This window comes from Mirounga angustirostris, unplaced genomic scaffold, assembly GCF_029215605.1.
Source record: "Mirounga angustirostris isolate CCGP_5_RB_7025 unplaced genomic scaffold, mMirAng1.0.hap1 SCAF_1, whole genome shotgun sequence".
Classification (NCBI taxonomy): Eukaryota; Metazoa; Chordata; class Mammalia; order Carnivora; family Phocidae; genus Mirounga; species Mirounga angustirostris.
The window spans coordinates 148,618,577-148,762,439 of NW_026991709.1; the positions used below are offsets into that span (position 1 = coordinate 148,618,577).

Sequence of the window (143,863 nt, forward strand, 5' to 3'; positions counted from 1 at the left end):
CTTAAGTTAATTATATCCTTTTTGACTTCCAGCCAGTCCCTTTACTGGGCTTGCATATAGACTTGGCCACCTATCCCAGCCTCAGCCTGGCGGCATGCCTGTCTGCCTGCCTTGTTCTCTCCCTTCCTCCCTCCCTTCCTCCCTTCCTCCACCTATTCCCCTCTCCTACGCAAATAAGTTAGCAATCCACTGTAGCTACTACTTGCTGGAGCTTAAGTGTGGTAGGGACTGTGGTGGGTATAAAAACTTTGGAGTGTGTGTATTTCTATCTGTGGGGGTGGGGTGGTAAGGACACTGTAGTTAGTGGGGGACCACATGTGTGAACACTGACTCTTACCACAACCACTTACATTTATTTTAGCTTGTACTTTACAGTTCACAAAGTGGTAGAATCCCCTGATCATTTAAGTCTCATGAATGCTATGGACAGTAGATGTTATCAGTGCCATTTCTGGATGAAGAAACCAAGATTTAGAGAAATTTTAAAAAGAGATCACATGGCTTTTAGGTGGCACAACAAGGTAGGATTCAAGTCCAGGTCTTTTGGTTCCCAAAGAACCATAAAGTTGTATTTTGTATAATATTTAAGAGTGTACAAAGAGAAGTTCATACATGTTGCCTCATCTAATCCTTAAGACATTGTGATGTTGGTGCTGTCCCCATTTGGGGGTTCTTTAGGAGCTGCTCCTCCTGGATCCATCCTCAGGTTGGCAGTGAGAGCTGCCTGACCTCCAACTCCCTGAACTCTGTTGATTGGTTCAGAGTCAGGCCCTGGAGCCAAGTGTGATGATTCAGGTCCTTCCCCAAGGATTTTTGTATCACAGAATGAAAGAGCTTTGCATTTAAACACAGAGGTTGAGAATGGCCATTTTCTGTCAGGTCCACTAGGACCACAAAAAGGTAGTGTACAGTAGAAAAAGGGAGCATAGAGGCTGGGAAATAGCAATAGAAACAGGAGATGAAGAGAGACAGAGCTTCCTGAGTTTCCTTCAGGTCTTCAGTTTTGGGTTCTATTCCATGAGGGTCCATAGCATTTCTTCCCTTGGATTCCGTGTGACACCTGTGATCCTTGCCAATAAAGTCTCTTTTCTGCTTATACTGTATACTAGGGTTAGGATTTTGTTACTTGCAACCAAAAGACTCCTCAATATTACATATCAGAAATACACATCATATCAGCATACATATCAGAAAGTGGAATCACAGTGAACTAAATGCTAAATGCAGGTGCCAGGAAAGAACTGTGGAAGTTAGAGGATGGAGCAGTCTTCACTCCTGTGTTGCAAGAGGCCTCAGGAGCTGGACGTTGAAACCTTTGCTCAGTCTCTACATGTATGTGCAAGCCTTTGGCTGACCCTGTGGCATCAGGGGAGGGCAGAATATACAGGAACCAGCTTTTAGGAGGTTTCTGAGTAGAGCAGCTGCTTTTGGTACCACTGCTACATTTCCTCAGGCCATCTCTGACTTCAGTTAAATCAGTCACAGCCAGTTAGTTCCCCTTGGTTTGCTCCCTCCAGATTTTCCCACAAATGTTCCATTCACTTTGGCTGCCACACCTGCTATGGTGTATGTCACTACCCTTGGCATTATCCATGAACATTGTTTACTTGCATGTCAGTGAGACACCAGTGGTAGTGCACTTCAGGGAAACAGAAGAGTTGGTGGTTATATATTATCAGAAGCTTAAGATTATGCCAGTACCATGCCTGTGACTCAATACAAGTTCAAATTCAAACTGCATAGTTGTGTTCAAGTGGTATGCAAGGCCATGCAAAACCTCCTCTTCTTTTGTGTTCCTCTCTTTGTCACCTGTCCATCCTCATAGAACCACTTGAGATTCTCTACACATGTCCTGTCCTTCCAGGCCTGTGTGTCCTTGCTCAGGCTTTTTCTGGAAAGTCCATCCCTACTTGCTCTGCGTATTGAGTTCTCATTCATTATCTCAGCCTCAGCTCAAATCCTACCTCCTCTTGGAAGCCTTCCCAAAATGAGTTGCTCCCTGATCCCTTCTGTGGAGACCTCTGTTTGCATCTTGCTTGCAGCTCCTTGATGCCCTCTTTCTTGCTTATAGTTCTTTGTACATCTTTCTCATGCAGCAGACTGCATGCTCCTTAAGGACTCAGGTCTTGTTTTGGTATTTTCAGATGTTCTGAATAGTGGAGGTTCAATGTCATCTTTGCTAAATAAACAGATGGATGTGTGGCTGCTGCTAAAGCTGATGATTCTGACTTGGCCACTGATGTCGAAGCTGGTCAGCTTATCAGATGGCAAGACTGAGACCACCAGGGTCTTGCTGCCTGCTAGCACCCAAGAGAGGTGACAATGCTGAATGGCTTCAGGAATGCAAATGTGGGCCATCCTGACCCTGTGCTGATGTTAACATCCTCTTATTATGAGGGATTCTGCTCCAGCTTTCAAATGCATATTTGCCTTCCCCAAGTTCTCCACAGGAGAGGTGAGTCTGGGGAAAGTCCTGAATGCAAACCCCATACTGCTCGGGTGGCCGGTGTTGGTGTGTTACTCTTTACAAGTCCTTACATTTGGAATCATTTGCATTTACCTTGAAGATGAAGCTAGGATGTTCTCTGAACCTTCGGAGTGGGAAGTCAGAAAATAACTTAATAGAGCTGAGGAAAATAATATTTGCAAAGAGTTTATATTTAAAAAGGCCAGGACCGGGCGCCTGGGTGGCTCAGTTGGTTAAGCAACTGCCTTCGGCTCAGGTCATGATCCTGGAGTCCCGGGATTGAGTCCCACATCGGGCTCCCTGCTCGGCAGGGAGTCTGCTTCTCCCTCTGATCCTCCCCCATCTCATGCTCTCTCTCTCTGTCTCATTCTCTCTCTCAAATAAATAAATAAAATCTTTAGGGAAAAAAAAAAGAAGTCGTAAAAAGGCCAGGACCTTTTAAGGTTATGGATGTAGAGGCCTCTTTTACCTCTTCAGACATACACATTTTTATCCATATAAAAAATGCTTATTTATTAACTCTAAGTACTTCTCCTATTCTTTGGTCTTCCGTTATTCTGAGAATCACTCTGAAATCAGACAGGGGTTTAGAATTTCTGATCACTGCTTTAAAAAGTCAGGGCATATTCATTGTGCCAAGCCTGGTACTAATCCCATGCCTGTGATTTCAGTTTCTCTGCGTGGGATCTAGGTGTTGAGTCAGTTGGGGGAGAAAAGCAACCAGGCCTTTTCCCTCTTAAAAATGAAGATACTTATATCCAGTATTTGCAGAATGTTTTTATAGCTATCATCACATTTGCTTCTTAAGACTAAGGAGGTTTGAAAGAATTATCCCATTTTATGCAAAGAAAATTAAGGCTCAGAGAAAGTGCGTGCTTCATCCAATACCATGCAGCTTTAGTGGTAGAGCTGGGATTTATGCCCAGTTCTTTTGACTAGTGTTCAGTGCCACTTCTGGCAGGATCCAAATCTGCCTGTAATTCTACCCCAACATTCCTTTAAACCTACTTCCTACCTCCTGCCCCCATGTAAACACCCATCTTGCATTGTTTATCCCTGTTGGCTGTCAGCTAGCCTCTGGAAGGTGACAATGGTTGAAAATAGCTTATGGTGTGACACTTTCCAAAGAGATCTAAATTGTTCTCGAGAATTAACAAAACAAAAACTAACTTGGGGGAGTTCAGGGCTTGAGGACAGATCCTTTATGGAGTTGCTTTGGCGGCCAAAGGATTTTCTTGGTGTCCTTTATGACAATCACATAAGCAAGCATGTGTTTTCATAGGTGGGAACCCCCAGTGTTGATGGCACAAGAAAAAAGAAAGGAAGAGCAGCTGACTGGGTGCCTTATGAACAATTTCACATTGTGGGCCTTAGTATGTCCTGGGGGGTGAAACCTCAGTGCGCCTGGGTTAGGTGGCCTACAGGCTAAGCTGCTTGCAGAAGCCCAGCATGGCTTTTCAGATAGACTCTTCGCTGTTCTCTCACCCACTTGGATGAGGCCAAAGAAAAAAAAAACCAACCTGTTTCTTTATTAATGATGCTTTCTACAGAGTTAGATTAAGCACTGATTAAAGGCAGATGCTTCCAAAATATAAATGTAAGTACCATCTCAGTCACTTCTCTGGTTACAGGGTTTCCTACACGATTCTTTAAAATCACTTTGGCTGTGTTCCCATTTGCCTTCCTCACGCTCTCCACCCAGCTTCCGAGCCGCCCCTCCCAGAAGGCCTGCAACTGCCAGGAGCAGGAGCTCAGACTCTGAGAGACTTGCTCTGTGGAGAGCTTTGAGAGGTGCCACTGGGACTGCTGTCGGAGCCAGCTTACCAAAGCAGGTAAGTCCTCTGGGCTGGGGGCAGCCCTATTCTTCTGTGCTTTCAAGGCTAGACCTGTCATTATGGAACTTGCTCTGTTTTTTTCCATCAGGATGGGGTACAGGCCTTTTGTATCATTCCTGCTCAAATCAGAGTCAGGAACCAGTCACAAGATGCATGGCTCAGGTGATGGGGTCCATGGGGGTAGTTCTCCTCCTTTCAAGTGCTCTGAGAAGGCCTGGGGCCATGGGGACAGGAGATGGCTACCTGGCCTGACAGGTGCTCATAACACTGGACTTCATGTCAGGAATTGGGTTTTTCTAGAAAAGATATGTTCAAGTCTTATATCCTGAGACTATCATGCAAATCCTCCAAATAGTTTCTGAGTTCACTGTGGCCAATTAAACTTAATCAGAAATTAATGTACACTTAAAAAAAAAATTCTTTTTTTCTGAAGAGCTAATCAACCTGGGATTGAATTTTGGATTGAGATCGATTGTGTCAAAATCTGTTAATGTTCATTTGTTTTCTGATTTTCATATGGGTATTATTTTTTTGTAACCGGCATTAATGGACATGGCTTCTGTGTCACCAAAATTAAGATCTTGTTGTTTAGACCACCACCCAAAGTGGACAAAGGGGCATCTTACAGCATATGGTACCGTTGGGCTGTCTGGGTTGGGTGGATGGGAGGGTGTCATGGTGGGGGCAGTGGAATGCCTGTGGGAGTGACAGGTGAATGAAGAGGTGGCAGTGAGGCTGATGTTCTGGGAAGTACATCACACAGTGAGGGTGTCATAGATGCCGCCCAGCCCAGCTGGGAGCTGTGTGGTTTTCTCATCCTGACTCCCTTCTCTCACCTCCGTGAGATGTCTTAGCTTAGGCAGGTAGGTGTATTACATGGTGGTGATTACTTGGGATTGAGATTCTCTAGCACTTCCTTATGTGACCATAGGCAAGTATCTCAATTTCTTTGAGCCCTTATGTTTTCTTCTGTAGAATGTGGATGATAAAACAATATCCACCTTGTAGATTTCCTGGGAAGTTAAGAGAGATTATGAGAGATAATCCATTTAAAGCATTTGACCCAGTGCTTAGCCCATAGTTTATAGCTCTTATTAACCTCAGTGTGGTGTTTCAGGTTGTATGGAACAGATCCACATCGAAATATTTTGGTCATGCAGTTACAAACCTCTGGTGACTTTCCCAGTGACTTCCCTTACTGGTTAGGGTAAAGTGTGAGGATCAGGTTGTCCAGTTTGGCTTCTTTTTTTTTTTTTTTTTTTTTAAGATTTTATTTATTTATTTGACAGAGAAAGACACAGTGAGAGAGGGAACACAAACGGGGAGTGGGAGAGGGAGAAGCAGACTCCCTGCCGAGCAGGGAGCCCGATGCGGGACTCGATCCCGGGACTCCAGGATCATGACCTGAGCCGAAGGCAGTCGCTTAACCAACTGAGCCACCCAGGCGCCCTCCAGTTTGGCTTCTTACTGACAGAGAAAATTGGAGAGAGACACTAGTCTAAGAAGATATAAAGTTAAAACCCCTGCCTTTTAAGAGAAGGCCACTAATAATTCACTTTCATTCCAGATGAGTATTTCCTTTCAGAAAGCCCCCAAGGATAATATTTATCTCATGAGATTGTTCTGAGGATTAAATGAGATAATGTAATATTAACACACTTAGAATTTTACCTGAAACAGGGTAGAAGCCATTAAATGATAACTAGCATTGTAAAAATGTTTGTAATATCACATTAATTGAAAATTAATGTGATATTATGAGGTAAAATTGCATATGCATAACAATGCCAGCTATGTAAACATATGGACATAAAGACTGCTGAAAAGACATATACCAAAATGTTAAAACTTGCATGTGCTAGATGACTTTGGTTTGTGGGTGATCATTTCCTTTTCTTGTTTTCTAAATTTTATTTACTGGATGATTCCATCAGCCAGAGCCCTGGCAGGAAACAGATGGTACATTCAAACTGGGCATTTTGAAGGTATTTTATTAAAGGGATATTTTTTAAAAGCAGGCAGAGTTCAGTAACAGGAACCCGTGAGGAGGCAGTTTTCAGGAGTGGTGAGAATGGGGTGCCATTACACTCACATCTGAAGGGGCCAGGAGAAGGCGGTTCTACAGAACCAGAGAGAGCCCTGTGGATGGGCCAGCTGTCAGGAGCTGTGGGGCATGGCAGCCATTGGGCAGAGAGGTGGGGAGGAAAACCCTGACCTCACTTTCCACCATTCCCTGGGTCTTTTGCTGGTACCTTGCATCGGCCAAACCCAACTAGAAGTCAGAGTTCAGGGGATCCAACTGAGGGTCCATGTGAATTAGCCGCATAGGCACTGAGCAGGGAGGAGAAGGAAGGGGAGAGGTCTGGTGGGCAAACTGCCGATGTGTGGCACAGTGAAGTTATGCAACTTTTATAACAGCTGGTAGAGTCATAAATAAGAAACAAAAGCCCTTTGCTGCCCTCAGTGTTTTCACACATGCGCACACCTCCTGTTGTCCTACCAGCTCAATGATTCCTGATTCTTCATTACCACTGTGTCCTCTGGGCTCCCACAGCACCTAAAGATCCCCCCTAGTGCAGCCACACTCACTGTGTGGTTTCATCCTCCATCTTGACTCACCTAATTCCCCACATCTTTGTAAGAACCTCGAGGGCTGGGATGGTGTTTTAAATCATTTTGCATTTCCAGCGCCCAGTGCATGAATGAGTGAGCGACTGGAGTTCAGATCTAATGCCTCTATAAGGCTTGTAGATTGGAAGTAGAGCCTGGAGCTACCTAATCTTAACTGCAAGTGAATTCTCGAGGAATTTATGGTCTCTGCTTAAGGATGTGAAGCCTCAGCCCTCTTTCCTGGATGAGTGCTTATCTTCTGTCTATTCAGCAGGAGTGGGCCTGTGAGCCTGCTGAGGGCCAGTCCTCAGAGGAGGAGGAGCAGAGCCCTCTCTGATGGGCAACTCCCCACCTCCCCTGCAAGTCTAGTGCATCACCTCAGGGAGGCCTGGCAGGGCCTCTGCATGGGCCTCCCAGTCTCTGTGGTTTCCTGTGTGAAATCATAGTTCACATGTCGCTGGCCTCCTGGTTTGGACGGCAAATTGAGATTATGCCTCCTTCCTTTATGACTCAAGGAGATTTAGAGCCCGTCATTGTACCCGATATTTTGACTCTCTGTGTTAAATCTGAGGATGTTTGGAGCCCTGGGAGGATTTTTACAGTCCTTTTGCAAATCTATAAAAGTAACACTTAAATGCACATAATTCAAACAACTCAGAAGGAAGAAATGCTGGGAAGGGTATCACACAAAAAATAAAATGTCCCCACCTTCGCCTGTGTCCTCAGTTCCACTTCTAACGCTTTCAGTGTTTCAGTGTTCCGGTCATTGTCTGGCTAACTCTAATTGATTCTCTTATTCTTCTATTTGTTTGATTCATCAAGGTTAAGTAGCAGTTATCGAATTGCCTCTGTGCAAGATGAGGAATTTAGTGTACTGACAGTAATCCTTCTGCTGTCCCCGTGGTTCCTCCAGTTTCTGCTACTTAGTATATTTTTCATTTTGTCTTGCCCTTGAGTACCTGCATAATTTTAAGGGTTAGACTTATACTCGATTGCTTGATCCATCAACCTTCCATAGAATGTCTTGATTCTCTAGGTGTTTTTTGTTTTGTTTTGTTTTTTTAAAGATTTTATTTATTTATTTGACAGAGAGAGACACAGCGAGAGAGGGAACACAAGCAGGGGGAGCAGGAGAGGGAGAAGCAGGCTTCCCGCCGAGCAGGGAGCCCAATGCGGGGCTCCATCCCAGGACCCTGGGATCATGACCTGAGCCGAAGGCAGATGCCCAACGACTGAGCCACCCAGGCGCCCCGATTCTCTAGGTGTTTAAGATGAGGAAATTGGTAGCTCGGAGTCTCCCTTAGTCTTTGCTTTCCAACTCTAGCTTGCAATAACATTTTATAACATTTATATAATTTGAATTCTATTCTGTAATTGTAATTAATTCTGCTTTATCTATAGGATGATTGTTAAAATTAAAAACTGGTATGTAACTTTTATGATACAATGATTTTGTAGCTTCTAGTCTCTAAAACCAAGTACCATATTTGGACCCATAGAGAAGGGAATGGACTCTGATGTCACTGACCTTCTGTTGCATGAAAAAGAATGTCCTAAGTGTCAAGGTCAAGTGGACTTTCTTTTTTTCCTCCTCTATCAGCTGCTCAAGCCATTTAGTTGGCTTCATACGTAAAACCTGACTTTTCGAGGAGCTATTGTTTTGATGGAACTTCTAATTGCCTTTCTTTTTTACTTATTAAGAAACCAGTTGCTTAATCATATTCTTTGTTACAGAGAATTTACTCTACTCTCGAAGGGTTTTTCTTAGGGCTCTCTGACTTCTAATTCTAGTTGGATCAATTGCTTTTTTAAGCTGATTGTAGTGCAGTTACCTGGAATTTTTTTATTGCACTCTTGGGTAGGTACACTATGTTTTGGATTTCAAGCATCCACCATTTTTTGGCTTCTCTTTTCATTGTTTGGGAGCATATACTCAAATAATTTTGTTGTAAAAAGTCATTCAGTGTCTGAAAAATTTGCCATCATACTTGATTATTAGTGAAGGTTGGGAAAGAATTGTACGTTAGCCAATTTAATTCTTCAACCAATTTTCCATGCAATGCAATCCATTTTCTGTGCAGAAAAATTTTTCAGAATTAAATATTTGAGGTATAAATTTCACAATGATGATTTGAATCATTCCAAATTTTTACCAATTATACCATATTGATTTTTATTAATTTAATTAATTTTGCATGCACAGCCTGTATTTCTATAGTCCAGTTATCCTGAGTCTGCTTTTATTAAAAATATTTGATTCTTTCATCAATTTTTTCAGTTATTAAGAAAATTTTACTGCATGTGATTTTATTTTGTCAGATTTATTTGAGTTGATATTTTTATAAAGTCCTCTTATTCCCGGGTCAATTTTTGTAGTTTTCAATGTCAACTTTAACACGTGGTTCTTTAGTTATTTCAGCATTTATAACAAATTTTAATGTGCACAGTTTCTGGGGTTCTCAATTTTATTTTGTGTTACTTATTTCATCAAGCCTCTTTTCTACTAGAGAATGAGCAAAATATCCCCAGGGTCAGAACAACAGGGGCAGAGTGTCCAGTTTCTTCTTTAATAGTCTCCTTATTATGATAGCAGCCCTGTACCGGATTCCTTGCTATAACTTAGCATAAGGTCTGGTTTTTGCCATCCAGGGTCTTTCTCGGCTCATCTATTTTCTAGGATCACCTAACATTCATATACTGTTGACTGCAGAGGACTCCATCCCTGTCTCAAATGTCTTTCATGAGCTCTAGAACCAAATACAGTAGAGTCTCATTATATTTCCACTTCATTAATACCAATTCAATCATATATGTTTATGAGAGAGAGGGGAGTGGAATGGAAGGGAGGAGGAGTGGAGGGGTGGGAAGAGAGAGAGAGTAATTTAAGTAGTGTGGCCAATTGCATCACCCAGCACATTCATAAAGAGCTTGACCCTGAATGAATGGAACAGAATCTAGATTCCCTATGTCATTTCAGTTGACATATGACTCACACTATGGGCATCACATTACCCTTAGTATGTTAAAGACACATATGTTGCCTTTATCATGGCCCTTAAACACAGTCTGACCAATTTGTGGATTAACTGAAGAAAGGGTAACCGGTTCTAGCACCAGAAGAAGAATTGGCTGTATTGACCTTGTTGACCACTGAGTTGGGGTGCCTCATCAGTATGGTGCCTTCCTGAGGGATTTTCAAGAGAAGTTTATGTTGTTGTTTTTTTTTAATATGCTTTTTTCAGAGGCTAACATGTAAGCTATGATTGCTCTGTATTCAAATGCCTCTTGGTTCTCTTCACTTGCAGGTTCCACAAACAGCTTCAATTCCATCTGTTTTAAATTCAGTTTATTCCCCCAAAACTTCTTCCTTCTCTAGTGCTCACTGTCTGAGTGAGCGGCACTGTGTTGACCCAGCTGCCCAAGCCAGGAACTTCAGCTCCTTCCTGTCCCTCAAATCTCTCCCTCCCCATAAAGCACTGGTCAGGGCTATTTCTTAAGTGACTATCAGATCTACCCACTCCATTAGGTCATCCTTAGTGGTTATGATTGTTGCAACAATCTCTGTAGTTCCAGCTCCTCACCTCTTTCAGCCCCTCGTCCCAAGTCCTATCCATTCTCATCAGGAAGAGGGATATTTTTTAAAAACCTGATAGTGTTACTCCTCTGTAACAACAACAACAACAACAACAACAGCAACAACCCACTCTTTAGCAACTCCCCATCACCCGCAGGGTGAGATCCATGATATTTACTAAGGATTATAGGGCCCCACATGCTCTCTCAGTGTTGACTGGAGCCTTATCTGGCCATCCATCCCACAGAATCTCCATCCGTGGCAGACAGAACCTGTTGACAGACACCATGTTCTTTTTCACCCATGGGTCCCTGTACATGCTGTTTGTTTCTCCTACCACATTCTAATGTCCTCCCTTTTTCTTGTCTATGTCTTACATCCCCTTCAGGTCTCAACTGGGACATTAAAGCTTTGGCAGATCATCCCTGATTCCCCAAGACTGGTTAGACACCTATCCCATGCACAAACATAGCACCCTCTACTTCTCTCTATATTAGCATCTGTCTTACTCTGTTGTAATTTCCTGTCTTTTATCTGTCTTCACCCCTACGACACCAGGGCAGCATAACTTGTAGGACCAGGAGGAGGGGCTGTTGTTTCTTCTCCATTAGTGCCTAGCAGTGTTCCTAGAACAGACACTGAGCACATGCGTTGCTGAATGAACAAACCAATGCTATGTTGGATTACCCATTGTAATTCTCTGGAGTGCCTTGGGAATCAATATTAGATTGGCATTCAGGTATATAAGAAAGGAAGAGGATGCTTGGCATGGGGAGTAAAGGCATTTACCCTGAGCACTACTGCATTTTCTCAGAGCCTACTTTTAAACTTGAGGTTGTAGAGGAAGTCCTTGTAGAAAGGGCTGTCAGGGATAGGGGCCAGTACAGCTATTAGCCCATGGCAGAATGACCCTGTTAGCTTTGGCAAATCCTTTCTGCTTCCTTGGGGTCTCATTTCTGCCAGATCAGGGTCTCAGAAGTAAGAAAGTTGGCATAGAATCATAGGTATTAGTGTAAATGTTTGTGCCTGTGTGTATAGCCTTTTTGTTTCCATTCCATCACATTGTAAGAACTTTGCTGACCAAACAGTGAGAAGACGCATGCACTTACAGTTTTGATTTTGCAACCCATAGCTATGTCCCAAGTAATTCCCTATTCTTTCTGCTCCTGTTCACACTACAGCCACTGGGCCACCATCTGCAGGCCCCACTTCAGTAGTTCGGTGGGTTCAGTCTTACTGTCTTGCTCAATGCTTGGGTCTCAGTTTTAGAGACTGGGCTTCTTCTGCCCATTTTTCCTGAACTTAACTTACCATTTACACCCAGGTCCTCCAAGAATGATGGCCTCCTTTGGTTTTCCCTGTGCCCCAAATTCCTGCTGTATTTACAATGGTGGTCACCTCTTCTGACCTGCTCCACAGCCAATGAGCTTCCAAGCCCCCTCACTTCACTTAATTCTTATAGTCCCCCATGACCTCATCCTTGGAAAGTGGAATTCCAGGGCAGACTGTGTGATTTCTACCTTTCAGAGCTCTCTGAGGATCTGCTGCTTATCTCTGTCTCGAGGATGAAAATGGATGACAGGTGCTACCCAGTGATCTTTCCAGATGAGCGGAATTTCCGTCCCTTCACTTCTGACACTCTGGCTACAATTGAGAAGAGGATTGCCATCCAAAAGGAGAAAAAGAAGTGCAAAGACCAGACAGCAGCAGAACCCCAGCCTCGACCTCAGCTTGACCTAAAGGTCTCCAGGAAGTTGCCTAAACTCTATGGTGACATTCCCCATGAGCTGATAGCAAGGCCCCTGGAAGACTTGGACCCATTCTACAAAAATCATAAGGTAGTTGAATGAGGTCTGGGGTGTTCTAACCATGCAGTTATAATGGCTATTATAAGACTCTCCAAACACTGATCTTGGAGTTTGCAGGGATGTCTGTCCTTCTCCTTTGCTACCACTGTTTAACCTACTTGAATATAGTTCTTGTAGGGAAATTCTAGTGAAAGTTCCTTAAAGGGGCTCTTGAGTGAGGAAATGTGAGCTCTGGGCTCTTCTGATGGCTTTTTGAAAGCCTGGGGCAGTGAGGACAGTACTTCCCTTTCAGGAAATCTCAGAAGACCTTACCATCATCATCTCACTATGTGATCCAGCAGAGAATGGAAAACTTACCTCACCAGACTGAGTTCAGAAGGAAGGAAATTTGGGCAGAAATATGAGCTACTGAGACCATTTTCTGCTGGCAACCATAAGAAATTGATCTCTCCAGAGAAATGTTGCCTGGTATGTTCTTGTATTAGGACAGACCTAGGATTACCAGGCCAAATGGGAACTATGTGTATAAAGGAAAGTGGGGTGTGAGTGGGAAAAACAAGAAAGGGGTGAGAGATGAGGGAACAAAAACAGTCCAGTATTTCTCCTTCTTATGCCCCAGAATTCCAGGGCCTTCTTGGAGGCAGAGTTGTTAACTGTGAGTTAACTGCTGGAGGTCTTCTGCCTCAAGGCTGGAGCAGGCAGCAGCTTGGTGTGCTGCAGACAGTCCTGGGAGGATAGGTTCTGTTCTAGAATCATCTCTTCTTAGCTTGGGCTCTCCCTTTAAATCAGAAGACATGATACTCTTTTAGAGTTCTGCACACTCGTGACCCCATGTGGCTGGTACTCTCAGTAGTCATGTGAGATATATGTGGTAGTTACCACTCCACCCCGCAGATGAGGAATCCAATGACTAGATGGGGAAGTGGATTGGGCCAGGCCAAACAACCAGTAAGGAATGGAGTTGTGACTCAAACCCACGGGCTCCTTCTGTAGTCTAAGGCTACTTCCTATCTTTAGAAATTTCCATTTTGAAGAGCTACAGAGAAAGGGGTGGATTCAGCAAACAGATAGAAGGAGCTGGTACCTATCATTTTAATAATTAAAACCCTGGTGAGTATAGTTAAATACACCATTAGTTGAAATATTTAAAGCAGTCAGAGATAGCATTAATAAAATATCAAGGGGCACAGAGGCAGAGCCATATCATGCCACCTATTAATCTGGGTGATCCACCTCAAGGAGAGATTTGCTTTCTGCCCTAAAATTGTCTTTCTATCCAAAGGAAAGGCCCAGAATCCCTAAAGTGGGTCTTGGGCTCCTGAGCTCATAGCTTTCAAAGAACTCTGTGGCCCATTTCCTTTTGTTATAGAGGCAACAGAAAATATCCTACTCCATTTTTTCCTGCAGCCAGATGGCCAGCAGACAAGTAAGTTCCAGCAACTCAATGAAGGATGGTTGATGGTTGGCAGTGACTGAAGTTCTGGTACCTCAGCCAAGGCAGCATCCACCCTGCTATATTGGGCCTGGGTGATAAGGCCTGCCTTTTCTGTATAAGAACATACTGTATTATATGTCAAGTAGTACTTTTGCAAATCTTAAAGGAGCAGAGACATGGGGAAACAGGAATGACCCTCATTCTGTGAAGGCTTTTGTAACTAAAACCTTAGGGACATATAAGGGGACAGCCAGATTACAGCTAAATGGAAAAAAGGAGGTCTGGGAGTTGATGTTAGAAGCCTGTGAGTGATGGGTTGTTGTCCAGGGGCCGCTTCCTTCCCAAAGCCCAGGAAGACCTACTAGGAAGAAATGGGTGCAGGTATGGTATTCTTCAGTGGAGCAGGGTGGGCATTTTGGATGGGACAGGATACCATTTAGCAGATCTGTCCCGGGTTTGGCATCCCTAGAACTACTCAATAAAGGCCAGTAGAGCCTCCAGTAATTGTGACAGACAATCAAAAACACCCACATGCATTTCCAGATGCCTTCTGTAGGGCCTCTCCCACCAGCTGGGAACCACAGGCAGATTTGCCTGAATGTCTGTGGGAATGGGAGAACAAGTTTGGGAAATTTGATGACTTTTTTGTTGATGATCCTCAAGGTTAGAATTGATTGATAGTTTGATGACTTTTTTGTTGATGATCCTCAAGGTTAGAATTGATTGATAGACTATCTCATGTAGAACTGCTCAGGTACAACAATATGGACTCTCTAGGTCCCTGACTATTCTAAGATTTGTTACGAAGTTTTCATTTGTAACCAAAATAATTTAAAATAATCTGCTGAATGTGAATGTTCAGTACTACTTCCATCTCTCCAAGTTCCCTTCTAGTTCTTATCGCCATAGATACATACCATGGAGTACAATATGAAGGGTTTTGCTTGCCCCGGTTACTAGTCTCCACCCTTGTTTATCTGCAGGGTCTATATGCTCCATTTCTGGAGCCTCCAGAGTATTACACTGGGTAAACAGTCCACAGCCCAGTACTTATCTTGGGACTCTGAGACCTAGGCCACATGGTAGATCTGTTGGTGTCCAGAGTCACAGTGTAGGCTGGTCAGAAAGTATCAGACTTCAGAATGACAGCACTCCAATTAGAAACTGGCATGATCATAATAAAACAAGCCACACCTCAATCTGTGGTTCCACTGAATTTTCTCTAAATGAACTCATGAGAAATATTGTTTTGTCACTACATGTAATTCTTGTTGTGTTTGTTTGTTTTTGCAGACATTTATGGTGTTGAACAAAAAGAGAACAATCTACCGCTTCAGTGCCAAGCGTGCCTTGTTCATTTTTGGGCCTTTCAATCCAATCCGAAGTTTAGCCATCAAAATCTCGGTCCATTCATATCTTTTCATTGCATCTTTTACTAAGTCCAGGTCATGTGAAAAGTGCAAGAGCCCCAGATTGTTCACATGCTGGTTGAGTGGAAGTAGCTCATTCTTGGATCAAATACTGGCTGAGTGCCTACTGCTGCATGGCGGGGGCTGTGCTGATACTGTGTGTGAACAAGACTTAGCCCCCGCTCTAGGATCCTGTGGCCCCAGAAGGAGACAGGCCCAAAAGGCAGGCGATTTCGTTAGTGAGATGGGCAGTTTGGGAGTGGTAGTTGTGCTTTGGAGGCATCCAGGATGACTTCCTGGAGAAAGGATCATCTAAGTTGAGACCCAAACAAAGTTGCAAACTGTCAACCTGTGCTCTTTATTTAGCCGCTAAATGTGTTGTGTTGGACCTAACAGTGTTTAAAACTTTATGGAAACACCCTGTAATGTTAAAAGTCCAGATTTCCAACATCTTTTGAAGATGGAACCTCTATAAAGTCTAGGCCTGCATTCCTACCTGGCAAAAATCGGTGTAGTAAGGAACCACTGTCTCTTTCAGCTCTGCTTCACCACATCTCCACCCCTCTCTGTGACCCAGCATCTGCCCATTTCACCCATTTAAATGACTCCCCAAACTCTTAAGACTTTGAGTTTCCAAACTCAGTCTTAAAGAGTAAAGACAGGCAGCATTCCTGATGTGTGCAGCAGGGAGTGGTGACACCAGGCAGTTTTAGACTGGGACAGGTGAGAAAGACATATAGACTGGTAGACATAATGAAGTACTGGGGGCATGGGAAGGAATAACCATTCAGGTTGTATTCCCTAGAAGCAGAGCCTGAGATGGGGATTCTTATTTAAGTGATTTAGTTGAGGAGTGCTCTCTGGAGAAGGAAAGAGGGAAGCAGGATGGAGCAGAAAGAGGAGGCTAGTAAGAACGGGGTCTCAGCTGATCCCACATCAGCTTGAGCCCACTGGGAGCTCTGGAGCACTAATTATGTCACAGAGCTGCCCCCCTGGAAGCAAGGGGCCAGCTTTTTCTAAGTCTCAGGCAGTCAGACATGAGGAAGGGCGTTGTAGCCCTCCAGGTGAGGAGGCTGCCATTCAGCTGAGGACAGTTCTTCAGAGGAGGGGACAGCTATGAGTTGTTCTTCGCCAACACTCACGGTAAGCAGACAGGTGCACCTGCAGAAAAGGAGACCTGGAGGTATGCCCACAGCCTTTACTATGACTGATGATATGTGCCACCCTGTAGTGTACCTGCCTTAACGGACAGCGGTCACAGTGTTCAGCATGTTCATCATCTGCACCGTCATCATCAACTGCGTGTTCATGGCCACTGCCTACGGGAAGGAAAACAGCAATATAGATACCGACAATGCTGAGTAAGTGTGTGTCCTGCACACGTCTGTCCTAAGGTTTTAAACAAATACACCTAAAAGACTTATAATTACATCAGAATTCAGATATATAGAGAAAGACAAACTCACCCATAATCCCAATTCCTCAACACAAATGCTGGCATATTTTTTATAATTGTTTTTAAAATTTTAAAATAATAAACAGCACACATACAAATTTTATGTTTAGCTTTTAAGTGGTTTTCTTTGTGTTTACATAGTCTTTATAGGAATCTACTTTTATGGTTATATAATATTTTATCAGGTGAATAAACAATAATTTACTTAACCATTCTAGTATTTTACTACTATAAATATTACAACAAGCAACATTTTTGCATATAACTACTTTTTAAAAATTACTATTTCCTTAGGATAGTCTTAGAAATGGGTTTGCTGGATTAGAAGGTACATTTAATGCTTGAAAAATATATGTTGACAAAATATTTTCCAAAATGTTTGGAAAAGTTATTAATTTATAGAGTTGAAAATATTTACATTTCCTTAATTTCTGGATGGGTTGGACTTTTTTGTTTTAGTTTGTGAATTGTGTATTCCCATTTTTGCCCATGTATCATTTTTGCTTTTATCCTGGTAAATTTGAGTGAGTTCTTTGTATAATTAAAATATTAACTTTTTGTAATTTTTAGTTGGCTATTCAGACATACAAGTTAATTTTTCAACTTAGAAAGTTCTGTATTTTAATAAATATTCTCTTATATATTGTCTTAGTTTTTCTAATTTAACGTATTTACTGCTTTAGTCTTTCAGGAATATATTGAATAATAAATTGACAGAATAATAAGAGATCTCTTATTTTGATCACATATTTAACTATGTGATAGAAACCACCACAATCAACATTACAGAACATTCCAGACACCCTAGAAGTTTCCTCATGCCTCTTGGCATGTAAATCCCCTCACCCCAACTCCCAACGCAAGGCTTGATCTGCTTTCTGTCACCCTAGGCTAGTCTTGCCTTTTCTAGAATTTCATATAATGGACTCATATGGTGTATATACCATACTTTCATGTCTGGTTTCTTCCACTTAGCATGTTTTGAGATGCATCCATGCTCTTGTCTATATCACTAGCTTTTCCTCTCTTTGTTGTGGAGTTGTATTCCTTTGTATGAGTATACCACAATTTGTTTACCCATTCACCTGTTGATGGACATATGGGTTGTTTCTAGGTTTTGGTTATTATGAACAAACTTGCTATGAATATTTCTGTATAAAAGTCTTTTTGTGGATATATGTTTGCATTTCCCTTGGATAAATACCTAGGAGTGGAATTGCTGTGTGTTATATGATAAGTATATGAGTAACTTTGTAAGAAACTGCCAAACTTTTCCAAAGCGGCTGCACTGTTTCATATTTCTGCCAGCAATATATGAAGGTTTCAAAGTCTTTATTAATATCATCCTTCAATTTACTTTGAGTTTAATTTGCTCTTCTATTTCTAGCTTCTTAAGGTAGAAACTTAATTGGTTTGAGATCTTTCTTCTTTCCTTGTACAAATTTCCATCCATGCACTGCTAAAGCTTCATCTCGCAGATATTGATACATTGTGTTTTTATTCCCTTTTGGTTAAACATATTCCCTACTTCTTCTTGTGATTTCTTCTTTGTCCCATGTGTTATTCAGAAGTGTTGTTTTTTATTTCCAAATATTTTATATTTTTCTAGTTGTCTTATTGTTAATGATTTCCAATTTAATTTAGTTGTAGAGAATATACTCTGTAAGATTTCAATCTTTTGAAATTAGGAGAAACTTATTTTATGGTTCTACCCTGGGAAATGTTTCACATGCACTTGAAAGAATGTGGGTTCTGCAGTTGTTTGGTATGATATTCTGAAAATGGTCAGTTAGGTTAAGATGGTTGATACTGTCATTTAGATTTTATCCTTTTATCATTTCTGTTAGTACTTCTATGAATTACTGAGAGGCTTGAAGTCTCCATCTATGATTGTGAATTTGTCTATTACCCCTTTCTTTTTGGCAAGTTTTGCTTCGTGTATTTTTGCAGCACTATTATTAGGCATGTACAGATTTATGGTTATTATATCTTCCTGATGTATGCATTCTTTTATCATTATGAAATGTCTTTCTTTATCTCTAGTATCATTCCTTTTAGTATTTGTTTTGTCTGAGATTACCATAGCTACTCCAGCTTTCTTAGGCTCATTGTTTGTGTGGCATATCTTTTTCCATCCTTTTACTCTCAACACTTTTTTGTATTAATAGTGTATTGTATTTTTGTATTTAGTGTTTTTGTAGTAATAGTGTATCTTTTGTATTAATAGTGTATCTTTTATAAAGAGCACATAGTTGGTTCTTGTTTATTATGTGGTCTATTTTTCAATCTCTGCCTTTTGATGGAATATTTATTTCATTTGCATTTAATATAATTATGAATATGCTTGAATTCAGGTCTGCTGTTTTTCTATCCATTTTCTGTTGATCTCATCTGTTTTTTGTTCCTTTGCTCTTCTGCTGTTCTTTCATTCCTGCCTTCTTTTTTGTTAATCAGGTATGTGTAGTACTTCATTTTAATTCCCTGCTGTGTTTTTTGTTTTGTTTTGTTTTATTTTTAGCTTTCCTTCTTTGCATTACTTTTAGGTGATTGCTTCTTCTCTGTTGCTAAGTGGGACTTGGGATCTAGGTAAGGCCAGTGAGTTCAGGGCTGTGCCTTGGAACAAGGGGCATGGACACCCCCGGGAATAGAAACCATCCTGGCAATATCACTGGGGAAAATGGTCTCCCCTCTAGAAAGTTGGCTATTCCACGTAAGGAGCTAACTGATAGTACAGGGGCTGCTGCTCATTGTTTACTGCAGTGTCTCTGGAAGCCTTTGTAGTCAACCAAGTGAGATCTATGGAGGAGGCAGATCCAGGAATGGGGATTGCTCCCATAGCAGTGGTCTGCCTGGCCAGCACTTCTGGTAAGATGCAATGAGTTTTCTTTTTCTATTAATGGAAAGCAGTAGCCCAATTGGATGCTAATCTGCTCAAAGGCCATTTTCATTACTAAAAGACCCATAAGGCAGAGATATGGAAGGACCCATGTCTAGGCTGTAGGGAAGATGCTGCTGTCCCGTGGTGGCATTTGGACTGGCAATGGATTCATGAAAGTGGGGGTGGGAGAAGGCTGTTGAAAATGGTTTTATAAAAGAAGGCATGTAGCAGAGTTGTTAGGCCCATGGGGGGAGAGTTTCTTTAGTTTTGTCAGTGTCCTTTGGTTAGAAAACTTTTAAATGGGAAATTGATTCTAAGCTGATAGTTTTCAGAGAATGAATGCCAAAGTGCCCTAGGATCAGGTCATGGTGTTCTGTTAACCTACCTGGACACCACCCATGGCCCTGACTGGATACCCTAACCATGCTTGAACTGACAGTGACACACTCCAGAGGGCCTTATTTGCCTGGTGGGTTGGGGTTTCCCCATCATGAAGCTCCCAAGCCCTGTTCCCGGTGGTGGGCATGGCTCTACTCCATATCATATGTCATGTTGGACTGCCTGTCCCTCTATTGGCCAGGCTTCTGCTGGAAAAGAGAGAATGAGGGGGGTAGGAGGTGGGAGGCCGGGTGGTCAGGCAGAAATGGCAGCCAGAGGCTGTTGCCTTAATTGTCTGAGATCTAGATGGAGACTTGCAAAATCCCACAAATCTGCAATTACAGCCTTTTTCCAAAATACCCTTAACTTTGTAAGTTATACCTGAGTTTCAGGGCCGACATGAATTAATTAATCTGCTGTGTTCATTTGTCACCTAAAAGGTGATCAGCTTTAACAAAAAGACTGAAGCAGAGAGCCACTCATAACCATTTCTCCCTTGGATTTGGTTACTTTGGATTTTTCAAGTTCCCAAGACCTTAGTTCTTTAGGCTTGTGGGCTGACAGTGGCTGGATATTCCATCAGAAAAGGTCCACTTCTTTTACTGTGAAATGACAAATTGTTTAGATTGTTTGAACTGATTGTTTCTGTCCCTAAAGGGGAACCTGTGTGTGTGTGTGTGTGTGTGTGTGTGTGTGTGTGTGTACAGAACCAGCATTTTTGACAGCTTGGGATTATAACAAGAGAGATGGAATATTGTGGGGTTTTGTTGTTGTTGTTTATTTGTTTATTTTGTTTGTTTTTGAAGGAGGAAGGGGCAGAAGGGAAATAAATTAGAGGATAGATCATGATGAAAGACTCAAGGAAGAGAATGGAAATAGGTTTTTCTTTTTAATTGTGGTAAAATACAGGTTACAAAAAATTTACCATCTTAACCATTTTTAAGTGCTATTAAGTATATTCACAGAGTTGTGCAACCAATTAACCACCATCCATCTCCAGAACTCTTTCCATTTTGCAAAACTGAAACTCTGTGCCCATTGGACACTAATGCCCCTCCAATCCCTGGCAACCACCATTCTATGTTGGGTTGCTATGTATTTGATTGCTCTAGGTGCCTCATTTAAGTGGAATCATACAGTATTTGTCTTTTTGTGACATCCCTTAGCAGAATGACTTCAAGGTTCATCTATGTTGTAGCATGTGTCAGGATTTCCTTCCTTTTTAAGGCTGAGTAAGTCTAGTTACCATACAAAATTCTTACAATATATTTTTTTAAAGATTTTATTTATTTATTTGAGAGAGAGAGAATGAGAGACAGAGAGCACGAGAGGGAAGAGGGTCAGAGGGAGAAGCAGACCCCCCGCTGAGCAGGGAGCCAGACGTGGGACTCAATCCTGGGACTCCAGGATCATGACCTGAGCCGAAGGCAGTCACTTAACCAGCTGAGCCACCCAGGCGCCCCCAAATTCTTACAATATTATTGACTGTATTCCCTATGCTGTACATTACATCCCCCTGTCTTATTTATTTTATAACTGAAGGATTGCACCTCTTAATCCCCTTCACCTATTTCATCCATCCCCCATCTCCCTTCCCCCTCCCCTCTGGCAACCATCAGTTTGTTCTCTGTTTCTAGGCGTCTGTTTTGTTTTGTTTGTTTTGCCTTTTAGATTCCACATATAAGTGAAATCATACAGTATTTGTCTTTCTCTGTCTGACTAATTTTACTTAGCATAATACCCTCTGGTCTATCTTTGTTGTCATGAATGGCAAGATTTCATTCTTTTTTATGGTGGAGTAATATTCCATTGTGCATATATACCACATCTTCTTATCCATTTATCTATTGATGGACACTTAGATTGCTTCCATATGTTGGCTATTGTAAATAATGCTGCATTAACATAGCAGTATGTGTGTCTTTTCAAATTAATGCTTTCGTTTTCTTTGGAAAATGTTTCCAGAAGTGGAATTGCTGGATCATATGGTACTTCTATTTTAATTTTTAAAGGAACCTCTATACTGTTTTCCATTGTGGCTGAAGCAATTTACATTCCCATTAACAGTGCACAAGGGTTCCCTTTTCTTTGCATCCTTGCCAACATTTGCTTCTTGTCTTTTTGATAATATTCATTGTGATAAATGTGAGGTGATATCTCACTGTGGTCTTGATTTGCATTTTCTTCATTATTAGTGACCTTAAGTGTCTTTTCATATGCCTGTTGGCCATCTGTATGTCTTCTCTGGAAAACCATCTATTTGGGTCTTCTGCTCATTTTTAATAAGATTGTTTGCTTGATATTGAGTTGTATGAGTTTTTTATATATTTTGGGTATTATCCCATAGGGGGCTATGGGATATAGCATTTGCAAATATTTTCTCCGTTTAGTAGGTTGCCTTTTCATTTTGTTGATGGTTTCCTTTGCTGTGCAAAAGCTTTTCACTTTGATGTAGTTCCATTTGTTTATTTTTGCTTTTGTTGTCCTTGTCTGGGGAGACAGATCCAAACAAATACTGCTAAGACCAATGTCAAAGAGCTTACTGCCTAAGTTTTCATCTAGGAATTTTATGGTTTTGGTTCTTACATTTAAGTCTTTAATCCATTTTAAGTTTATTTTTGTATACAGTGTAATTTTTGTTGTTGCTGTTAAGTTGTATATTCTGGGTATTTACATGATTTGCAAATATTTTCTTCTAGAAGTTGTATAGTTTCTGCTCTTGCACTTAGCTATTTAATCCATTTTGAGTTAATTTTTGTACATGGTAAAGGTAGGGGTCCAACTTTATTTTTTTGCATGTGGATATTGAGCTTTCCCACTACCATTTGTTGAAAAGACTGTCCTTTTTCCACTGAATAGTCTTGGCATCTTTTTTGAAAATCATTTAGCCATATATGTTAGGACTTATTTCTGGGCTTTCTGTTCTAGTCCAGTGGTCTATATGTCTTTCTTTATACCAGCTCCACACTGTTTTGATTACTTTAGCTTTATGGTAAGTTTTGATATAAGAAAGTATGAGACCTCCAACTTTTTCTTTTTCAAGATTGTTTTAGCTATTCAGGGTCCCTTGAAATTCCATATGAATTTCAGGATAGATGTTTTTATTTCTGCAAAGAATATCACTGGGATTTTAATAGGGATTGCACTGAATCTGTAGATGACTTTGAATAGTACAAACATCTTACTAGTATTATGTCTTCCTATCCATGAACATGGGATATGGAAAGATCCAGTTTTTAGCCTTGTCATTTATTCTCTTTGTTCCTTTGCCATCATCCACTTCTGTACATCAAAGTGACAATTCTAGAATAGTGGTGACAAAATAGCGCTGATAGCCCCCAGTCCTAAGGTCCCATGTTGGCTAAAACAACTCTCAAGAATATGGTTGTAGAGCTAGGCATTGAAGAGCAGCTTTACAATTTTATCTTTGGGCCTGTTTCTCAGAAATTCTAACTACTAGAACTTGCTTAAGGAACCTACCACTCTGAACTTTGGTTTGCTGAAAATCAGAATGTTAAATGTCACATTGAAATGGAATAAAACTGCATAAAGGCCAGATAAGACAGATGGGCTCCCTGCTTTTCACATCACTTATCATGTTCCTTCTTGTTCTGAATGATTTGCTTTATAGGTATGTCTTCACTGGGATTTATATTTTTGAAGCTTTGATAAAAATATTGGCAAGAGGTTTTATTCTGGATGAGTTTTCTTTTCTTCGAGATCCATGGAACTGGCTGGACTCCGTTGTCATTGTAACAGCGTAAGAATGTCAAAGATGTTTATTGAGGAAACTCAGGGTGGGAAAGAAGCTCCTTGGCTTCCACCAGGGCTTTGTGTGGGTCTACGTGAGTAACTGTGTCCTAATAATGCCTAGAGCTCTGAGTACAGTGTTGGTTGGCCCTGAACAGCACCATGCAGCTGATTGGCCAGAGACCTCCAGCATGAATTCATTTCTAGGCCACATTCATGCTCTCATTCTTTCAGCCATTCACTTCCCAAACACTGGCCTATTATGGGCCAAGTTCTGTGCAAGATACAGGAGTTGTGATAATGAAAACAAAACAAAACAAACAGACATGGTTCTCACCCTCTTGAAACTCACAGTCCAGATGGGAAGAGAGAAAATTAACAACCATCACAATCTGGTAGGGTGAGTGTTAGGACAGGAATTGGGCATATATTGGGCTGTCAGAATGTGTAGGAGGAACCACAGTCTTAAAAATCTTTGGCTACTGCAAGCTCTCAAGGAGGTTTTTTTTTTTTTTTTTCATTTTCTCCTAGGAATTTTATAGATTTGGCTCTTAAGGTTAAGTCCATGGTCCATTTCGAGTTAATTATTATGTATATTGTATATGACATGAGGTGAGAGCTGAAGTTCTTCTTGAAGGAAAGGACATCAGTTTGGCATTAGTTGGATGAAACAGAGTCAGCAAAATAAAGAACAAGAAGAGTAATGGTCCACTGCCAGCACAATAATAATAAACCTCACATTACTTACTTTGTGCCAGTCATTGTTTTAAGCACTTTGCATATGTTTTCCTATTTAATATTCACGAAAGCCCTTTGAAGTAGATGCTATTAATAGCAGGGTTTTATACTTGAAATTCAATGATTGGGTGCTCCTAGCTATTGAAAAGTGGTGTAGTGCCGTGTTGAGGGCTCTGGAGTCGGACTGCCTGGGTTTCTTCCGGGCTTGGCCACATAGTGAGACCTTAGGGAAGTGCACTGGGCCTGGAACTGGGTAGTCAATAAGTGTTTCAATAGATTTCTATTATCAATGGATGTAGCCACAACTGCATACTATTTCAAGGAATCCTCATCTATGTCCAAATATAAAAATGAGGGGGCGCCTGGGTTTCTCAGTCGTTAAGCATCTGCCTTCGGCTCAGGTCATGGTCCCAGGGTCCTGGGATCGAGCCCCGTGTTGGGCTCCCTGCTCAGCGGGAAGCCTGCTTCTTCCTCTCCCATTACCCCTGCTTGTGTTCCCTCTCTTGCTGTGTTTCTCTCTGTCAAATAAATAAAATCTTTAAAAAATATATATATATATAAATGAGCACAGCCTCCTGTGCAACTGTAGTCCACAGCAATAGAGAATATTACCAGACCCTGAGATGAAGGTGAGGCTGAGAAGGTGAGGCCCCAGATTTCACCATGATAGACACAGGGCCCATGTTTATTTGTGGCCTTTGTGGAGATATACAGTGTGGCTATAGGACTGAGTAGGCCCAGACTTTTCCTATGCTTTGTCTTATAGGTTTGCAACATACATACCAGAAGCCAGGGAAAGCATCTTCAGTCTGTCATCCCTGCGTACCTTCCGAGTGTTCAGAGCTTTGAAAGCAATTTCAGTGGTTTCAGGTAAGTCACTCTGATTTTCAACATTGCCTCTTAGCAGGAGGAATGTTCTTCTATATATAAAATTTCTCAAGATGGGGCGCCTGGGTGGCTCAGTTGTTACGCGTCTGCCTTCGGCTCAGGTCATGATCCCAGGGTCCTGGGATCGAGCCCCGCATTGGGCTCTCTGCTCTGCCGGGAGCCTGCTTCTCCCTCTCGCACTCCCCCTGCTTGCGTTCACTCTCTCTCTGTGTCTCTCTCTGTCAAATAAATAAATAAAATCTTTAAAAAAAAAAATTTCTCAAGATGTCATGTAAACCAAAACCAAACAAATTCTGCTTTACTCATTTGTTTGATCATTCAATAAATGTGTATTTGAGCATATGTCTAGACACCATGCTAGCTGCTTGGGGTATATCATAACAGTGAGTGAACAGACAGAGGTCTCTGCCCTCATGGAGTTCACATTCTGGGTCAGGGTGGGGAGACAGACACTAAGCAATAACAATAATTAAGAGGTAATTATCTATCCTGTTTAGAAGGTGATATGTGCCATGGAAAAATAAAAAGGAAAAGTAAACAACATGAGGGCTACTGGAAGTCACAGGGGTTCAGGGATGCAGGATGCAGTTTTCAATAGAGTACTCAGAATAGGTGTCATTGGGGGATGGGAGATAGGAGAGGATTTGAAGGCAGTGAGGGAGTTTCATAAGCAGATATATGGGAGAGAGTGTTCTGAGCACAGGTGACAGCCAGTAGTGCAGGCTGAGGAATAGAAAGGATATAGGTGGGGCTGAGTAGACAGAGTGAGGGGCTGCGTGGTAGAAGTGGGACCACATAAGTGAAGGGGAGGCACATAACCACTAGGAGGACTAGGGCTTTGCTCTGAGAAAATGGGGGCCACGTGAGGGCTTTGAGCAGAGGAGTCACATGATCTGGCAGGGGTTTTGTTTTGATTTGTTTTTATGGAAGTAGAGGTGACACACAATGTTACATTAGTTTCAGGTGTACAACATAGTGATTCCACAATTCTATAAATTATGCTGTGCTCACCACAACTGTAGCTCCCATCTGTCACCATATGATGCTATTACAATACCATTGACTATGTTCCCTATGCTGTACCTTTCATCCCCATGACTTATTAATTCCAAAACTGGAAGCCTGTGCCTCCAACTCCCCTTCACTCTTTTGTTCATGTCCCTCCTCCCATCCCCCTGGCAACCACCGGTTTGTTCTCTGTATTTATGAGTTTCCATTTTGTTTTGTTTGTTCATTTGTTTTGTTTTTGAGATTCCACATGTAAGCGAAATTATGCAGTATTTGTCTTTCTCTGTCTGACTTATTTCACTTAAGCATAATACCCTCTAGGTCTATCCATGTTGTCGCAAATGGCAATATCTCATTCTTTTTTATGGCTGAGTAATATTCCACTGTGTGTGTGTGTGTGTATAAATATATATATACACACGTTTTTATACATACACCACATCTTCTTTATCCATTCATCTAATCTGACAGGTTTTAAATGGACTACTCTGGCTGTTGCATGGAGAATAGAATGTGGGGGAGCAAAGGTGGAAGCAGAAAGATCAGATAGGAGGCATGGTGATCATCATGGAAATGTGCCACTCAGATCTCCTGCTGCAGGGAGCATAGCTGACTGATGATCCCAGCTGCCGCATCTTTGGATTCACAACTGCATTCATGTTCATGCCAAGATCACACTTTCCCTGCATGTCAGGGGGACTAGTGCAGGCCCATTCCTAAAGGATAAAGTCCTAAAGGACTTTAGCTCAGGGGCTCCTCAGGAACCTGGTTGAGACTCTCTCACAGTGGCACTACAGTCTGAGGCTCTTCTTGTCCGGTCCTCCTTCCTTACCACTCTCCTTTCCCAGGTGTCAGCCCTGTGTCATAGTCTGATGCTCTCCCAGCCAGCTGTACTCGCTTCCCCTTCTTCTTCACAGGCAGGTCATCCAACAGATCTCTTGCACTTCTGGTTCCAGTGGATCTGCTTCTCAGAGAACCCAAAATGACACAAGAGGCCACTGTCATAATCCAAGAAAAGAGATGGTTGTGCTCTCAGATCAGATGGTGGTAGAAGAATTGGTAGACAGTTGTCCGACTCTATGAATTTGAAGGTAGAAACAATAGGATTTCCTGATAGGCTGATTGTATGTGTGATGTGAGCAAAAGAAAAGAGTCAAGGATAAGTCAAGGTTTTTGGCCTGAGTGACTGGAAGGGTGGAGTCATCGTAGACTGACACAGGGAAGGCTGTGAGAGGAGCAGGTCTAGGGATCAGATGAGGAGTTAGCTTTGGATGTGCTCTGTTTGAGATAGCTGTGAGACATCAAATGGAAGTATCAAGTAGGTAATGAGGTATACAAGTCTGGAGGTCCAGGCAGCAGCTTGGGCTGGAGATATCATTTTGGAAATCATGAGCCTATAGATGATACTTGGAGCCATGAAATCTGATAAGATCACCAAGAGACTGAGCCTAGATGAAAAATAGAAGAGGGCCAAGGACTGAGTCCCAGGGCACTACCTTAAAGGTGAAGGGAGAAGGGGAGAAACCAGCAAAGGGGATGAGCAGGAGCCACCAGAAAGTAAGAGGGAAAGATGGATCCTGGAAGCTATGTAAGGAAGGTGTTCTATGAATCAGGATGAAGCTAAGGATGGGTTGTGAATATGAACCAGAGTTTATAAAAAATGAGGTTATTATGGCATACCCTTCTCCTCTCCTTCCTTTTTCCTTTACATTAAAAAATCTTTACTAAAAGATATTCCCTCTCTGGAGTCCTTCACTCTCCCCTTCTTCTTCCCTTCCCTTCTAATCTCTTCTATCAATGCTTAGCTCCACTACCAAAACTCTAAGCAATTTGGATCCTTTCTTTTTTTTTTTATATTTACTTTTTTATTCTTATGTTAATCCCCATACATTACATCATTAGTTCTAGATGAAGTGTTCCATGATTCATTGTTTGTGCATAACACTCAGTGCTCCATGCAGAATGTGCCCTCCTCAATACCCACCACCAGGCTAACCCATCCTCCCACCCCCCTCCCCTCCAGAACCCTCAGTTTGTTTTTCAGAGTTCATCGTCTCTCATGGTTCGTCCACCCCTCCGATTTCCCCGCTTCATTCTTCCCCTCCCGCTACCTCTTGTTCTTCTTTTTTTTTTTCTTAACATATATTGCATTATTTGTTTCAGAGGTAGAGATCTGAGATTCAACAGTCTTGCACAATTCACAGCGCTTACCGAGCACATACCCTCCCTAGTGTCTATCACTCAGTCACCCCATCCCTCCCACCCCACCCCCCACTCCAACAACACTCAGTTTGTTTCCTGCGATTAAGAATTCCTCATATCAGTGAGATCATATGATACATGTCTTTCTCTGTTTGACTTATTTCACTCAACATAATACCCTCCAGTTCCATCCACGTCGTTGCAAATGGCAAGATCTCATTCCTTTTGATGGCTGCATAATATTCCATTGTATATATATACCACATCTTCTTTATCCATTCATCTGTCGATGGACATCTTGGCTCTTTCCACAGTTTGGCTGTTGTGGACATTGCTGCTATAAACATCGGGGTGCACGTACCCCTTCGGATCCCTACTTTTGTATCTTTGGGGTAAATACCCAGTAGTGCAATTGCTGGATCATATGGTAGCTCTATTTTCAACTTTTTGAGGAACCTCCATACAGTTTTCCAGAGTGGCTGCACCAGCTTGCATTCCCACCAACAGTGTAGGAGGGTTCCCCTTTCTCCACATCCCCACCAACATCTGTTGTTTCCTGACTTGTTAATTTTAGCCATTCTCACTGGTGTGAGGTGGTATCTCATTGAGGTTTTGATTTGGATTTCCCTGATGCTGAGCGATATTGAGCACTTTTTCATGTGTCTGTTGGCCATTTGGATGTCTTCTTTGGAAAAATGTCTGTTCATGTCTTCTGCCCATTTCTTGATTGGATTCTTTGTTCTTTGGGTGTTGAGTTTGATGAGTTCTTTATAGATTTTGGATACTAGCCCTTTATCTGATATGTCATTTGCAAATATCTTCTCCCATTCTGTCGGTTGTCTTTTGGTTTTGTTGACTGTTTCCTTTGCTTTGCAAAAGCTTTTTATCTTGATGAAGTCCCAATAGTTCATTTTTGCCCTTGCTTCCCTTGCCTTTGGCGATGTTTCTAGGAAGAAGTTGCTGCGGCTGAGGTCAAAGAGGTTGCTGCCTGTGTTCTCCTTTAGGATTTTGATGGACTCCAGTCTCACATTGAGGTCTTTCAACCACTTGGAGTCTATTTTTGTGTGTGGTGTAAGGAAATGGTCCAGTTTCATTCTTCTGCATGTGGCTATCCAATTTTCCCAACACCATTTGTTGAAGAGACTGTCTTTGTTCCATTGGACATTCTTTCCTGCTTTGTCGAAGATGAGTTGACCATAGAGTTGAGGGCCCATTTCTGGGCTCTCTATTCTGTTCCATTGATCTATGTGTCTGTTTTTGTGCCAGTACCATGCTGTCTTGATGATGACAGCTATGTAATAGAGCTGGAAGTCCGGAATTGTGATGCCGCCGGCTTTGCTTTTCTTTTTCAACATTCCTCTGGCTATGCGGGGTCTTTTCTGGTTCCATACAAATTTTAGGATTATTTGTTCCATTTCTTTGAAAAAAGTGGACGGTATTTTGATGGGGATTGCATTGCATGTGTAGATTGCTCTAGGTAGCATTGACATCTTCACAATATTTGTTCTTCCAATCCATGAGCATGGAACGTTTTTCCATTTCTTTGTGTCTTCCTCAATTTCTTTCATGAGTATTTTATAGTTTTCTGAGTACAGATCCTTTGTCTCTTTGGTTAGATTTATTCCTAGGTATCTTATAATTTGGATCCTTTCAAACAGAGGAAGTGGGTTATTTTTTGAAACCTCAGAAAAAAAACTACATAGTGATAAACTGGCAGCCAAGGACACTTTATGTAGAATTTGTCCCTTTCCTCCTTTCCTTCCTCTTTTGCAAGGTGGACCTTGGTTTTCCAGGTAAATTTAGGGCCTTTTTGCCTTGTGTTTCCAATGGGTAATATATATATCAGGCAGTCACTTAGCAGCTCTTGTGTTTCTTTCTTCATCTCTAAGCGGGTGAACATAGTCTCCATTTTGACCCATGAAACTCATGAGATCCTTGGATACTTTTTGGAAGTAAGGATGTGAGGTAGGATCATTTAAGGGACTTTGTAAAAATTATTCAGGAATCAGAGCCATCTTTCATCCAGATGCTCTTGCTTTGGAGAAGACTCAAGCATGCTGTTATAGATAAGAGTCCGGTGTAGATGAGGTTGAAGCATCTGCTTGTTTGGCTGCAGCTGGGGATACAGTGAATGTCCCAGCTTGTCCTGAAGCCTCCTCCTTATGTGGCATCACACTGTGGAAGGGTCATTTGCTGCATGGCCTCCCATTAGGTGTTGCTTTCTGTTCTCAAGTCTACCAGTCATGGTTTACACCAATTAGTTGAAACGTTGCCACTTTGTGCCATCTCACACATTATAAGACATGTCTGGTTGTTTATCTCTCCAGCTGTGCTGAGAGCAGAGCCCCTGACTCAGTGGTGTACTGGAGCTGACTTATTCTGGCTCCTCAGCAGCAGATCGTGCATGTCCTTTTCCAGCTCTGCATCCAGGGATGTCATGTAGTTTAGCTTGAAACCAGCAGGGTGAGAGGGCTCTCTGGAGGGAGAAAAGGGATCTACACTACATAATTCAGCAAAGAAGTCTGTAAATGCTATAGATAGGACTTTCTCTGCACACACACTCCTCCCCCACACAGAAAGCTGATTTATTTTTTTAAGACTTATTTATTTTAGAGAGAGAGAAAGAGCAGGGGTGGGGAGGAGCAGAGGGAGAGAGAGAGAGAATCCCAAGCAGACTCCGTGCTGAGTATAGAGCCCGACATGTGGCTTGATCTCATGACCCTCAGATCATGACCTGAGCAGAAATTAAGAGTCAGAGGCTTAACTGACTGCACCACCCCGGCACCCCCAGAAAGCTGATTTTAAACATTTACCATTGTACCACAAGGTTATGTCTTTTTTTTTTTTTTTGAGAGAGAATGAGAGAGAGAGAGAGCATGAGGGGGAGAGGGTCAGAGGGAGAAGCAGACTCCTTGCTGAGCAAGGAGCCCGATGCGGGACTCGATCCTGGGACTCCAGGATCATGACCTGAGCCGAAGGCAGTCGCTTAACCAACTGAGCCACCCAGGCGCCCAGGTTATGTCTTTCTTATTTTGTATCTTGACAGCCTAGCAGTGTGCAATGGACACAGTAGGAGCTTAGTAAATATTTCTTGAATTTTTTAAAAAAACCTATTATAAGTAGTAATCTGAGTTTTTTTTCCCTAGAATATTCTCATTATCTGGGTCCAGACAAAGCTCCTCCTTCTAGCTCCCTAACCCCCAATTTAGCACTGTCTCATGGCACCTTGCATACCTTGTAGTAGGTGATGACTACTGAATGTTAAATACAGGTCTGTCTCCTCTAGGCTGGCCTCATTTTGGCCTTGGTGCTGCATGAAATCCTCAGCTGTGAGGTGTCTGTACAACTGTAACCAAGTTGTCTGTATGGGATGTTTCTACTCAAAGTCTTCTCACTAATTCTTCAGAGCAGCCCTGTGGCACACAGGGCAGGATGAAGAGGCTGAGCTCTAGACTGCTGGACTACTCAATGCCATACAACTTCTCAGGCAGAGTTAGAACCAGAACCCATGGCATCAGAATCCTAGGCCAGGCCAGTTTCTGATTCCAGCCTGCAGCCGGGTGATATTTGAGGCCTTGGCTGTTCCCTTCCTGACACTTGCCCTTGTCTGCTGTGTGTGCAAGTGGGGGCTTCTCCCCACACCAGTCCTTCTCCTCCCCAGGTCTGAAGGTCATTGTTGGGGCCTTGCTGCGCTCTGTGAAGAAGCTTGTTGACGTGATGATCCTGACTCTCTTTTGCCTCAGCATCTTCGCCCTGGTAGGTCAGCAGCTCTTCATGGGAAGTCTGAACCAGAGATGTCTCCATAATGACTGTAGGAATATCGATAACCCTGATGGTAAATATTCCACCTTTCACATCTTGGTCTGTGCATGGTTAACTTTTATTGTCATCACTCATACTATCTATAGATCTGCATTACAGAGTCTCTTAGGAGTAAGGATGACTTCATCCATCCAGAGTTCTCATGCAGACAGATGCATTCTTAGAGCACTGCCTCGTTCTTTGGGTTTCCATGGAGAAGGCAAAGCCTGCAGCCACATCCACACAAGTGGTGTCAGCTCCTATCTCTTCCCCTATGGATCTGCCTGATTCTTTGTCATGTTTTGCAGAAGTCTTCAGAATGCCTGCATTTGTCCAGCAACTTCCCAGCCCTCCTCCTTGGGTATTTTCTCCAATGATATCACTTCTTTTCCTGTTGCATCCTCTCCACACTGAAGTCAACCCTACAGCAATTTCATGTGTCCGGGATCTCATTTGGCTAAGCCCTCTCCATTACTGTCTTGGGCTGAGTCTGTGTCCAACTTCCCCCAGGGCATGGCCTCTGCTGCAGTTCTATGCACTGAGGGGCCTCAGGGGCATGGTGGTGTTGCTGCTTGCTCCTCCTCCTCCTTCTTCCTTCTTCCTTTCCCTCCTTTTCTCTTACTCCTTCCTGAGGGGTTAGGCTCTGGTTCCTCTCTGGCCATCCACTTTGATCATTTCAGAGGATTCCAAACCCTTCATTTCAAGCAAATCTGGCATATTTCCTATTGTCTTTCCTTTCAGGTTTGTTTTTTTAATCTGAATTTATGATTCTTTCCTTCTCAGACAATTGCTTTGAAAAGAAAAATTCCTCTGAATTCAGAATGTGTGGCATCTGGATGGGTAACAGGTAAGAGGTTCATATCTCCATTTTTCTCCCAAGCACAGTACCGGTGGACCTTTTGGGATAATGTGGCAAACAGTACTGATTATTTCATGTGTCTAGGCAAGTTTAGACATGCATTATTAAGTTATTAATAATTCATTATTATAATTATTAATAATAAAATTAATTCATTAATTTAAAAATTAATAGTAAAATTATACACTTAATTATAATTAATATTATAATAATTATTTCCAAGTGTTTAGAGTAGCTTTCTCCAAGTCATGTTGAATTTATAGCTGAAGAAACCTACTGAAAATGTGATATTTTGACTTTGTGAAATGGGTATTCAAGACTTTCAAAGGGTAGGAAGAACATTATGACTGAGAGCCCCGTGGAGTCCTTATTTTCTGTCCAGTGGCATGGACCTGATGCAAGACTATCTGAACATCTTCCTCTGTTTGCTCATGTGTTGATCACCACTGCCTCTAATTTCATATACAGTTGTATGTGTGTTCATACACATTCACCCTAGAGGCTCATAGCTCTCTGGCCCTTTAGGGATACCCTTCTTTCTTCCAGAGTATCAGTGCTCTCTGTGGTGAGAAATTCAATTCAGGATGATTTAATTAGTGTATTTCAAATTAAGATAATATGCTAGTCACTCTGATAAAATAGGCTAAATTTGTTCCTCAATAACAAATATGTATCAAAGGCTAATAGCATACCAAATTCTGTGGTAGCCCCAACGAATGCAAATATGAGCTAGAGATCACTTTCCTCTTGAATCTGGCATCTCACAGGAAGGAGAGAAAGTGTGTTTGACTCCTTGAAAGTGTGATGAGTGTTTTAAGAGAGACATGTAGGTACTGAGAGAAATTGAACAGAGGGTATAACCCTGTCTGTAAAATGAGGGAGGTGTCCTCTAATGCCACCTGGGTCGTCATAGGTTCAGATTCAGTCAAACTCACAAGACATCATAGACTTTATTCTAATAAAAGGTTTACTGAGTTCTCTAAAATGATCTGCAACAGGACACACTGCATCCACAGTGCTTTCATTTAATGAGGGGACCAACAGCTGTCACATACAATGCTTCCTTTACCCCACACAGGGTAAGTACAGTTACTGTAGGCAAAATCCAAGGTGGGGTCGGCCACTTGGACACATAGACACAGTAGCCTTGGCTTCTAACTGGTCCTTATCGTGTCCTCATCTCTCTAAGCTTGTGTACCAATCATAGCTCTCTAGTCTAGGTGTAGTCTCAAAGCTCAGGAGTTTTATAGAAGACCAACTCCTAGTACATGACCTTCCCCATTGATCATAACACAGTAGTTTCCAAGGAGATGGCAGGTCTAAGGTCACCTTCATAGGCAGTTCTCTGTCTGTCCAGGGCCCAGGCCTGGTTTTCAGCCTTTACTTGCTGCCTCCTTCCCTGAGAACCAACTGACTGGTGACCACAATGTGGATCTAAAGCATGAGTAGGAGGTTCTGGTAGGTGAGGATATAGAGTGAACAATTTCAGTCCATAGAATAGTAAGGGGGGAGGCTTTGGGCCTGAGGGCATGAGCTCAGGGGCAGTAAGAAGCCCAGCAGCTTATTAAGCAGAGGCAGGAGACTAGAACTAACACTGCAAGACCTGGTAGCCCATCAGTGCCAAGGATTTTTACATTGATCACAAAGGAAACAAGACCTGAGCAGATTAGTTGTTTGTAAAAGTCACTACAGCTGCTATGTGGAGAATGGATGCATAGAGCAGATAAGGCAGCCACTTAGAAGACTAGGTTGATACAGATGAAAGTCACGAAGCAGTGCAGTGGAGATGATGAGAAATGGATGGATGAATTCCAAAGACATTTAGGAGACAGAACAAGATAGTGACTTGAAGAAGGGGGTTGGCATGTACACTGTGCACGAGTGTATGTGTGGGAGGGTGGTGGATGTGTTGAGGGGAGAAAACTGTTAGAGGTGTTTCTCTTGCTTCTGGGGTGAATGACTGGTGAAGTTTTTGCCAAGATGGGACCACTGGAGGAGAGACTTAATTACCTGTATATGTTGACAGGAAGGCATATCTAGACAGGGGGATATTGGACAAAACAAGCTAATATCTTGAATGGTGACCAAGAAGTAAGATAAATCAAGTATGTTAGGTTCAGCCCCAATAGGTTCCTGGAAAATAAGGGTGCTGGGACTTCACAAGCTTTCACTGAGGTCTGGTGGGGAAGAAGGCACAATGGATGTCTTCCTTCTGAGTCACCCTAACGCAAAGCCTACCACTCACTGAGTCCTACTCTGCCCACCAAGCAAACTCCCAATCAACTTGTCAGGACCTCTGATTAAATGTGACTGAACAGCCCAGGCTCACCAGATAGCTGAAGAAAGTCTTTGGCATAAAGGGGGCCGAGATAAAGAAACAGGAAAAATGAACATTGTCATAGTTCAGGCAGCTATACAAAATACTGTAGACTGGGTGACTTATAAACAACAGAAACTTATTTCTCACAGTTCCGGAGGCTGGATATCCAATATCAGGGCACCAGCTTGGTTGGGTTCTAATGAGGGCCCTCTTTTTGGCTGTAGGTGGCAGTCTTCTCTGTTGTGTCCTCCCATGGCAGAAAGGAAGCTCTCTGGGGTCTCTTTTATGAGGGTGCGAATTCCATTATGAGGGCTCCACCCTCCCACCCTAATCACCACCCACAGGCCCCACCTCCCAACAGCATCACATTGGAGATTAGGACTGCAACTCAAAAATTTCAGGAGGACCCAAACATTCAGGCCATAAGAACTGTGGACAAAGCAACAGTTCAGAGAGAACAAAAAAGGACTTTTAAAACTTTAAATAGGGTCCTCAGTGAATTAAGAGAGATATTATATGCATAAAAACAAAAATAGCTCATTATGAAAAAGGAATAGTCACTAAGCAAGAAAGATTTTTTTGGGGGGGGTAACATGATTACAAAATATCAGTAATAGAATTAAAAGGTCAAGTAGAGGAAATGGTCCAGAAAGTAGCAACAAAAGACAGAGACAGAGAATATGAGAATAAATATCAAACCAGAAGTTCCAACTTTTGACTAAATAGAAATTCCTGAAATAGGGCACAGAAAAAACAAAAGGGAGAAAATTAGCAATGCCACAATACAGAGAATATTCCTGAGCTTAAGGATGCAAGTCCCTCAGCATCCCACAAGGTGCCCAACACAATGAGTGAAGAAGGTCCATGCCAAGTGCATTATTGTGGACTTTCGGGGAAAAGATTCTAAAATCAAAGAGAAAAAGGTCACCCACAAAGGAACAAAAATCAAAATGGCATCAGAATTCTCAACAGCCACACAGGATAATAACTGCACAGTGCCTTCATATTTCTAAGGAAAAATTACTTTCAAATCAGATTTCTACTTCTGGCCAAACAATCAATCAGCTGTGAAGGTAGAATAAAGATATACTCACATATGCAAAGATCACCCAGTCTTCTTAAGAAGCCACTTGAAATTTGTTCCAGAAAAATGAGAACGTAAAACTTGGAAAAAGCAACACACAAGAGCCAAGGAAAAAACATATCCAATCCCAGAGAGCCATTGACACAGGCCACAGTATTTTTTGAAACGAGGGATATAAGTAGTGATAAGTGGGATGGGATATTGAGGACCTAACTCTCATCTTAGCAGGAACTTAATCACCAAGGACTAAAATTGGTATATATCAGCATAAATGTTATCTTTAAAGATATGGACATAAAAAGTTGAAAGTTGTTGACTTGGCAGTGTGTAAATGATAATTAAAGAATGATGGAATGGTTTTCATTACAAGCCACTTGGTGCCACATGATTTTTAAACCACATGCATGTATTACTTTGATCAAAATAGTATATTTATTAAAAATGAAGAAAGTATCTACCCTTAGTATTATCTGATAGATGCACTTAATGATGTGTGCTTTGGTGATATGGGCAAGGACCTATGTGCAAGAGATCTACTGTTTGTAAAATAAGACCCAAATGGTAATGAGAACAAAAGACTGTTAACAACTGAAACCCTAAATCTTCACCACTAGCAGAGCAATTAAATAAATCATAGAACTATAAGACATGAAAAGAAATATTTCCTTGTATAGCTTGTGTGGAAAGACCTCCAAGCTATATTGTTCCATGAAAAAAGCAAGGCGCAAGAGAATAGTCAAAGAACAATCTCATATATGTATTGTAAAAGATGTGTACTGGTGCATATGTGTTTCTCTTGCCCTTTATTACCACTAATTGTTCACTGTATCACTGCACTTAATTTTTAATGAAAACCTGCTGATATGAGCTTACTAATCAATCCATCTGAAAAGAGTCAGTGAGTGCCCTCAGTAAGGGATAGGCTGGAAGGCTTGGCAGGTGGGGCATGGCCCCTCTATAAATAGTCTGCACCCAGGACTTTCCCTTATGAGCCCATGGCCCTCAGAAGAGCTGGTGCCTTGGCTGGGATGGGTGGGGGGTGGGAGGGAAACTGGTCTGCAGGGAACGTAATTCCTCCTCTGTTCCGTTGTTTCCATCTAGTGCCTGTTCTGAAAATTTTCAATGCACACACACCAAAAGGAATCCTGACTATAATTATACCAATTTTGACAACTTTGGCTGGTCTTTTCTTGCCATGTTTCGGCTTATGACCCAAGATTCCTGGGAGAAGCTTTATCAACAGGTTATCTAATTATTCGCTCTCGTTCTCCTTCCCCCTCTCTCCTTCCACCCTCCCCCCTTCACTCCTTCCTACCTCTCTATCACTCATCTTTCTGTCATTTATTCATAACTTACCATCTACCCTCCTCCTTTGTCATCTGTTTATCATCCTCAATAGTTGTACTGTTAAATTCTACCTTAGATATTCTGTTAGAAACATAAAAAACCATCTCCTCTTCCTAGAAACGTTAGCCCTCTCCGGATTCCACCACCAGCGCTTCAGTTTTCATGAAGCATTCCTTTCTCTCCTGCCTTTTAAATTCTAAAATGCAACTACCCTTGAGAAAGTCATAACAAAGTACCATGCCTTAAGTGGGAATATAAGGATGGCATCTGCTCACTGATGGGCATCAGGAGTCCCTGGGTGATGGGAGGTTATAGACGAGGAGGAGGACAGATTGCAACTGTATGATGTCTGCTTGAGGTGACGGTCCCCCCTCTGTAGAAAAAGGTTTTAGAGGCAAGTGTGTGCTCTGTCCTTTGCAGACCTTGCGTGCCTCAGGGCTCTACTCAGTTTTCTTCTTTGTGGTGGTCATCTTCCTGGGCTCTTTCTACCTGATTAACTTAACCCTGGCTGTTGTCACCATGGCTTATGAGGAACAGAACAGAAATGTAGCTGCTGAGACAGAGGCCAAGGAGAAGATGTTCCAGGAAGCCCAGCGGCTGCTGAAGGAGGAGAAGGAGGTAAGGTCACGCAGTGTCAGATAGTGGGGTCTGCTTGGGTGGGGGCGTACTGCAGAGGCCATGAGACCTGGTCTCAGAGCTTTCTCTACTGGTGCTTTTCTGGGAACTGAAGCCCTGTGAACACTGGCTCTGCTGCTGTCTCACTATGAAGTCCAGGCACAGAGCTCTTAAGAACCAGGAACCCTAGATTTTCTGAAATCCGAGCCTTCTAGGACAGACCCCAGACTGCTGGCTAGAGGATAAAATGTACATATATGTAAACTAAGGCTCTGGTCCAGGATTTCTTATGGGAATCTGGAGATGTATGTGTTCAGGGCCTTTGCTTGGCAGGGTTTGGGAAAGCAGTAATGGTGTTCTACCATTAAAGACAATAGCTGAGATCACCTCTCCCTTCTTGAAATTCCTGTCATATTTATAGCCCATTCTCATTGTTTCCTTGGTATCATTTTCCCATTCTAATATTTCAGGAACATGTTCTTTCTCATGCTCCACAGAGATTCGTCAGTGGGGAGCCCATCCTGCCTAATACCTGCATCATCAGGCACTAATATTTATTGAGTGCCTAGCACATACTGGACTCTGTGCTCAGAGTTAGTGATAGAGATATGAAAGAGTTAACCTTGCCTTTGAGGCTGCAATTTCTGTGGGTAAACAAACAGGATATGTGCCTCTGATAAATAATAACAAAGCTAGTGCATTCCAAGTACATGATGAACAATCTAAATGGTATGATGTTTCCAGAAGAGAGGAGAGAACACTTGTGAAGTTTGGGTCATTTGCAGCATTTTATGGGGAGGTATAATCTGTTTATTAATTGCTTTTGTTCACTTTCTAAGGCTCTGGTTGCCATGGGAATTGACAGAAGTTCACTTAATTCCCTTGAAGCATCATCTTTTTCCCCAAAGAAGAGAAAGCTTTTTGGTAAAAGGAAAAGAAAGTCCTTTTTTTTGAGAGACTCTGGGAAAGACCAGCCTCCAGGATCAGATTCTGATGAAGATTCCACAAAAAAGGCAAGTCTTGGCCCAGAAATTAATGATACTATAGTACTGTTAGGGGAACAGGTCAAGTTGTTGGTCTAATTGAAAGGATTCATTCATTCATTTACTCATTTATCCATTTATCCATTTGTGCCTACTTCCCCACATCCATGTATCTAGTCAATGACCCATTTATTTACAAGCATCTATTTGAGGTGTTGACCATGTTTACTATCTGCTTGGCACTGGGGTAGCTACTGGGGATACATGAGATGTATGAAACAGACAACTAATGATGAAGACACACTGACAAGGAGGCAGTTACCGTTCAATGTGATTACTGACATGATGATCGCTATGGGAGAGCAGAGGAGAGGCAGTGTCTTAGTGGGTGTTCCCTCCAAAGGAAACACGGAGACATTAGAGCACAAGTAGATTATTCAGGAAGTGATCCCAGGAAGCACCAAGAGGAGAGGGAAGAATGGATACATGGAAGAGCAGGTGGCCAATTAAGGTTCATTATCAAGCCTGTGACCACTGAAGGTGGTTGGAGTTTAATCTCCATGGAGTGAGGGCACTAGAGTATTTATACACCAACTTTGGTCCCTCATTGGTTCCAGACTGCTGGGTTCCGGACATAATCATTTTCCTGGGTTTTTGACTTGGCATGCATTAGGGAAGAGGGTGATCAAGTCACCAGGGAAAGCCTCAGGTAGGACCCAGGGACATACAGATTCAGCCAACAGCAGCATCTGCTTCAGACAACCAACCCAGACTTGTGGGAGTGGGAAAAGAGCCATGGATTGGAAGCAGTGTCTGTGCCAAGAGGATGAATTAATGTTTCATCCTTTGGTAAAAAGTGAATGGAGTACCACAGGTAGAGGGAACAGCACATACAAAGGCCTGGAGGCAAAGGAGAGCAGGAGAACATGATCCAGTGGAACACTTGGGAGTGTGGGTGCACATGCACATGTGTGTATGTGATGAAGCTGGAGGGTGGGTGGTGAGAGACTATAGCAGTAAGATGGGGTCATCACAAAAGGCCTTGAAGCCAGGTCAGGGGTTCACCCTTTACTCAGAGAGCAAGGGCTAAGCAGTTTTGAAAGGTTTTAAGCAAAAGAGTGACAACTAGATTGACAGTTTTGAAATCCTAGATGTATTGAAGAGACGGGACGGGAGTAGGACAGAATTGGAGGCAGCCAGTTAAGAAGCTGTGGCAGTTTCTTTCCCTGTCCATTTTTGCCATTCTAACTGGTGTAAGGTGGTATCTCAATGTGGTTTTGATTTGGATTTCCCTGATGGCTAATGATGATGAACATTTTTTCATGTGTCTGTTAGCCATTTGTATATCTTCTTCAGAGAAGTGTCTTTTCATATCTTCTGCCCACTTTTTGACTTGATTATTTGTTTTTTGGGTGTGAGAGACTATGGACTCTGAGAAACAAACAGGGTTTTAGAGGGGAGGGGGGAGGGGGTATTGGTTAGCCTGCTGATGGGTATTAAGGAGGGCACGTACTGCATGGAGCACTGGGTGTTATACGAAAACAATGGATCGTGGATCACCACATCAAAAACCAATGATGTATTGTATGGTGACTAACATAACATAATAAAATTAAAAATAAATAAATAAATAATAAATAAATAAATAAAAGAAATATTCTGGAAAAAAAATTTCTCAAACTCAATACCCAAAATAATCATCATCATCATCATCATCATCATCATCATCATCCTCCAATCAAGAAATGGGCAGAAGACATGAACAGACATTTCTCCAAAAAAGACATGCAAATGACTAACGTTTAACGTCATTAGCCATCACGGAAATTCAAATCAAAACCACAATGAGATACCACCTCACGCCAGTCAGAATGGCTAAAATTAACAAATCAGGAAATGACAGATGTTGGCGAGGATGTGGAGAAAGAGGAACTCTCTTTACACTGTTGGTGGGAATGCAAGCTGGTACAGCCACCCTGGAAAACAGTATTTAGGTTCCTCAAGATTTTAAAAATAGAACTACCCTACTACCCAACAATTGCACTACTGGGAATTTACCCCAAAGACACAGATGAAGTGAAAAGAAGGGGCACCTGCACCCCAATGTTCATAGCAGCAATGTCCACAATAGCCAAACTGTGGAAGGAGCCGAGATGCCCTTCAACAGATGAATGGATAAAGAAGACGTGGTCCATATATACAATGGAATACTACTCAGCCATCAGAAAGGATAAATACCTACAATTTGCATTGACATGGATGGAACTGGAGGGGATTATGCTACGTGAAATAAGTCAATCAGAGAAAGACAGTTATCATATGGTTTCATCATATGTGGAACATAAGGAATAGCATGGAGGACCATAGCGGAAGAGAAGGAAAACTGAATGGGAAGAAATCAGAGAGGGAGACAAACCATGAGAGACTCTGGACTCCAGGAACCAAACTGAGGGTTACAGAAGGGAGGGGGGTGGGGGGATGGGGTAAATGGGTGATGGGTATTAAGGAGGGCACATGTGATGAGCACTGAGTGTTATATGCAAATAATGAATTGTTGAACACTACATCAAAAACTAAAGATGTACTATATATTGGCTAAATGAACATAATTAAATAAATAAATATGCTTTCTACATGAAAACAAAACAAAACAAAAAAAGCTGTGGCAGTAATCCAAGAGGTGACAGGGGCTTAAACTGTGGTTAGGGCGGGATGATGAAGAGAGAATAACAGGGTGCCGTGATCTCCAGAAGATAAGATTCAGCAGTCGACTAGATGTACAAGGTGGGGAAGATGCCCGGTTGATGGCTTGGGTAGCCAACTTGATAGAGGGTAGTTTACTGAGACAGGAAAGAAACATGTCTTGGCGGTGGGGAAGAAGGAAAGTTCAGTTTTGAACGTGGCAAGTTTGAAATGCCCGTGGGGCATCCTAGCAGGGATATTGAGTAGGCCACAGGATATGCAGAAATGAAGCTATGGGGAGATGTGCGGTAGGAAAAAAGCCCCCCCCCCCTTTTTTAATCAGTGAGGTGGGGGATGTTCAAACATGTTTTAATTGTGGAGAGAAACTTCAGAGGAGAGGAAAATGTTGAAGATACAGACCATGGAATAATGGCTAGAGCCACTTTCCTGAGATGGAAGGAAGAGGTGAAGTGGTCAGAAGGGGGCTGTGCACACCTGAGGGTGGGGTGGGGAAAGGGGGTCTGGGAGTCTTTGCAGAAGTAGGTGGACAAACCTCATTCACTGCTGTGAGCAGCTCTCTGATGGAATGACAGGGACAGATCTCTCGGTTTAGAGCCTTCTTTAATGTCAGGTGATAGCATATTGAAGAGACTGCAAGTATCTTTTAGTATTTTGAGGGTTTTTCCTCATTTCACAAAACAATAGACCAAGAACAGACAGCTAATAAGAAGTCTTTTCCCTAAACCAAAAGAGAACTAGCTATGGAAAGACTATAGATTGCCTCTAAAATAGCTTATCACAAGGGATAGTTCCCTCTGGGGCCCTGGTTGGTCAGAACTCTGGGGAAATAAGTCATTATGGATAGTTTTCTAGGTATCTGGAGATTTATGTCTTTTCACCTCCAGAGACTGTAGAATTGGAGGTAAAGTGAGAGTCAAGCTCCTGGGCACAGCCTGAAGGAGTGCTTGAGGTTTAGTATATAGAAGTTGTTGTATGTATTTTGGCTGTTCTTTTTAAGTTACTGACTGTTTCAAATCAATTTAGGCAGCCATTCAGGACACTTCACCATCTGGCCCCAATCCACCCTTCTAAATGTATCCCCCACTTCTGCCACCCAAAAACATTGTTTCTAAATTCAATTTTTTATTGCTTTGGTACCCTGAACTGTTGCTCATTCATTTTTATAAAATTTTGCTTGCTCTTTGTTGACAATGAATAAATCACAGAGGAAGAAAATTTTCTGTAGCTGGGACCCTGGAAATGTGCATGCATAAGAAATATGAATGGTCAAACTATATTGCACTTATCTACTAAATATGAAATACAAAAACTGAACCTTCAGTGTGCCATGAAATGGGAGTGAGTGGACCTATATAAGATATGAAGTGTCTTTGAGGCATGTGGCATTGAAACAAAGTAGCTTGTGAAGTTTTGAGGAGAGGCAGCCTCTTTGCTTTGAAGGTCTGTCATGCCTGCCTTCTCTTACAGCCACACATCCTAGAGCAAACCAAACGACTATCCCAGAATCTGTCAGTGGATTACTTCGATGAGCACAGGGACCCCTTCCAAAGACAGAGGGCCCTGAGCGCGGTCAGCATCCTCACCATCACCGTGCAGGGTAAGCTCTGCCTCCCAGCCCCAGGGAGAGCCAAACTGCAGTGATGTCCCTCCATTCTCCTCTCCTCCCCCAGAAGCCCTCTGAAGCCCCCTGTATTTCCTGCAGAGTCACTTCCTGTGCCTCATTGGAATATGTGAGCTAAGTGACTCGGAAGAAGTGGGCCCACCCTGAGTTGGCCCTTGGGTAGTGGTGCGAACTGGCTAGCCTTGTGATGGGACTTGGGACCAAGGGTACAGACAGAACCTCCCAATCAGGCCAGGCAGTCACATGAGGTTGCAGTGACAATGATAGTGACCAAAGAAGAGAAGACACAGAAGTTTCCAGTAGTTGACAGTTGTATTTGAGGTTAGAGTTAGGAATCTGGCATGGACGATGGAAGATCTATGTAGATAGGCTGGAACCATCTGATGGACCTTATTAACAACAGGTAACCAGGACCCAACTAAGGGGTTGGGTTCAAAGGCAGGACTCAAGTCCTTACAAGGGTGGGGTCAGATTGATCCTTAACACTTTTGAGCCTGTTGTATCAACTCATTTGGCTGGCATGAGTCCCTGAAATGGTGCCAGGGAAATCAGGGGTCCAGCAGCCTGAACTCAACCAGCTGGAGAGGACATTTTCTTTCAATGCATGTAGATACCCCTGCCTGAATACCTCTCCTTCCGTTGAGCCCTGGTAGCTCTATGTGCCTCTGTTACAGCTGTCACCATGGTCTGCCTTGAATGAACATAACTTGAGCTTATATTTCTCTCTCTCATGGGTTCACATCCAGTATTGGCTTCCATATCTGTATCTTTATCCATGCAGCCCAGCTCCCAGATGCTAAATACAAGTATAAAGACTAGATGTACATGGTTATACCACATGGAAGTTGCATATGGGAAAACTTTCCAGCTGCACCCATCAGTGCCCTTCTTGGCTGATCAGGTTGTTCATAGGAGACCCTAGGGAAGTGGGAGGAAGGAATGCACTCAGGCCAATAGCAGTCAGATGGATTCAGAGCTAACTACTCACTGCTCTTTCACATTCTCCTTCTCCAGAACAAGAAAAATCACAGGAGCCTTGCCTGCCATGTGGGGGAAACCTGGCATCCAAATACCTCGTGTGGAACTGTAGCCCCCAGTGGGTGTGCATTAAGAAGGCCCTGAGAACCGTGATGACTGACCCATTTACTGAGCTGGCCATCACCATCTGTATCATCATCAACACTATCTTCTTGGCCATGGATCATTACAACATGCGCCGGAGTTTTGATTCTATGTTGCATATAGGGAATTTGGTAACTTCAGGCTTTTTAAAATATAAAAATACTTCAAACTGTGAATTAAAATTCTTTCAAAGTCTAAACATGTTGCGAATGGCCTAACCTAGCCTAGGTCTTTGGTCCCATTAAGTAGAGTTGAGGGAGAAGATGACTGTTAGGATTTTGTTTTTACCCAGTTCAGTAATTTTCCATGGGCCCTGTGTGGGCTCTCTGGTATGCTAAGGCATCTCTTTAGTCATCCAGTGGGAAGCAGGAAGCCAGCAGACATCTTAAAAGTTCAGCCATTTGGGATGATCAAGAAAACGTTAACCATATCCAGAGACCCTGGTAATGTGTCCCATGATCCCTGGTGATATGGATGACATCATTTGTCACAAAATAATGTGACTGCTATTACTAGCTGTTATTCCCCCTGGAAAGATGGGTCAGGGCCTGGCAGCTGTGGGAGGCATACTTTCCCAGGAGGAGTTGTACAGAGCTTATGGAGTGGTAGTGGGGCCTCCAGACTTCAGCCTGCTTCAGTATGTTTCTCATTGGATGGATCTAGTCCCAGTTAAATTGGGAAAACTTAGATAGGAGAGCAGACTTCCCATGAGCTGTTCTATTTATTGTTCCTGGAGAAGGCATTTCCCCCCTCCAAGGATTAATTAGTCTCCCAAATATCAGAAATAACAAAAAATTACCCACTGAATGTTCTACCTTAATTAGCCAATGAGTTAATCTTACCAGAATATCTAACCATTTATTCTTAAGGTTTTATTTTATTTTTCCAACTTAAGAAGCAATACACGCTTTTTTTTAATTTTAAAAATAAGGAAAAGTACAAATAAGGGAGATACAAAGAAGAACTCATTTCCTATGGTCCTATTAGCAAAGATGATCATTTTTAGCATTGCAGAGGATCTCTAGTCAATGTATATGCATGTATTTTTTAATTAGTTATTTTACACTGATCAGAATCCACTATACTTATTGAATCAGAAACTGGTTCACAGAGCTGCTTCTATGCATCAGGTTGAGGTTACCCTCAGTTCCATGTCCCTCTCAGGAGGTACAGGGATATAGCGGGACCACAGTGCAAGGCCAGAGTGGTTCTCCTTACAGACAGTCTGCATTTAAGTTTCTTTCCCCAAACTGCCCTTGGGAAGAAGTGCTCTGTAGGTGTGTGTGGATCAGATTATATTTCATGCTGCATGATGAACCTAACACACATGGTACCTTCTAACAGGCTGGTATCTTCTGGGCTCCAGGCCATGGTATTCAGCTGTCTCCTGATGATGTATCCCAGAAATGGGTTGACAGTGTTGTTTCCCTTGAAGACAGAAAGCTGTGCCTGCAGGTTCCTGCCTCAGCAGAGTCAGCAGACCTATCTTTCAGCACCTCCTGGTAGATGGAGTTATTAGATAAGTTCCAGAGAATACCCAAAGAACCCAGAGTCATGCTCCTAGGCAGGGCTTCCCAGTTTGCAAAAGTGGTCTGTCCGTCCCTTCATTTGCTGATCCAGCAGTGGGAAATGACAAAAGCCACCCTCTCAGATTTCCCACTGACTAGTTGTTCTGGGTGTTGAGGTGAAGCTGCATTTTGCAGTCAGAAGCTGGATAATTAAGTGACATTCTTCTTCACTCTCCCCAGAAGTGGTACAGAAGGAGGCACAGGGACATTGTTGGTGTCTGAGTTCACAGGCAGCAGCTGTACCCCAGCCCCTAAAAACTGATGAGAAACAGGCAGAACTGGCCTTGTAGCCTGTGCTTCCATTCCATGTACCCCATTCCCTAAACACACAATACCTTGGGACGCCTGGGTGGCTCAGTTGGTTAAGCGGCTGCCTTCGGCTCAGGTAGTGATCCCAGAGTCCTGGGATAGAGCCACACATGGGGCTCCCTGCTCAGCAGGGAGTCTGCTTCTCCGTCTCACTCTGCCCCTCCTCCAGCTCATTCTCTCTCTCTCTCTCAAATAAATAAGTAAAATCTTTAAAAAAATAAATTAACACACAATACAAAGGTGGTAGCCACCTCATCTACTGTACCCCATAGCAGTGGTAGAGGGAGGCTTTGGAGCCTTGGGTACCAAAGAACACATCCAAACCTGCCTCCTCTGACAGGTGGACCAGGATTCAACTGGCCTGTGCAGTTCTGTGGGACTGGACTTGGAAATGAACTCTCTAGGCTTTGGTATTGCTTGAATCAGGGGAGTACACTGAGCTCCCAAGAAGCCATGAATAGCGGTTGAATTGGATGGCAAACCAATGGTTCCAAGACATGTAGGGTTTTGCTGTAAGGCTAGACACCTAAAGCCTGAAGGAGACAGGAGGCGGAGGAGGAGCTCAAAAGGGGACAGGGATCAGTCCAGCACAATTAACTACAATAGGTAACACTGTGTGCTTTTAGGCACTGGTCGTGGCTCTGGGCAGAGGTAGATAGCAATATTTAATTGCTATCTACCTAATACAAGCTTTGGGTTTTCTTTGCCACCTTGATTTCTTTTCTTTTTGTCTATCTTGGATTTGTCTTTGCCTATCCTTTTTAAATTTGTGTCACTTTATTTTAGGGATTTTTAAAATAAATAGTAAGTCATCAAATTATTTATAAAAATGGATCATCTGTTACTTTTAATAAGGAGATTTTTTTTTATTATGGAGATTTAAAAATCATTTCTGAGTTGTTTTTCTTTTCCAGAACTATAGAGGAGAGTCTTATTACTGACAACCTTCTTGTATTACCTTATTATTTTCACACTGTTGTTTTCTCATATCTATTTAGTTGTGTCTGTGTCAGAATGTGCTATTTGCTATGAAGAAATGCTTTGTTTTATCTTCTACAAAGATGTAGATGATAGATTTAGTTTTGAATTTGGCTACCACTTATTCAACATTCTGCAATGTTTTTAAGCCTGTGTTTATCTAAGTTTCAAAGACAAAAACAAAAACACTTATTTGTGACTATGGAAATCACATAGTTTAGCACTTTCTTAACTCTTGCCCTTCCTTTTAATTCTTTGGTATTTTGTTCTGGAATAATGAACCCTGCATTCTGTGGGTGAATTATAGGATTTAGGATTATATTCCAACTCACTAACCCTCCTTTCAACCATAACCAACCTAGGGTTTATCCCAAGATTTTCATCATGTAGGGTAAGCCTATATATTGAGTTGCTTAAAGATGTTTTCCTGTTCCTAGCAGTGTTTTTCAATTCTTTGCTCTGGGCCCCCTTTAAATGTTTTGGTTTTTTTTTCTGATAAAGGTGTTGAGATTGAGTGGTTAGGTGAACTCCTTCTGATTCTGCTTTATGGAGGATATTTATCGTCAGTTTTCAGAGCTGTTATATATCCTGCCCCTCCCCTCATTTGGGAATGTTTATTGGCATTTTAAAGGGAACTTAGAGGAAGAATTGCTTGACACTTTCTAATCACTCTGCCCTCTATCAAGAAGCCAATTGTGCCTTGGGAAATAATATTTATTCTCCACCCTGATGTCTGTGAGCTTGGTAATATTGTAATGGGCACTATGATGGGGAGGGGGGAGAGCAACAAAGTAAATAAAAATGCATTTTATTTCTTTGTAACCTCTGCAATTCCCTTGGACCATTCTTAGAAGTGTATCTTCAAGGAGGAGTAGCTTCCTTTTCTCATTCTTCCCTGTCTCACTGTAGGTTTTTGCTGGCATTTTCATGGCAGAAATGTGCCTAAAAATTATTGCGCTTGATCCCTACAACTACTTTCGCCGAGGCTGGAACATTTTTGACAGCATTGTTGCTCTTCTGAGTTTTGCAGATGTGATGAACAGTACAGTTGCAGGGAAAAAAAAAAGCCTGCTGTTTTTCCGTCCCTTAAGAGTGGTAAGGCACTTACTGTTTTATTTTACTGAATACCTTAGCTTCCAGGATTGACAAGAGTCTTGACTGAGTTCAGTGGCTATTTTGCATCAAACTTTAACTCATCTTACCTTAATCTGAGAATCAAAACTGCACTCCTCCTCCCACCCAGGTTTTGCATACTCTTGGGAGTCCCAGGAGGTCTCCTCCCAGCTGAACCCCTGCCTCCCCCATCCCAAGATGACCCCTTAGGCAACCTGACTCAACATGGTATCTTCTGGTGTCAGGATTCTTCTCCTTGCTTAGTGTAGCCCCCTCCCATGATCTCTTCCCCACCACTCACCCCTGAGCTCTGAGCCAGGCACCCTCACATCTGGGCTTGCCAAAGCAGTGAAGACTGCAGAGTCCAGGAGGGGCCCGGGCACTGCTGGCAGGTGCTGTCTCAATAGGTTCCTCCTCACTGCTTCCAGTGCCGCATTCCTGTCCTGTCATCTTTGCCCTCCACCCACTGACCATGGAGGCATTCTGGTGACCTTTGCAGAGGCACTTGAGAGGAACTGACCTGAAGGAGCACTCAAAGACGAGGAAAGTACTGTCTTCAAGAAGTTTGCCATCTAGAGATGAGACAAGACAGGGCCAGAAATGAGGCAAAGTAGAGTGTGTGACAAACTCCATGAGAGGTATAGATAGAAAGCTACAGGGAAACCACATCTGACAGGGGGATTGGGAAGCCATAAAAGATGACCTTTGGCGTCCTTTCAGAGATTTACTTTTTCTTTTGGCAGGGATAAGATTTCTAAGACTACAGAGTAAAACATTTGTTTCAGTTACCTAAACATACATTTTATACTTGGGATATGTTAGGCAATCACACTGCTCAAAGTCAGACATTATTAAGTTGCTCTCCTAAAGTTTCATTGGCACTCAGGTAAGCAAAATTACATTTGCTTCATGATTGTTTAGGCTTATTGCAGCCATGCCCTGAGGGGAGGAACCCTGTGGCATTGCCTGTGTATAACAGAACCGTGATTTCTCCCTAAGGTGCCCCAAGCTCCCTTCTGAGGACACAATGCTGTTCCTTCTCTTGGGCCATAAGTCTTACTGACCTGCAGTATTTCCCCCAAAGAGTTGATACTTAACACCATTGTACTTTGGAGTGAAACCATTGGTTTACGCTGGAAGCTAATATAAGAACCTATGAAACTAGTTGTTGTGCTGTCTCACATAGGGTCTGTAAAATTCCATGGAAAAAACTTCTTTTTGAAAAAAGTATGTGTGTGTGTTTTGAGTAGCTGATTGCTTTTTCTCTCCTGGGTATAAAACACTATATTCCTCTTATCATTGTTAGAAAGTTCAGATTCAAACTTGTGACCTGAATTATATAATGCAGGAATTAGCAATTTTTTTCTATAAAAGGTCAGATGGTAAATATTTGCAGTCTTACAAGCTGTATGGTCTCTGTTGAAATCACTTAACTCTGCTGTTGTAGCACGGAAGTAGCCATAGACATTTGAGAACAAATGGGTGTGGCTGTGTTCCAATAGAACTTTATTTACGGATGCAAAAATTTGAACTTCATACAATTTTCACGTGTGATGAAATACCCTTCTTTTGATTATTTTTCAACCATTTAAAAATGTAAAACATTCTTACCCCTCAGGACATACAAAAACAGGCAATGGGCTGGATTTGGCTCTTGGGCCATAGTTTTTTGACCCTTGGTATATTATATAGGATTCCAAAACATTCACTTTATGCAATAAACATATATGCTTAATTCCATCATCATGACTCCAAAGTCTTTATCATTTAACAAAAATTAGAACAAAATATTTCCATTTTTAAAACAAAAAGGTAGATATAGTTATTATCATGGGCCAGGGAGTTGATGACTATGTTTAGGATGGATTTGACTTTGAAAAGATTTTTGAAAATCATAAATGCTGTGGTTTGGGAGCATGTCATTTACTATATAGCTGAGCAGATGGAATTTGTCTTTAACTGGCTTTTCTTCCACTTTTGCTTATTGTCTGTTTTTACAGCTGAGAGTCTTCAAGTTAGCGAAATCCTGGCCAACTTTAAACACACTGATAAAAATAATTGGCCACTCCGTTGGAGCCCTGGGAAACCTGACCGTGGTCCTGGCTATTGTGGTCTTTATTTTCTCAGTGGTTGGCATGCAGGTCTTTGGCTCTAAATTCAATTCTATAAAGAGCAATAAAACATCCTGTGGCCCTACAGCCCCATGTTTACGACGGTGGCACATGGGGGATTTCTACCATTCCTTTCTGGTGGTATTCCGCATCCTCTGTGGGGAATGGATTGAAAACATGTGGGAATGTATGCAAGAAACAAATCAAGCACTGTGCATTGTCGTCTTTCTGTCGATCATGGTGATAGGAAAACTTGTGGTGAGTGTCTTAGATTTTTTTTTAAATATATGGACTGCACAAATGTATTAGCTTCTTTTGCAACACTTCACTGGTAATTATTATTCTAAATATAAGATTATACATTTAATGTTTTATGATATTAAAAATCTGCATTTGAATTTGACTTGAGGAAATTATAAAAAGCATGAAACAAAACATCCTTGTCACATAGTGCTCATATTAACTGATGACCCAATATCTATTTTATACCAGGTGATTATTCTAAGATAATTGTATTCTCTTTGTTGGCGAATGGTTGAGGTAGGGGTTTGTGACTTAATTTGGTCAGTAAGTTGTAAAGGGGCATCTAGTGAGAAGGTTTCTTGTTCTTAAAAGAAAAAAGAAGGGATGAGCTAAAAAAAAAAATGGTCCTTTTATTTTCTCTGGGCCTTTTTATGACCATGATTCCTGGTAGAACTGCAAACATTATGCAAGCATGAGAAGAACTAGCCTAAGACAAAGCCAGCACTGAGGAAGGTAGAGGAAAAAGGGGGAACAGACCAATCTTCATGTCATAATTGGTCCTTCTGTTTTATTTTCAAACTTCTGAAGTTACATTTTCTTATTGTGTAAGTTGCTTTGAGTCTGTCACTTGCAGCTGGAAACATAGATATTATTAGCTAATTGGGTACCCAGTAAGGGTATGAAAAGACAGAAGACACACAGGATACCTGAGCACAAGGTCTTAAGAATCAAGTTGGGGCTATCGTGCAAGTATACTGAACCATCCACACGCACACAATGGCTTTATCCTATGTGCCTGATCAGCAATGTTAGATAGATAGTAAGTGGTACAAAAGTTCAGAAGAGGAGAATATAACCAATGGGAGTGGGAAGAAAATGTTAACAAAGGATGCGTGGAAGATAACAGTACTTGAGAAGGGCACTAAAGAGGCAAGGAGGACTTGGCAAACAGAGGAAAGCTTGAGCAGAGGTCCACAGCTGGAATTCTTGTGGTGAAGCTGTGGGAGAGTGACTAGACCCATTCACACTCATAAGACACTCCTCCCCGAAGCTGTATATTTTTGAGCTGGTGACAGCCACAAACAAAGGAGTTTGAGGAGATGAAGATGATGAATTGGAGGGTGTGTAAATGTAAGCAAAAAAACCCAAGTAGGAAGCTGATGAGATGATCTGAATTTAAAGTGATCCATGCTTCAACAGAAGAGCTGCAGATTCTATCCAAACCCCTCCAGTTCAGCTCCAATATTGGTTGTGGTTCGGGCAACAGCACCTAAAGAGCCTGCACAAAGCACATCATCTCTCAAACTGTGCCAACAGGGGAGGACCCCATGGCAGTATTAGACATCAGACCCATATCCCATTCCAGCAAAGCCAAGCTCACTATTCACCTGATCCTCAAGGAATATACATTTTTTATTTTGCCAGTGGTCACACAGTTCTGCTTTACCCTGGCCAGAGTTTACAACATGTGTTGCTTGTATGTAGACAAACTGGTCTTGGCTCTTGGCACTCTTTCACTTCAATTTTTCTTTCATCTTATCTTGCTGCCTTCCTCAATCTTATCTCCTTTTATTCATTTTATAAATGAACTTTCTGAGGAGACTGAAGGACATAGTATCTCATGTGACTTAGTTTTGGGTCTTGGGGAAAATTTGTTCTGGAAACCTACTATATCTTTCCCTCTGCTAAACTTTCCATTCTCCTTGTGTGTTCCCCCTCCATTCCACCCCAGGTACTCAACCTCTTCATTGCCTTGCTGCTCAATTCCTTCAGCAATGAGGAGAGAGATGGAAACTTGGATGGAGAGTCCAAAAAAACCAAAGTCCAGTTAGCCTTGGATCGGTTCTGCCGGGCTTTTTGCTTTGTAATACATACTCTTCAGCATTTTTGTCACAAGTGGTGCAGGAGTCAAAACTTACCAAGGCAAAAAGAGGTGACAGGAGGCCCTGCTGCCAAAAGCAAAGACATCATTCCACTGGTCACAGAGGTGAAAAAGGTCCCAGAGATGAGGGAGCAGCATGACCGGACTTGGTTGGCCCCACTTGCAGAGGAAGAGGATGGTTTTGAATCTCCTGGTGAAAATAATGCACAGCGTGTCACACAACCTGAGGCTGGAAAACAGGTATGAAGGTTCATACATAGACATGGAGGTCATACGAAGCTAGAGCTACCACGAGATACTGGTTGCCTGCCCTGTTCTGAGTATCACGTAGGGAAAATAAGGGTATAAAATGTGGAGGCTGCCCTTTAGTACTCACGTGCATCTCCCAGTGCTGGTTCTAATCATGGTCCTGCACATATGGAGGTGGGAGATGGCAGAGGAGTTCAGAGGGGAGCGAGATCAGAGTGGGCCAGGGCAACAGGGGAATCCAGTGACTTTGTTTGAGCCCTGAAAGAAGTATAAAGTTTAGACTAGCTGAAAGGCGAGGAAAGTGAACGGAGCAGCACAGAAAAGGAGACAGTGGTGGGAACAAACTCAGCTCTGAAGGGACCAGTGGATGAGGAGTGGTGGGAGGTGAGAGCTGTCAGGAAGTGGTGGTGTGATAGACACCCCAAATTAACAACTACAGACTTCATTCTGTCTGTATACTCCTGCGTTTTCTACAATGGTTGTAACATATTGCATTTCCCCAGCAATAATTTTAATCATTCTAATGGGTTTGTTGTGGTGCCTTGTTGTGGTTTCAAGTTTTATTTCACTGATAAATAATGATGTTGCCTAATGTATCTTCCTTGGTCCATTGCCCATTTTTATTGAGAGATTTCTTATGATTGAGGTGTAAGAGTTTATTACATATTTTGATACATGTCCTTTGGTATGTGCACTGCACATTTTCTAACTGTGGCTTATCTTTTACTTTCTTAATGGTATCTTAACGAACAGAACTTTTTAATTTTGGTGAAGTATAATTTATCAGTATTATTCCTATGGTTCATGTGTTTTGTTTCCATTCTAAGAAGTCTTTGTATAATCCAAAACTGCAAAGGTTTTCTCATATGTTTTCTTTGAGAATTTTATAGGTTTACCTCTCAGGATCAAGTCCATGATCCATTTCAATTTAATTCAATGAGTTGTGTCATTTTTTCCCTTGTATATATAGCTAAGTGATTCTAGTATTATATATTGAAAAGACTGTTCTTATGCCACTGAATCAACTTGATATCTTTGTCAGAATCAAATTAGCTATATCTATATCTATCTATATTATCTATCTATACCTATCATCTATATCTATCTATCTATCATCTATCTATCATCTATCTATCAGGACTTTTTCTGGATTCTTAATTCTGTTTCATTGATCTGTATATCTATTTTATACCAATACCACACTGTCTTGATTACTGTAGCTTTATAATAAGTTTTGAAAGCATGTTGTATAATTTTGTTCTTTATCAAACTTGTTTTGGCTATTTTAGGCCCTTTACATTTCTTTATGCATTTTAGAATCAGTGTGTTCCTTTCCATAAAAAAGATTGTTAGGATTTTGTTTCATGTTGCACTGACTATTTTGTAAATAATTGGTATCTTCACAGCATTGAGTCTTCTGATTCATAAACACGTATTTTTCTCCCCCTATTTAGATCTTCTTTAATTTTTCTTAGCAGTGTTTTGTAGTTTTCAGTGTATAAGTGTTGACATATTTGGTTACATTTATCCCTAAGAAGTTAATATTTTTGTGCTATTGTAAATGTAATTTTAAAATTTTCAGTTTCCAAATGTTCATTATTAGTACATAGAAATGAATGGGCTTTTGTATTTTAACTTTGTATCCTGCAATGTTGGTAAACCGACTTATTAATTCCAATAGCTTTTTTGTAGATTCCTTAGAATTTTCTACACACGTAATTATTTCATCTGTAAATAAAAACAGCTTTTTTTTTAAATTTGTATGGTTTTTTTTTTTTTCTTACATTGGTTAGGACCTTTCATATAATGTTGAATAGGAATCATGAGAGTGTAATCTTTGCCTTGCTCTTTATCTTAGGAGGAAACATAAAACCTTTCCCCATTAAGTAAGAACTTAGTTGAGGAAGTTCCCTTTATTCCCAGTTTGCTAGGAAGTTTCTTTTTCTTTTTTTTTAATAATTTTTTTTTAAGATTATATTATTTGACAGAGAGAGACACAGCGAGAGAGGGAACACAAGCAGGGGGAATGGGAGAGGGAGAAGCAGGCTTCCCATGGAGCAGGGAGCCCCATGTGGGACTCCATCCCAGGACCCTGGGATCATGACCTGAGCCGAAGGCAGACGCTTAACGACCGAGCCACCCAGGCGCCCCAGGACATTTTATTTTTCTTCTAAATTATGAATATATATTGATTTTTCTGAAATGCATCTCCTAAATTTATTGGGATAATCATATCATTTATTTTGAATGTTAAATCACTTATGCATTCCTTGGATTATCCCTATTTGGTCATGGTATATTATCCTTTTATATATATTTGGATCCAACTTGCTAATATTTCATTAAAGATTTCGCACCCCTAGGTTTTTCCCTTATAATGTGTCTGCCTTGTTTTGGTATCAGGTTAATATGGGCCTCATTAAATGAGTGGAGCATTCCTCCTCTTCTATTTCTATTTTTTTATCCCTAGCTTTATGAGATATAATTGACATATAACATTGTGTAAGTTTAAGGTATACAACATGTTGATTTGATATTTTTATATATTACAATATGATTACCACCATAGCATTAGCTAACACCTCCAGCATGTCACATAATTATTTCTTCATTGTGGTAAGAATATTTAAGGTTTACTCTCTTAGCAACTTTCAACTATATAACACAGTATTATTAGCTATATCACAATGCTGTACATTATATCCTATGAATTTACTCTTCTTACTGAAAGTTTGTACTTTTTGACCAACATCTCCCTACTCCTCCCACCCGCCAGCCCCTGTTAACTACCATTCTACTCTCTGTCCCTGCAAATTTGGCTTTTTCAGATTTCACACATAAGTGTATCACACTGTATTTGTCTTTCTCTGACTTGTTTCACTTGACCACAATGTCCTCAGGGTCCATCCAAATATTATCAATTATAATTGACCTAAAATATTGTATGGAAAATTCTCAGTAATTATTGTTTCAAATATTTGTTCAGTTCTTTTTTCTCTTCTCCTTCTGGTATTCCAGGTCTTGAGTATTCTATTCTGTTTCTTTTTATCCATACTTTTTTTTTTTTTAAAGATTTTTATTTATATATTTGAGACAGAGAGAATGAGAAAGAGAGCACATGAGAGGGGGGAGGGTCAGAGGCAGAAGCAGGCTCCCTGCCGAGCAGGGAGCCCGATGCGGGACTCGATCCAGGGACTCCAGGATCATGACCTGAGCCGAAGGCAGTCGCTTAACCAACTGAGCCACCCAGGCGCCCTATCCATACTTTTTTCTCTTTGTTTTCAGTTTTGGAGGTTTCTATTGAGATAGCCTCTAGCAGAGATTCTTTCCTGTCTACTAATAAGCCCATCAATGGCATTCTTCATTTCTGTTACAATGTGTTAGATCTCTAGCATTTTTTTGTCCTTTCTTAGAATTTCTATCTCTCTGCTCACATTGCCTTTGTGTTCTCGCATGCTGTCTACTTTATCCATTAGAGCCATGAATATTTTTTTTTTAAGATTTTATTTATTTATTTGACACAGAGAGAGAGACACAGCGAGAGAGGGAATACAAGCAGGGGGAATGGGAGAGGGAGAAGCAGTCTTCCTGCAGAACAGGGAGCCCGATGCGGGGCTCAATCACAGGACCCTGGATCATGACCTGAGCCGAAGGCAGATGCTTAACGACTGAGCCACCCAGGCGCCCCAGAGCCATGAGTATTTTAATCATAGTTATTTTAAATTCCTGGTCTGACATTTTCAACAACTTTACCGTATTGAATGTGGTTCTGACGCTTGCTCTGTCTCTTCAAACTATATTTTTTGCCTTTTAGTATGCCTTCTAATTTTTTCTTTAGAGTCAGACATGATGTACTGGGTAGATGGAAATGCTCTAAATAGGTCTTCATTAATGTGTTGGTGAGGTGTGAGGGGAATGAAGAAGCCCTGTGGTCCTATGAGTAGGTCTCAGGTTTTTAGTGAGCCTGTGCTTCTGGAGTGTGAACAGTGCTTGTCAGTATGGCTAGTGTGAACTGGAGTTGGAGATCTGCCTCCCTCCAGGTAGAAATCTAGAGCTGGCTGGAACTGGGTATTTCCCACCCCACAGGTCAGTCAGGTCCTGATAAAACCCCACCAGGTTAGGCTCTGGTTAATTAGTTTCTCTTGAGAGAAGGCCTTGTGAAGAACAGAATGTATGTGCATGTTTCAAAATGGTTCCTTTTATTCTCCCCCTGCTGGAAGCAAGTGGGGATTTTCCTCCCATACTCATGGTGAGAACCTGGTAAAGCTCCAAGAGGTAAAACTCACAAAAGTGTGGGGGCCCCTGTTGACTGGGTCCCCCCAAGCTTTTATCTCTTAGACTTGTCCACACTGAGCCTCCAGGAGTTTGTCAATTATAATTCAGGTTTCCTTACTCTGGAATTGGTTCCCACAGAGGTTTTTGCTCCTGGGTTTCTGCTTTGCTAAGTTGTAATTCTCTGTATCAGCCTGTCTTTCTCTCCAATTTGGAGGGGCAGCAGTTTGCCCTGGACCTCACTTCTCTTATGGCTCTAAGAAGAGTTATTGGTTTTCCAGTTTGTTTAGCATTGTACATGTTGGGATGGAGTGGAGACCTCCAGGCTTCTTACATGTCAGACCAGAAACTGGAAGTTTCCGTGGGAAGTTTTTAAATTACAAATTCAATCTGTTTACTTGTTATAGGGATTACAGGGCTATTCAGATTTTCTCTTTCTTCTTGAGTCTGTTTTGGCAGTTTTTGTATTTCTAGGAATAGGTCCATTTTACTAAAGCTGTCTAATTTGTTGACATACAGTTGTTCATAGTATTTCTTTAGAATTCTTTTGATTTTCTGCAAGATTGATAGCAATGTTCCCTCTTTCCTGATTTTAGTAATTTGATCTTTCATTTTCTCTTGGTCAGTCCTGTTAAAGTTTTGTCAATTTTGTTGCTCTTTTAAAATAATCAGCTTTTGATTTTGTTGATCCTATTATATTATCTGTGTTCATATACTTACTGTATCCTTATTTCTGCTTGTTCTGAGTTTCATTTTCTCTTCCTCTCCTAGTGCCTTAACATGGAAGGTTAGGTTATTGATTTGAGACTTTTTTTTATTGTAGATATTTATAGCTATAAATTTCCCTCTAAGTACTACTTTATCTACATGCCTCCAACAAATTTTGGCATATTGTATTTTTATTTCCATTTATCTTAAAGTCTTTTCTAATTTCTTTTGTGATTTATTCTTTGACTTGTTGGTCATTTAAGAATGTTTTGTTTAATTTCCACCTATTTGTGAGTTCTTCAAATATCTTTTTGTACTTCTAATTTTATTTCATTATGATCAGACAACACACTTTGTACAGTTTCAATCCATGTATGTGTATTCTGCTGTTTGGAGTTGAGGGTTCTGTAGGTGTCTTTTAGTTTAATTGATAGATAATGTTCAAGCCTTCTATTTGTATCTTCTACTTAGTTGTTACATTCATTTTTGAAAATGCATTATTGAAGCCTCCAACTATTATTGTTGAATTGTCTATTTCTCCTTTCAATTCTGTCAGTTTTTGCTTCATATATTTTGTGGCTCTTATGTTAGGTGCATATATGTTTATAAATGTTATCTTTGTGATATGTGATGTTTTTGTCATTGTGAAATGTCCCTCTTTATTTCTAGTAAATTTTTTTGTTTCAAAGTCTATTTTGTCTGGGACACCTGGGTGGCTCAGTTGGTTAAGCATCCAACTCTTGATTTTGGCTCAGGTCATGACCTCTGGGTCATGAGATTGAGCCCCGTCTCAGGATCTGCCCTGGGCATGGAGCCTCCTTAATATTCCTGCACTCGTGTGCTCTTTCTCTCTAAAAAACAAAAAAACAAACAAGAAAACACAAAGTCTATTTTTTCTGACATTAATATAGTCACTCCAGCTTTCTTATGGTTTCTGCTTGTATGATAGCTTCTTCCATTCTTTTACTTTCAAACTGTTTGTATCTTTGAATCTAAAATGTGTTTCCTATAGACAGTACATAATTGGATCTTGTTTTCTTATCCAGCCTGACAGTTTCTGCCTTTTTGTTAGATTGTTTAACCCATTCACTTTTAATATTATTATTGATCTAGTTTATCTATTTCTAGTATTTTGCTTTTTATTTTTATTCCTCTTTTCTTCTTTTATTGCCTTACTTTGCATTATTTGAATATTTTCTAATGTAACATCTTAATTCCTTTAATGATTTTTCACAATATTTTTTTAGTTATTTTCTTATTAATTGCTCTAGGGGCTGCCACGTACATCTAACTTATCAGAATTGATGTCTGGTAAGTTAACTTAATTCTAGTGAGATATAGAAACATTACTCATGTAGAGCTCTATTCCCTCTACCACATTTTTGTACTATTATTTATTATACGTATTATATCCATATATGTTAAGAAGCCAACAATACATTTTTGTCATTGCTTCATATAATTATATGTTTACTAATGAAGATTAGAAAAGAAAGCAAGTATATATTTATAGAGTTTATTTTATTAATCTTCTTATTTACCATTTCCAGCTTTCTTCATTTGTTTCTGTGAATTTGAGGTATCTTCAGGTGTCATTTCCTTACTACAACTTTGCTCCCATTCACCTCTTTGGTGCTGTTATTACCACATATATTTTATTTTTATATGTCACATGTCCAGTAATACATTAATTTTAAACTGTTTTAGACAACTTCTTTTGAAGTCAGCTTTAGAGAAGAAAGGAAAATAAATATGAATTTTTCTCATCTTTTATAATTACAGACTTACCTTTACCTGTGCTCTTTGCTCTTTTGTGTGGACTTTTATTACCATTTAGGATCACTTACTTTCAGCCTGAAGGATCTTCTTCAGTATTTTTTGTAAGGTGGGTCAGCTAGCAAAGGATTTTCCGTTTTTGTTTATGTGCTATTTTATTTCACCTTCATTTTTGAAAAATAGTTTTGCTGGATAATAAAATCTTGGTTCACATTTGTTTTTTAATTTCAGCACTCATGGTATCTCATTCCACTGCTTTCTAGTCTCTGTTGTTGGGGTACCTGACTGGCTCAGTTGGTAGAATACATGGCTTGTAATCTCAGGGTCATGAGTTCAAGTCCCACATTGGGCACAGAGCCTACAAAAAAAAAAAAGAAGAAGTCAGCTATTAATTTTCTTGGGATCCCCTTGTATGCAATGAGCAACTTTGTTCTTGTTACTTTCAATATTTCCTCTGTCTTTGGCTTTCAGCATTTTTACTATGATATATCTAGGTTTGGATCCCTTTGTGTTTATCCTACTTTGAGTTTTATGAGCTTCTTAGAGGTGTGGATTAATACTTTCAGTCAAAATTGGGACGTTTTCAGCCATTATTCTGCTCTCCTTTCTCTTTTCTTTCTGGTTGATATGCTTCATGGTGTTCTACATTCCTTTGAGCTTCCTTTAAGTTTTCATTCTTCCTTCTTTCCTGTGCTCTTTGGATTGCATAATCTTTCCTGATCCCTCTTCAAGTTCACTGATTATTTCTTTTGCCAGTTCAGATATATTGTTGCTCCACCTAGTGAATTTTTCATTTCAATTATCACACATTTCAACTCTAGAATTTTTATTTGTTTTTTAAGTAACTTCTATCTCTACACTGATACTCTGTATTTGATTATACATTGTTATCATAGCATCCGTTATTTATTAAATATATTTTTTAATTCTTTAACATATTTATAATGACTGCTTTGCATTCTTTGTTTATTAACTCTGGCATCCAGGCCTCTCACAGGCAGTTTATGTTACCTGCTTTCTTCCTATGTGTGGGTCATACTTCCCTGGGTTTTTCCCATGTTTTATCATTATTGTTTAAAATTGGGCATTTTAAGTAATATATTGTAGCAGATCTGGAACTGATTCCCTTTTCTCCTCTCTGGGGCTTGTTTGGTGACTTGGCTAGACTATTCTAGTGAAGTCTATTCCCCTACCTCCTCTCACCACACACACACAAAGGTGAAGTCTTTGGTGTCACTCCTCAGAGGGCACACCCTTGGGTTTGCAGACAGTCACTGCAGGATCACAGTTATTTTAGCAGGGCTCTCTTTGACTATCTTTCCATGCTCTCTCTGTTAATCCGTCTGCTTTATTTGGTATCACACCCAGATTTTGGGCTGAACTAATTGCTGGCTAATTGCTCTATTGTCTTTGACAATACCACAGGACATTAATTCCTCCAGTCTGATCTAATTAATTTCAGGGAGGGATACTTATAAGGCCAGTCTTTGAGATTTCTTCTGACCCCAGGGAGATTCTTCTTAGCTGTCTCTTTCCATGGTTCTCTGTAGTGAACTTGCTGACCTGTGGTTTAATTTGTTGCTTTTAATGAAGAAGAGCTACTAGTCTTTTCTTATTTGCTTACCATCAAAGTCTCCATTGTTTTCAAGAATACCCTTAGGCTTGAGCCCCCTCCTCGCCCCCCCCCCCCATTGTTCCAGATAAAGTCAGTTCTTTTGGGGAGAGCTTCAGAGTTCTTGTTTCTTATGGAGTGCCTTCTACCATAGGCAAAATCTCTTAGCTACTGATCCAAGTACTTGTAGGGGCAGTAGCCTCTCATCTTCTCAGCTTCCTTCTTTCTGCATGGAACCTCTTCCTTATAAACTAGCTGGGGTGAGGGTGGTCAAGACCCCAGTATTCTCAAGCTGCTGAATCTGGAATAGAGTCTCTGTCCTATGAGTAGAGGCTGGATGGAAAAACAGAACCCAATTTCTTGGCCATATTCATGAGGAATGTAGCCTCTTCAACTCAGAGTTGGAGAGGACAAGAAAAGTTGGTGATCTACACCTCCTGATACATAGGTACATATGTACATATCATAAGATACATATCTCTTGATTGGGGGCTGAGGGTAAAGGGAGCCCCATCTTCTTGGTCACAGCTGCCTAGAGTAGGGCTTCCAGATTTTTTTTGAATACATTTCTTCATTTGCTATATGCCTTAGGACAATTTCCAGAGACTTTAAATGATTTTTTAAAAATATTTTTCACCACTTATGCTTATTTCTCTGGAGATCATGTCCATGGAGCTTCCTTTAAGTTGCCCTCCAGGAAGTGAAATTTTATATATCTTTTTCATTAAATCCTAAACTTATTCATTTTAACGACACTTTCAGATTATTATACTAATTTCATTTTTCTTTCTCAAGTAAATTCACCTCCTAGTAGTTAATTTTTAGGGCTACTGATTTTGTTTGTCTCCTCCTATATTTTGGAGTGTTAGTTTAAATTTCTCTTTAGTGAGAAGATCTGTCACTCTCTTTGCAGTCTAGATTCTATGATGACTTTAATAGACCTTCCTAGGGCAGCCACTACAGAACCAAGTTTTACATTGACAATTTAGGATTCTTGTTTAATAGTGATACTAGGTGTATTTCAGATCCAGTGGGTACCTTTACTCAGATCCTATTTCTGAGGCTGTACTTCCTCCTGCTTCCATGCAACTGTGTATAATTATAATTCCAAACATTGGCCACAACTTGTTTTGGCTTTCTCTCTTACGTGCAAGAACTTCAGCCCAGTCCATAGTTTCAAGCCTTGAACATAGCTGTTTCCCTTCCTCACATGGGGCATTTTTAGTCATCATTACCTGCTACATGCTTTAAATTGTCACTACTTCATATTTTTGTTCTGTGTCTGGTCCACAGCTATATTTACTTGTTTCTCGTGTGTGTGTGTGTGTTTGTCTGTGTTTGTAATATATCAATGCATCTGTTCAAATGAGAGAAGTGTTCTTAAATTATGACCTTATAGTGTGAGAGTCACAGGAACACTCACATAGATTTTAGGATGAAACCCTCAGCTAAGGCATGACTTTGCACATCTTTCTTGGATATACCTGCAGGTCATCAGACAAAATTTATTTTTTATTTTTATATAGTAATACATTTTTATTTTTCTCTTTATGCCCTTTTCTATTTCACTAAGCCAACCCTCTATACCCCAAAGAATCAAAAAATTATTTTCCAAATTATTCTTCTAACATTTTAACTCATGTATTTTTATATCAGTATATCAAATCATTATGGATTTTATTTTTACTATATTCTGGCATTATATTATATTTTCAGGGATAACTAATTATACCACTTATTAAATAATGTATTATTTAGCCATTGAAGTGAAAGGATACAGTAAGTTTCACCTCTGAATTATTTGGTGAATTTTGTACCAAAACCATATTGTTTGATTATATGACTTTTGAGTAAGTTTCATTACCTGTTTCCTATAGTAGCTTTCCCAGAATTATTTTATGTTGAGTTTCTCCAGGAGCAGTTTTAAAAAGTAAAAAGAAAAAAAGTAATAATGTCACAACTCAAACTTGTTTTATCTCAAGTGAAATGCCCAGGAGAATATTAATTCTACTCTGGGCTTTTTGGTGTCAGGCCTTTGAACTCCATCAGGTGACCAAGAAGTCCATAAGCCCAGGAGCTCAAAGTGTGGAAATTGATGTGTTCCCTGAAGATGACATATGTTTGTCAGAAAAGGATCCCCAAAAGGTAATTTTCCCAGGGTGTTCCAGAAGGAACATGTAGCTTATCCATACACATTTTCCAACATAGCCATTATGGCTATCGAGATTAAAATATCAGGATTAATGCAGCGCAAACTGCCAGAATCGGATCTTAAGCAAAGGCCAGGGTTTCTTAAACTCTCCACTATGACATTTGGGGCATGATAATTCCTCCTTGTGCTGGACTGTTCTGTTTGTTGTAGGATGTTTAGCAGCATCCATGGCATCTACCCACCGGATGTCAATAGTATCCCCCAGTTGTGAAATTAAAAGTGTCTTTAGACATTGTCAGCATGTCTCCTAGAGGGCAAAATCAATGAGAACCACTAGTCTAGACATACTATTCCAGGAACTGAAAGAGCTAAAAATTAGTCTCAGTAAAATAGCCTTCACCACATCACCCAGCCTCCCTATTTGGAGTTAGGTAGTATCAGAGATATGATTTGTAGGGAGGAAAAGGTTGAGATACTGTGTCTTTATATACTTCACCTTCTTTAAGCCAGGGGAGAGCAGTTAGAGAATTCTCTCCTGAAGTCAGAGCTAGTCATAGCATTTTAAAAAGCACCCAATAAGAGGGACACTTTCTAGATACACCTATACCTAGAATCTTTTGCCTAGCTAGCTTCATTCCTAAAAAGTCGAAGGTATTAGGTGCTACCATTGTGAGAGTCATTCTTGGTAAATGATTCCCCTTTTCCTTTGTTCTGTTGTGTAGAAGTGTGATACTACCAGTGTGCTCTCAGAATGTAGCACCGTCGATCCACAGGATCCCTTTGGGTGGGTGCCTGAGATGATTCCCAAAAAAGAACCAGAGAGATGTTTTCCCAAAGGTAAGTGGCAGTATTCCTGCATCCAGTTCACAGAATATTGGATGAGATTCTGTTATTCTTTGAAGCTCTGTGATTTTGATAGATACCTTCTTTCTACTTCTACTGGAGACAGAAGTGAAGAGAGGGCATCCATAGATTCTTGGGGCCATTATCAGATCCAGGTAAAGGAGATTGCAGGAAATTCCTGATTTAGGTGGGCTCAACTAACACAGCCCAACAACCAGGGTAGAAACTCTAGAAAACTTCCCTCTAGAAAACTTTTCCCACTGGGCCAATATGTCTACCACTTTCTACAGTCCCCAGTACCTCCATTGTTAAGATGTAGTTGAGGTGGTAGACCAAGGGAAGCTGACCATAAGTCCAGGGTTGAATGGGGCCCTGCCAGATCCTCAACACATCCCTCAAGATTTTTCTCTGGAAGAAGGATAATATTGTAGTTAGGAGCTTTGGCTCTGGAGCTAGACTGCCTGAGCTCAATTCTGGCCTCTTCATTTACTAGCTGTATGACTTGATCAATTTGCTTAGCTTCTCTAGTGCCTCCTTTATAAAATGGCTATAATAATATCTACTGCAAAGGATTATTGTTGGTCCTAAATGAGTGAATGTAAATCACCTAGAAGAATATCTGGCACATAATAGGCAATCAATAAATGCAGTCTTTCCTGATTCCTTGAGTGGATATAGTGGTTCCTTCTTATGTGCCTTTATTATTTCCTATATTCATTGTGGGAAATTTATTTGTATCTGTCTCTCTTGTGAGGTCCTTAAAAACATAGGCAGTGACTTAATCAATATTGTATCTCTAGTGTAAGAATGGACTCTTGCCCAGATTGTGGGCTCAACAAATTTAGATGGATAGATCAATAGAGACTTAAACGAATGAATCTAAAATTAAAAATTTCTTCATAAGTTTGACACTAGTCTGGTCTCAGAATGGACACCAAGAATGAGTTTCAAACTTTTTGCAGGTTATTTGACAACCCCCAAACTGCCCATGGGGTCAGAGGTCAGTCTAGGGATAGATTACTGTTAATTATCCTGACTTACATTTGGACTAGTGCTTGAGGTGTGTACAGGATGTCAACAATGAAGTTGGAGAAGAAAGGTTGGTTTCTAGAAGAAGGGAGGAATGGCATAAAAGACAGAAAAAAAGCCTTTTAGGGAGATTAACCTATTGATGTTCTGAATGATGGAGGAGGGCAGGGGCAGACTGAGGAGACCTCACAGTAGCTTAAGAAGATGATGAGGAAAGGAGTGGAATGTTAAAATCACCATGAAATTAACCTCCATGGAACTTGGAGGATGGGTGGAGGAGACAAGGTAGAAGGGTGATGTGATTCATGCTGAAGGCTGGTGTGTGTTGAGGTCAAATGCTTAGCTATGTGTACCTTGACAATTGATCAGATTGTGTGGTTTGGGTGGTTCACAGAGCCTGTGCCCATCTTTACCTCATTCCCCTCAGTCCTTAGGACACTGTTTACTGTTGCCAAAAGAAATTGCTGCATGACAAACAGCCATGAAGCCTCAGTGGCACACAATAATAAACATGCGTCTACATGACTCCACTCATCCAGGCTGGCTATTTCTGCTGATTTTGGCTGGCTTTATTCATATGAGTGATAATGACTGGGAGTCGGCCAATCTGGTCTGGGCTTAACTGGGCCCCTTGGCTTACCTGGGTCCCTTGGCTCTGTACCACATGTCCATCCTTCTCCTGAAACCAGTGGGCTGGCCCAAATATTCCTTTCTTTATGGAGATGGTGCCAGAGAGCAAGGGGAAACATGCAAGGCCTCTCAAGGCTGAAGCTCAGAACTGGTGTGTGTGATTCCCACTCTGCTCTATTGGCCAAATCAAGTCATATGGCTGAGCCCAGATTCAGGGGTTGGAAAATGACTCCACCTCTTCAGTGGGAAGAATTGCAGAGGTAAGGGAGGTGCATAAAGGGAGGGTGAAGAGTTAGGGTTATTAATACAGCTCATTACAGACACTAAGAATAATGCTACTGCTCATTCCTTGCAGGCCTGGGTCACTGCTTCCCATGCTGTGCCATGGACAAGAGAAAGTCCCCCTGGATCATTTGGTGGAACCTGCGAAAAACTTGCTACCAAATAGTGAAACACAGCTTGTTTGAGAGCTTTATTATCTTTGTGATTCTGCTGAGCAGTGGGGCACTGGTAAATTATCACAGTCTTGTGGGGACATTGGGCATCAGGTGGCCAGGCTACATTCTGACACGGGGCTGTGAATATGGGGAAACCAGGCAGAAGTGGGATCTTTGCTGCTGGTTCCCCTTGAGGGCAGGATTTTGCACAACTTCTGGAGTCCTGCTCCAGCTGGGAAGTCCCAAGCCAAAAACACTTTACTTATGGGGAAGCATGATATAAATCAGCACTTTAAAGTGGCTACTGGAGTCTGGCCCTGAGCTCCATGCCTGTCCCTCATTCTTGGAGAATTTCTAGACATTTTCACTGTATCCTACATGTTTCTTCCTCTAGACAGCAATGTTCCTACCTCTCTTTTCTGGAAAACCATAATGCTGCTTTCCTAAAGGTAGAACATTAGGAGGAGAAGCCTACAGGGACCAGATTTGGATATATAATAAGTTGTCTTGGTATTGTCCATCAGTCATGGTCCTTTGAGAGGAGAAACAAACAGATACTGCTTTATTCACAGAGCAGATCCTTCCAGATTGAAGTGTAGTGGTCCCAGTGAGGTTTGGAAATAACTCTAAATCCATGCCTCCATAGCTTATAGTCGTAAACTCCTTTCTGCTCTCTCTCCTCACCTTTTGGTCCTTCTTGCCTCCCTTACTTGAGTGATAGTATCTTCTCTCTTACCACCTACATGTCTCTCTTTTTTCCTCCCTCCCCTTCTATCTTGTATTTTCCCTTAAAATAGCCATAATATAGAACTAAACTCTCTTACTATTTGTTGTATAAGTGAATGGAGTCTTAGGTTCCCCATTATTGATTTAGAATCACAGAGCATTTCACAGACTCAAGTCACCAGCAATTAGAAGTGACAAGGAAATGTCTTGCTTCTTCACCATTGCCTCCCTGGTTAGTGCTGTACATTTGTGTGATCTCTAGGTGAAAGGAGAGGAGCACACACTGAGGCCCATCAGAGCCTATGATCAGCACACATCTCCATTTATCTACTTACTGCAGTGTAAATTATTTCTCAAGCAAAAAAAAAAAAAAAAAGTAAATTTCTCTAAACCATGCCAGAGAACTCTCTTAATTAATTTTTATTGCTAATCCTTGGTCTAGGATTCCCTGTAGCCTCTGGTGCTTACATTTTCACTGGATGTTTACTCTAATTCAAGTAATAGGATTCTTTAATTTATTCCACAAATGATAATTGGTGTTTACCAAGCCCTGTGCTAGTCAGTGGGAAAGCATGGTGTTATCAGGTCAGGGACACATGATACCATCCTCCTAGTTCTCATCCGCCTTCTGATGAGGCAAGTGTAGGTTGGGCAGAGGAAGACTGAGCACACAATGCAGAGTGAGAAGGACTCAGGTCCTATTTCACTTTACATATTTGTAGACAAATGGAGATAAGAAACATCTAGTCCCTTGCCACTGTATGTGGTATATGGATCAGCAGTCTCAGTATCACTTGGAAGCTTGTTACAAATGTAGTCTTGGGCCCACCCCAGACCCACTGAATCAGAACCTAAGTGCTTTGGGACTCATTAGAGTTTGGGAAGCTCTGATCTGAGCAACTGGGTAATAATGAGAGCTTTCTGGACAAGGAAATGGTCTCATTATAATGTGGGAGCCTCCAAAGTTCAGTTGCCGATATTGACCTATTCTTCAATTGAACGAAGTCAGATCTGCTGAACCAGGTTGTTGCTCATCTTCCAAAATGAGAGGATATGAGCTTCCAATACCATTCAGATTTGTCTCTCTTCAAGAGGCACAAAGACAAGTCCTTGACTTCCAGGAGCATGGAGTCTATTAGGGAAGACAGATGGAGTTCAAGCAATTATAGACCAGGGCCATAGTGATACACTCAGAGAAGCAATGGATGACATGGGTCCATGCAGAACAGGCACCTAATTGCCTTCGAGGAAGAAAGACAGTTTCCAAAGAAAATATCAACTGAAATGAGACTTTAATAATGATGAGGAGCCAGCAGGGGACAGGAGGAGATGGAGAGCCTTCTCCAATCAAAAGCCCACTTAGGAGTTGGAAGTCAGACTGTTTTATTCTTTTGCATTCTTTTTTCCCCCAGGACCATGGGGCTATGGGATTACCTTAGTACCCAACAGCAGGACCTATTTCTTTCTTGTCTTCAGTGTTTGCCTAAATGTCTTGACAGGTTCAGTACCAGGGACCCTTATCTTCTTCTTCTTCTTTTTTTTTTTTTTCATTCTCAGTAACTCTGTAAAGGCCAAAAGGACAGCTTCTACCTGAGTTATATAGACCCCGAAGAATCACATACAAACTTCAGATGAGGGGGATGTTTGGATGTAGCATGAAAAAGGGTCTCTCCAGAAGCTAGGATGTCTCACTTTCATGATCACACTCAACGAATGTTTAATATTCAAAGTAATTTACACTGGAAGCTCTAGCCCAGAGCTTCCCCAAGTTTTGCATGTCTTGGTACACAAAAAATGGGCACATACACTGGAAGCACTGGGGTAAGTCGTAAGGCTGTTTGTTATAGATTGTTGGCCTCAGGGTTGGCAAAATCTAGAGTGTAGACCAAGGTGTTTGGAACTAGGATGTTATGAGCAATGGAGAGCCACTGAATAGAGCCACTAAGGTAACTAGGAGGATGAAAGAGATGGAATTTGCTGCTGGGTGGTTCTGGAAAAGTTGGCAGGATATTGTTAGCATGAATTGGAAGGATCAGGAAGACCAGGAAATTGTGTGGTGATCTGTTAGGAAGATATTTTCATATTTCAGGGATCATTGATAAGAACCTAGGGAGATATTGTGGCAATAGAAGTCTAGAAATAGGATTTTCCTTCTTCCAGTTTTACTTACTCAAGGAATTTATTCTACTGCGAAATTTCATTCTTAATACCTTTTGAGCAAAACCTTGTCACCAAAAGAGATGCTAGTTTATTCAAATAAGGAAGAAAAATTAAAAAGTAAGGTCAGCAAGTAGTTCTAAGCAAATACTCAACCTGGCCTATGGCTATGCTTTATCATTTCAGGTATTTGAAGATGTTCACCTTGAGAAACGACCCAATATCCAAGCATTACTTAATTGTACTGACCATATTTTCACATACATTTTTATCCTGGAGATGGGTCTAAAATGGGTGGCCTTTGGATTTGGGAAGTATTTCACCAGTGTCTGGTGCTGGCTTGATTTCATCATTGTGATTGTAAGTTTACCATCTCTGTGTTCCATGCAGGCAGGGGTTGGGGTAGGGGAGGGGAAGATATCATAAGGAAGCTGCTTTTCCTGTGTGCCTTATTTGGGTGCCTCTCCAAAATATTTTTCTTCACAGTACTTGTAAGTAGTTGTCATTTATCCATCAGCAGTCCTGCTTGTCCTGGGTCCCATTCCTCACACTGCACTTCATATTCTCACTACCCCAATACTTTCCATGATGGCACTCATCCACTTCTCTCCATAAGCACTGCTTATGTCTGATGTATACCTAGAATAACTTCGAGTATCCCACCCGTCTCCTTCCAACTTTCTATTTTCTCTCAAGACTTCTCAAAGAAGGTCAGCAGCCAACAGACTAAGCTGGTCTCCATCTTAATTGTCAAGCAACATAAGAGGATTATTCACATACATTCTTTCATTTAATCTGCACAACAATGTTCTGAGTTAAGCAGAGTTATACATTACCTACCATATTACATATAAGGAAACTTGAAGCTCAGATGGTCAGCAACTTGTTTCAGATGAAACTGGAATTCACACCTTGGTCTGTGTGATGCTAAGGCTAATAATAGTACATCACATTTATTGAGTGCTTTCTCTATGCCAGGTATTCTGCCATATGCTTCATAAGCATTCTTTCTTTTAGTTATCACAACCACTCCATATGGTAGATACTATTATTTTTTCTCATATACACAGGGAGAAACTGAGTAATAGATAAGTTAAGAAACATGTCAAAAATTGGCCAGCTAGAAGTGGTGGAGATGAAATTCAAACCCAGTAAGCCTTACTCCAAAATCCTTGATTTTAACATCTATATTCTTTCTACCATGTGCTAATTAGTTAGACTTTGTCCCTGCTATTTAAAGAAGTAGACATGACAAATGCATAAGCATAAGCCATGTGGTCAACATAGCAACTGGAAAACCATAATGTTGTTAATGTTGATGGTGGACACAAATAGGCATGTTGTTCAGGCATTTTAGAAAGGCATCAGTGCCATGGGAGCTCCAACAGGAATAATAAAAAAGAATAAAAATATCCACATGTCTGTAAACCCTATCAGTTATCAGCATGCAAATCACTTTGAACCCATTATCTTATAGTATAGTGAAGAACCCATAAGACAGTGGACAGATGATTGGTATCTCCATTCTAGAGACCTGTGGTCTACTGACCTTAAACTCAGGAAACTGATCCTAAAGTTATCTTGTCTGCTCTCTTTCTGTGTAACCTTAGGCAAAGTACTTCCCCCTATTAATAAGTCTTCACCTTAATAAAAATGAGAGTATAGACTACAAATTGCCCAAATTATACCAGACACAAATGGAAAACAAATCTAACAATAACCATTTAAAATATCAAAACAGTAGTTCAACACCACACTTTCAAAAAAGGGCACCAGGCCCAGATGGTTTTACAGGCAAGTTTTACCAAACTTTCAAGAAATAGTGCTATATACTGAATGTTTGCATCCCCTAAAATTCATATGTTGAAACCTAACCGCCAATGTGTTTGTATTTGGAGGTGGTACCTTTGGGAGGTGATTAGGTTATGAGGGCAGAGCCCTCATGAATGGGGCTAGCAATGTATAAAAGAGACCCCACAGGGCTTCCTCGCCCCTTCTGTCAGTGAAGACATAGAGAGAAGAAAACTATCTATGAGTCAGGATGTGATCTCTCACCAGACACTGATTCTGCTGGCACCTTGATCTTGGACTACCCAGGCTCTAGACTGTGAGAAATAATTTCTGTTATTTATAAGCAACCCAGGCTTTGATATTCTGTTATAGCAGCCTGAACTAAGATAAACAGTTAACCCCAACCTTATTCAGATTGTTATAAAGAATAAAAAAAGAGGAAGTTTGCATACTTTATTTGATGAGACAAGTATAATCTTGGTAACAAAATGAAGGGAACAAAAATGAGTACAACATGAAAAGAAATAATCTTGTAATTATTTATTTTTATAAATCCCAGAGAAAGCACTTGATAAGTATGGTCCAATATTACTATTATTAGCATTAGTATCATATAGACCAAGGTGTGAATCCCAGTTCCACCTGAAACAAGTTGCTAATCCTCTGAGCTTCAGCTTTCTTTGTCTATAACATAAGTGATATATAATGCTACTTAATTCAGAACATTATTATGCAGATTAAATAAGAGAATGTATGTAAATAATCCTTTTTTTTTAATTAAAAAAAATTTTAGAGACAGTATGTGAGTGGGGGGTGGAGGAGGGACAGGAGAAAGAGAATCCTAAGCAGACTCCATTCTCAGCATAGAGCCTGTCATGGATCCTGATCTTACAACCCTGAGATCATGACCTGAGCCAAAGCAAGAGTCAGATGCTCAACCAACTGAACCACCCAGGCACCCTGTGAATAATCCTTTTATGTTGCTTGTTAATCAACATTATATAAAATGATCTTTATAGTTTTGAAGTAGAAAAATATAAACAGAGCCACAAAAAATATGTATCTAAATTCAACTATATCAAAATGTAAAACTTTTGGTTTTTTATTCAATAGAATTGTAATTATAAAGACAGGCTAGAGCTGGAGACAATTCTTGCCATATGCATAACAGAAAATTATTATCCACAGTATATAAAAACTCTCTACAGATCAACAAGAAAAAGACAACTTAGTGTAAGAATGGGAGAAGGATGCAAACAGGCAATTCACACAAGGAACACAAGTTACTAATGAATATATGAAGAAATACACACTAGCTTTATTACCAGTTAGCATAGAAGTGCATATTAAAATGAGAGACTTTGTGTTATTCATCAGACTGACAAAAATTTTAAAGTTGGATAATTTCTAATATTGAGAAAGATATAAGAAAATGGAATCTCTAATCACTGCTAACAACTTAATTGGTAACGGTTATTTTAGGGAAAATTTTGCACATCAAGTATAATTACAAATGAGCCCAATTTATTATCCATAAATACCACTTCTAGTTATACATCTATGGAAAACTCTTGTGTATGTATGCAGGAAAAATGCACACATCTGTCCAGTTTATTGTTCATAATAGCAAAGAATTGGAAATAACCTAGATATTCACCAAGGGGGAATGGATCCATAAAATATGAATATTTCTATGCTGTAATATTTTATAACAGTTAAAGGAAGAAACCACAAGAATATGTATATCAAAATGGTGAATGTCAAAAACAGTACAGAGTAATAAATGCAATTTAGATAGAAAAAAAGATAAAACCAGCAGAAGACTTCCCACCTTAAAAGTACTGTAGAGTGGGAAAGAATGTGGGTATTTTTATGTCTGCATGTATCATCAATGCTCCCCAATTTGGTGGAATAGGAGACTGGGGATAACCTTATCAGGTGAAAGGTGTACAGTGTCCCTCTAGGGACCCTTCTTCCCCACCTGTGATAAGAGTTACTTGGTAAAGCCAGAAGAACTGCTAAACTGTGCCATCCTTTTCCCTCTGGCTAGGAACAAGGTAGAAGGAGGTATTTGTGGAAAAGCTGCTGAAATAACTCTCCCAACAGGCAATGCTATTACAAACAAGAGAACAAACAAAAAGCCTATTTTAGAAACCTTTATAGTTTGTTTGTTTGTTTGTTTATTTGACAGAGAGAGAGAGAAAGAGCACAAGCAGGGGGAGTGGCAGGCAGAGGGAGAAGTAGGCTCCCCGCTGAAAGCCCCGATGTGGGGCTCGATCCCAGGACCCTGGGACCATGACCTGAGCCAAAGACAGACACTTAACTTACTGAGCCACCCAGGCACCCCTGGAAAACCTTTATAAATAAAAGCATTTTGAATTGATGGTGATTTAAAAAAAATTGATTATACATTTTAAAATTTTGTTATTCTGCCATATTAGCTCACTTAATTTTTCTCAATTTGCTAGTATTTTACTACTACAATGAGATTGGCAGGGGAATGATTTTAGATAATAGTGAACTCTGATATCAGCATAGTCAGTCATAGGATAATTCACTTCCTGTCCTGCTGAGCAACCTTCTTTCAAGTTGAACCTCTGAAGGCTCTGCATAATCAGTAAGAATGACTAGAATCTGCAAATAGTGGTCTTCAACTCAAGCTCATTAAATTTAAGTTTCAATTTAGTGTATTTGCAGAGCTTTCCAGTCCTTAGTCCTTACCCACTGGGAAGAACTATGTTGGGAGAAAGAATTGGATTTAATTCCCCCAAAAGGAGGCATCTGAGTGAGGGGAAATATTAGCTAACAGTTTATTATTTTGTTGTAACTTTTTATTATATCGTTTCAAACTTATAGAAAAGTTGCAAGAAATAGTGTAAAGAACCTCTTATAGTGTTTCCCCAAGTTTACCAATTATTAACATTTCACCCCATCTGCTTTGTCATTTTCTCTCCATTTTTCATTCTAAATTGCTTGAGATTAGGTTGCAGGCACCACAGCCCTTTACCCCTAAACATTCCAGTGTGTATTTCCTAAGAAAAAGGATACTGTCTCACACAGCACAATTATCAAAGTTAGGAAATTTAACATGACTCAGTAACAAAACCCATATCCATTTTCAAATTTTGTCAATTGTTTCAACAAGGTCTTTTATGGTTAATTCTTTCTATCCATCCACCGTGGCCTCCCCTCACCAACCCCAATCCAGGATCCAATTCAGGACCCCAAGTGACACATCATTGTCATGTCCCTTTGGTTTCCTTTAACTCACAGCAATTTCTCAGTTTTTCTTTGTCTTTCATTAAACAAATAATGTAAATGCATTGTCCTCACCTGTATGGGCTGTAGCTCTGGCAAACAAGGAGAAAAATAGTCTCTTCACTTGCCCTCCCACTTCCTGCAGGGGCTGGCTGCTTTCTGTTTCTGGATAATCCACTGAAGGCACCATGTGTCTGCCACTCAGAACGAGGGCTGCCAGTCCCCCACTGGCTTCCCTGGAAACCAAGTCAGGTACACTACCTGTGGCTTCTCTTCCCACCAGGTCTCTGTGACCAGTCTCATTGACTTAAAGAGCTTGAAGTCCTTCCGGACCCTAAGAGCCCTGAGGCCCCTGCGAGCATTGTCTCAGTTCGAAGGAATGAAGGTACATTCTTCAGGCAGATGGGAGGAAGATCAAGCTGTCAGGGAGAGGTGGAAAAGCCAACTGCTCTTCTTGGGCTGGGCTTCCCTTAAATTGCCAAGCTTTTCCTGGGCTCCTTCCCATCCAATCCACTGCTTAGAATTTGAGAGATGGAGAAAAATTTAAGATATAGCATCCATTCTGTGGTAGCCAAGATGGGCTCTGGTTTCCTTTCAATCCTAGGGCAGGTGTCCCATAAGTCTGTAACACTGTCATAAAATGACATTTCTCAAGTGATCCTCAATGACAACAGAAAGGACCCATTATCTACGGAGCTGAAAGCAGGGCTTGTCGTAGGATGCAGGGTTGGGGGTTTGGAAGTAGAAAGTAAAGACAGAGCTCCAAGAGGTCCAGTCCCTCCCATCCTGAGATCCAGAGCTTGGTGAATCCCATGCATCTGTTATGTTTTTCTTCTGTTTTGTTTTTTTTTAAGGTGGTAGTCAATGCTCTCATAGGTGCCATACCTGCCATTCTGAATGTTTTGCTTGTCTGCCTCATTTTCTGGTTGATATTTTGTATCCTGGGAGTAAACTTCTTCTCTGGAAATTTTGGAAGATGCATTAATAGAACAGATATAAACTCAGTTATAAATTACAGCACTGTTGCAAGCAAAACTGAATGTGAAGGTGGAAATTTAACTTGGGTCACCCTTCCAGTCAACTTTGACAATGTGGGAATGGCTTACCTTGCCCTGCTGCAAGTGGTAAGTGCTGTTGGTATGTTTTTTACTGTGAGGAGAGAAACCTTAAAAGAAACATAAATCATTTCTCAGTTTAATAAAAACACAGTGAGTCCATTAAGATATAGAATCAAATCCCAATTCCCCATGTGGAAGCCAATGCCCTCTGGAATTGTTCCCCATTGAGCATCTCCAACTTTGCTGTCTACTGAGCCTCAACCTCCCAGCAATGCCCCTTTACATCTCACCCTATCTTGTATGGTGCCTTACTCTCCAGAGCTCCAGCCAAGGAGGACTGGAGCCTCAGATGCAAAACCACACCATTAGCAGCAGTTCTCTGTTGGAAGTCAGTCTGCTGGTCAAACCACAGTTGCCAGGTCTTAGGCAGATAGTGCAAACATGTAGCATCAGGAAAGCCTCAGCCAGGCTCTTTCCAGTAGTTGTTACACAGCCTCTCTAGAAACTTTTAAGGCAGAAATTTCCTTTTAAAAAAAACTTTTTATCTTGTAGAAATGAAGAAGAAAAAAAACCCCAAGACACCCATTTTTTAATTCCCTTCTGTTCTTTTAACCAGCCATTTTGTCCTGGATGTTCATTCCTGTCTATCTTATATACATCTGCCCAGTGGGTCTTGCTTGCTATTGTATGGCACTTGTCTGTTGATAGCAAGCCTATAATTATGTTCATGTTTATTTGCTTTTGTTACAGGCAACATTTAAGGGCTGGATGGATATTATGTATGCAGCTGTCGATTCCAGAGGGGTGAGCTTTTGTTCTACCATGTTCTAGAGTGCTAGGGTTAAATCAGGGATATCATGACTGCATAGACAGTCTAGAACTTCCCACATCATAGTTCCACCAGCCAGCGTTCTTTGCCTTGTTTTCTTGGGACAATGACTATGAAATAGGGACAAAAGAAGTTCTTATTCATCCTTCCATGATTATTACATCCTATCTTGCTCCAAAGTCCAGTTCTGTTTCCCCATAGTGACCAGGGAGAAACCTTTCAAGGAGTAGATGGAGCCAGAAACAATAGAATCACAGGATGCCTTGATTTTCCTCTCTTACTTCTTTTCCAAATGGGTATTCAGGCAGAAACCAAATTTCAAAAGGTAATAGCCCTGAACTGTGGGAAAACCTTACAGCTGGACTAGCGTCTGATAAGAGAGACCTTCCCATGGCTCCAGGCTCAGAGACTAAATGGGTTTCTGGTGATTGCCAACTGTAAAATTCTAGTTAAGTAAAAAGTAATCATGGATTCTGAAAGTTGGAAGAGTACTCAGCCATCTAGTCCATTTCTATGTCCCAGTTGGGAAAATCGAGAATTGGAAAGGAAGAGTGTTGCCCAAAACCATGGAGTAAGCAAATGATTGAATCAAGAATGGAATCAGCATTGTTTATTTTTTTCCTATAATCACACACATGTTGTTCTGTTTGAGAGTCTGCAGAGCCTGGCACATAGTAGGTATGTGAGCTGGTAGGGCAGTGGAGGTGGTATGAGAAGTGGGTTATTTTTTTTTAATGTAGGCTCCATGCCCACTGTGGAGCCAAATGTGGGGCTTGAACTCATGACCCTGAGATCAAGACTTGAGCTGAGATCAAGAGTCAGATGCTTAACTGACCGAGCTACCCATGCATGCCAAGAAATGTAGTAGTAGTAGTAGAGGCAATTTATAACAAAGACAGTATTTTAAAATTTTAATGTGCTTTTTTTTTTTTTTTTTTGCCTTTTGAATATATGACCTTCATTTTGGTTTAACTTAGACATCCTTGTGCCTTGAAGTGGAGATGGGAGATGGGGAGGAAATCTTATGCAGGAAGAGGTGTGTGGCTTACATGTTCCCTGAATGAATGATAGATGGGTGGAGGTGTGTGGAGGGATGCCCATCCTGATGCTGGTCCTGGAACATTATGGCTGGTGTGTATGTACTGGCTTCTAGCATGATGATGCCCTTGTCTGTGTAGTCACAGACAATCTTGCTGGTCTCAAATATTGGTGAAACCATGGGCCTTTCTCCCCATTTAATTCCTCCTGGTCTCAAACACTGACTCTATGCCATGTCCTCTACATGGTCCCCTGACCCAGCAGTCTACTCCCATCTCTTGCCAAAAGCCCATCATGGCAGGCCTATGGCTATCGATTCCATGTCCAAGCCTCATGAAAACCGAAAAATTTGAGACTCTCTCTGTCTAATTATGCTACTCTAACCTCTTAACTCATCCTGCCTGTGCAGTGTATCCAAGGCCTTCCCAGCAGCAGCTTCCTCTTAGAAAAATACAGAATTTGAGCAAGAATATCCTCTTTGTACCCCCATGTTCTCTTCAATTTACTGAATCCCAAGTCCCTTCTCCAAACCCAAAGAGGGTGAGTCAGGACACACATCTCAAGGCTCTGATGTTCTCTCTCTCTCTCTTTTTCTGACAATTCCCTAGGTACAACAGGGGTGATCTTTTGTCCTTTCCTCTTCCTCTTCTTATCTGAACCTCTCTTTGCAGGACTGTTAGCCTGCTATATAATCTTATTTTATTTTTTATATTATTTTTTAAGATTTTATTTATTTATTTGACAGAGGGAGACACAGTGAGAGAGGGAACACAAGCAGGGGGAGTGGGTGAGGGAGAAGCAGGCTTTCCGTGGAGCAGGGAGCCTGATGTGGGGCTCGATCCCAGGACCCTGAGATCATGACCTGAGCCGAAGGCAGACGCTTAACAACTGAGCCATCCAGGTGCCCCTATAATCTTATTTTAAATATCAGATGCTGATAGTGATTCTTTCTTTCCATTGTATCATTTCTGTACTAATTCCTACCCCTAGTTCAAACAAACGGACATCTCAAGCCAACTGGGACTAAGGTCATGTACTCTTCAAGACAAAAGACAAAAATGTTTTCAAATATTACCTTCATTACATTAGTCTATATGGTGGGTGTTGAATAACAAATATCATAAAAACATTCAACAGGTGACAGAGCTATCAACACTCATACCTATATCTTTGAATGTGATCTGGAGAAAGAAAAGAGAAATTGTCCTGCCACCTATGTCCAAAGTGTATAAAGCCAACGACAATGTAAAGAACTTGTATGAAAGAGATTTTGGATGCTTTTGGTCATACTTTGAGTTGGGGGAACTTGGTTGTAGTCCATTTTTGTGTCTGTTCTATAGCTTGACTATTCATTCACTCATCCATCCATCCATCCAAACATTCATTCAATGTGTACTGAGAATCTACATGTCACAAAGTATTCTAGGACCTAGGAATTCAAGAGTGACAGGACACAAACACAGACCAAATACAACAGTGGGCTCTAATATGAAGGATGTTATCATTCATCAAGAGTTGGTAGTTAGTCACCGTGCCTGATGGGACTGTGCCCCTTCTCCAGTGGCCTTATCTCCAGTCTGGCTCCTTCCAGTTATGTGTCCATATAGACATCCTAGACACCCTCTCAAAGGACACATGTGATCATGCCACTCCCCTCTCTTACAATCCTTTCATGATTCTCCATTGCTTAGAAGAAAAAGTCTAACCCTCTTGTCACATGCCCTCCCATTGCATGGTACTAGTCAGGCTCCTCTAGGGGAAACTAAAAGAGGGTTTCCTTGCAGGGGCCATGGCTGTTCAGGAACCCGAGTAGTTAATGTTACTGCTGAGAAACACTTTGGTCTTCTAGATAAGCCAGTTAAGATGGCTTATAATTTTCTCCAGTAATTGTTTTCTTTTCTTGTTTAAAAAATCCCTAACAGAAAGATCTACAGCCAGGGTTTGAGGAGAAACCAGAAAACTACCTTTTCTTCGTGGTTTTTATCATCTTTGGTTCATTCTTTACGCTGAATCTTTTTATTGGTGTTATTATTGACAACTTCAACCAACAGCAGAAAAAGATAAGTATGGGGGTTGTCCTGATTTGGTATTTTCACCTCTCTTTTCCAAAGGGCTTGGATGGAACACAGTTCTAATCTAGATTGCTGTGCAAAGTAACGTTTATCATCTGTATGGGAACAAAGACACCTGGAGAAGATTCTTGAAGATATGGCTGAAAAGAGACTGAGAACAGCTGGGTTTTATTAAATCATTGTTTTTACTTTCCATTCTACCTTCTTAAATGGAGGGCATTGTTAAACCCCAACAGAAAAACAAGTACCAGGATTAGTATTTATGACACTATAGTAATATTTTAGTAACCTTTCAAGTGTACCTTGTTATCCAGGATAAAAAGAAAAACTCTTCTCTTCCAGCAAACTTGTGTCCTGACTTCCAGCACGTAAGTCTAAGCAGATTTATTGAACTTGGAAAGATGTTTGGGGAAGCAGCAGGTTTTTTTAGTGAGATTTTTTTCTTCATGCATTATAATAAACAGATGTTTATTTTTTTCTGATTCTTTAATTCACAGGGGATCTGTAGTAAATGTGGAAAATAAAGATTAAAAAAAATTTAAACCACTCATAAGGTGACCATCAAATGATAACAATTTTAGATTAAGCTTCATCATTTTGACATAATCTCTTCCAGTTACTTTCTCACTGAATATGTATGTATTCCTTGTACATGGTTGAGATTACATGATACTTTTAATTTTGTAGCTTCCCCTCCTCCCCATGGGTTATGAGCCCATGTGATGAAATCATCTTTGTTATAAGAATTTTTCAGAGCTAAATTGCATCCCATTATTATGGATAAATAATAATTTATCTTAATTATTCCCTTATTTTTTGGACATTTAGATCATTTCCAAATTTCTTGCTCTTTTAAAACAATCATGAACATTCCTGAAATTCTCTGTGTATCAGCAATTATTTCTTCAAGATAAGTTTCTAGAATTTAAGGCATTAAAGATATATTGTCAAATAACCTTTCAGAACTGCTGTGCTAGGTACTCTTCTTTTGCAAGATGTAAATATGCCTATTTGCTCTGTTCTCACCATTCTTATTTTTATAATTTTTATTATCTTTTCCAGCTTGTTGGTAAAAGTGTTATCTCATTGTTTTATATTCATTTATTTGGTCATTTGTGAGATTATACACTTTTTCACAGATTGATGGCTGTAAGTATTTCTCCCTTTGTCTCTTTTTTAAAGTTGAGATTGTTATCTTTTTCTTATGTTTTTAAGTAGTAAGTCTAATTTGTGACTTCTTATATTTCTATAATGACAATTTTTATTTATAGACATTTAGTGTTTTTATGGAGTCAGATTCCCAATCTTGTCCTTTTTGGCTTCTTCTCTTGCATGTAGGAACTGAATCCCAAAATCCTAAAATAGGATAACTAAAAATTCACCTTTGGTTTTCCTAGTTGTTTTTATGGCTCTTTTTAATTTTTTTTGAACTCTTGCAATCTATCCAAGATGTATCCTGATACTGATCAGCCTTCTTAGTGTCTGCTGGGAGAGTCACTCATTGTCTTTCTGTAACTACATTGCTGCTGTTATTTGGAAGTGTGCTGTGTAGAGTCACCTTTGTAATATGCAGCTTGATTGCAATCAATCCCTGCAATTTGGATGTTAGGCCTTGTGATTTTAGATGGAAGCTTACATTTGAAATCACTGTTTTGATCAGGCCATAGTATTTTGTTTTGTTTTGCTTTACTTTTTATTACAGAAAATTTCCACCATGCACAAGAGTATACTAAAATGAACCTACAAGACCCATCACCCAACACGTTTATTGACTTAAGAACATATTTATGGCATCTATGCCCTTATCCAATCCTGTCACCAGATTTTTTAATAGGGCAGGTGACATCACACTGTTTCACCCACATATATTTCAAAACATATCTCTTTTTAAAGATAACCACAATTCCTTGGGCGCCTGGGTGGCTCAGCCGTTTAGTGTCTGCCTTCGGCTCAGGTCATGATCCCAGGGTCCTGGGATCGAGCCCTGCATCGGGCTCCTTGCTCAGCAGGGAAGCCTGCTTCTCCCTCTCCCACTCCCCCTGCTTGTGTTCCCTCTCTCGCTGTCTCTCTCTCTCTGTCAAAAAATAAATAAAAATCTAAAAAAAAAAAATTTTTTAAATTAAAAAAAAAAAGATAACCACAATTCCATTACCACACCTAAGAAGTTTAACATGAATTCTCTAAATCTGTCAAATATCCAGTCAACATTCAAATTTCCTTGATTCTTTATTTTCTTAAAATATTTATTCATTAACTAATTATCTGATCAATTGATACTCTTTTGAGGTCAGGATTAAAATCAGGTCCTCCCATCTGACAGATTCCTTGCTCTCTAGAATGACAAGATATTCCAGGACTAAATCATACTTTTGTGCCAGATCAAGAATCAACCATTTCTCTAAGGAGTTCTGTTTTTTTGGTGGGGGGGGGAGGTGGTATTCTGAGATCACAACCCGAAATGCACATTGTCATTGCTTCAATGCTTTTTCAGTGGACAGAGCTACTTCAAATTTAGGACTTCAAGGGAATGTATGTGGAAATATGAATACTGTTCATTCAAGTTCAGAACTACAAGGTTTTCACTTAACTTCTTCTCTAATAATAATGTGTATCTCCTCTTTTCCACACTGAAAAAATTGATTCTCATGGGCACAGGAAATAATAGAATTAAAATTTTCCATAATTACTCATTTTTGTTTTATCCCCTAAAACACACATAGGACAGTCTCAGAATAATAGTATTAATACACATTGCTGTGATGAATGTAATTACTGAAGACACTTGTATCTGCCAGGCATCCTGGAACAACCTGGTTAACTTCTAGGGCTGCATTTTTTTTTTTCACAAAATTTTTTTACTGTGGTACAATATATATAACATGAAATTTACCACCTTAACCATTTTTCATGTACATTTCAGTGGGATTAAATACATTCATAATGTTGTGTAACCATCACCACTATCCATCCCCATAACTCTTTTCATCTTGTAAAACTGAAACTCTATACCTAATTAGACAGTAACTCCCCATTCTCCTTCCCCCTAGCCCTTGGCAGCCACCATTCTACTGTTGCTATGAATTTGACTCTTCTAAGTATCTCATATAAATGGAATCATACAGTATTTGTCTTTTTGTGATTATTTCACTTAGCATAATGTTTTCAAGGTTCATCCATGTTGTAGCATATTTCTGAATTCCCTTCCTTTTTAAGGCTGAATAATATTCCATTGTATGTATATACCACATTTTGCTCATACATTCATCTGTTGATGGACACTTGGGTTGCTTCCACATTTTAGCTATTGTGAATAAAGCTGCTATGAATATGAGTGTTCAAATATCTCTTTGGAACCCTGCTTTCAATTCTTTTGGGTATACATCCAGAAGTGGAATTGCTGGATCATATGGTAATTCTATTTTTTAATTTTTTGAGGAACCACTGTATTGTTTTCCACAGAAGCTACCATTTTACATTCCCACCAACAGTGTAATTCTGATTTCTCTTCATGCTCACCAATGCTTGTCTTCTCTTTTTGTGATAGTAGCCATCCTAATGGGTGTGAGGTGGTACCTCATTTTGGTTTTTGTTTGCATTTCCGTAATGACTAGTGATATTGAGTGTTTTTTCATATGCTTATTGGCTATTTGTATATCTTCTTTAGAGAGATGTCTATTCAAGTCCTTTGCCAGTTTTTGAATTGGATTGTTTTATTTATTTATTTATTTTGAGTGTAATTGACACATGATATTATATTACTTTAAGGTGTACCACATAGTTATTTGACAAGTTTATATGTTATGCCATGATCATCACAAGTGTTGCTATCATCTGTCACCATACAACACTATTAACAATATCACTGACTGTATCCTTATATTGTGCCTTTTGTTCCCATGATTTATTCATTCCATAACTGGAAGACTGTACTTCCCACTCCGCTCAACCATTTTACCCATCCCCCATCTCCGTCCCCTCTGACAACCATCTGTTGTTCTCTGTATTTGTAGGCCTGGTTCTGCTTTTTGTCTGTTTATTTATTTGTTTTTTAGATTCCACATATGAGTGAAATCATATGGTATTTGTCTTTCTCAGTCTGACTTATTTCACTTAGCATAATACCCTTTAGGTCCATCCATGTCTCAAATGGCATGAACTCATCCTTTTTTATGGTTGCATAATATTTCTGTGTGTGTGTGTGTGTGTGTGTGTACAGGAGTTCACATGCATGTGCACACACACATGTGTACCACATCTTCCTTATCCATTCAGCCATCAGTGGACACTTAGGTTTCTTTCATGTATTGGCTATAATAAATAAGGCTAACAATAAATATAGGGGTGCATATATCTTTTCAAATTAGTGTTTTCATTTTCTTTGGGTAAATACCCAGTAGTAGAATTACTGGATTGTATGATATTTCTATTTTTAATTTTTTGAGGAACCTCCATACTGTTTTCCACAGTGACTAAATCATTTTGCATTCCCACCAGTAGTGCGTGAGGGGTTCTTTTTCTCCACATTCTTGGCAACACTTGTTGTTTTCTGTGTTTTTGATTTTAGCCATTCTGGCAGGTGTGAGGTGACATCTTATTGTAGTTTTCATTTGTATTTCCCTGATGATTAGTGATGTTGAGCACTTTTTCATGTATCGATTGGCCATTTATATGTCTTCTTTGGAAAAAGACATATTAGGACCTCTGCCCATTTTTTAATTGGATTGTTGAGTTGTATAAGTTATATATTTTGGATATTTACCCCTTATTGGATATATCATTTACAAATATCTTCTCCCATTTAGTAAGTTGCCTTTTTGTTTTGTTGATCATTTCATTCACTGTGAAAAAGCTTTTTATTTTGATGTAGTCCTGATAACTTGTTTTTGCTTTTGTTTCCTTTGCCTCGGGAGACATCTCTAGAAAAATGTTGACAAAATTCAACAGTCATTCATGATAAAACTCTTAACAAAGTGGGTGTAGGGGGAACATACCTCAACATAATAAAGGCCATATATGAAAAACCCATGGCTGACATCATACTCAGTGGGAAAAAACTGAGAGCCTTTCCTCCAAGATCAGGAACAAGACAAGGATGTCCACTCTTGGCACTTTTATTCAACATAGTACTGGAGGTCCTAGCCACAACAATCAGACGAGAAAAATAAATGAGTCATCCATATTGCTAAAGAAGTTACACCATCACTATTTGCAGATGACATGATACTATACATACAAAATCCTAAAGACTCCACCAAAAAACTACTAGAAGTAATAAATGAGTTAAGTAAAGCTGCAAGACACAAAATTAATACCCAGAAATTGGTAGCATTTCTATACACTAATAATGAAGTAGCAGAAAGAGAAACTAAGAAAACAATTCCATTTAGAATTGTACTTAAAAGAATAAAATACCTAGGAATAAATTTAACCAAAGAGGTGAAAGACCTATACTCTGAAAACTAAAACACTGATGAAAGAAATTGAAGATGACACAAACAAATGGAAAGATATTCCATGCTCGTGGATTAGAAGAATTGATATTGTTTAAATGTCCATACTACCCAAAGCAATCTACAGATTCAATGCAATCCCTATCAAAATACCAGCAGCATTTTTCACAGAGCTAGAACAAATAACACTAAAATTTGTATGGAACCACAAAAGACCCTGAATAATCAAAGCAATCTTGAGAAAAGAAGAACAAAGCTGGAGGTATCACAGTTCCAGATTTTAAGATATACTACAAGGCCGTAATAATCAAAACAGTATGGTGCTGGCACAAAAATAGACACATAGATCAATGGAACAGAATAGAGAGGACAGAAATAAACTCATACTTACATAGTGAATTAATCTATGACAAAGGAGGCAAGAATGTAAAATGGGTAAAGAGCATTCTCTTCAATAAATGGTGCTGGGAAACTGGACAACTACCTGTAAAAGAATGAAACTGAATCACTTTCTAACACCATATACAAAAATAAACTCAAAATGGATTAAAGACCTAAATGTGAAACCTGAAACCATGAACATTCTAGAAGAGAACACAGATAATAATTTCTCTGACATTGGCTGTTTTTGTTGTTGTTGTTTTAAATTTTAGGAGTTTTCCATATATTCTGATTAATCCCTTATCAGATATATGATATATAAATATTTTTCCCCATTCTGTGGGTTGCATTTTTACTCCATTGATAGTATCTTTTGATGCACATAATTTAAAAATTTTTATGAAGTCCAATTTGTCTATTTTTTCTTTTGTTATCTGTGCCTTTGGTATCCTATGCAAGAAATCATTGCCAGATCTAGTCTTATGAAGCTTTTGCCCTATGTTTTCTTCAAAGAGTTTTGTTGTTTTAGATCTTACATTTATGTCTTTGATGTATTTTGAGCTATTTTTATGTATGGTGTTAAGTAAGAATTTAACTTTATTCTTTTGCATGTGGATATCCAGTTTCCCTAGGACCGTTGTTGAAAAGATGATCCTAGGGATGTATATTTTTGGTCCATACTGGTAGTGGTGAAAATTTAAATCCCACACCACCATCAAGGCAGGCCCAGATTCCCAGATTCTCAGGGAAGACTGGGTTTTTACCCATAGTCCAGACTAAGACAGTTTCCTACTTGTATTCCACTGCCTATTGACAGATTCTGTTTTTTTCTTCACGCTTTCATCGGCAGCACTTAAGGAATCTTGGATTCATGCAGGGACCTTGGCATAAACCTTTTCCCCATGACTCCCTTGTAGTTATTAAGGCCCAAGATTCTAGTTTTTACAGAGATTAGCAAATGCTCTTAGGCCAGTAGTGGCTTCAGGCTAATTTGCTACTCTTTGATCATTGTTGATTTTCAGACCCCAGAGATTTTCCTTACTTTTGTGCAAGTTTAGCTATACATTTTAAAAGAATTCTGTCATAATTTACCCAGCATTTCTAGATATTTTACTTCCTCCTAAAGTTTCCAGAAATGAAAATTCTTGTTCATATTTCTATTTGTTCTTGCTCAAAAGTGAAAACATTTAAAGCTCTCTAGTTCTTTTTTCTCTGAGAATGGGTCTGGAAAATTTTATTAATAGCAATATATGCATTCATTCATTTATTTAAGAGAATTTTAATTGCCATTTGGTGAGATTTTTGTTTAAATTTTTGTTACTAATATCTACTTTTCTTGCATTGTGATTTGATTTATGCAACCTAAAATATACTCAATTTTTTAAAGATGTGGATGTTTGCAAAGAGTATGTAATCTTTGTTCATATTCTAAAAAGTAAGATATAGCTTATAAAAGTAGCATTTTTTCCTTTCCTTAATTTAAATCTTGTTTCAGCCCTCCTATAGAGTCCAGCCTCTTTTGCTTCCCAGTGGAATTTTAGGAATTGTTGATAGAATGTAATATAACTTTGAAACTATTTCTGAAAATTCAGAACTTGTTTCCAAAAAAACCTGTTAATGATAATTAGCTCTCATCTTCTCCAAATACTTAGGTGATGAAGACATTTTTATGACAGAAGAACAGAAGAAATACTATAATGCAATGAAAAAATTAGGATCCAAAAAACCTCAAAAGCCCATTCCAAGACCTCTGGTGAGAGCAACTGATTCATTCTAAATACATAGATCCATTAAGTGGTCTTGAGCTCAGATGTCTGCAGTGCTGTTCTTTATTTTTTAAGTTTACAGACATTATCTAAGAACTCAACAAAGACCCAGATACACTGGTGTCTGGTTCAAGTCTTTAGGAAAATTAGACATTCAAATTCAATAATAAGAACTTGAGCAACAACTTTCATTTGCTTTTTAGTGAGCACAAAATAGGTGCTTAGTATATACTCATTGCAATGATGTAAACTTAATAGTTTGTTTTAACTAAATCTTTTTTTAAAATTTAAAGTCCAGTATAGTTAACATACAGTGTTATATTAGTTCCAGGTGTACAATGTAGTGATTCAGCACTTCCATACGTAACCCAGGGCTCATCATGACAGGTGCACTCCTTAATCCTCCCCAACCACGTCCCCTCTGGTAACCATCACTTCTCTATAGTTAAGAGTCTGTCTCTTGGTTTGCCTCTCTCTTTTTTGCCCCGTTGTTCATTTGTTTTGTTTCTTAAATTCCACATATGAGTGAAATCATATGCCATTTGCCTTTCTCTGACTTATTTCACTTAGCATTATTCTCTCTAGCTCCATCCAGGTCATTGCAAATGGCAAGATAGCATACTTTTTATGGCTGAATAATATTCCTTTGTATATATACCACATCTTCTTTACCCATTCATCAGTTGATGGACACTTGGGCTGTTTCCATAATTTGGCTATTGTAGATAATGCTGCTATAAGTATCGGGGGGAATGTATCCCTCTGAATTAGTATTTTTGTATTATTTGGGTAAATACCCAGTAGTGTGATGGCTGGATCTTAGGTAGTTCTATTTTTGGGTTTTTGAGGAAACCCCATACTGTTTTCCACCAGTTTGTATTCCCACCAACAGTACATGAGTGGTCCTTTTTCCCCACATCCTCACCTACACCCATTGTTTCTTATGTTGTTAATTTTAGCCATTCTGACAGGTGTGAGGTGATATCTCATTATAGTTTTGACTAAATATTGACCAATTTAAAATGCATTTATAATATCTTTTTCCAGCCTTTTCTGGTGTGAAGTCTAGGTCATGCAAACTGGCTTCCACTTCATCAATATTTATCATAAAATTTCTATATCAGGACTTGACAAAAAAAGGGACAGATAGTAAATATTGTAGGCTTTGCAGGCCACATGGTCTCTGCCACCACTATTCAGCTCTGCCATATAACACAAAAGCAGCCATAGATAGTATAGAACAATGTGCATAGCTGTGCTCTAGTGCAACTTGATTTATAGACACTAAAACTTGGATTTCTATAATTTTCACATGTCAAAATTTTATTTTCCTTTTCAGTTCTTTCCCCAACATTAAAAAATGTAAAATCATAGGCTATACAAAAACCAGTAGTGGGCCAGATCTGGCCTACAGGATATAGTTTGCTGACCTTTGCTCTTGATGAATCTTGCTTTATCAGGTACTCCAGAGCTGTCTAACTGAGGAGCTGGAACCTGAACGCATCAGATTATAAAGTAATATGCTAGGCATAGTTGGTAGGTCTGACAAGTAAGTTTGAAGGTTTTCAAGGCAGGGAGGGTCAATAGGAAAGTTCAGGAAAGTAGTATGGGAGAAGGGCTTGATATCCGAAGCATGTATAGGATTTAGAGATTTTCATTTGAACACGAGACCCCAAATTATCAAAGGTATGTTTAGTTTACTGCTATTCCCATGACTCAGAAAAGAGCCTGGCTTAAAGTGTATTCTCAGTAATTATTATTTGAATGAAAGAGTATGTTTTAGGGTACACACAGAGTCTATCCCACTAGGATTAAATATTTGTGTTGCACTAAAAATATCTGGGAATGTTAGGGCAAAGTGTTTAGAATTTATACAATGAAGAATTTTTTACTGAGAGGTTAATAAGACAATTGTATCTGGAGAGGTTCTTATTTGAACTTGAGCCAACAAAAAAGACAAAGAGAATTTTTATTTACATGTGCATGCTGTGCAACCACTGACTCAATACCAGTTGGTCCTAGATTTGAAATTAACTAAAAGAGTCATGAGACACAATAGGTTCCCACATATTTAGCCATTTATTTCATAAAGAATATGAATCAAAAGGCAGCACATAGCCAAACAGAAGTTGCAATGACACAGCTGCAGCTTCGAGGCCTCTCCCCTGCACTGGGCATGTTAAGCTGCAAGGGATGAGTTTCAGGTGGGCAAGGACTACTTTATCCAAGGCAAGCTTCTACCTCCATGCTTTAACTATGTCTTCTGGCATGTTCATCACATGGTTCATTTGGAAATAGGTGTCATGCCATAGCCCTCCCTGTGTAGCTACAGCTTACCAGTCAGGGCTTCACAAGGAGTAACTCCAACAAGCAGGTATCATCTCCCCAGTTATGTATCACATTTACCTTAACTGCTATATTCCAGAGAGCACTGTTGCATGAGATAAATACATATTCCAGATGTCCCTAGTTTGAGTTAAGATTTTCAAATCAGCTGTTAACCCTAAACTTTATCTCCCCACAGACTTTTTTTAATCTCTAAAATCTAAATACTATTTTTGACCTTTGGAACAAATAAATAGCAATTGCATGGGGTTGCGGGGGAGTCTAGCTGTTTTAACCTGAGCAGTGATGCATTTTATTTTTAACAGTAGAGGAAGGGATCTGGAATCATTTCTGATTCTTTCTGAACCATCCACACAGATGATACTGAGGTGAAGGATTCACTGTACATTCTAAAGTGATATCGAATGCTTTTTGATATCTACCAGTTTAGGTAACTTGTATTCTTGATCTCTGTTTCTCTAAATACTGGAGTTAAACTATTAGGCCTAGGCTTACTCTCCCTCACTGTTGTTCTTGCCAATCACTGTGATTCCCTGGAGAGCACTCTTAAAAGTATCTTTTTCCAGGTCCTTTCTGACTTCCTAGAAGTGTTCTCACACAGCAAATGCAATTGACTTTCAAGTTTCTTCTCCAGACTCCTTGATAAAAGTTTTAATGATTCTGGGACAAAATTTCAAAGACACCAACTTAAATGTAGTATCCCTCCAGTGCTGTCCCTATCCTCTTTCTTCTCATGGTCCTTGCTCTCCCTGACCAATATCGTCCACTCTCATGGTTTTAATTAATGTCAGTATTGGTGCCATTGAACTCCACATCTGCATTCCAGCTCTGCACCTGAGCTCCAAACCCATACCTTTACCTGCCCAAGGTCCTCAGATTCCCCACTGGCCCCTCGAATTCAGTATTCTCAGGACAGATCTTATCATTTCCCTCCAAAGTGCCTCATTCTCTGTTCTCTTGAATGGCTCCACCAACCAGAACGATAGCCTCAACCTATCATTTCCCCATAGTCACCTCCATTCAAACTCTTACTCCTTCTGCATCTACTTCCATATTAGCTCTTAAACCTAAATGCTTATATCTCTCTCCACTATTACCACCACAAACCAACATCATCTTTTGTCTGATTTCCGTAAGAGATACCTAGGGTTCTAAAAATGATTCTCAGGAGTTTATGAGTTTTCTAAATAGACTAGTGTATGTATATTTCAATTAGATGATAATATGATATAAAATACCTTAATGTATACATATATTGTAAAACAACCCATTTACAGTCAAGAATACCATACAATATTCATGTCTGAGTTTGTGTTTAAGAATAGTTTTCCACTAAGTAAAGAGAAGTAGTGCTTCACAGCTGTTAGATTACAGAAAATATAGTGAGACAATTGAGTCATTTCACTGTACGTGGTGGATTAGGCATGCAAACTTGAGCTAGAACCTGAACCAGAGTAATTAACATATACTTACTTTGTGAGTAGTATGACCATCTATGTACCAACCAATATATAAGTTCACCATCAATAATAAAATGAAATAATCAATTTTTCTATTTCTGTTTTTAGTAATCATTACATCACAATCCCATTTATCTAGGCTTATTTTCAAGTGAACCATATTTAGAAAATTGGCGTTCAAGAACTGCTTGAATACAGAGTTTTGGTTAAGTATACTTAGGTCTGATCATTCTGAATTAACAAGTGGAGGCTTGGAGATGTTAATTCCATTTCGTCCAACATAATTATGTGAGTAGGTATTCTCTGCATTAATATTATTGAAGCCCATATAAAGAAACAGATGAAATATAGAAACTGAAGTTCATCTTTTTATTATTAAATCCAACAGGAGCTGTTTTATTTCAGCAAAACATCATCCATCACATTAAAGTTATGTCATTACCAAACGTTTTTTTCGTTTTAAAATGGAATTAAAGCTATAAGCTTACAACTTCAAAAACAGTTACATAATTAAATTTAAATGAAAATGTAAATGCAAGAATTTCTTGTTATTTAAAACGGGTGTGCATTTTTTAAGAAACTGCTTCAATTGTAAGAGAGGACAAATTCTGTTGTATGTGCCTTTTTTGTGTATGTGATTTCATTCTTACAATGCAAAATGATCTAAGATTCCTTTTTTCTTTTCCGTCTCAGAATAAATGCCAAGGTCTCGTGTTTGACCTAGTCACAAGCCAGGTCTTTGACATCATCATCATCATCCTCATTTTCCTCAACATGGTTAGCATGATGGCTGAATCAGATGACCAGTCTGAAGCCACGAAACTCATCCTTGAGCGTCTCAACCTGGCCTTTGTGGTCATCTTTACAATTGAGTGTCTCACCAAAATCTTTGCTTTGAGGCAATACTACTTCACCATTGGCTGGAATTTATTTGACTGTGTGATTGTGGTTCTTTCTATCGTTAGTAAGTAATATCAGAAACCCAAGGGGCTTTAATCTGAGAGCTAGAAGTAAATCTTACCATTTGGAAGTATGTCCAAACTATCCACAAAGCAACAAATTAGGCTTAATGTGGTTTCTGAAAAAATAAACAGGTGTATTGATGCCATTCTCTACTGGGAAGTTGCTAGGAGATACAGAGCAATTTTCATCCCCTTGACTGTTTACACTACTGAAATAGAGTTAAACAATTGTGTGGATCCATTTATTCAATGGAGATAGACAAAACTAAGATGACCTTAAAGTGTTTGTGGGGATACCTGGTATATCCAGGTAACTGAGTCAAAGGTCTACCTTTCATGGGCAACTATAAACTCTCATGAGCATCTTTTAGTCTTAAGGATTTGGTACTTAGTTCCCATGGTTTTCTTTAGTTCAGAAATCCATGTGGATATCAGATCACAATTATTGCGCCCCTGTGACATTGCTAGGTCTTCTCTCACCTCCTATATAGGACCTCCATGGCCCAGCCTAGACTGGGTTTCCAAGAGTGTGTCATGAGGGCAAGCAATGCTTTCTCTCTATTCTGTATCCCATGTTAACTTAAACCACAGCATGAACTATGCTTGTCTCAACTGCTTGGACCCCATTCACCAACCAGTCTTGCTCTATAATCAGTATATTTTTCTTAACATAGGCAGGATTAACTATAAGATTTGTGGAAGAAGAATAGAGAAAAAAAGGGTTGTTGCCATATACCTTTTTTATAACACACACACACATCAACTTTGAAATTAAATTCTTCATGGCTAAATCATAAGAGTTTACACTCTGGGTTTTTGCAGTTTGCTTTGAACTAAACCGATAATTTGACTTTTTACAATTGTGTGCAACCACCCAGGGGCCATTCCCATAGTTCAAAAAACAATGAAGACAATGAAAACTGATTTCACAAGTGGAAGATTTTGTACTATTTCAGAAAGAATGTGTTAAACAGATATGTGAGATCAAAATATTTTGGTTCCTGTCACTACAGCAGCAATGCAGATGTTTCCAAGAACAAGAAAATGGTACAGTTCATAGTCTGTTCTGGTTTCTAAGCCATGAAGTTTATGTAGATAAAGTTTAGAAATAGATCCTTCCACACACCTCCAGTGAAATAGACTGCTAATCTTTATCGGTCAATTCCAATTCCAAGTCCTGGTGAAATTGACAGCAGCAATAAGGTCAGGAAAATGATGGTAGAATGACTCTGGCACAGCCCTCTGAGAACTTGAAGAACCCCTTCCTCCAATATGCAGAGAGCAGCTCATTTTTCCACTACTTACTGAACTCCTTCCAGGCAGGGCTAGCCAGCATGCAGGTTGTGGAAATATCTCTTACTTCTGTCTTTTGAACAACTGCTAGGCAATTGCAGTTATACAGCAGAGCACTGGATAGCATTTTGCTCCAGTGGATGAGAAAATCCACACATTGAGCCAAATCCTACTCACCAACGTGGGCAGCATTTTATACACCTTTGCCAGTAGATCTGCCACCCAACACTAAGCCTCTACACTTTCCCAAGGTCTTTCCTAAGCTTTTAGAGAAATACAAAATGAGTATGAGTCAAAGTGAATCCTTCTCTAGGAGTTAACAATGCGGTTTAAGTATTAAGACTTACTTACCTTAGAGAGTCAGAAAAAGAGGAAACTGTACACCAAATCCCATGGTACGCAAAAGAACTGAGCTCAAATAAAGGACAGATTACTGTGGGCTCCTATTAGTCAAAGAAATATTTGTGAAGGAGGTAGCCTTAAAGGGTGGACCTTCTTCAGTTGTTGTTAAGTTGGAACTTAATAAATCTACATCTCACTAGATTTGGCTGTCCAATTAACATATGAATTCAACTTCGTTGGCGCAATTGGGCAGTTGGTGAAATATATTATGAACTAGTTCTCTTTAGTCATTAGGGGATAGCAGACAATTTTGGCTGCCCATCACCCCTAATGCCTTTGAGGACCCCCCCCACCCAGAGCAAGAGCAAGGCCATGTCTACACAACGCAAGCATGTTCCAGCCATTCTATAATATTTGGACCAAAATGTGAATTATTTCAAATCTTGTATCAGTTGCTTACAGAATAGGCAATGAGAGAACAGGATGACATTTTAGGCCAAATAATCAGCTGTTTGCAGAAAACTTTGCTCGAGATGCTATTTTTGGAGGCATCTATAACAATAAGGAAAGTATCTCCAACTTAATCCCTTAAGCTTTTTGAGTGGATCTCGGGAGTCCTTCCTTGGGATGAGCATATTGACAAATATGAGAGCTCCATGGCAAGTTCCACCCAGAGTTGAGCATCCCAACACCACCATCTCCCTCCAGCCCTGTCCTGTCCTCACCTGTAGGAGGCTGTGTTCAAATTCCCCTATGCAAATAAAACCCTGCCTTTTTAAGGAGCTTTGGGGTTAGAAGTTCCACAATTTCCACTGAAAGCTCAGGCTTAAGTCAACCATCAATCAGTATCAGAAGTTTCTCCTTATGCTAATCTGAAGGACTCCATCCATAGTTTATCTGCTTTCCATTCTATATATCCAATAAATATGGATATATGGAAAATAAATATGGAAAACTATTATATTTGTTATCTCATGAGTGACTTTCAAAACCCAATATAGATAATGCACTTCAAGTGTTTGAGATAAGTCACAATATAGGCTTTCATAAGCTGCATTCTCTTTCTTTTCCTTGGATGTCTTCAATATTATAGACATCCTATTTCATCTAAAGTCCCATCTAAAGTCAGACAGTGCTTGGAAATTATTCTCCAAGTTAAGACACAGATAGATATTTTCCCAATATTGATAAAGAAAGTTCTTAATTTGTGCAGTGCACAAATTACACAGTACTGATTAAAGTTGGTCCCACTAAGATTCCAAGGCAGGAGAGAGAGGCTGGATCTGAAAGCAGGGTGCCTGTTGGAAATTAATTTCCTTATCTCCTTCTCCGAAGGTACAATGGTTTCTGCCTTGGAGAACCAGCAGCACATTCCCTTCCCTCCAACACTCTTCAGGGTTGTCCGCTTGGCTCGGATTGGTCGGATCCTGAGACTTGTTCGGGCAGCACGAGGAATTAGGACTCTCCTTTTCGCTCTGATGATGTCTCTTCCCTCTCTATTCAACATCGGTCTTCTACTTTTTCTGGTTATGTTTATTTATGCCATTTTTGGTATGAGCTGTTTTTGCAAAGTGAAAGAGGAGCATGGAATTGATGACATATTCAACTTCAAAACTTTTGTCGGCAGCATACTCTGTCTCTTCCAGATCACCACCTCAGCAGGCTGGGATGCCCTCCTCAAGCCCATGCTGCAATCAAAGGATTCATGCAACCCCAACTTAGACAGCCGTCACCTCCCTGCCATAGCCATCACCTACTTCGTCAGTTACATCATCATCTCCTTTCTCATTGTTGTCAACATGTACATTGCTGTGATTTTAGAGAATTTTAACACAGCCACTGAAGAAAGTGAGGACCCTTTGGGTGAAGATGACTTTGAGATATTCTATGAAGTCTGGGAAAAGTTTGACCCAGAAGCAACACAGTTCATCAAATATTCTGCCCTTTCTGACTTTGCTGATGCCCTTCCTGAGCCTTTGCGTGTGGCAAAGCCCAATAAATTTCAATTTCTCGTGATGGACTTGCCCATGGTGAGTGGAGATCGTCTCCACTGCCTGGATATTCTCTTCGCATTCACCACTAGGGTACTCGGTGACTCCGGTGGCCTGGACAGCATGAAAATGATGATGGAGGAGAAGTTCATGGAAGCCAACCCTTCCAAGAAGTTATATGAACCCATAGTCACCACCACCAAGAGGAAGGAAGAGGAAAGATGTGCTGCTGTTATTCAAAAGGCCTTTCGAAAATACAGGCTGAAGATGTCCACATGTGCCTTGGAAGACAGGCCCCGTTCACCACTCCACACACTCTGCAATGGAGACCTGTCCAGCTCTGGGGTGGCCGAGGGCAAAGTCCACTACGACTGAGCCCTTACTTCCACTCCTACCTCACAGCCTCACAACCTGGCCTCTGGCATCTGAGCTCCAGGGGTCCACAGCTCAGTGTGTGAACAAGCAGTTGACTCCCTGAACTAGCCATCCCATTTTTTTCTGCCTAAAAGAAGTGATATTTCAATGTTTATTTCAAACAGGTCTTACAGGGATAGAAGATAAGGCTGTCTATGAATCACTGGTACTGTTTTAGCAAGGAAAAAGACACTAGAAGGACTATAAAGGACACACCAATGTCGGGATTGAAACACAGTTCAAATCACGTAAAAAAAAAAAAAGAATAAGAAACAAAAACATGTTAAAAATTTAGATAGTGTTTTTCCCCATATTGTTTCTAAGTACATTGCTCAATACCTTTGTTCAGTGTTTTCCCCAATGCAAGTATGTGGCTCATCACATATAACTCTCTTGTATGCAGAGTAAAAATTCAAAACCTGCCAATAAATAAATAGCTTATTACAGATATTTTTACCAACATTAGTATTTTGGGTTTATTTTGAACAAAAGGTGTGATCTTGACTTGTCATTTACCACCCTATCTTTCACCAGCTCCAATCTCCGTTATATACATTTGGGAAAAAAAATAAATAAATGAGACTCTCAGTTTGTATTTTCATTCAGATGGTATATTCATTTAGATGTATTTCATTCAGATGGTACATTTCATTCAAAAAAATCTTCTTTGGTGGCTACGTAAGTAGCCATTCAAAAGTGGTGCTTTGTTTGGAATTAAGATGGGAGCCCATCATATGCTGATAAGTGTGTAACAATTAGCTCTTCAGGAAAAAAAAGTGCCACGATTTGTAACATGTATTGATTTCTGTGGTGAATACACCCATCAGGACTGACTTCAGTCTACCACCATGATATTCCTGAATGTGAAGTTGGGAAGAGATGCCCAATCAGTTCTTATGAGCTGGCCCTAGTTGGCTCCAGCACAGCACTGGCTGGAACCAATAAGAAAGCCTCATTTAAAAAATCTGTGGTGACCACCTTGGACTGAGAGAGCACCTTCTTAGCCACACCTGGACCTTGGTGTTGGAGGGCCAGAGAAGGCACTGGTTCGCCAGTGATCTTAGCTTGATGACCCCTGTATTCAGTTCTGGCTGAATGTCTGCATGAAATGCAGTCCAGAGAACAACCCAGGCCTATCAAAAGGCCCAGGACTTCCCTAAAAACTGGAGATGCCCAGAGACCAAACAAGACATCAGGCCTGGCAAGAAGCTGCCCTGGGAGTAGAGAACCTACATTGTGATAATTGAATTGTGGAGTAAAACCCTGTGCAAAGCAGTCCCGCAGATAGGCTAGAGGGGCTGGCATGCCATCAGCAGCCCAACGTCTGAGGTCTGAGCCTCTGAGCCTCTGACCGGCTCCTTCCTGCCCAGCACTGGGTGCTCTGGTGCACTGAGCCAGTGATTATTTTCAGTGTGTATTCACATCCAGGACTTGAATTTTATGAGTTTTGTAGGCAGCCTTACGCTCTGGAGCATTGGCAAAATAGCAATACTATCATTATCTAATCATTATCAATACCTAATTTTTACTTGTGGTTGCTGTGCATCAGGCACTGGCTGAGCATTTGTCATGAATAATCTCAGTTGTACCTCACAGTAACCCGATGAGTGTGCGGTCACTCACCTGGTGGTGCCTGAGCCTTTGTGCCATGCTGGGGAAGGGCAGTGGGTGGTGCCAGAGCCAGGAAACCTTTGAGACAGGGCCACAGGGGTTGGCTGCAAGGCTGCAGGGCTGCAAGGGCCTCATAGAAATCACCAGTTCCAAAGTCATGGCCAGTTCCACCTGAGGCACCATGGATGACTGATGACTTCCCTAAAAGATGCCTCTGATTATGAACACTGGGTGTTTTACTGATGCCTACCAAGTTTTCTGAACAAGGTGGCTGACCATCATTCCAGCAGGAACACCTTCTGGCTGGAGGTAGAGGAGGCTCTGGAAGGATGTGGTCTTGCCCATCCCAGATTACAGTTTAAGGGCCTGGGTGTGATCTGTTCTGTGCAGAAACTTCGCCTTTCCCATACATACCTGTCCATCCCCAGATGGTCCCCTTTTGCCAAGGCTGGGTTCCTGAAGCCAGCTCTCAGGGAGAGCACAAGATCTGCTTAGCTTTAGCAAGAAACTGAGCCACACTTCCTTCACTAGATGGCAGCAAATGCCCAACATGCTCTTTTCTGAGCACTGCACAGCATCTGTGTGTGAGCCTGGCCCTCAAAGAGCCAGAGGGCTAAGGGAGGAAAGTCAAGGCAGGAAGTGGTGAATTATCTAAATCATGGATGGGTGCTAGAAAGCTCTCCCCCCCTGAGAAAGCTCTCACTCTTCGAGGATCCAGGATACCCCCCAAGACAGAGATGATAGTCTGAGCTCCGTCTTCCTGGGGCCATGCTGAATGTCCAGGGCAAACGGCCCTACAGGCACAAGAAGCTAGCTGTCTTGTCTTCTGAGTCTTATATTCAGGCAAATCAGCCCCTGTTTAATTCAATCAACAAACATGTTCCTGAGGGTCAGTACAGTACCATCCTGTGTAAACTGCTCACAACCAATGGCCCTTAACCTCAAGAGCATATATGCTGATTGGGAAGAGTATTAGACAAGCATTCATGTGATGATAATACAATGCAACAGAACAGGTGCAGTAAACCAAGGACACCCTTCTGCTCTGAGCGTGTCACTGCAGGCGGGCTCCCGGGAAGGCTTCATGAAATAGAGTGGGGCACCTGAGATGAGATTGATAGATGTACAGGATTGTGACGGGGGTTGGGGAGAGGTTTGTTCGGGAGGGTGTTTGAAGTGGAAGGGACAGCAGAGTGTAAGGAATATAAGGAGAAAGTGTAGGGCGCCTGGGTGGCTCAGTTGGTTAAGCGACTGCCTTCGGCTCAGGTCATGATCCTGGAGTCCCAGGATTGAGTCCCGCATCGGGCTCCCTGCTGAGCGGGGGGTCTGCTTCTCCCTCTGCCCTCTTCCCTCTTGTGCTCTCTGTCTCTCATTCTCTCTCTCTCAAATAAATAAATAAAATCTTTAAAAAAAAAAAAAGGAGAAAGTGTAGAAACTGTAAGGAAGTACCAGCTATCCAACCGACCGATTGGGACTTAAGAGTATAGTTAGTGGAGCAGCCCCAATAGAATCTTAGAAATGGGCTGTTTTGTGGAGAGCCTTAAATGCCAGAGTGAGGAGTTATAACATATTTAGGTAATAGGGAGGCATTGAAAGTGTTTGAAAGAGGGAGAAAAATTAATCAGACAGAGCATGCAGGGTGGAATGAGGTGGAAAGAGAGCAGAATACTGGTCCTGGAGGGGAAGAGGCACTGAGTGAGGAGAGAGGCGGGGCAATAGAGTGTGACCAACATTTGTGCCAACTAACTGGCCACGGCAGAAGGGTCTAGGGGAAACCTTAGGATTTTTGTCGGGGTGACAAGATAGATAGCAGTACAAGTTACCAAGTTAATGAGTATAGAAGGGCAAGGGTTTGTTTGGTTTCATGGCTATGGCAGAGGAAAATTTTAAAATTAATTCAGTTTGGAGTATTTTGAAGGTTTAAGATGCCCAGTGCAAGTGACAGTATCCAGCCAGGAACCTGAGGATACGATATGAACAGGAGTCCTCTGCCCAGTGCAAGTGACAGTATCCAGCCGGGAACTTGAGGATACGATATGAACAGGAGTCCTCAGCACAGGGATGACATTTGAAACCGCAGGAGCAGATGAAATCATGGGGCAGTGGAGCATACCCAGATCTAGGACGAGGCAGAGGACTCGTCCTGGGGGCATACTTTCAGAGAGCAAAGACGAGGAGGAGAGACAGTTCAGGGACGGGTGTGGGAAGGTAGGTGAAGGTAAACACCATGACATGCAGTTTGGGCATGGAGCAGGCTTTATGAGAAATACCCAGCCAACAAGATGAGTGACCTGGTCCCACCTTTTCATCCCTTCCACCAAGAAGCAAGCAAGGAGCCAGGACATAGCATAGTTGTGTTCCAGGGAAGGATCCCACTCCCTGTGTGAGGAAGTGCCTATTCTTCCACCTTTTTATTGAGCAAGCATGAGAGCTTGCCTTATAAACAATCCAGGCTCAGGAGCCAGCTGTCCTGGGGAGCTGTCTTGGAATGTCAGCTACTAGTGCTCAGTGCCCTTGGGAAAGTTGAAATCCTGTACAGCTCCTCCTGCTCGAGGAGGGGGAGCCACTGGTCCCAGATAGCTTGTTGCCTGGCAACCCAGAGAGAAGCTCCAGGGTCATTCGCTGGGCAATCCTGTCCGTCGCTGTGCAAGGAGTGATCATAGAGGTGGTGAGAAAACAGGGGCTAACATTTATTGAGCACTTACTCTGGACTCGGCTGCCACTTTAGCAGGATTACGCCGCTTAATCTGCACGACAGCTTTATTAGACATAGACTATTTTTAATCTTCGTTGTTCTGAAGAGAATACTGAGGCATGTGGAGGAAGTAAGAGGCTAGTTCAAACCCAAGCAGTCTGGCTACAGAGCTCAAGCTATCAACCACTGCACCACACTGGCCAGACACCAAGGGGTAGTGTGACTGCAATTGAAGGAGGACACAGAGTTTCCCTGGTAACGTTCTGTGAACCTCTCACCATTCATCTCCTCTCCTCTGGAGATGATGCATGTTTTTGAAGTTCTTCCATTCTGGAAGCATCCACTACATGGGAAGATGCAGATGCTGTGCCCCCTCTGCAAATTCTGCATCCTCAGTTCTGTCAATGTACTCAGTTCCCTAATATTTTGACCTAGTTTCCATCCTTTTATCATTCTCTCCCTCCTCCAGGCAAACTCCTCTAGCAGCTGGTGGAAAGAGAGCACAACACTGGTCCCCTCTAGCAGGGGGCAGGAGCAAAATCTCTCCCGCTTTTTGGACAATATATGTACAGCTATTGATGCAGGCTTCAAGTGTGCTAATGTAATAGTGGGGTGGTACAAGAGGTATGGTGGCCATGCGGATTTCGTCTGTCTTAATCTCCGTCAGTCCCCCACCCAAGCCACCTGGAAGGAGCGTACAGTCCAATGAAAACCACTGTGTCTGTTCAGCCGTTGCAACTTCAAGTGCCTTTACCTCCTCTAAGCTCTTTCTATATTTAAAAATCACTTCTGGATACAAGTCACACTGATGGCGCATACTCTATTCTCCCCCCAGCTTTACTGAGGTATAAAAATTATATATATTTAAGGTGTACAACATGATGGTTTGATATATGTATACACTGTGAAATGATAGCCACAATCAAGCTAATTCACACATCCATCACCTCCGTTTCCTTTCTTTTTTTTTTTTTTTTGGCATGCTGAGAAAACATAAGATCTACTCTCTTAGCAAATTCCTAGTATACAATATAGTATTATTAACTATAGTCACCTTGCTGTACATTCAATTCCCAGAACGTATTCATCTTATACCTTTATATACCATCTTGTACACTTTAACCAGTATATCTGTTTCCCTCACTACCCCCCACACCCCAGCTCCTGGTAACCATCTTTCTACATTCTGGTTCTATGAGTTTGACATATTTTAGATTTCATATATAAGTGAGGTCATGCAGTATTTGTCTTTCTGTGTCTGGCTTATTTCAGTTAGCGTAATGCCCTCCGGTTTCTTCTGTGTTGTCACAAATGGCAAGATTTCCTTCTTCTTCATGGCTAAATGGTATTCCATTAGCATTCCAAATGATATTCCAATCACATTTTAAAAACCTGTTTATCTGTTGATGGACACAGGTTGTTTTCACATCTTGGTGGTTATGAATAAGGCTGCAATGATAATTGAAAGGCAGATACCTCTTCGAGATAGTAATTTCATTTCCTTTGGATAAATATCCAGTAATGGGTTTGCTGGATTGTATGGTTAGTTTTATTTTGAATTTTTTGAGGAACTTCCATACTATTTTCCACAACAGCTATACCAATTTACATTCCCACCAACAGTATACAAGGGTTCCCCTTATGCCACACCTTAATTGACACTTGTTATATTTTATCTTTTTGACAATAGCCATTCTAACAGGTGTGAGGTGATATTTATTGTTTTGATTTTCAGTTCCCTGATTATTAGTGATATTGAGTACCTTTTAATGTACCTGTCGGCTATTTGTATATCTTCTTTGGAAAAATGCCTACTCAGGTCCTTTGTGCATTTTTTTAATTGGGTTGTTTGGTTTTTTGCTATTGAGTTGTTTGAGTCCCTTATATATTTTAGATATTAACCCTGTATCTGATATATGCTTTGCAAATATTTTCTTCCATTCCATAGGTTGCTTTTTCCTTTTGTTGATGGAGTTTCCTTTGCTGTACAGAAGCTTTTTAGTTTGATGTGGTCCCACCTGTTTATTTTTGCTTTGTTGTGCTTTTGGTGTCATATCCAAAAAATCATTGTCAAGACCAATGTCAAAGAGCTTTTCCCTTATGTTTTCTTCTAAAATTTTTATGGTGTCAGTTCTTACATCTTTGGATTGGAGAATTTAATCCATTTGCACTTAAAGTAATTATTGCTAAGTAAGGACTTACTATTACCATTTTGTTAATTGTTTTCTGCCTCTTTGTAGTTCCTTTCCTCCTCTCTTGTTTTCTTCCTTTATTATTTATTTTTCATAGTGGTATACTTTAATTCCTTTCTTTCTATCTTTTTTTTTTTTAAAGATTTTATTTATTTTATTTGAGAGAGAGAGAGAGCATGAGAGGGTGAGGGTCAGAGGGAGAAGCAGACTCCCTGCCGAGCAGGGAGCCCGATGCGGGACTCGATCCAGGGACTCCAGGATCATGACCTGAGCCGAAGGCAGTCGCTTAACCAACTGAGCCACCCAGGCGCCCCTTTCTTTCTATCTTTTGTGTATCTACTGGAGGTATTGTGTGTGTGCGTGTGTGTGTGTGTGTGTGTGGTTATTACCATGAGGCTTACATAAAACATCCTATAGCGTAACAGTCTATTTAAAACTAATTTTAAAAACTTACATTCTTGGGCGCCTGGGTGGCTCAGTTGGTTAGGCGACTGCCTTCGGCTCAGGTCATGATCCTGGAGTCCCGGGATCGAGTCCCGCATCGGGCTCCCTGCTCGGTGGGGAGTCTGCTTCTCCCTCTGACCCTCCTCCCTCTCATGCTCTCTGTCTCTTATCCTCTCTGTCTCAAATAAATAAATAAAATCTTTAAAAAAAAAAAAACTTACATTCAATCACATACAAAAACTCTATACCTTTACTTCCCCTCTCTCTACATTTCATGATACTGATGCCATACTTTACGTCTTTTTTTATGGTGCATCCATTAACAAATTATTGTAGCTACATTTTTTATAACTTGAAGGATGTTTATTAAGTTGTTCATCACAATAAAGTGAATTGAGTAAACATGATTATTAAATAAATGACAAAATACCACACTAATCTCTGACTCACTGTATCTGAGTACACGTCCAAGGTATTATTTGTTTTTGTTTTAACATTTTTAAAATTTTAATTCAATTAATTAACATATAATGTATTATTGGTTTCAGAGGTACAGGTCTGTGATTCGTCAGTCTTATATAATACCCAGTGCTCATTAGAACACATACCCTCCTCAAAGCCCATTACCCAGTTACCCCATTCCTCCACTCCTCTCCCTTCCAGCAACCCTCAGTTTGTTTCCTATGATTATGAGTCTCTTATGGTTTGTCTCCCTCTCTGGTTTCTTTTTCTTCTTCTCTTTTTTAAAATTTATTTATTTGTCAGAGAAAGAGAGAGAGCACAAGCTGGGGGAGCGGCAGGCAGAGGGAGAAGCAGGCTCCCCGCTGAGCAAGGAGCCCGATGTGGGACTTGATCCCAGGACCCTGGGATCATGACCTGAGCCAAAGGCAGACGCTTAACTGACTGAGCCACCCAGGCATCCCTCTCTCCCAGGTTTCATCTTGTTTGATTTTTTCCTCTCTTCCCCTAAGATTCCCTGTTCTGTTTCTTAAATTCCACATATCAGTGAGATCATATGATAATTGTCTTTCCCTTATTGACTCATTTCACTTAGCATAATACCGTCTAGTTCCATCCCCATTGTTGCAAATGGCAAGATTTCTTTTTTTTTTTTTTGATGGCTAAGTAATATTTCATTGTATATATATACCACATCTTCTTTATCCACTCATCTGTCAGTGGACATCTGGGCTCTTTCCATCATTTGGTTATTGTGTATATTGTGGCTATAAACATTGGGGTGCAGGTGCCCCTTCAGATCACTACATTTGTTATCTTTGGGGTAAATACCCAGTAGTGTAGCTACATTACTTTTTAAAATTTATTTATTTTTTAAAGATTTCATTTATTTATTTGACAGAGAGAGACAGCGAGAAAAGGAACACAAGCAGGGGGAGTGGCAGAGGGAGAAGCAGGCCTCCCACTGAGCAGTAAGCCCAATGTGGGGCTAGATCCCAGGACCCTGGGATCATGACCTGAGCTGAAGGCAGACGCTTAATGACTGAGCCTTCCAGACACCTCACTACATTACCTTTAACACTACTGATTTTTAACTTTTTTAATATTTTTTTGGTGCAAAAAAAAAAAAGGTGATCTTATTAAAGCATGGGGATAGGACCCTTGGGCAGAAAGCCACTGCAGACTTTTAACCTTTATATTAGAGATAAAAGTGATTTATGCACCGCCATTATAGTGTTAGACTATTCTGAGTTTGACTATATGTTTACCTTTACCAGTGAATTTTATACTTTCATATGTTTTCCTGTTGGCCCTTAGCATCCCTCCATTTCAACCTGAGAACTCCATTTAGCATTTCTTTTTTTTTTAAGATTTTATTTTATTTATTTGAGAGAGAGAGAATGAGAGACAGAGAGCATGAGAGGGAGGAGGGTCAGAGGGAGAAGCAGACTCCCTGCCGAGCAGGGAGCCCGATGCAGGACTCGATCCTGGGACTCCAGTATCATGACCTGAGCCGAAGGCAGTCACTTAACCAACTGAGCCACCCAGGTGCCCCCATTTAGCATTTCTTATGGCAGGTCTAGGGATGAACTCCTCTAGCTTTTGTTTATGCCTTTATCTCTCTTTCATTTCTGAAAAACAGTTTTGCTGGATATATTATTCCTGGACTTCAGACTTAAACACATTTGTTCTTAAAAGACACTGTTAAGAAAATGAAAAGGCAAGTCACAGACTGGGAGAAAGTATTTGAAAAACATATACCAGACAAAGGACTTATATCTAGAATATACAAAGGATCCTTGCAACTCAATAATAATAAGAAAAACAATCTAATAAAAAAAATTGCTAAACAATTTTGAAGAACTGATAAGAAAGTACATGAAGAGATGCTCAACATCATTAGTCAACAGCCAAATGCAAATTAAAATCTCAGTGAGATACCACCTCACATTTATTAGAAAAGAGAAAAGAAGGGGGGAAAGTCTGCACCAAGCTTTGGCGAGGATGTGGAGTAACTGGAACTGTCATATATTACTGGTAGGAGTGGAAATCAGGACACACACTTTGGAAAATAGCTTGATTATATCTTATGAAGTTAAACATAAACCTATTACACAACCAGGCATTCCAGTCTTGGAAATTTACCTAATAGGAATTAAGGCATATGTCTACACAAAGACTTATTTAGAAATATTAATAGTGGCTTTATTTTTAATAGCCCCAAACTGCAAACAAGTCAAATATCCATTAAGAGGTGAATGGATAAGTAAATTGAGGTATCTCCATCCAAGGCTATACTACTAGGTACAAGTGATGACATGAATGATGCTCAAAAGAATTATTCTAGGTGAAATAAACTGGATGGAAGCAGATATGCACTGTATGTTTCCATTATTTAAAACTCTAAGAAATGTAAACTGAACTGTGGTGACAGAAAGCAAATCAGTGGTGACCTGGGACTAGGGGAAGGAAGGGTTGGTAAAAGGGTGGATAAAGGGGCATGAGGAAACTTTTGGGGATAATAGATATGTTCACTATCTTGATTGTGGTGATGGTTTTATAAGCGAATAATACATATCAAAATCTATCAAATTGTACACTTTAAAAATGTGCAATTCATGGTATGTCAATTATACATCAATAAGTCTGCTTTAAAAAAAAAAAAAAGCGCAGCTCTTGAGTTTTTCAGATCTAAATGGAAATCCTGTTGTTCCAGGGATGGCCTGTGCATCAAAAGTGACACCCTGCCTGGGGGAAAGGAGCGGCTGCCTCAGTATTTGGAAAGAAGCTCTTGGGATAAGAGCTGGAGTAACTCCCTCATTAAGGAATGACAAAGCTCAAAAGATGTCCACACATCGTCTTGACCAACTAACTGGTCATTACTGTGTGTAGATAAGAAAGCCGTTGCCCTGAGATTGGTAGTGATCCAACCCGAGGTCCATGATTGATGGTGGGACAGGTTTAGGGATGAAATGGTGGGTGAGCATGGTCAGGGGAGGGAGGGATGCTCTCTATGAGCAGGAACTGAGTTACCTGTCTCTTCTCCCCTCCCCCTGCTGTAGGCACTCACTGCATAGGCATGACTGCTCGAGGGCTGTTGGGTGGGTACTTAGCTCCCATCCTCCCTTCCTCCCCTAGAGTTAATGAGAACCAGTTGGCCGCTGAACTCTGTATCCTGCTCTGCATTCTCTTCAGGGGCCTCACCCCTCTTCTCCCTCCCAGGGGAGGGCTCCATACTGCAGCCCCGAGGATGAGCTTTTCTGCACCCCAGACGCTGCCCCAAGAGGCAGGAAATGCCAGGCACTTTCCTTCTCCCTGAAGACCTTGTGAGCTCATTCCGGTAAAAATTTAATGCCTAAAAGTCAATTACACTTAAGAATGCTCTGATGAGCCCCACAGCAGCCTTTTCTCAGAGCCACTGGGGCCTGTAACTGCTTTCCCGCTCCCTCTACATGATGCTGAGAAAACCTCCCTGCCCTTGTTCACAGTGCAGCAGGGTCCTGACCTCTGCTTTGCCACCAACTTGCTATGCGACTTTGAGCAAGGCGCCTCCCCTCTGTGGGCTTAACTTTGACGTGAGTAAAAAGGAAAGGCTGCGTGCTCACCAGGTCATTCTCACAGTCTGCCCTCGCGGGGTGAGCAGAGCAAGAACAGGAAGACACATCAGGTTAGAGATCTGGAAGGGAATGGCCAGAGGCAGAAATGCCACAAAATAGAAGTGCTGGGAAAGGGGGAGAAATTCTAGATGGATTTCTGTTCTTTTTGAGGGTAAATACATTACAATTAACACGCAGAGATTTATGCAAAGCACAGTCCAGGTTACAGTGACCTGGCCACCTTTCCTGTATGGCATTCAACTTCCTGTGCCATTCCAGGCATCTCATCAGCTGGCCCCAGATGTGCCACAGCTGGCTTCAGGCATGGGCTCCATGTCTCAGGCAGGCCCCAGGGCCTGGGTCTTCCTGTGCAGGCCGTGATGAGGAATTTACCTCTAATCTACCCACTCATTACTTTCTATTCGTGTCCTGCCATCCCTTAGCTGGCCTTTGTGTAATCCTGGTGGTTCCTGCCCCCCACATCCTCTTGCCCTTAATTCCCTGCACTGGAATGCCCTCCTCTTCTTGTTCCCTTCCAAAGCAGCTCTGGGCTCCACCTCAGAAAACTTCTCAGCCTAACTTCACTCCGAGACGCCTTAGAAGATTCCTAGCCTTAAACTCTACATATGCCATCACTATGCAGGGAACAGCTCGGACACAGTGTGGAGGAGGCTCTGTCTGGAAACATGGGGTTTGTCTGCTCTCCCATCACACCACTGGGGCCCCACACTGCACGACAAACAATGGGTAAAATGCCCTGGTGACCCTGAGAGATTCATTCCATGTGCTAAAAGGCAGCTCTTTTGAGCCAGGGAAGCCCTTCCCCAGGGACCCAAGAGCCCGATGCTGCTCTGGGTTCAGGCTGCTTCAGAAATGTGAGACAGTGAGGCTCCCCCTTTTCTAAATGGAACTCCCTCATTGAACTCTCCTTGGGCTATCATTCTCTGCTTTGGTTCCAATTATTTCCCTTGCTGTCTGTTCTGATCAGAGGTGGTATTCAAAATATTTACACTGGTAAGTCTTGGGCACTGACCAGACAGAATGGAGGTCACTAAGTACTGGAGGGTCCTTGAGAGTGGTCAGTGTGCAGGCAGTGAGTGTGGGGATTAGAGGTATGGCCAGTGTAGCCCTTGAACTGTTGGATCACAGGATATAATTGGGGTTGGGGGTCACAGGGAAGAAGCCAGGGTAGCTGGGGTGGCCAGAGAACATTTGGGGGTGCTGGTTAGAATCCATTTATTCACATGCTCACCTTAGACCATTCTCTGCCATCCTTCTTTGATCCTTTCAGGCTGCATCAGTTGGACTCACTTGCCGCCTGATTTTCAGTTGGGTTCACTTCATCGGAGGCACCAGGAGGAGACGGAAGGGAAGGAAGAAGAAGTCAGGCTATATCCCCTGCTCCCTGCTTGCTCCTGTGTTTCCAGCAGTGGTTCTGTCCTGCTCCGTGCTCCTCTTCCACAGGTCTAGCTCCACTTTACCCCTTTGGGTCTGGGGGTGGAAAAGCTTCCTACCATTGCTGGGCTCTGAGTGCTTCAACATCCTTAACGCCTACGGGGGCCAGCCTCCAGGATGGTCCCAGTGATCTCTCCCTTCTGGTACTCATTGCCTTGAGTGCCCCTCCCCCACACACCATGCCAGATTTGTGTTGTATGGGCAATGGAATAAGCAGAAGTGATGATATGCCTCTTTTGGGAATAGGCTAGGAAAGACTGCAGCCTTCTGTCTTGGGTACCCTCTTGCTTGCACTCTCTTGGTCACTCATTCTGGGAGAGGCAGGCCACCAGGTCATGAGCAACCCTAGGGAGAGGCCCACATGGTCTAACTAATAGCCGGCAAGGAACTGTGACTTGCCAACAGACAATCCCCTGAGTGAGCCCAGCCGTGGACCCTGCAGCCCCAGGCAAGTGTTGAGTTGACTGCAGGCCTTGCAAACAGTTTGGCTGCCACCTCATGAGACACCCTGAGCCAGAACCACCCACCTAAGCCACTCCCAGGTTCTCATCCTTCAGAAACTCTGTGAGATCATAAATGTTCATTGGCTTAAGCTGTGAAATGTTGGGGTAATTTGTTACACAGCAGCAGATAACTAGTACAACTGCATATCCATACCTCTGTAAACGGTCACTCCATTCAGGTTTCCTGAACCATCTGAGGTGGATTCTGCTTTCTGACTAATACAGAGGCTCAAGGCAGTAGCCACTTAACAACTGGCATGGAAAAAATTCAATATCTTAACAATGCTGTGGTTCTACCAGTGTGTTCCATCTGAATATCTTCCTCTCCATCCATCACCTGAGATCTGGAAGTCTGGGGTAGAGCCGCTGCCCTCAGTAAGGACCTTGGACAAGGCAAGCCTAGGGACTGAGGCAGGAATGGGACAAGGGGGAGAAAGGATGGTGGGGGAGGGGTGGATGACAGACTAGAAGATTCAAGCCCGAGTTAGTCCACAAGAAACCAGGAGAGCCATCTCCCTGTCTCCACCTGCTCATCAAATAGCATCAAGGTGAGATCCAAAGAGAGTCGACCACAGGGATGAGTGTGGGCTGGCAGTTTGGTGTGGTTAGTTTATTATTATTTCTAGGTGAGTTTTCTTGAGGCAACAAATGCTGCTTGTGTGGGCTCTCAGCCTCACACGCTGCTGTCTCTGTGGACCAGCATGCCGGCAGTTCCCAGGCCCCACAAACAGACCCAGCTTCGAGAAGACAGCATGGGCAAGGGTGTGCGCAAACACACACACACGCACACACACACACACACGTGGGCGGGCGGGGCACCTTCCTCCTGCAGCTGCCTCACATTACTGCGCAGGGGGGCCCTTTGTAGAGCGGAGCTGCCTCGGGGTGCCCTCGGTGAGTCATTTCCTGTTATTCTCCTCAGAGAAGTCCTGCCATTCTTTAAAGCAAGATTTGACATTTTTACAGGACTAACTTCTGGGGCCTTCTGGTCAAGAAAAAAAGCAGGGATCCTTTCTTTTATATTTACAAAGCCATTAATCGGCTTCTTTATAAAATTAGACTCCATTATAAGCCCAGCTGGAGTGGGAGCACAGCTTTATTTAGTCCCAAACAGCAAACAGCCTTAAAGGATTCTTTTTAGTAACCAAGTGTAGAGTGGCAAGCAGACGGGCAAGGTAGGCTCCGCTTCCTTCTGCTGCTGAAAGCCAGTGTCATCGACCCAATGATGTGCACACTGCCCACCCCCGCACCTCAGCTGTGCCCACCTACCCTGGAGAGAGACAAGGGGAAGAGGGAGGCATGGTTCAGAGCCATCCCCAGAGCCCTACCTGCAGCTCCTGCCTCAATCTCCATGTACCCATCCAGCTCCAGAGGAGAAGTGCCAGATGAGGAAGCCCCAGCTGGTCCTGCTCCAGACCTAGTCCAGGCATCTATCTGCAGTACCAGCGGTGGGGCTCCCTACACTCCCTGACCCTGTGGTCTGCCAGTCACTGAGCTTTCAGAGGGAGTTTATCTGCACTCAGCCCAACCTGTGCAGCAGCAGGAATCAGTGGTCTCTCATCATCCACATCAGTCCAGGCCCCCGGAGACACTTGCCTACATTACTTTGATTTCTCTCACTTCAAGGCACATAGAGCACCTAGTGCAGGGTTTCTCAAACTTGAATGGACAGATGCAGTATCTAGGGAGGTTGCCAAAATGCAGACGACTTATTCCATCGCCCTGCGGTGGGGCCAGAGATTCTGTATTCCTAGCAGTGATGGTGATGCTGTTGGTCCAAGACCACACTTCACGGAGCAAGGGTCTGATGCATACCGCTGCTATAACAAGCAGGAAGACTGAGCCCAGATGGAGAGAATGACTCTCCCAAGATACTTAATCAGGCTTGAGGAAGTATCCTGGGTGAGCTGACTTGTCTCCTGTCACCTGGCCTCCCTCAGGAGACAAGCCCTCAACTCTTCAGAGCAGTGCTTCTTAAGCTTAAATATGCACCTGGATCACCCGGGACCTTGTTAAAATGAAGATTCTGGCTCATTAGGGCTAGAGTGGGGCTGAGAATGTTCAATTCTGGCAAGCTCCCACGTGGTGCCAATGCTGTTGGTTCTTAGACCCCATTTAGTAGTGCAGTCCTAGACACCTATATGTGTCTAGTGCAGCACTGTATGAGGTGCTGTTACGTGCATTAGCTCCCCCGAGGCTCATAGCAGCCACAGGGCATAGTCAAACCAAACGTATTTTTTTTAGGATTTTTATTTATTTATTTATTTGAGAGAGAGAGAGAGAACATGAGCTGGGAGGAGGAGCAGAGGGAGAAGCAGACTCTGCTGAGCAGGAAGCCCAATGCGGGGCTCAATCCTGGGACTCCAGGATCACGACCCAAGCTGAAGGCAGACGCTTAACCAACTGAGCCACCCAGGCACCCCCCAAATGTATTTTTTCTCCATACATAAGTGCTTTCCTACCTGAGGCCAACTCAGAGACAGGCTGTGCTATTGAGGATGCTGCTAGAAAGAATTTAGAGCTGGCCAGCTTCGTCTCAAAGTTTCTGATGCTCAAGTCACTTAAAGCTTAGTCTCTATAAAAATGCTTCTCGGGGCTGTCCTTGACCATCGTGACCTGAGTCAGGCCAAGACAAATTAAAGTTATAACAGACGGTGTAAGGGGCTCATCCAATATCCACTCTCCTCTTTTCTCAGTAAAAGAAATCAGATTTTATTAGTGGCACCAAAGTGCCCAGCTTAAAACAAATACAGTTCCAACCCACCCTTAATCTAAGAGTGGACTTGCCACTGAGGTATAAGTGACCATCACTGGATGAGGCTTTTAGAAAAGCTCCTTTAAAAAGGGGGCTAATTCAGTTGATATGTGCTTTTTTGTCCTTTCCCACCTCCTCCTTCTTCCTGCCTGGAATACAGATGTGCTGGTATGGCTTAATAGCCATCTTGTGACCTTGAGGCATGCTAAAGAATGGAAGTTACACCCTAGGATGGCAGAGCAGAAAGATGCAAAAAGTGTGAGACCCAATGGACTCATGCATCTGCTGTACTGGCTCAGAATCACCTACTTCTGCACATTACCTTACGTTAGAGAAAAAGATCCACATATTCTTCAAGCTGCTCTTTAGTGAATCTCTGTTTCAAGCAATTGTGGGGATTTTCTAACTGATACAATGGTTCTGTCATCAACCTTGAAGGGTAATACAACATTTCCTATGTATTCCATTCCCAGAACAAAATAATGGAGTTTAAATTGGATTTAAAATGACCAGATCCTGAGGCAAGGGAAACAAAAGGAAAAATAAACTATTGGGACTACATCAAAATAAAAACTTCTGCACAGTGAAGGAAACAATCAACAAAACTAAAAGGCAACCTACAGAATGGGAGAAGATATTTGCAAATGACATATCTGACAAAGGGTTGATATCTAAAATATACAAAGAGCTTCCAAAACTCAATACCCCAAAAAGAAGTATTGCAATTAAAAAATGGTCAGAAGACATGAATAGACATTTCTCCAAAGAATACATCCAGATGGTCAACAGATACATGAAAAGATGCTCAACATTACTCATCATCAGGGAAATGAAAATCAAAACTACAATGAGATATCACCTCACACCTGTCAGAATAGCTAAAGTCAACAACACAAGAAATAACAAGTGTTGGCAGGGATGTGGAGAAAAAGGAACCCTCTTGTACTGTTGGTGGGAAAGCAAACTGGTGCAACCATTGTGGAAAACAATAGGGAGGTTCCTCAAAAAGTTAAAAATAGAACTACCTTATGATCCAGCAGTGACACTACTAAGTAGTTACCCAAAGAATACAAGAACACTAATTCAAAGGGATACACATATCCCTCTGTTTAGAGCAGCATTATGTACAATAACCAAGATATGGAAGCAGCTCAAGTGCCCATTGATAGATGAATGGATAAAGATGTGGTATATATATACAATGGAGTATTACTCAGCTATAAAAAAGAATGAAATCTTGCCATTTGCGATGACATGGATGGAGCTAGAGAGTATAATGCTGAGCAAAATGCCAGTCAGAGAAAGACAAATACCATATGATCTCACTCATATGTGGAATTTAAGAAACAAAACAAACAAGCAAAGGAAAAAAATAGAGAGACACAAATCAAGAAATAGACTCTTAATTATAGAGAACAAACTTACCAGAGGTGGGGGGAACATGAGGGGTGGGGGAAATAGGTGATGGGGACTAGGGAGTGCACTTGTGATGAGCACCGGGTGCTATATAGAATTGTCAAATCACTATATTATACTCCTGAAACTAATATAACACTGTATGTTAACTAACTGGAATTAGAACAAAAACTTAAAAAAATAAAATGACCAGAAATGGATAAATTTAGGTGGAGTGATCTGGAGAGGGTGCCACTGGGTCTGTGAGTGCAGTCTGCCCCCAACCCTACACCATCCTCATTGCAAGGACTCTGTTTTCTCTGGGCCCAAAACATGGCAGACAATGGAGGCCGCTTGGGTCTCACATCCATGCACCAAATAGCTGGGGTGACCTCGGATCCACTCCACAATCTCTCTGAGGCTCTAATCATCTAAAAAAATGGAGCTGATAATGACAATACCTACTTAATGAGATAATCGTGATCCTTAGATGAGATATGGCTCAATTTGTATTATTATTGCTACATATTCAATATTTATTGCATGTATATTTGCTAGATTTTGAAGAGTCAGAATGGGGCTACAAGGGTGACAAAAGGGTAGTCCTATTTCCCTCAAGGAATTCCCAATCTCATTCCTTGAAGAGAATTGTTGCATGCCTTTGACTGTTAGGAAATCATTCGGATGCTGCCAAAGAAGTGACCTTGTGGGGGAGCCTGTATCCTGGCGCCCAGTCCCCCAGGCCTCCCAGACTTCCAGAATTCTGTAGCCAAGGGTTCCCAGGGACTCTGAAGGGTGAGTCCAAATGGGCTTCTCAGCTGCCCCCAACAGTGCAGAGATCTTCAAGGAACTGGCCACCTCAGCATCCCACCTGGACTCTCTCTTTGTGACTTGGAAAAATTTGCGCCAACTCACTCAGGTTGAGTGAGTGGCATTAAAATGGTAAAGATAAAGCCTCTAGGCTCTCAGGGCTACTGTCAGAGCTCCATGAGACTTGTAGGTGAGGAGGTTGGGCATGCTGCCTGTCACCTAAGGTGACGGTCTCTGTCCGTCCTCCCTCCACTGAGTCTGGCCCCACTCGGATCTCCTTCTTTACTCCTCTGGCTGAAGGGTCTGCCTGCCAGCCCCACCCGCTGCTTCCCTGAGGGCTGACCATGCAGAACCGGAGTAGGCCCCCTGGTGCTGAGCCTGGGGGAGCATGAGGAGGGGAGCTGCCTAAGTACTTATGCAAACGGACACTTACCCACTAAGGGAGTCACGTGCTCTGCAAGGCAGTGAAAGCAGCAGCTGCCTCTGACTCTCCGAGGTCTGTCTGACTAACCCGAGCTGCACTCCAGAGAAACAACTGGACTAAGTGAGCCTTTCTTCCCCTCTTCTCTGAGAGCTGCATCCTCCTGTCTCCCGCCTCCCCCTGGCTGCCTCGCCTGGGAGCAGCAGGTCAGGAAGAAGCCAGTGGATCCCAGGAGGAGGGAGAACATGGTTCCAGGGTCCAGAAATTAGACAGGGCAGGGGTCCCGAGAGGAGCCTCCTTCGCTTGCTCCCTTCCCACCCTTGCCTTGGAGCTGTGGCCAGCAGGACACAGACACTCTTGCTTTCACTACCTGGGTCGCTCCCAGCTAGTGGCTGAAGAGTTCAGGGCTAAGTTCAGGGGAAGACCTAGAACTCACTTAGCATATTTTATCAGAAGAGCTTGGCAGTCATCCTAGCTCCTCCCTCTCCCTTGTGCTCCACGTTGCTCCAGCAGTGAGCCCTGGCAACCCCAGCCTTCCCAAAGGCACTCATCAAGTCCCCTCTCGTCACCTGCTGCTCCCCTACCTTGTCCACATTCATTCTGGGACTGAAATGAGATGATCCGTGTGAGGCCCTTGGCCCATCATAAGCACCGGTAAGGGTCAGCTGGTGCCATTGTTAGCATTAGTGCTGTCCTCCCTGGCTCTCACCATCCTTCGTGGCCAGAACAGCTCGCTGCAGAGGGTCAGTGCTGATTAAGGAATCTGGAGCTGCACCCAGGTCCCCTCCCCACTCTGCCTCAGTGGCAGCATGCCCAGATCAGGATGCAGGGCCGCCAGATCTCAAATGCAATAAGGGCCTCCCCACTTTCCTGATGGTTCATGGACTCTCTGCCAAGCAGAGTGGGTTTAGGACTCCTCAAAGGGAGTCTCTGGATCTTCTCCCTGACTCTGTGGTCTGGTGGTGGTCCCTCTATGGACATCCATTCCCATTCCGAGCTTGGTGAAAGCTGGCTGCAGCATCCACACTCTTCATTAGTGTGGGGAGCCAATGTGAAAGCTCTCTCCCCTAGCAGCACGCCAGAGTTCTGAGCTGGGTGTTCGGCTCATGTTCTGGAAAAACAAGTGTTCTTGTGCTAACAGGGATTACCTTGGAGCAGGGGAGTGTATGTATATATGAGTGTGCATGTTACATGTGTGCCTGCGTGGACATGAGTGCACGTGTCCCTAGGGCTTCTAGAAGTACTGCAGGTTTTCTGATAAAGCACCTGGCAATGTTATGGTCAGCAAAACTAGGTAAATTATAAGACTTAGTTGTAGCAGAGGAATCAGGCCCACACCAGATGAGAAGGAGAAGAGCAGGGCCAGAGTGAAGGGGGTCTCAGGGATCTGCTCCCTCCCTGGAACTAGCCATCTGTGTAACCTTAGGCAGGTCTTTGGGTCTCTGTTCCTCATTTGCAAAACAAGGAGACTGATGAGGTGAGCTCTCAGTTCTCTCTCAACACTGATGTTCTATGGTCTGCTCATTCTTGTGGATCTCTTTTGGCCACATTACTTTTCAGACAGGAGATATGCCCCCTGGTATTCCCTGCCCTCTAGGCCTGGGTGATTCTGCATATTGTGCTCCAGATTCCAGGGGCCTGAACTCTCCAAGGAATCTGCTAGGGATAGGCCATTAAACACTGTAGGGCACCAAATCATCAGCTTTCCCCTGTTCTTCCCCAAGCCCAATCCCAAAAGGAGGGTCAGCTTTGTTCCATCACAGGCCTACTGGGCCTCTCCCACAGCAGGAAGGCATGGGGCGGTGCATCCACTGCCTGGGTCTAGGGATGAAGTAGGCACTGCCTGGAACTAGGAAGAGGATTTTCTTGCATGCCAGAAACCTCAACACTTTGTGCACTTTAATTCACTTTGGCTAGGGAGAAATTTTGAGCTAGGAGTAGTGGTGGCGTCCAGGAAAGATGGCAGAACCAGAGCAAAATAGCCTCAGGATACCACAGGGAAGCTGCATTCCAGGCCCTGGGTGCCTCAGCCCTGGCAGAAGATGTCCCATCAGGCAGGGCACCAAGCAGCCACCTAGCACCTCTGAGAGACCATGCAGGTTTAGATGATAAGCATGGCCGCTGTGACAGATGTGTCACCAAGGCCAGAGCACCTTCCCCAGGTGTTTCGGACCTTGTAAGGAAGCCTGGAGGACTTCACTCAGTCCTGGGAGGATGTAGAGAGAGGAAGAGCCCCAGGGATGACTAAGATGGGGTTCTCATTTCCTGGATGGATGGGGGCTCATAGACACAGGGCATTTAATTTTAGAAAACTAAAGTAATGTAGCATTACTTGTCCCTGAGCATGTGAGCATGATTCTCCCATGATCTGAGACAGGTAGCCTTGGCATCAGCCTCCTGCTTGCACAAGATCCTTCGCCAGAGTCTTGGCCCCTGTCACTGAGTGTTCTCCACCATCTTCTACCAGACAGTCAGGCCCCGTTATTCTATGGAGTGGCATCTGCTATGGACTGAATTGTGCCCCACCCCACCCCCCAATTCATAGGTTGAAACTCTGACTCCCCATGTGACTGTGTTTAGAGATAGAAGGTAATTAAGAAGATAATTAAAGTTAAATGAGATCATCAGGATGGGGCCCTCACCTGATAGGACTGTGTCCTTATAAGTAAAGAGCACAAGACACCAGAGATTGTGGGCAGAGTGGAAAGGCCATGTAAGGACATTGTGACAAGGTGGCTGTTGACAAGCCTGGAAGAGAGGTCTCTACAGCAGCCCAACCCTGCCAGACTTAATATGGGACTTTCCAGTCTCCAGAACTACAAGAAAATAAATTTCGGTTGTTTAAGCCACCCAGCCTGTGGTATTTTATGACAGCCCACACTAATACATTACCCGAAAAGTAATGCTGGACATTCTGCACCAGAATCATCCAGAGTACTTATGAAAAATGCAGATTCTTGGAATCCACTCCAAACCTACAAAGAAAAGAAAAGAGAAGAAAAGAGTAAAGAAAATATCTCTAGGAATGGGGCTCTGGACTATGCATTTAAGATCATCCAAGGCAACTCCTAAGGTTGATAGGTGCTTCTGGACAGGATACTCCTGCCAGTGACATTTGGCCACCCTCTGCCGATCCATTGTTGGGTCTCCCCCTGCTCCCATCCCACCTCTCCACCTCCCCATATAAAGGAGCCCTGCCCCTTCCAGGAAGGCTCCAGCCTACCCTGACCCACCTCTAGTGAAATGCTCAGATGAATTTTTTGCTCTGAGTGCCAGGAAGCATACCCTTGGGAGATCTAAGTGGTTTACCATGTTGTAGTCATTTCTGACCAGAAAAAGAAGTCGTGGGCCAGGATGCACACTTCTCCTTTGCATAAATAGTAGTTTCTGAGTACACACAGTCTCCACCCACCTGCTAGGTGTCCTTCTTCAGCTTCAGACAGCACTGTCATCTTTATTGACCCCAGGCACAGATTGTTCTAGAATTACATGTGCCCAGTGCGTGAACCTTCACAGCCCAAAACATGGGCTTACTGAGGGAGAGGCCATCTGAGTGTCCTCCCCTGAAATGTCAACTCTGTGCACAGCTCCTGACACACAGAGACTTGGGCCTAGCTGGTTCACTGCCCCAGTCTTGCTGCCCAGTATCTGCGTTCATCTTTCACCCCGTGGTTGGTTCATGGGCCAGGAGGGTCTGGGAGGGCATATTCTAATTATCAAAGTAAAACTTGGAAAGCATAGGAAATTAACTGCATCATTAAAGTCCATTTTCAAGAACCTCTGACGATTTCAACTTCACTCATTCATTTAATCAATCGCCCATTCAGCCAATACTTGAGCTAAGAGTTCTCTCCCAAAGTAAACATTAGAGAGGGAGAAAATAAAGGTCACAGAGCAATTCCTACTCTGCATGGAATTGCTAACATCATTTTGATTTAAGATATGTAGTTCATTTCAATTAAACATATATTATATTGAAATGCTCCTAGGACTCCTATTTCATCTTAGACTGAGATACCCATTAACAGCCATCCCGTATTTCCTCTGTCCATTTAGATGAAGTTGTATTCCGAGCTCCTGATTCTCCTGGGCATGGCATAGCTCTTAGGGTGCACCCTGCTCCTTCCAGCCCATCTCTGAATTTTTCCTCCAATCAAGGGCTAAGATATTTGAGAACCCAAATGTTCTCTTCTTCTAAAAATCTCGTTGGCCAACTTCTCCTGAATCCATACCAGGCAATGCATTTCCCTTTAAATGGCACTCTGTCAGATGACATGCTATTGTCTCTCCGTGGCACCTTCAGGTTGCCACCGCTGATTTAAGCACCTTTGCTTCCATCTTTTTTTTCTCTCACTTTGGAGTTATGAAAACAGGTATCAATTATGACTCTAAAACAATTGTCATTTAAACGAATGTGAATCTATTTCAAAGATAATGCGAGTAAGAGTGCATCTCTCCTGCACCACCCCCATCTAATCCTATTGTAACCAGGAGCTTGAGATAGAAAATAAAATCACATCTCTTTTAGTATTCAAATTTATATCACTCCAAGCCCCATTCTGTTCCCTGCAAGAGTGTCTTTCTTCCCTAGTGCTGCCTGCTCATGTACAGTTCAATGATGTTTACTACACTTGGTCCATTTGTGTCCTGTAAGTTGGAACCACAAGGGGGAAAAGCCATGGTATCACTCCATCTCCTTCCAGATGACTCCTTGACCACTGTGCAGTGTCCTTCTTTCACTCCAGTGACCTTCCTGTCTCAGGAGTTTGGGATGAGAGGTGGTTCAGTGAATCTCATACCTACAGAGCCCCAGGCTTCTCAAACAAATGTCTTTTTATAACATCCCTGAGAGCAATGGACATTCTAGGTCATGATAGGTCTTGGATGAGTCCCTGTAGTGTCTATGCCTCGTGCCCTCAGGTCTCAGCTAAGCTCCAGGATTTAATCTTGGCTTTAGCACTTCCTGGCTGTGTAAACTCTGGGATTACCTCTCTGAACTGCAGGCTTACTATCTGTAAAGTCGGCATCAAAAGCATCTACCCAACGGCAGCCACTCTCAGTCATGGCTCCTGGAGCAACAGGGACCCCTTCTCCCCTGACTGAGGCCTCAGTGGCCATCCTTAGGGAAAGGGAAGCTGCTGGGGAAGCCCATTTCAGAGTCTGAGGAAGCTGGGATGCCAGGGTTAGCAGAAGCCCACAGAGGCCATCACACCTGTGTTACCCACAGTGGAGTCAGAACCTGCAGCATCAGCATCTGCTGCACTTGTTAGGAATGGGGAACCTCACCCTGCCACCCCCCCATGTTTAGAGACAGGATAACTGGGTGGGTCCAGGAATCTGTTTTAATGAGCTCTCCAGGTGATACTAATGCACACTGAAGTCTGAGCACCACTGCTCCAAACCATTCTATCTCATCTTTCCCCATCCTCCCCACCCCTGAGGCATTTTTGCCTCAAAGAACCCTGAGACCCAGATGGGAGAGACCAGGTCTCCTGCATCCTCAGTTGATTGTCATTCAGCACTACCTTTTAAAGACCCTCCAAGACTCACCAAGCCAGCTCATCTACACTTGCCCTTTTCCACAGCTCTGAATCCCCTCCCAAGATGCTACTTCAGGAGCTCCCTTGTATGGCTCCCAGAACAACCAGCCCCCACCTCCCTCTGGCCCCGCATGACTCCCCCTCCTTCCTGCTCTAGCCCATGTTGTTCCATCCTCCACAGTGCTGGTCTTCATCCAGACCCTCTCCTGATCCTCTGCCCCACAGTTGTGCGGACAAACTAGTCCAGAGTCAAGGCCTGCCCCAATGACCACATGATGCAGACAAGTGACCTAACTCACCTGAGCCTCAGTTTCCTCTTTTGTGAAGTGGAGAGGACAATGCCTGCCTCCCAGGGCTGATGGGAGGGTCAAAGGAGGTCCTGGTGCACGCCTGGCAAGTTCGGCGGCTCAGAGGATGAGGGTGACCGTCTTATGCCTTCAGGAGGTGGAGAGGGAGGAACAGAGTCCACCTCAGGTGCAGCACTTTCACTGAGCAGATTTCTGCTTAGAAACCAGACACATGCATTTCTCAAGACTGAAGGCAGTTTCTTTTCTTCTTGTGTCACTTCTCCACCCCTGAGGCCCTGAGGACAGTCCCAGGCCCTAGACATGGACACTTAAGTAGGCAGTGCGTAGGTGGAGGAAGGGGGTGCTGCCAGCCTCATCTCTGAAACATGGAGATCCTGGCAGGTAAAGACACCTTGTTCACCGACTCATACTTAAGTGACAGTCACATATTCATCCCCCAAATCTTCCTGCAACTCTGGAGCCCCATCTGCAGCAGCCTCTGGCACAGAGCCAGCAGCAACGAGGAAGGACGCCATCGTACCTTAACTGACATACTTGGCCCTAGGGCCAGACTCTGTCCCCTGGGTGCTGGGGGCCTGGGCGCTTATTTCCCCTGTCTGACCCCTGCATCCTCCTCTAGAAAATGGGATAATACATGTATTTGTCTCACAGGATGAAACAAGATGATATGAAGTAAAATGTGAAGGCCTGGAGTCTATGCATGTAGTAGGCACTCAGGACATGGTAGCTATTTTTGCTACTCTTACTATCTCCCTGACATTAGAGGCATACAAGATTAGAATAAAGCCTGAGAGGACTTTCTAGACCAAATAATCCAGATAACCCATCAATTTTCCAGCTGAGAGAGCTGCCCAGACCCCACACAAGCAGGGAGAAGTTGTAGACATGGTGGGCACAGTAGGTACCTTGCCAGATTCACTTCAGCGAGGACTCCCTGACCAGCTCTGGGAGTGCTGGAGGTAGACTTCACCTGCCATCCTCTCAGGGATGCCTCAGCTACTGGCAGTTGCATCCCCAAAGTCATGCCCTTCTGGGGATAGCCCACATTTGATCACCAATTGAAGAAGGGTCATAAAGGCCTGGCCATCCCACCCAATGCAGGACAGCTCTGACAGGCCCCTCAGCACCTGAGCTGCCCGCATCATGGTTGACTTCTCCCCTGCCCTATCTTGCCACCACCCCACTCCCTTCACAGATGTTGACCCAAGGGATCTCCCTAATAAACCTCTGTAGGCTAACTCCCCCCTCTGAGAGTCTTCCTGGGAACCTGACACGTGGCAGCAGCTGGGTGAGGCATTGACAACAAATAGCCAGATCTCCTGGCTCCTGGTTCCTGCCATTTCCACACAAGGGCACAGAATCAATGCCCTTGGCCACACCTCACGTGGAAGGAGGCCCCTAACTCCGAGAGAGATTAGTTGACTTGGGCTCTCGCCAGGATTTCTGCAGCCACCTCACTGTCCTCTCCACCTTTCATCCCCTCTTTAAACCAGTCCCTTCCCAGCCTCTATGGTGACCTTTCTAAATCGCGCTAATCCAGCCATTCTGTTTTCCTGTGTGAAATGACTCCTCTTTTCCCACAGGACACAGCCCAAGCTCTGCAACCTTCCACAGGGGAGTCCTGCACATTCCCCCCGCCCCACCTCCACCTTCCTCTTTTCTACAGCACGCAAACTTTGTTATCTCACAGAGCACATTCTTTCTGTGCTTGGAATTCCTCCTGCTCCCACTCTGAAACTTCCCCAGAGTTGGTCAGTCCCTCCTATCTCTTGGTCCTAGTTCCACTGTTGCCAGGCCAAGATGCACTGTAATTACCAGCCCCACCATTTTCCTTGCCTCTTCTTAAGGGTGGGAACTATGCCCCTGCCATCTTGGTGCCCCTAGGCCCTGGCATGGGGGAATGCCCCATGCACGGCAGAGAAAGGCCCACTGTGCCGTGTTCTTAAATCTACTCATGGCTGGGGGACAAGGGCACCTGAAACTCAGTCTTTCTTCCAAAGGCTCTGAGCAGGAGCTGCTTGAACTGCAGGGCAGTTTTGATCTGGGGATCTGACCACAGGCAACATGTGCACATAGCCGTCCCCATGGGAACCATGTCAGGCAAAGCTCCAGCTCAGAATGAACAGCCTGCCTCGGGCCTGAACCCGGTGGGGGCCGACGTGGGCACAGGGCTCCCCCGGGGCCACCCGCAGCCCCCGCCTCAAGGGCCCCAAGAGGGGCTGCAGCTGCAAGGACCAGGTGGGCAGGTTGCCATGGAAACCAAGCTGCTCGCCTTTCCTGGTGCTTGGAGTTCTGACAAGGAGGCCAGACTCCACAGGGCACCCTCGCCCTGGGCTCCCCCTCGCCCACACCACCTGTGTCCAGGGCACATCACAGGCACAGAGATGGATGACAGGAGCTCAGAGGAACAGGGAAAGCAGAGGAACCACGACACTGGCAATGATTCTCTCCCTTCCACTCATCTGACCACTGCCATGATTCCAGGGGACAGTTACTGCCTGAAAAGAGTTGGTTTGCCCCAGGAGCAGTAATCAAAGGAGGCAAGAGTCACATCTGGGAAATCTGTGTTGCCAAGAGCCTTGGAGTAGGAGACTTTGAGTTCTCCTCCTTGTCTTCATACTGCATGGTTGGGTGCTGCTCATGAAGCCTCTCAACCACTCTCAGCCCAGTTTCCCACATAATATAAAATAAGGACCATTTGATCCACCAGACATCATCAGGTATCAAAGTGTAAGCTATAAAGCCCTTTTACAGATAAGGAATTGTTGCTACAGCAGGCTAAGACCATAACCTGTATTCAAAAGAATGAGATAAATGCACGCATAGCAAATAGCTGATGGATTAAAAAGAACAATTCCTTTTAAGTATTAGCTTGGTGACTCTATATACAGGCATGGTGCCAGGTGCTGGAGACCCAAGAGTAAGTCATGGGCCCTTCCCAGGAGGGAGTCCTAGCAGCACAGAAAGTTTCTTTCTTGGTGCATCGCGCACCTAGCACTATGAGGTGTGCCAGAATAGGCATGGACACCATTTTCTCAAGGAGCACAAAAAGAACTTCTAAGGGAGATGAACACAAGACATACACCTACAAGACACAGAGGGCAGTGGTAACTTACTGGGGAAGAAGACTTTCAGAGGTGTCTTTACTAGGGACACGAAGGTCCCTAGGCTGAAGCACAGGAAGAGAAGTTTGTGTAAAAGGAAGTAAAATGGGTCTGCATCACCAAATAATTCTTTGGTTGTCTGGGGCAGAAGAAATCTTTGCAAAATATGTTGCTTTCTGAAAAATTATTCTTTCCTTTAATATGCTAAGAGTGTCCTGAGCCCCCAATTCCAACAACTGTGTGTGTGTGTGTGTGTGCTGGGGGGCTCCCTCACATCCAACAAGCAAGCCTCCAACACTGGCTGGGTGCCCCACAGTTCAGCTCAGTTCTGACAGTACCTGGGGTTGGCAGCAGATTCCACGGCTCAGGGGTCAGACCCCCAAGACTGACGTTAAAAAAACAAAAATTCAACTGAGTTAATTTAAAGATCTAATTGGTTTTATTCAATAGTTCATGAGTAGGGCAGCATCCCATCTCACAAACAGAAAGGATCTCTACTACCCTATCCTGCCACCACCCCACTCCTTCCACCAGAAAGGTTTTTAAAGGCAACAAGGGGCACAGAAAATAGAAATTATTAGCAAAGAATGCACTGTTTCAAGCAAGGTCAATTTCCATAAAGGTAGCAGAAGGGGTCTATCTGGCAGATTGTCTCACTAGTGCTGACCAGGTAATTCCACGGTGACTGGCTAAAAGTTACCTTCCCAAGGGGTTGAAACTGCAGTGAGGTTAGGTGTTAAGTCTCGGCTTGCTGATTTGGAGTTTAGCAAAAACGACTCCATTGTGGGCCTCCTGTCTCCTTTTTAACACCGTCCTCTGCTTCAGATGCCAATCATGAGCCCAGCTTGTCATCTGTGCTTCTGAAGAACCAGCTATAAATCAAAGGTTCCCACAAACCCCTCCTTTTTAGAGTGGCTCACAGAACTCAGAGAAACTGTTTACTCACTAGATTACCAGCTTATTATAAAAGGCTATTACTCAGGAGCAGCCAGATGGAAGAGACGCATAGGGCAGGGTACATGGAAGCAGAAAAAAAGCATGGAGCTCCCATACTCTCTCCTAACACATCACTCTCCCCAAATCTCCACATGTTTGCCAACCCAAAAGCCTCCCAACCTCACCCTTTCGGGTTTTATGGAGACTTCATTACATAGGCATGATTGATTAAATCACTGGCCTTTAAAACACTGGCAGCTAGTTCAACCTCCAGATCCCCTCCCTCCCCAGAGGTCAGGGGGCAGGACAGAAATTCCCAACTTCCAGTCATTGGTAGGTTCTCCTGGCAACCAGCTCCCATCCTTGGGGAGTTCCAAAAGACACGCCATTAACATGATAACAGACTCTCATCACCGGAAACTCCAAGCCTTTCAGGAGCTCTGTGCCAGAAACAGGGGAAGACCATATACGTATTTCTTCTAAACCACATCACCATGTATGTGTTCATTAATTTTTTTCTGAATACAGCTTTTAAATTTTTTGTTTTAATGAGAGACTTGAGCTTCCTTCTGTGAACATAACTTCTTACATTAGGTTTAATGATTGAAATAACTGTCCTGGTGGTAGTTGTCTGGCATAAACACCATAGTATTTCGACTTTGCATTCGTTAATTTTTAATTGCTTATTTTCTACATCCCTTTCTAGAATGTAAGCTCCACGAGAGGGGAATTTCATCCTTTCATTTTTGTATCCTCAGCACTCAGCATAGACACACAGTAGGTTCTTCTTAAGCACTAGTTAAATAAGTAAATAGTAGGGAAGATAGACATTAAACAAATGGCTTGAAGAAGTGCTTTATATCCTTGGTCATATAAGCAGTTCATTCCCTTTGCTTTTTCCTATTATAACTGGTTGCACAGTAGAATCTGGCCATAATGCCTTAAGTGAGGCCCCAAAAGTCCATTCATGTCAGATGTGTGATGCATTATCATGAGGCTCATGAGCCAGCTGCTAAGAATGAGAGCATTCACCCATTGCTGTCTGAATTTGCATTAGGGATATGCCATCAGAAGACACATTTTCATGGTCATTATGAGAACTATTTGTTCAATATCTCTCTCCCACACTAGACTGTGGGCTCCTGGCACATAGATGGCTCTCAGTAAGTGTGTCGAAAGAATGAGAGAATGAATTCATGTGAGGGTATAACGTGAGTATCTATCCTGATTTGGAGGATCAGGGAATGTATTCTCAAGGGAGTGATGTTTAGTCTGAGGAGTAAAGGATAACCAGATATTAGTAAGTGAAGGAAAGGGGAGGAAATTAAATGAAAGGAAACAAGAGAGAGAACAACATCTGCAAGGACTCCTGAGTTGGAGGGCAGCATTGTGTGTTCAAGCATCCAAAGGCAGCCCAGTATCACTGGGGCACGGAGATGGGGTGGGTGGACCATTGTTACCACTAAGCTAAAAGAACACAGAGAGTTCACAAGCTATGTCTGGGATCTGGGATTTCATTGTAACATCAATGGCCTTCAGTCAGGGGTTTCCTGCAGAGGTGACTTCTGATCAGATGTCTGTTACAGAGAACATTCTAGCTGCTGTGTGGAGAGTGTATTGGAGGGTAGGAATCAGTAGTGGGGAAAATGAGGCCCAGAGAAATCAGGTTACTTGTCCAAGGACACAAATCCTCCCTGACATCAACCCCAGGGCTGTTTCCCTTAAGGATGGCACCCCTGAGAACACTGAAGATGCTCTCCTGTAGTAATGACAGGGTGTAACACACATCCTGGGGTGCTCAGGGAACACCCCCTAAGTGCAAGGATTTCCTTCTCCCAGCCAGCGTTCCCAGCAGCCCCTCCCTCCTACCCACCAGACCAGGACTTGCAGAACAGAGATCCTGGGAGCTGGAGCTCTAACCATGTTCTTTAAATATTGTCTTTAATTACCATGTTTATTGTGGAAAAAATTATACAAAGAGAGGTTTAAAAAAGGAAAATCTTAAATCATTACTAATTCCACCATATAATTCCATCATATAATTCCATCCATATATATATGAATAAATAAACTTTTGGTGTCTTTCCTTCCAGACAATATTTTCTGCAGATAGCTAGAGTATTTGTTCATAAAGTTTAGGATCACTATAGTGTCATAATCCTCTTTTCATGTAAGAACCTAGAGTTAATAATTTTGCATGAGCATCAGGTTTTAAAAACTTTTTGTTGTAGAAATTCAAGCATCTACCAAACTGGTGAGAATAGTGTGATAAATCCTTACCTACTCCATTTCCACAATTATCTACTCATGGCCAATCTTGTTTCATTTTTACCCCACCCTACCCACTCCTTTTAGATTATTCTGCAGCAAATCCCAGAGAGCATGTCATTCCATCCATAAATACAGTTGACACTTGATCAACACAGGTTTGAACTGTGAGGGTTTACTTATACACAGAATTTTTTTTTTGGTTAATACAGTAAAGTACTGTTAATGTATTTTTCTCTTCCTTATGATTTTCTTAATAGCATTTTCTTTTCTCTATATTACGTTATTGTAAGAATATAGTATACAATGCATATAACATACGAAATATGTGTTAATGGTCTGTTTATGCTATTGGGAAGGCTTCAGGTCAGGCTATTAATAGTTAAGTTTTGGGGGAGTCAAAAATTATACCTAGCTTTTCGACTTCAAGAAGGGATATCAAGCACCCTTAGCCCTCTGTGTTGTTCAAGGATAACTGTATTTCAGAAGCATCATCTTTGGAGGAACTGCATATTCCATTGTTTGGGTGGAACACAAGAAGAAGCGTCTTGAGGAGGTTGCAGGGAACCAGTAGCAAGGAGGGACCATCCTCCCTCTCCTCCCTCCCATGATGTTGTCCCAATGCCCAAACCCTCCAGTCTCCACCCTTTCTACTGAGCTCTGCCTTGGAGTGGGGGTGCTGGCCCTCCTTGGCCTGGCCCTTTGAAAGTTGTGGTCCCTGCAGAGAGAGGTCGACATTTCATATGATCTGAATCCTGACCTGAAGAAGCTGCTTTTTGTTTGATTTGGGAGATTTTGAATAAAGCATCCAGCCAGTTAGCCTTCTGTGATATAAACTGGCATTGAGGGACACTTCCCGTGCCAGCCCACATTGCACCAGGCAGACACAGTGGGGTCAGGACAGGCTGTGACCCTCTGCATTACCTCCCCTCCCTCTTGGTCCCATGGCCATGTATACAGGTCATTTTCTCCTGCTCTTTTCTTCTATCAGATCTGGGGTTTGAGACCTTTTCTATAATTTCATTTCAAACTATTGTTTCATATGACCTAGTCTATTACTGAGTACGCATGAAGAATATGAAAATTACTCAAACACTTTTTTCATTTAAATTTTTCCAAAATGCAAACATGAGTGTTTGTTCTGGAACAAGGACCTAGAGACAAGGAAGGCACTGTATGAATGGGTGCAGCTCTGCTTTCTTGGGTCAATGGTGGGAAACAGCCCATCCAGCTCTTTTTAGGCAGCCCTGCTCCGGGCTGGGAGTCTATTGTGCATGCTGGAGGCATCCTTATCTAAGTGCAGCCTCTTTGCTTCCTCGGGTTTCAGTGTTTCCCACGAGACCATTTAAAATCACATTTGTTACTTTACCATCTAATCACACATAAGCTTCTCCCCACGCCCCCTCCCCCCACCCCCCGCCCTGCTTCCGTCCAAGGAGTGCATTTTCTGGAGCACCAGCAGCCAGGGTGGGACTCGTGACGGGAAATGGGAATGACACCCAGGGAAGCATGAGTCCTTGCAGTTCCCTGAACACCAGGGACGTTCCTATCAGACAGGCTGGAGCACGTTCACTGAAGGCACAAACAAGTGTAAGTCTTTGCAGAGCTGGGGGGTCTCGGACTCACTTCTCCTACCAGAGCTGCTCACTAGCCTCTCCAGCAGAAGAGGAGTTTCTTCTTGCTCTGCCTGAATATTAAGCTGAACTGTGTTCCAGGAGCTCATGGATTCCAGTGGTGGCGAGCTGGGATAAGAAAAGAGGATCTCTTACCTAGAAGACAAGCAAGATTGAGCCAGCAAAGGTTTGGCTGCGGGACTCGGGGGCCAATCTATGGCTAATGGTGTAAAAATATATGCTTGGGGTTATATGGGAAGAATTACAGGTTTTTCCCATGAGCCAAAAACGAAGCACAGTTGTGGGCTGTTTGAATATATGACCTTCCCCAAACACCCACAGTTCTTAGAAAACTAGTATTATTAATCTATTTCTATAGAAGACTCCCATTATCTCCCATCTTCTGAAAGATAAGGAGAAAAATTATAGCCAAATCCAAAAACTAGCAATCTCTACATGCCAGATCAATGTCAAGTTTATGTTCTTCAAAAAGCCGTATTGATACAAAGAGATATTTTATTAGCAGGTGCTATTTCAGAAATTTTACCAAAGCTGTGGTAACAGAGGCCAAATATCCTAGAAGTATTGATGAAAATGTTACAGCTAAATAAAAAATGGACATAGAAAGCAGAGAAACCATAGTCTGCAGGTAGGAGGTGATATACTCCTTCGGAGATAAGTTTTGCCTCAAACTCAAGGCAAAAATACTCTTGTTAGAAAAGTGTGGATAAGATTGAATGCAGTGGTTCCCACTCTGGGTCACACATCAGAATATATTGGAGAAACTTTTAGAGACATAGACTCCTGGACCCCACTCTAGGCCTCCTGAATCTAAATGTCCAGAGGTGACAGCCAAGAATCTATGTTTTTTTCAATGCTTTCCCAAAAACTCCAATGGGCAACAAGGTTGAAAGGCTCCTGTTTAAAGATATTGTGATGAAACAAGACAAATCCAGGTGGCCAAGGGTGTTTTCCAACCTGCAGGCAGCATTTATACTTGTGCAGAAAGGTTACAACAGGTAGGGCCAAAGCCATCTATCCTTTGTTTTTAGCCCAACTCTGAAATCCAGAAGAATGATTCGTTGAGAGATGAGATTTCTGTGGTTTTTGCTTTACTTGCCTTTTCCCTCCAAAGCTCAAGTGCACTTAGTATAAATTGATTCCTAATCATGATTTTGCTCTTTGAGATTACCTGATTGGACCAGTGCCAGAAAAAGAAAAATCTGCTATGATTTTTTTCAATGTAGCTAGAGTCACCCTCCCTGGACTTGCAAAATGAAGCAGGTAGAGTCAACTGCACTTATGTATTTTGAGTAGCAGAAGCCAAAATGTTGGGCTTCCTAGCCACACGGTGTGGGAAGAAGGTGGAAATGACGCAGAGAAATGAATTGCTTTTAGTCTGATGGAAAAAATTTGTTTTGAAATGGCATAAAGTTGGTTTGAAATGTTAGGAAGATTTTAGAGTGGCCTTAAAAAGCAATTTCCTAGTTTCATGTCCACTCACTTAGCAGTCAACTAATGTTGATAATAATAATAATAAAAATAATGAACGAGCATTGAAAATGAACACTGGCATATGAAAGAACATATATGTTAAAAGATGGCTTTGAGAAAATCATCATCAGAAGAAAATGGAGGGCACCTGGGTGGCTCAGTTGGTTAAGCAACTGCCTTCGGCTCAGGTCATGATCCTGGAGTCCCAGGATCGAGTCCCGCATCAGGCTCCCTGTCAACAGGGAGTCTGCTTTTCCCTCTGACCCTCCCCCCTCTCATGCTCTCTCTCTCTCAAATAAATAAAATCTTTAAAAAAAAAAAAAAAAGAAGAAGAAATGGAAAAGGACCCTGAGGATATTCTGTAATCATAAATGGTGGATAAAGAGTCTTTCACAAATAAATATTGCCAAGGAAATGCTATTCTAGGAGGAGGAAAACCAGTGACCACTGACTCTGGGCAGGTTCACGGCCATGTATTCCCTTATATCAGAAGTGCATCAGGTCCAGAAGATTCCTGAGACCCCAGATCCTTCAAGAGCAGCAGCCCCATGCTTCCCATTCTCTCTCCTTCCCTCCCAGAGTCCTTAGAGTCCTGGGGTCCCATATATAAACCAATACCATGAGCTTAGAATTCATGCTTCCTGAGCCCATGAAAGACACACTTTCCCTTCCCCCTCTGGGGCTGTAGAATCCTTTCTTATACATCCTTTACCCACTGGATTCACCCTTTCTGCAGTCACTTCCTTCCCAGACCTTAACTGTCCTTCAAAGTCCTGGAGAGACCTCATTCTCCCACAAGACCTCGTGCCCCGTCTCCCTTCTCTGCCCTGCATCACCTCTTCATCTATGTTTGTGTGTATGAGCATGTCTCCCATTGGAGTGGTGCTTCTGCTGGTGTCTGTCCCTACCAAACTGAATTTATGAGTGACAGAGGCTCGGCTTCCTTGATTTTTATACCTCCATCAAAACTTAGTACACATTAGCAGTTCACTAAGTGCTTCCTGAATAAAAATCATGGCTTGGTGTCCTGGATCATATGGGAAGGAGTTCCAAATATGGCAGACAGTGCCTTCTCTCACCTCCCCCTTCAAGAAAATGTGGTCTCTCCCTTCCCCACTGGCAACAGTTCTGAGAGGCTCAGAACTCTGTCCTGAGTCAAGATGTCACTCTGGTCCATCCTGCTCATTAGAGCCCATGGTCACTCTTCTTACCTTGCTACTTGCTGTGCTTTCCCTGACTCTCCAAAGACAACTAGAGCCATGTTTTATGAACTGGTTCAGAAGAGCAGGAAGAAGAGGCATGACCACCACCAGGTGAATAGCATAGTGACGAAGATCACAAGCCTGTGGGCTGGACCGAGGCTTGGTTAACATCACAGTTTTGCTATTTATTAAACCATTAGGCAACTCTGCCCCAATCCTTTTGTTTCCTCAACTGCAACTCAACTGAGTTTCCTCAAATTATGGCCATAATAATACCCAGTTCACAAGACAATTGTGAGATTTAAACCAGGGGATGTATGAAGAGCTTAGCCCCGTCAATTATCTTCTATTCCCATTATTATTTAGTCTGATGTCCTCATTTTATACATAAAGAAACTTTGAGACCTAGAGTTTCAGTTCCAGTGAGTTAGTCAAGGTCACATAGCTGGTTCCTGGCACAAGGAGCAGGAACCCTGGTCCCCTGCCCATGATGGGAGGCATTCTCCCCCAACCCAGTCCCACCCTTCACACCATGTGGCACTGACTGACTCCTCAGTGACAAGAGGAAGGCCTGTTGGAGATGCCTTGTTCACATTCTGTAGGGAGAGGCCAAGGCACTGAAGCCCTGCATTATCTGTGAACTTGACCTTGTATTAGACACAGTCCTAGGCGAAAGCAGATGGAGTAAATTGTGCTATTATGATTATTATTAATTATTATTATTATTTTGAGGTCTTTTCAGAGCTGACCAGCTGGACAAATCAGAGGATCCTTCAGGGAAGGCTTGAACAGTGGGTGGGCTTTAGAGAGATGGAGAAGAGGGACGAGGTTGCTGTGCCCTGGGTGTGGTGACATGGGCAAAGGCTCAGAGACACCTAGAAAGTGCTGACTCTGATGACAGCTGTCACAATAGTGGTCATCTCCAAGCAGGGCCAGAGTAGCCACTGGGAAGGCATCAAACTCTAAATTTAAGATTATTGCAGCTCATTTATTTTGTATATGTATATTCTCCCTCTATTTAAAAAAATCACGAATAATACTACTCCCCAAGAATAATATGTGTTCATATTTTTATTCTTTACCTTCTGGAAAAGAGAGATAAGAATAATGACTCAGATATCTAATAGGCTATGACCTTGGCCAAACCAGCCTCAAGGCTTTAGTGTTTCATCTGTGGAAATGGGTTAATAATAGGGTAGACTTCCTATGATCCTAAGAGGTTTAAATGACACAATGTATGTGAAATACCCAGCACTGTGCCCCGCATATAGAAAGCAAACAAGAACACATGTTTATTAATAAGACCATCATCTTTTTTGTTCAATTTTTAAACAAAGTTACGATTAATTTTTTTAAAGTACTGGCTGGCTCAGTGGGTGATCACAGGTCAAGTGTGGGTCAGCGTCATTCAGAGGCTGCATTCAGAGTGCCTCAGAACTTGTCGGCAGGCAGGCACGCACAGATCAGGGTGCTCAGAAAATATTAGCCGATTCTTGGCTCAGTGCCCAGCTGTAACTAAGCGAGGGGAGAGGAGGGGCTCAGCATGTCCTGCTTGGCCAACTGGTTCAGTGCTCATCCAGACACTGCACTGTGTCTCCTGCTCCAATGGATTCCAATCTCATCTTTGTGGGAAATCAGGGAATCCTGAGATGACTGATAGCATCGATACTGGAATATGGAAACACTGGAAAATCTGGGTTGTTGTCTCAGCTCTGCTTTTTTCTAGCTGAAGTCCTTGAATAAGATCCATTGTCCACCTGGGTCATAGATTCTTCACTGGTGGATTGGAGATAGTTGTACTTCAGGAAGACTGTATGTATGGTTGATGTGAAATCAGACTGATTGTGTGACACTTCTGGGTCAACTTCTTAATCATCACGTTCCCTTGGGGAAAAATAATATTAGCAACAAAATTAATATAATGCTTCCAATGTTGTGGGCATTGTTCTAAGCACTCATTTCTTTCTGATGACCACCTCATAGTACTATTATTATGCCTGTTTCATGGATGAGAAAATCGAGGACAGAGAAGTTACATAAACTTCCCAATGTCCCACAGATAGTAATTTGCACAGTGGTGATTTAAGCCCAGATGTTCTGGATCCAGAATCCAAGAACTTAACCATTACACTGTGTTATCACTATAAACTTTGATTTCTTAACCAGTGGAAAACTGTTGTACTGGGGGAGAGACATGATAAGTGTAAAAATGTGTAAAAAAATGTAAAGGATGCAAATATTAGATGCAATCACACAATGCATTTTGAAAGGTCTGAAACATAAGCATATGCTACTGATCTGAAACATGTAACTATGTCACTGAGACCCCACTTTTACCTAATGACAACATTTCATGCTGTACACGGTGCCAAACACTGGGGACATAGAGCTATGGACAGAAGGAATTCTGTTTCTGCCCTCACAGGACTGACAGTCTAGTGGTGCAGATACATATTAAATAAGCACACAAATAAATATACTTATAAACTGTGTCAAGTGTCAGGAAAGACCAGGATTCTTTGGGAGATCATCTTAAAGTCTCCTAATTTAGAAAGGCAAGATCGAGGAAGGTCTCTCTGAGGAAGTGACATTTAAGTGGCAGCCTAAAACGAGATACACTATTTTTGTCAGAATTTGCCATTTGGAAGCAGATTTTGAGGACCAAATCACAATGTGATTTGTGGACAAAAGATGATTCCTTCAATATCAGGAGCTGGGCAGCAGCAACGGATTTCCCTAGTACCCTTTGCTTCCCTGAAATAAACTGATGGGCTGCATTATATTGGTTGGCATTTACATAATATTCACAGTGCTCTTGCCTTAGAACCTTGTCCAAAACCCATTTTTACCTGTCAGAATTTGCATATTTTTTCTTTAGAAACTTAGCAAAGAAAAAGGAAGATTATTGTTCATGAAAAACATATTTGGCTCTAAAATAATTAATGTTTAAGAAGATTAACAGCCATAGAATTTCCTCATGAAAAGAAGCCTCATATGGGTGCCTCTGCTTTTAAGAGGTGTTCGACCAAGGCCAGAAAGTGCCCCAGTGGGCATGCATTTGCATATTCTTCAGGGTTCCAGACCCATAGTATACTTAATGCCTCTCAAGCTAGATTGTATTGTGAAACATACAATCATAAAGATGCTCTACAAACAACTTCCTTCAGGAAGGCTTCACCGAGTTTCTCTTACCTATTTGGCCCCTCCCTTCTTCAAAACTTTGGGGCACTTGTCTTTATTACTTAAAACCCTGTGGTCAGAACCACCCAATGTAGCCCTTATTTATTTTTCTAATTATTTCCTTTTTTTAGAGAGAGAGAGAGAGAGGGTACACACACATGCATGGAGGTGGTGGAGGGGCAAAGAGAGAGGGAGAGAGAATCTCAAACAGGCTCCATGCTTAGCACAGAGCCCAACACGGGGCTCAATCTCATGACCCTGAGATCATGACCTGAGCTGAAATCAAGAGTCAGACACTTAACGGACTGAGCCACTCAGGTGCACCTGTCATAAAGTTTCTTTTCTCCTTGAGAAGACTCAAAGGCCTCCAAAACAAGAAATCTGGCTTCTTGTCAAAATGAAAGGGCCTCAGTGTACTACTAGACCAATCCCCTCATTGTACAGATGAGCAAACTGAAGTCCAGAGACAAAAAATACCCAAAGACTGAACGTGGTTTATTACAGACTCATGGCTGGGACTCCAGTCTTCTGACTTCTGCCCACTGCTCTTCTTTCTACACCATACCATCTCCCATAACACCTAACAGTGCTAAATGCACAGTGAGCCCTCAGCAATTACTGGGAATGAAAGAATTTCTGAATATTTGACAGAATGAGGGAGAGCTAAGTGTTCCTGACTCACCCTGCAACCTCTGGCAGCTCAACTGGACACTTCCAGGCTGTGGCAGTTTGAAAAGAGAAACCTCTAAAACTTACAGGCACATATTTGAAGGTAGCTAAGAGAAGACAGTTCTGTTGCTTCTCCTTCCCTAGGGAGTCAAGAATCAATATAAATATGAAGGGCAATTCTCTTATCCCTCCAGGAGTTGCAACCAGAAGGCAACTGAAGGGACCAATCATGGGAGGGAGAAATACTCGTGCCAGGTCATGATCAAACCCAGTCCTACTGCTGTGAAGTCAATCCGTCTTCATGGAAACTACCTAGTAATTTATTAAACAAAACCTTAGTTTCCTCACAAGATCAGAATCAGAACGAGTCAAAGCATAGCATTACTTCCAGTTCATAAGGCACCAGAGCTCACAAAGGATGCCTCTGAGCACTTCTTCACCTTCCTGTATGGTAAATGCTTCAGATACAAAACAAACAAAACATACGCAACATGAAAAAGCAAGTCAGCAGAAGGACAAAGGGTGAACCCAGGTCTCCTCACTCCCCAGTTATAGTTTTTTCCATTGCATTGCAAGGACTCCCTCTTAGTAAATGTCACTGAATTCTCCTTCAGTCATCTTTTCCCCCATTTCAGTTTTCTTGCATCCATGGACAACTCTAGGATTCTTTTCCTACACAAAGAAGCTCAGTCACTGGGGAACAACAAGAATAATCTTTTTTACTCTAAGGTCAAATCAGGTACACTGACAACAGAAACATTAGACTAAACAATCATAGGTCATATTCATGATGCTCCTCTAACATAGTTCGTCTCTGAGAGCCACCATCATTCATTCGTTGAGTATTCCTTTACTCAACAAATATTTATCAAACACTTACATGTGTCATAAATGAAAGTACAGACTTCTGTGCAAATGAATAACAAAGCAAACTAGTCTAGTCTGGAGGGTCAGGAAAGACTGCTCTGAGAGAGTGATATTTAAAATAAACTGAAGGAAAAATAGAAGCCAATCAGGAGAAAGGGATACAAAAGGAATTATTGAGAGAAAAAAAAATGTATGTATGAAGCTACCAAAGCAGAAAGGAACTTGATGAATTTGAGAAACTGAAAGAAAACCAGGGTAACTACTAGGGAAAAAGCAAGGGAAAGGGGGATGTAAATGGAGGAGATGAGCAGGAACCAGATCATGCCAAGACTTATGTGCCATGAGAATGAATTTAGACATTATCTGAAGGGCTTGGGAAACCTTTGAAAAGTATAATCAGAGGAATGATATGATCAGATTTACATTTTAAAAAGATTGTGTTGGTTGGTATGTATATAGGGAAAATGGAATGTACAGAGAGACCTGTTAATGAGCAAGCACAGAAGCCAGATAAGAGATGGCTGAGACTTGGTGGTTGAGGTACATGTGAACAGTGAGGGAGAGGGAGAGTCTATGGGTTTATGATGTAAGCAACCATAAAGGTGCGTGATGGTGCCATTTAACAAAATAGGGAACAAGAAAGAAGCCAATTTAGATGAAGGAAAAAAAAAAAAGAAAAAACAACAGTCAGGTAGTCAGGTCTGGCACAGAAGAGAGGTTTGAGTGGAAGTTAAAACCATGGGAGAGGATTAGATTTCCATGAGAGGGGTGTAGAAGAGGGTTAGGACAGAACCCAAAGAAGCTCAGTATTTAGTAGCCAGATAAAAAAGAAGCCTTCAATGATGTCTCAGATGTGACAAAGAGAGGGGATTTCAAGAAAAATGGAATGGTCAACTGTGTCAAATACTGCTAAGAAGTCAAGTAAATAGAAATCTGAAAGTTTGTCTGGATTTGGCAGGTGAAAGTTTTGATGAAAGAGGCTGGAAGAGACATATTAGAGTGTGTTGAGGTGTAATGACATGTATTAAAGAATGCATTTGTCATTCATGTCCTTTGCGATATCATGTCATCTAGTTAAATCTAATGCTAGGAATTTCCAGCATCCCTAAAAATATTAATCAATTATAAAATTGACTGCCCAAATTCTACTGTCCACCAGGATTTTACAATGGCAAAAAATTGTCTAAATTGTGATTTTAATATTCTTGTTAAATCAAGCTTGCACTTTATCCTTACAAAATCATTGGCTTACTTAAATATACCTGGGCACACTTAAACCACAGTTTTAAAAATTATAAGAAACTCACTTGCCAGGCCCCCTTCTGCAAGAATTCTGAAGGTCTGTTAGTGATATATTCTGACAGAATCCTGTTGAATAGGATAGGAATTCTATTAGGGGAGAGAATTAAGAATAGGGGGAAGGAAGTAGATTCTATATGTAAAAATAAAAATTTTTATCCACACCATAAATCCCCTTTAAATTCTTGAGTCTATTGTAATTTGTATTATCCCATTAAATAAGCACCTCTATTTAGGGCAGCAGAACCATATTCAAAAGTATTCACATTAAAGATGGGAGATAGAGAAATAAAGTGGCAACATTATGAGTCATTTATATTGCTTAATTGTAAATGATCCCACATGTTTATTTCATTTATATGCTGAGAGCTAGTGGTGTCGAATTGGAACAGGCTAAGTGGCTATTGGCTATTAAATAGCATGTGTAATGGGAAATATTAAAGTCTATATTGTGCATTTGTACAGCACTTAGCTTACAAAATGCTTTCGCATACATTATTTGATTCTCCCAACAACAGTGTCAAATTAGCAGGGCAGATGTTATCATCACCAGTTTACAAATCATAGAACTGAGAGAGACAATTCAAAAGACCTAGTTAGTGTCAGAACTAAAGTTTTCTGTCTCCAAGCACAGTGCTATTTTGATCAAAACCATACTACCTCTCTGGATTTCTTGAATAATTATAACTCGAAGTCTCTAAAGCTGATTCAATCCACCATCCTGAGTTTCTAAGTCCACAACACTGCCAGGAACTTGTGATGTGATAAGGAACTTGTTTTTCTCCCTTAGTGATGAAAATATTTTTCCTCCTTCTAATCCCATTTTCAGTGGGTTGGGGGAGATGGTAGGGAGGCAAAGATCATTCGCAAAAGACTATTTTCCTCCTTTTTAACTTCATTTGGATATCCATTCTGTTGAGTAGAGATGTTTTGATTAAATGCCTTTGGGGCACTTTCTCCCCAAACTCCCAGATATCTTTCTTCCTTTAATTATTCCTTTCTTTCATTTTAGCCCCCACAGAAACTCAGTTATTCTCAGCACTTCAGCCTGGCACACCGATTCAGCATTACAAACATATCAGTTATTCACCACACCTCACAGAAAACCATTCCCACTCAGCTCTCATCCATCCCCACAGTTCTTGTTCAGACCCACGGACAGCTCAAGACCATACCAGACAGTCTTGCTCTTTCAGAACCATGGACAGTGCATGTACTTTCTCCCCCTCCAAATGTACTTGTACTTCATCCCTGGACAACAAATTAGCTAGCTATTATCTCTGAATTATTTGGAGGTAAATTACGTTCAGCAAGGATTTCCATAACTCCATTCTTTTAGCACCAGGGGCAACTCAGGACTATTCAACTTCAAAGATGGCTTAGTGATATTTTCCTGGTGCCACAGATAGCTGAGGCTCAATCTTTGACTACTGGACAGGATCATGGATAATGTGGTCTTGCTTTCATCACTACAAATGGCTTATTACACTTTCCCAGTGGCATAGCTACTTCAAATTCTCTCTCTTCCCTGGCCAACTTGCTCACATGTCCAGTATCCTGTTGCTCCAATCAGGTTCCTAATTATTAAAATTTTCAGGGTAATGGGTGGCTCAGATAGGCACATGTTAATATCACTGATGATCTAAAATGCTGACATCTCAGGGACTTTTCTAAGTCTTAACTAGTCTGGCCACATCCCCCCAAACAGGAACATTTAATTCCATGCTCCCATTAGCTTAGAGAGTCCAGCAATAGCACCAATGCAAAAGCTAGCTTGGTTGCTCATTCCATGACCTAGAGAGCCTAACCACACTCTCAGCACCATGTGCAACAGTTTCACTCAAATGTGTCAATAGCATGGTTACTATTTCTCACCACCAACTAATCATTCTCTCAATCTAGTGCCATGAAAGGTCCAACTACATTCTCAGTCTTAGCGACATCCTGACAACATGCTTGCTGTTCCATCAGGCAGCCAAGTCATGGCAGCAGAACATGGAGCAGTTCATTCTCATGGTCCTGTTCTTTGGGTACCCCATGTAATTAGTTTATTCAAGTTTACAGTTACACCCATACCCCAATTAGTCTCTTTCAACAACTCAGTCTAGTCACATCCTCTCCACTCCATGGTACTTATTTACACTCCCCCTGACTAAAACCATTCCCACTACTAGAACAAAGCTCAGCAGTTTTTAAAACTTTTGTTCCTACTATTTCTATGATACCAATATTTCCTTGTTTTTCTTCCTTTTTGGCTACAGCATCTCTATAATGTTCAGTGCTTCTCTGCCCCCACAACCCTCCCGGTTCTAGCCTTCATTTTTCTCCTCTAACCTTGGAGAACAAATTTTATCCCAATCAGGGTGGGTTTTAGGAATCTTAAGCCTTAAGTTGCTATTGAACAGACAACCTTTTTTCTTTTTTTCCCAGTAACATGGAAACTGGTTAGTTTCTACCCACTCTGGTCTCACAGTTTAAGTACTTGTACTTGTTTTACCCAAACTCAATTCTGCTTGCCGATGAAAATCTAGCTATGTTCTGTAAATATCTGATACCCATTCAGGATCCCTTGAGTTTATTCATTCATGTAATCCACAAACGCTTGTTGATCATCTAGTATATGCTGAGCATTGTTCTCAGTGTTAAGAGTTCAACAGTTAAACAGACAAAATCCATACTTTCAGGAAGGAAAAATACTACTTTAGGGAAATAGTAAATAAATAAAAATGTTAATATTAGTTAAAAGTGCTTTGAGGAAAAGTGAAGGAAGGTAAAAGGGTAGAGACTGGCCAAAGGCTGTCATTTGGGAAATGGTCAGGGGAGTCTTCCCTAACAGGTGATATTTGAATGAGCCCTGTGTTCATAAATGGGAAGCGAATAGTAGGCAGAAAGAATAGCAAGTCCAAACACCTTGAGCAAGAGTGTGCTTGTTGTGTCCAATAAACAGCTAGGTGGTCTATGGGCCTGGGTTTCAGTGAGCAAGGGAGAGAATGATATGAGGTGAGCTCAGAGATGAAGTTTATGGCAATACACTTCAAAGGATCACTCCTATTGCTTCCAAAAGTGTAGGCTGCAAAGATTTGAGATAATCCTAGCAGTGAAACATGTTGAGAAGATAAAATAGTGGCCCAAGCAAGACACAACAGTGGTTTGGGCTATGGAGGTAGCAGTGGAGGTAGGTGATAGCAGTTTGTACTATGGAGGTGACAGTGGTGGCAGATGATAGTGATTTGGGCTATAGAGGTAGCCATGGAAGTGGGTCATGGTGGTTGCACCATGGCAGTAGCCGTGGAGGTGGATGATAGTGGTTTGGGCTATGGAGGTAGCAGTGGCTGTAATAAGAAGTAGACAGCCGTACTTCAGATGCAAGGTCATTAGAGTTTTCTGGTCATCTAAATGTGAGATTTGCAAGAGAGAAAATGAAGTAATGGATAATTCCAAAGTTTCAAGACTCAGGGTTTGAGCCCTTGGAAGGATGAAGTCTCAATTTATTGAAATGATCATGACAAAGGGAAGAGCACATTTAGGATAAGGATATCAATAGTTAGGCTTTATACATCTATCAGACATCTTTGTGAGGGGTAATGAATGGTTAGCTAAATATAACAATTTAGAATGTAAGTGAAAGGCCTCGGCTGGAGATATAGATTTAGATTTATGTTTCAAATGTGAACTCCAGACTTCCCATGATGTCATCATAATTGCAATCTTTTTGGGAAAGTCTCTCTCTAGGAAGCTGGCCTAAGTTGGCTGAGACCCAGAGCTACATTTAAGCTCCCAAAAGTCTATAGTTTTTTTTCATTGCTGTATCCCTGGAGTTGAAAACAAATGGGAGGAAGACTTGTGGGCAAAAGAGGCATAAAGAGGGACCCCTAAGCTTCCATTTTGGAAAAATGGTTATGTAATTTATTGAGATAGGAACAAGGAGGAGGAAAAGTTGGGGTGGAGAGAGGATAGAGATATCATGGGGGACAATGACTTTGAGGTGTCTATGGAACATTCAAAGAGATATATGTCAAAGACATTGGATTAGTGGGTCCAGAGCTCAGAAGAAAGGTCCAGATTTAGGACTCACATGCATGAAAATGATCATTTTTGTTGTATATAAATAGATGAGAACAACCATAAGAAGCATGAGAAGATGAAATCCTACATGGGATGGGGGCTGATACTTTCACCTACTAATCAGGTTCTGGAAAAATTATAATTATCTGTTTGCTTACATCATATCTGCCCTACAGAGACAAAAGCTATATTAGTGGGGAAAATCCTCCATTGGTTTCTTAAGAGCATCAATGAACTATATAACACAAAGAGTCCGTTCTCTGAGACTCCTTGAAACTTCATCAAATCTGAATGCATTCAGATCAATCCATACCTCTCAAGACCCAGAGCCCTCCAATGATACCCCGTCAGTAAGATTCCAGAACTGCTACAGCCAGTGAGATCCATCCCAGAAATAGGAGAGCACTGGGTATGGAATCAAGACTCAGAGACAAGCTTGTTTAGTCCAATAATATCTTTATAACCTATAGTAATCACTGGTTATTAATTGTTGTATGTAAGAAAATACCTTCTACCTACTCTATAGGATTTTTGTGGGGATTAAAAGAGATAATTGTGGGGGTGCCTGGGTGGCTCAGTCAGTTAAGCATCCGACTCTTTCTTTTTAATTTTTTAAATTTTATCTTATTATGTTATGTTAGTCACCATACAATACGTCATTAGTTTTTGATGTAGTGATCCACGATTCATTGTTTTCGTGTAACACCCAGTTCTCCATGCAGTACCCATCACCAGGCTAACCCATCCCCACAACCCCCTCCCCTCTAAAACCCTCAGTTTGTTTCTCAGCATCTGACTCTTGATTTCAGTTCAGGTCATGATCTCAGGGTTGTGAGATGCAGCCCCGTGTTGCTTAAGATTCTCTCTCTCCCTTTCCCTCGGCCCCTCCCCCACGGTGCACATGCTCATGCTCTCTCTTTCTCTCTCTAAAAAGAGAGAGAGAGATAATTGTGCCTGCTCTTGTCACTGTGGATTGGTAATTTAAGTAACTCTTCTCATGAGGCTCAGCCATCTTTGTGAGCAACTCAGACTTGCTGCATGACCATAGAAACATTTGTTCTACTAACAACAACAGAGACTGGAAGAAAGAACCCTCTGTCCTGCTAAGATGTTCTAATACCCAATTCCAATGTGTGTTTGTGTATTGGTGATGGGGGGAAGGGTTCCCACTCCACCAAGGTGCAATTCTCCAGACACCAGCTGGGTGTTCTATAGCTCAACTAGCATCAAATCCCACAGGTTAAGCGCTCAGTTTTACAAGACTGCCCTTTGCCCACATACACAAAACTTCAGATGCCAATTGCAAGCCCAGGTTGTTCCCTGTGCTTCTGAACAATTGACTATAAATCAGAGGTTTCCATGACCTCCTCCTTGGGTTTAATTAATTTTCTAGAATGGCTCACAGAACTCAGAGAAACATTTTACTTACTAGATTAGAGGTCTATTATAAAAAGAATAACTCAGGGACAGCCAGATGGAAAAGATGCATAGGGTAGAATATGGGGAAGGAGTATGGAGTTTTCATATCCTCTCTGAGGTTTTGAGATACATACAATACAAATCTCTATGTATTCACCAACCCAGAAGCTCTCCAAATTCTGTCCTTTTGGGTTCTTATGAAGGCTTTATTACATAGGCATGATTGATTAAACCATTGACCATTGGTTATTGAATTCAACTTCCAGCCTCTCTCCTCTTCCTGGAGGTAAGAGGTGAGGTGGGGAGCTGAAAGTTTCAATCCTCTAATGTTTGGTTCTGTTGGCAATCAGTCCCTATCCTTAGGTGACTTTCAAGAGGTACCTCATTAACATACAAAAGACCTCAGTTTGGAAATTCCAAGGGTTTTTTTTCTATTTTTTTTATTCTTATGTTAATCCCCATACATTACATCATTAGTTTTAGATGTAGTGTTCCATGATTCATTGTTTGTGCATAACACCCAGTGCTCCATGCAGAATGTGCCCTCCTCAATACCCATCACCAGGCTAACCCGTCCTCCCACCCCCCTCCCCTCTAGAACCCTGTTTTTCAGAGTCCATTGTCTCTCATGGTTCGTCTACCCCTCCGATTTCCCCCACTTCATTCTTCCCCTCCCACTACCTTCTTCTTCTTCTTTTTTTTTTCTTAACATATATTGCATTATTTGTTTCAGAGGTACAGATCTGGGATTCAATAGTCTTGCACAATTCACAGCGCTTACCAGAGCACATACCCTCCCCAGTGTCTATCACCCAGTCACCCCATCCCTCCCACCCCACCCCCCACTCCAGCAACCCTCAGTTTGTTTCCTACAATTAAGAATTCCTCATATCAGTGAGATCATATGATACATGCCTCTCTCTGTTTGACTTATTTCACTCAACATAATACCCTCCAGTTCCATCCACGTCATTGCAAATGGCAAGATCTCATTCCTTTTGATGGCTGCATAATATTCCATTGTATATATATACCACATCTTCTTTATCCATTCATCTGTCGATGGACATCTTGGCTCTTTCCACAGTTTGGCTATTGTGGACATTGCTGCTATAAACATCGGGGTGCACGTACCCCTTCGGATCCCTACTTTTGTATCTTTGGGGTAAATACCCAGTAGTGCAATTGCCGGATCATATGGTAGCTCTATGGAAATTCCAAGGGTTTTAAGAGCTCTGTGCCAGAAATGGGAACAAAGACTAAATATTTATTTCTTTTTTTTTTTTAAAGATTTTATTTATTTATTTGAGAGAGAGAATGAGAGGGGTGAGGGTCAGAGGGAGAAGCAGATTCCCCGCTGAGCAGGGAGCCCGATGCGGGACTCGATCCCGGGACTCCGGGATCATGACCTGAGCCGAAGGCAGTC

At 41.7% G+C, this 143,863-nt stretch overlaps 1 protein-coding gene across 1 annotated transcript; it reads left to right on the forward strand.

The window, feature by feature from the left end:
• The first annotated feature begins 4,142 nt into the window (after window positions 1-4,142).
• On the forward strand, window positions 4,143-96,695 carry SCN11A (sodium voltage-gated channel alpha subunit 11). Its single transcript, XM_045904025.3, has 27 exons — window positions 4,143-4,299; window positions 12,014-12,324; window positions 15,023-15,141; window positions 16,398-16,499; window positions 23,482-23,610; window positions 25,105-25,208; window positions 32,098-32,271; window positions 33,021-33,084; window positions 37,602-37,743; window positions 38,268-38,465; window positions 39,302-39,475; window positions 43,616-43,745; window positions 44,784-45,022; window positions 48,656-48,841; window positions 50,860-51,228; window positions 52,946-53,335; window positions 63,744-63,857; window positions 64,587-64,701; window positions 66,722-66,876; window positions 69,873-70,046; window positions 75,019-75,120; window positions 75,590-75,859; window positions 76,544-76,597; window positions 79,583-79,724; window positions 87,216-87,316; window positions 91,829-92,099; window positions 95,068-96,695. The coding sequence occupies exons 2-27, from the start codon at window positions 12,052-12,054 to the stop codon at window positions 96,096-96,098; spliced, it is 5,322 nt and encodes a 1,773-aa protein (XP_045759981.1). The 5' UTR covers window positions 4,143-4,299; window positions 12,014-12,051; the 3' UTR covers window positions 96,099-96,695.
• Window positions 96,696-143,863: the final 47,168 nt, after the last annotated feature.

Bases quoted from the DNA above. Each gene is read 5' to 3' on its own strand.
- SCN11A (XM_045904025.3), top strand. From the start codon at position 12,052: ATGAAAATGGATGACAGGTGCTACCCAGTGATCTTTCCAGATGAGCGG. The intron at 38,466-39,301 runs GTAAGGTCACGC...TCACTTTCTAAG, and splicing joins TGCTGAAGGAGGAGAAGGAG to GCTCTGGTTGCCATGGGAAT. The intron at 39,476-43,615 runs GCAAGTCTTGGC...CTTCTCTTACAG, and splicing joins ATGAAGATTCCACAAAAAAG to CCACACATCCTAGAGCAAAC.